The sequence below is a fragment of the Brassica napus genome, chromosome C9, assembly GCF_020379485.1.
Source record: "Brassica napus cultivar Da-Ae chromosome C9, Da-Ae, whole genome shotgun sequence".
Taxonomy (NCBI): Eukaryota; Viridiplantae; Streptophyta; class Magnoliopsida; order Brassicales; family Brassicaceae; genus Brassica; species Brassica napus.
This window is the reverse complement of record NC_063452.1, coordinates 29,275,787-29,419,965: the sequence shown is the minus strand read 5'-3', so window position 1 is coordinate 29,419,965 and position 144,179 is coordinate 29,275,787. Positions and strand designations below refer to the sequence as shown.

Sequence of the window (144,179 nt, the reverse complement as noted above, 5' to 3'; positions counted from 1 at the left end):
TTTGAGGAAAATTTGGAAAATATAACAAAAAGTTAATACTATTGGTTTAATGAGAGAAAACCTTTTTTCTCTTATTTTCCTTTAATTAATCCTTAATTAACAAAAATAACAAAATAAATAGTTTATAATTCAAAAATAGGAAAATAGAAGCCTACATTATGATGAGACACTTCTTAGACTACAATATGTATTGAAACCTACATTGAATAATATTAAGAAGTTCATTTTCTTTCTTATAGTTACATTTTTGTATAAAAAAGGATTTTAAAGCAATATTACACGTTCACACGCTGGAAACTGACATCTTTATATATAAAGTATGGTTTGCTCTCTCCTTAGAGAGACACCTAGGATCCACATAGATAAGTCCTTTCATATCGTAGTGACACGTGTCCATAAGACAAACCGCATCGTTTCATTAAACTTCAGTATTTTCAGTTTTGTTCTTTAGTGTGTTCATGGGCTTTAAGATTAGAAGTGTTTCCGGTCCAACGATAATGAGCTCCGCCTATCCCTAATACGACTGCAGCGAGAAAACAAAATTCATCGCTTCTCTTCGTGCGACGGCTAGGGTGACTTTTTTGATTCTTCTCCCGACCTGCAACGGTTTGATTAATGGCTTCGTGTTAAATCCTATTGACTCTCCTCCACGATTCGTCTTCAATGCTTTGCTTAGATCTGAAAGGCGGTGTGTAAACAGTATAAATAAATGTGAGTATTTCTCTTCTTGAACTCATCTTCTCTTCTTATCTCTTAAATCATACTAATTCACTATGTTATGGCTAACCTGTTCGAGGGTTTCTCTTGAATCGTTTCACCTACGCGGCAGCAATTTTGACAAATAACGATGCTAACTCTCGATAACACCGAGGTTTCCGGTTGTTGCTTGAGCTTCCACCTACACAAGCAGTAGAGCGTCTCCATTTAACTGATTCGTGGTCGTCATATTTTCAAGCACTAGGTAACGAATCGGTGGAGAGATATCAAACCAACTGCTTCCTGATCTCTGTATTGATAGTATCGCAAAGAACCTCACCGGATTATGCCCACATTCAGATCAGTTTCAAAGTTAGAAGTGAATAAACAAACACAGAAAACAAAGAAACAAGAAGAGTTACTTACCTATTGAAAGTCTCTGGCTTTGGGTATTGAATCCGAGTAGTGATACGAGTTCGAACAAGTTGTGAGGTTTGGACACTAAACTGGTTTAAGCAGACTGAGCAAATGTAGAGACCACACACCATTGCAAACACTAAAACTATCATCTTCAAGAATAGATGTGATCTCTTTGGTTGTTTTACTACAATTTATGCACTGTCTTGTTTACATCAAACATTAAAGCCTGAGAATATAAGTAAACCTTTAGAGCTTAAAAACCATAACTTTAAATCTTATAAAGAAAAAAGAGAAGATTTTTGAAGGTTGATTCCAATGATAAAACTAACATGCAGAGCAACCTATAGCTTAAATCACGAAAGATTAGATGAGAGTGGTACAAAGAGATAACCTTTTCGTATAAACAGATAAACTCTCGGCCATTGATGCTTCTGGAAGCTTCCGGAACAGAGTGAATGCCTTCAGTCAAAAAAATCTTCTGAAATAGAGTAACCGATGGAAAAGAAGAAGAAGAAGAAGCTTAGATAGGGGAAGGAGATGGATTCATAGATCCTCCTCTACAGAGAATCTGGGAAGACCGAAGAAGAAGCCAAAAGAGATTAGCATTTTGGGTCTGAGGTGTATAAAATTATAAAGTTTCTTCCCCACATGGAAAGTCGAGAATGACATTAAAACATGGAGACCGTCTTTTTCTCCTTCGCTAATAAATCATCATCATCCATATATATGTCAAATAATTTTCATATTAGTTTCATAATTTAATGATATTAATAAGTTTGAAATAAATATAAATAATTTTACTTTTAAACAGTAAGGGTACATAAAAAAATGCAAAAGATTATTTGTCGGATACCCGTTCGGATTTGGGTTAGGTATTTCGGTATAGGGATATTGAACCCGTTCCGGTATTTCTATAATTCGGATCAGGTTCGGGTATTTTAGTTCGGATTCGGTTATTTTGGATTGGGTTCGGATATTGATATTTTGAAAAAAAAAATAATTTTGCATTTTTAGGTTTATTCTATTTAAAAATACAGAGATTTCAGTTAACTAATTTTTTAATTTTTTAATAGAATGAATGATTGATAAATTTGGAGATATCATTTCAAAAATAAATAAATATTAATTTGTCTATTGTTTTGAAATTTTGAAAGTAACTTTTGTTAATACATGAAACAAATAACTTGACATGGATTTTAATTGAGTGACAAATAATTTTCTTTGTAATTATATTATCTTAAAGTATGTGTAACATTAATATAAATACTCTAAATAAAATGAGAGATGTAAACAAGAAATATAAGGACAAGTATACATATGTTCAGTTATTTTCAGATATCCATTCGGGTTTGGACATTACCTTCTTTTGAGTTCGGATATCCAATCTCTCCTAAATTAATACCCATTCAGGAATTTTGCTATATCGGTTCGGATTTCGGTTAGGGTTTTTCGGGTCGGGTTAGGATACGGGTTCAAGTATCAGATAAAAGGCCCACCCCTACTATATATCGTAAGCATTGGAACATAATTTATTAAAACTAATAGTATTACTAAATTTAGGAGTAGTATTATATTTACATGTTCATATTTTCAAGGCTAATTTTTGATATTTTGTTAAATAAATATTATTTAATTTCAAGTTATACTAAAAATCTGTTTTAACATGTTGTACATATAAAAGTCATTTATTTTAACAAATCATAAAATCTAATAATTAAGAAAACAGAAAAATTACAAAGTTTAAAGTTTGACCTAAAATAAATACCATGAGTAAGCCGAAATTACAAATTCATCGGCAAATTTAAACCACCTGCGAAAAGGAAAGACTAAGAAAGTAGAGATGACATCTGGGCGTTCCCTCGATGGCTGCAACAAAAATAAATCCAATGGAAGATAAATAGCAACATTTTTTAATGTTTTTGGGAGAAAAAAAAGTAGAATTGTGAAACGGATCACGGAGAGCAGATGGTAGCAAATATTATGCCATCTCCAACGTCAGAGGATGAAGAGTTTATTTTGAGTTCAACAATGGAGAAATATGCTGCAACTAAGAAGTATATCGAAAACCATTACAACAAACGCATGGCATGAGACACATAAAGGCTAAGGTTCCTACCGTAGAGGCCGAACACTTTGTATGATTTTGATTGAATTCACTCATCTTTTTATGTGTTTTGTGTTTTGATGATGAGTCAATATAACAATGTGTCAAGGTTGCTGAGAAAGAACATGTTAACCCTTCAAACTATTTCGATTTCTATGGGAAGGTTCTTATAGGTATTGTAACTAAGGAATATATTGTTTCGTATGCTAAATGATTCAATAAAGTCTCTCTATAAATTGTTTGGTGTTTTTATTACTTTTAATACTAACTCAGTTTTTCTTTTATGTACTCCTAGAATCAAAGCGCATGGTCAATATTTTCAATGTTGTAAACATAACTTAACATGCTCGAAAGGGTTTGAATGCTCCAAGGTTAAAAGACGCTCCAAAGTTAAAAGACTAAACGTACAATCTTTAGATATTGATTTTTAGCATGTATCTTTCCGTAACTATAACACTTCAACTAATACGACTTTATATATCTAAATTGTCCTACAACCCATTGTGTCACATATACAGATTATTTCAGGTTTTTAACCTCAATTAAATAGTCATCTCACATAAGAACAAACAAGATATCCCGCGCGAAGCTCCTAAAGCATGGTTATTTTGTTAATTATTTCTTGGATCCAATTAATAATGAACGAGGTAATAACAATATCATTGATTCTTGGATACGATTTGAAAATAATTAACGAAGATGAAAAAAGAAAAATCTCATAACGGGAAGACTAATCAAGGGTCCGCACGTGGGTAAGAGGACTCTACACGTGCGTAAACCAGGTAGGGCCCACTTGCTCCGCTCAGCACAGCTCCTGCTTTGAGTTTTATAAGCGTTTCTAGGGTTTACGAATTGGGGTCTCCTCCTCCCCTCCCCCCCCCCCCCCATTTTATTCACCTACTTAACTCTCTCCGTCGTCGGATTTGTATTCGTTTCCGAGAAAGGGGGTTTAGGGTTTTAGGCTTGTCGGTACGATGGACGAGAATTTGCTGGACGATATAATACGGCGGCTGTTGGAGACTAACAACGGGAAGCAGGTGAAGCTACTCGAGGCTGAGATACGCCAGCTCTGCTCTGCTTCCAAAGAGGTTTTTCTCAGCCAGCCTAATCTCCTCGAGCTCGAGGCTCCTATCAAGATTTGCGGTAAAATATTACTCAACAAAGATGCATCCTTTTTTGTCTCTGCTTGCTCATATTATCTCGCATTGCTTCTTGTGTTGTGGGTTTTTTGATTATGGTGTAATGCTTATTAAGCTTTCTAAGTATGTTGTTGAGGCAGCTTAGCTTTACTTGTGAGCTTGATGTTGCTTGTCACTTCAAGTAATGGTTTTTAGTTAGTTTTATTAGTAAAGATGTGACCTTTAACATAACATGTGATGAGCAGGTGATGTTCATGGTCAGTTTCCAGACCTCTTGCGGTTGTTTGAGTACGGCGGCTACCCTCCAGCTGCAAATTACTTGTTCCTCGGAGACTACGTTGATCGTGGTAAGCGGAGCATAGAGACCATATGCCTTCTCCTTGCCTACAAGCTCAAATACAAGCTCAACTTCTTTCTCCTCAGAGGCAATCACGAATGCGCTTCTATCAACCGTGTTTACGGCTTCTACGATGAGTGCAAGAGAAGATACAACGTGCGCCTGTGGAAGAGTTTCACCGACTGTTTCAACTGTCTCCCCGTTGCTGCTCTCATCGACGACAAGATCCTCTGTATGCACGGTGGACTTTCTCCTGATCTCAAGACCTTGGATGATATCAGGCGGATTCCTCGTCCTGTTGATGTTCCTGATCAGGGCGTCCTTTGTGATTTGTTATGGGCTGATCCTGACAAAGAAATCCAAGGCTGGGGGGAGAATGACAGAGGTGTGTCTTATACATTTGGTCCCGACAAAGTGGCTGAGTTCCTTCAGACTCATGACCTTGATCTTGTTTGCCGAGCTCATCAGGTAAAGCTAAACCACATTAGCAAGCATGTTATCAGCTGCTCTATGCAAGAACCGGGTTACATAGTTATTCATTGAGCATAAATAGTAAAGGCTTATGATGATTAGGCCTGAGATGTTACTTCATTTCTTCTTTTGTGTTGAGCTGATTCTGGGTGTTAAGAAAGCATAAATCATTTTTCTAACATCATATTGGTGATGCAATTGCTAATACTAGGATGCGTGTAGTCTCTCTCATACGCAGAGGCATGTGGTTTGTAGCTAAATCAAATTGTTACAACTGATATCGCAGGTTGTAGAAGATGGATATGAGTTCTTTGCAAAGAGACAACTGGTGACAATATTCTCTGCACCCAACTACTGTGGTGAGTTTGACAATGCTGGCGCAATGATGAGTGTTGATGATAGTTTGACATGTTCTTTCCAAATCCTCAAGTCAACTGAGAAGAAAGGAAGATTTGGATACAACAACAACGTTCATAGGCCAGGAACCCCACCTCATAAGGTGAAACTCTCATGTAAATGCGCATGGTTTTCTCAATATGGATTTAAGTTTAAAATGTTATAACTTTTTTACTTCGCAGGGGGGAAAAGGTGGTTGAGATGGGGGAATCAAGAGAAGAGTGAAGCCGAAGGGTTCGAACTTTATGGTCAATGTAATGTAGGTGATTTGAGGCAATACCGTTTGTTGTTTTGTTTGATTGATGCAAAGATTTTGGTTTTGTTAGATTGTTTTGTAACTGATACGGCATTTTTCAACTTAAGAAAGTTGGGTTTATAATCTAACGTGAGATAACAATGCAAGAATGTCATTCGAAGCCCTCTCTCGAGGGAGAAGAAAAGGTACAAAGCACAAACTTGCGCGGTTTTCTAGCACACTCGTTTTCTCAGACCCAAACTTGAAAAACCAATGGAACTTTAAAGATTTGTCAGAGATTTTTGAAAAGACCAGATAAAAGGATTTAAAAAGATCATCAATACTCCCATTTCTTGAGCTCCATACCATCTGGTGGAGTGCTCTCCACTTTCTTAGTCCCAACCTCTTTCCAGTTCGTAGACAGCACTGTCCCATTTGACTCAGCCTATCCAACACAAAAACGTCCGTAACATAAGGCAAAAGGAGAAAGGAAAAGTTGTTTAACCAAAAGAGAGATTGATTAGCTCACAAATGATTTGTTCATGGCTCGCCTCATATCCTCATCAGCACTCTGGTATATATCGCTGAAAAACTTGTTCATAGCTGCATCTCCATCTAGCTTCTCATCCTTCTCCTGCATTTATTCAAAAGCGATAAGCAGAAAATAGGATTAAAAGTAAAGTACAGCAAAGGCTCTGGAGCTAAAAGAGGAACCTGTTTCTTCACTTCAGCCTCCAGCTTGTCCCAGTCTTTCGCCGGCTTAGATGATGGGTACACCGGCCTCTGCGAAACCGCTGCATATGATCACAAAATCACATGAGTTCGCTTCAGTGGTTCAAGCTTTGTACAATTGCTGTTTGGAAACAAAAAAAAAATGTTGTAGGGTAAAAGAAACCTGATGCGACATTGGGTTTAGGCAGAAGAGCTTGCCCTTTGACATATTCAAGGGAGGCCCAAGTGATTATCTCTGCTTTTGCGAGACGGATCTCAACTTTGGTTGACAATACTTCATATCTGCACTTGTCTGGTATTATCTGAATAAAACCCATGATGAACGGTTTTAGTAAAAGTCATGTAGAAGAACACCACAGTTTCACTGGTCGGATAAAGAATTTACCTTCCCAAACAATCTTGGCTGGAAGTGATAAGCTTCCTCTCCAGCAACATCAATCACAACACTCAGCTGCAGAAAAATCCCCAATAATCAGTACAAAATGTCAGATTACCAGGTTCAGATCAGAGCAATGCATTCATATGGTGGCAGGATACTCACAATCTGATCACCAAACTCGACATTCACGTTCTGCTTTGGTATCCCTTTAGCGAAAACTGTCACCACCACTTCTTCCGGCTTCTGGTAGAACTCGTGTCTGTTGAATCATCCAGTTTGAGATAATATTTAGTGATACAAAAAAATAAAATTAAAAAGTGAAAGCAACACTTCTGATAAGTAATAACTATGCAACCTGAAAATGGGTTTGGCAGGTGCTGCAGGAGGAGAATCAGCTGCAGTTGCTAGTGGTGGAGTGGTAGAGCTTGAAGGCAAGGTGGGCGGCATCTGTTGAGCCAAATCTTTCTCTTCTTCTAAAGAAAAGACACAACGATCATATCATAAATCTAAGAGCATAGGTGAAGACTCGTTTTAGCACATTCTTTCTTAAGCTATGGAGTTAGTTTAATACCTGCAATGTGAAGATTGCATTCATCTATCAACTTGTTAAACTTTGATTCAATTGGTGCAATGGAAGCGCCCTTTTGAAGGGCTGCTTTAGCAGTACTGTATTCCTCTAGCTTCATACAAGCAGTGCTGCAAATACAGAATAGTATCAGAAGGTGATACAATTATGATTTCTTCATCAAGGTTAAGTTCATTAAACTCTATACCCTTTTCTGAGGTAAGCTTTAGACAACGTAGGCTCCAACTCAATGGCTTTGTTGGCATCTGCAACAGCTTCTGCTCATTGATTGAAAAACCACAAAAATTCAACATCAATTATAATCAATTCAACCTTTATACTAATCACTTAGAAAAGATGCATAGAGAGTCGAAGCACAACAATTATAATCAAGCAAGAATCAAACTGATGCACGATTACAAAGTACACCAATCAATCAAGATAACAAAAGAAGCCTAAAATTAAGTTTGGTTACGCTATGAACAGATCGAATTACGTAAAAAGAAACGAATCGTGTAATTACCGGTAAAGTTAAGGATTTTGATGTTGGCCTGAGCACGATCGGCGAAGAAGGCGGCGCAATTGGGATCCAAGTCAATGGCTCTGGAGTATAAGTCAACGGCGACATCGAAGTCGTCCTCTAAGAAAGCCTCTTTAGCTTTTTCCGCTAGTTCGCTCGCCATTGAATCGATTTTTTTTTTGTTTTCGGTCTATGGAGAGACGCAGAAGACAGGCTAGAGAAAGAGAGACCCACACAATCAATCCTTGAGAGACTTTTGAGTTTATCAATCCTAGCTTCCTTTGGGTACTGTTATAATGATTAAAAAAAGGTTATACCATATATGTTTCACATGCAACTGTTAATACAATTATGCTAATCAAGGTTTTATAAAAAAAATTCTACTTGTTTCTCAAGGCTGAACAATTGTTTCTTATTTATTTACAACAATTTGATTACAAAAGGTTAAGGAAATGTGTAATCAAGCTAATGGACGTAAAACGAATGTAACCTAGAAACGCATTTAGAAATTTTATTTCTTCATCACAATTATGCATCCCACCATGAAAAGTGTTAAGATGTAACACCACTTGGACTCGTTACGTTCTGTGCCTGGTTCAGCTCCTTGGTTATCTTCAGCTCCTCCATGATTTGGTTGGTTATCTTCAGCTACTCCATCTCCATAGATTTGGACCATAACAAGCTGCACGTGAATGTCAACAGGCTCAGCTTCAGGGATCTCAACTTGGACTTCTTGCTCATGGGCTTCCTCCACATTTTCAATCTGGGCCCCTGGTTCTAGATTCTTAAAACATGAACGGCCCAGGTTGGTAACTCCATCGATCCTAACAGCTGGCCGTAGACGGCGAATAGGAGACCATCTGTTTACACCGCGATTCGAACCAGACGGTCTACCGATAAAAGATACAGGTAGAAGGACACCGAAGAGAGGCATAGAAACCAATCTCCATATTTCTTCATAAAGTCCCCGTACAAGAAGAAGACATTGAAGAAGATGACGGAGCAGAGGGTTTTGACGATGGCAAACGCATCATTTCTGAGAACGGCTCTGAGATTGATTCTGATGTTGGGAAGCACAGAAGGAATCAACGCCAATAGCACCACAGAGATGAAGGCAATGCCCATCTGAAGAACACTCCATGAACAGTGAAGCAACAAGCCAAACATATGCCTGGATTCTTGGATGGAAGAGCCTGGCCTGAGCAATCCAGAGGAGAGTATCCTGCCACATTCTGAATCGAAGGAAAGAAAACGAAGAGAGAGAGAGAGAGAGAGAGAGTTCCACGATGAAGATTGAAGATGATGAAAGAGGAAGAGAGAGTTCAGATGAAAGATTGAAAAGATGATAAAAGAGGAAGAGTTAACTGAATCAAGTTAGAGTCTTTTATAGAGTTAACTGAAGAGAGAGTCGCTTCTTGTTAACTGAATCAGTTAGAGTCTTCAGATAGAGTCCTTTAGAGAAAAATTTAATCACTTTTGCTTTTCTAAAACCTCTTTAAATCCGTTTGACAGTCAAGGCCTCAACATCTATTTTCATGATTTTTTTCTGAAAGTTAGAATTTGAGTCTTACCAGTCCAAGTCTTAAACAATCACAGCCGTACTATTTTCTTTTTGAGGAGACATTGTTACATACTATCAACTTAATGGTTTGTGTTAAATGCAGAGCTGAGATGTGCTCAAGGATTGAATCTCTGGCTAAACAACTCCAGAGAGGTCAATGATGTTATATTCAAGGGTTATTGGAAAGGAAAATCCAGAGGGGGAAAGCAACTGAGATTGATGCAGGTTGTTGTTCAACTTGTCTGTTACATATGCATAACCATGTTTAATACGTGCGTGAGACTTCTGACTTTTCCTGTTTGTTTTCTTGTTACCTTAGCGTGCAATCTTTTGAACACGGATAGGAACAAGTTCAACATACAACGAAGGCTCAAATGATGGGCCCTCATCGTTGCTTCGAGTTCCCGGCTTAGTCAATCTGGTTAGACGAAATAAATATGTACTCAAGAGATCCTCATCATTGCATCTTCAATATGCTATATTCCATTGTGTATGAGAAACAAGAGCGTCTAAGAATCATAATGGACTAGGAGATGGTCCTTAAATGGATGATTTCCTACGCTTATTTCTTTTCCATATCCGTGCTGTACACTTGTATGCCTTATGATATTTGGGTTAGCAATAGGTAATGCTTTATAAATGTTTTCTTTCTTTAACAACGAAACTTTCCCACTTTCTAGGCTTTTGCTGGTTACTTGCAAGACTCGAGTTCTTTCTGCTTATCCAGTCCACTTTCTATTTCCTTTATGTAATAAACCTTCAAACTGCTCTTTCCTTTTTAGTTTCTAAGAAACATGTCTATTGGAGTTATTGGTAGTTTTCTTTTTAAAGAATGGAAAAATGTGGATAGTCTGGTGCGTCCGTGCGTAAAAGTATACGTTTTAGCATGTCATGTGTACTTGGGAGGAGATGGTTTGCGCTCATAAGTCTTAGGTTTGCTTGTTGCAGGAAAGTTAACAGTGCATATTTCAGATCATGGACAGAGAAAGATTTGGAAGCTGATGACTAAATGGGATTTCTGAGGTTAAGATGAACGTGACTAAAGAAGCATTCTTAGCCGGGTACTTGATGACTGTTGTAAGTTGCATGATTTTTATATCTTGTAAGTAGGGATGTTAATATGGGCTCAACCTAACAGGGTTAGCCCTAACCCTGCAAACCCATTTGTAACCCTAACCCTCATTTTTTAAACAGGGTTTAAATAGGGTTGGCGCTAATAGGACCAGAGTTTAAATTCAAACCCTTTTATTTTGATTCACACAACTATTATACAATATTTAATAATGTTTTTCATCAAAAAAAACTTAAAGTCGAGTTTTCTCGCCAAAAACTGAACAACGAAATTTTCCGTCGAAACCGCAAAATCGAGTTTTCAACTAAAACAACAAAATCGAGTTTTCCTTCCAAAAACGCAAAATCGAGTTTTTCGTCAAAACTTCGAAATCGAGTTTTCCCGCCAAAAATTTATTAATGTTTTATTTTGATTTTTATTTTGATTCACACAACTATTATACAATATTTAATAATGTTTTTCATCAAAAAAAACTTAAAGTCGAGTTTTCTCGCCAAAAACTGAACAACGAAATTTTCCGTCGAAACCGCAAAATCGAGTTTTCAACTAAAACAACAAAATCGAGTTTTCCTTCCAAAAACGCAAAATCGAGTTTTTCGTCAAAACTTCGAAATCGAGTTTTCCCGCCAAAAAATCAAAATCGAGTTTTTCGCCAAAACCTCAAAATCGAATTTTCCCGTGAAAACGTAAAATTAAGTTTTTCTGGAAAACCCGTAAAACTCAATTTCACGGTTTTGGTGGGAAAACTCGATTTGCCGGTTTTGTAGGGAAAACTCGATATTGCGGTTTTAGTTTTGGCGGAAAAACTCGATTTTGCGGTTTCGGCGGAAAAACTCGATTTTGCAGTTTTGGCGGGAAAACCCAATTTGCCGGTTTCGGCGGAAAACTCGTTTTTGCTGTTTCGGCGGGAAAACGCGATTTTGTAGTTTTCGGCGGGAAAACTCGATTTGCCGGTTTCGGCGGATAAACTCGATTTGCCGGTTTCGGCGGAAAACGAGTTTTGGCGGGAAAACTCAATTTTGCGGTTTTGGCGGGAAAACTCGATTTTGCGGTTTTGGCGGAAAAACTAGATTTTACGGTTTCGGAGGGAAAACCCGATTTGCCGGTTTCGGCAGAAAACTTGATTTTGCTGTTTCGGCGGGAAAACGCGATTTTACAGTTTTGGCGGGAAAACTCGATTTGCCGGTTTTGACAGGAAAACTCGATTTTGCGGTTTTTGCGGTTTTTGCGGTTTTTGCGGGAAAACTCGATTTTGCAGTTTTGGCGGGAAAACTTGATTTTGTGGTTTTGGTGGAAAAACTCAAATTACGTTTTGGCGGAAAAAAACACAATTTTTTTTTTGACGGAAAAACTTTATTCTTAGTTGTGGAGCAAAAACTCGATTTTGCGATTTTGGAAGGAAAACTTTTGATTTTGATGCTCAACAAATTGGAGGAAAGAATCATATCATATCTTAATTTTTCTAGTTTTATCTTTAAAATTTAAGAATAAAAATAAATGAAATATTTTTTTCAATTAAATGAGCTAACCCTGGTACCAGCCCTAACCCTTGTTTATAATAGGGTTAAAATAGAGTTGGATTAAAATAGGGCTGAGCTTATAATAAACAAAAGAGGGCTGAGCCCTAACCCTGTAGTTAACATCCCTACTTGTAAGTGAGCTTTAAGGAATAATTTTTTGCAATTTAGTGCTACTATAATAGCTCTCAATAACTGAGGCAATTATACGGCCAGGTCTTGAGCCTGGTGCAGTTGATGTCTTCCTTGAATTCATCTGTTACTATGGTGGACCGCTTCCAGAGGATTTACTCCCACAGTTCAAGGTTCGTTACTCTAGCCGTAGTTAAAACTAAACCTTTAAAGTTTTTACTTCACCATAACCATGTCATTTAACTATTTGCAGTGCCGGTTCTAGTTGCATGGGGAGAAAAAGATCCATGGGATCCAATCAAGCTTGGAAAAGCTTATGGTAATTTTGATGCAGCTCCTCAGGTCTCTCCTCTCTCCAATGAAGTAACCAATTTCTGTAAATTTTGCAGGATGAGAAGCCCGGAAATGGTGAACCCACTTATTGAATCAGTCGTTGCGAGACATTCAAAGTCCAGTACAGCCTTTGCTCCAGGCATTTGATCTCAGTTTCTTTTACACTTTTTGTATATCGGTACAAAAACATATCATCTGAACCAGCATAATTTGTCAACATGTGAGAACTCAGTGTGACAAAACAGTGATTGCATGCATATCTTTGATGAAGTAGAGATCTCAGTAAAGGAAACAACACCTTTCGCTCCAGACTTGCTATCGAAATTTCAAAACCTGCACTCAATATCTATAATCCAAAAGCAGGAGAATCTTATCCACGACCGAACAAAACAAAGATCTAATTAAATAAGTCTCTTTTCTCATCCTTTCCCATTTCGTTAGCAACATGCTCTCCCTTGTCCTACCAATTACATTTGAGCAGTACACACCACCTGAGACATCCTTCATATGTTTGTTGTTGGCGAAGCAATGTTTACCCCCAAATACTTGTCTAATACACTCTTACATGCCTGTATAACAAAAATAGTTTTATTTTCCATGGGACTTTGTTGGAAGTCTTTTCATCTCCTATAGAAATAAGAGATTTGCATATCTTGAAGGTTTTTTAGTTTACCAGTAAGTTATCTCAGGTGATTGTGAATCTTGTGTCTCAAGGTCTCCTAAGACAAATCTCTCTGGTAAACTTTAGGCATCGATCGAAAACCTGAAACATGTTCAGACAATAGCTAATCAGGCCTGATTTTTTAAACCGGGTTTGTTTTCGGGGTTGAATCATGTAAAATGGATCCTATAGCCAATTACGATAATCTATAGATGACAAATCAGTTTATCATTAAGATCCAGAAATCAAAGAAATCAAGCTTTTACCAGCTCTGTTGTCGTCTTCTTCTTGAAAATTTTAGCTATTGGAATCGAGAAATCTTTGTGCCTATGGTGACAAAACCCTAGTTGGGTTCTAGATGGAAGTAAAGTTTATCTCCAAAGAGAAAAATAAAATCTCAATCAGACATAATCTATAAACTGTGAAAATTTAAAACATATTGAATCCAATGAAAAGAAATCTGAAATAATTAACCTTACACGGGGAATCCCTTGATTGATGTAGAGATTTGGTCCAAACCCCAAATTCAAAGTCATGACAGAAAAATCAGAAAACCAGAATATGATTTGAAGGAGATGAGCGAAGGTGTTAATTGTGTAAGAGAATGATTAGGAAGATAGAACGAAAGTTGTTCAGTTACCTTGGAAGATGATGATGTCATTTAATGGGAGTGGTGAAAATCACGTTAATGCAGCCATTACAGAGGAGTCGGCGGTGTCGTGATCTGAAGGGAGACGAGCTCTGCTTTGTATTTCCAGTATCCAAGGTTGAATTTTATAAACATATGGACTCGTATGAAAAGTAGAACAAATGCCCAATAACTTGATATTACATCTAGCCCATTCAGACAAAACATGAGATGATTACAAAATGAGAGTACAGGTGGCACAAAATGTCCCTCCCTCCATGCTGATGTGGTAGCAGGAGGTGAGAGAAAACCCTGTTTCATATATATATATAGATAGATGCCTAAACATCCTATACAATCAATACTAACAAACATATAATCTCTGAATAAGAATACTTTTCAATGATAAAAAAAAAACAACTTTTGGATGTTTTAAAGATAACCCGATGTCAGGCGGCGGCGGTAATGTTAGATACGCTCGTGACTGAGCAAGGATGACGACGTCTTATGTTACTCCACTGTCTGCATGCAAGTCCAGCATTTCCTCTGTTTTATCTCTTGACCATAACTAAAAGTTGTTTTAAAAAGATCTTAGAGTATTGTCAGGATATGTAGTGGTTGCGATGGATCTCTTTATATACATATAAGCGCTTATTGATGTGCATTAATGTGTCAGTTACATACTACTTGTCTGTATCGAAATGCGAAGAAATATATTCATTTAACAAAGTGATGTGTTTTGAATGCAGGGACACATGGCGCGACAACAGCCATCCACTTTCTGACGTGGCATCCTATGTGGATGGTCTAGGAGTGAAGAAAACTCTTCTTTATATAAATAGACATATACAAACCATATAGTTAACCTGAATTTCAACTGGATTTGGTACACCGTGCACCAAAGAGACCAATTATCGAAGGAGCAAGGTTTGTATTTTGAATTATCACTAGATTTTGATTTTTAGATAAAAAATGATAGTTGGTACTAAATACTTTTGAGTTTTGATTTACATATTTATATATGTTATAAAAATAATTTTATATGTACCCTTAGTTTTATTCATTGTTTTCATATATTGACTCGGACATGTGGTTAAATCTAGTGAGCCATATATTATCCGGTTTAAAATTAATTAAAATCCGTAATTTAAAATTTGATAAACTTCAGTAAAAATCTAAAAACCCGACACTGATTGACCCAATAAAAGACCCAAAAAATATGAAAAATATAAAATCTATAAAGTAACATACAATTTTTATTAATATGTACGAAGAAAAAGCATCAATATTTTTAAAACTAGTGTAGTACAATGAAATATATATCACCGTCGACCAATATGAAATCATTAAATAGCATATAGACGTTTTATTAACATATGAAAGCACTAATATTATTTGAAAATTATAGTATAAACCACCAGATCACAATATAAATACCACCAGGTCGATTAAACACGACAAAGAAAATATTTATTAACTAGACTAGAGATTTTGCTCGGGCTACGCCCGGATTTATTCAAATAACATTTTTTAAATATTTTTACAATATATTACATTTATGTTATAAAAATTGAATTAGAATCGAGTTAAATTTATAATTTTTTTTTTACTATCTAAAATATGTATGAGATTATCCAAAATATATTTTCTTACTGATGCGAAATGAATAAATAATTTGTTAAAACCTTAGTTATTATCCAAAATATATTTTCTTACATATTTAAGTAATTAAGAAAATCTATTATTAATCTGCACATCACAAATTTCTTTGTTATATATATTATTTATATCATATTAATGTTTTTATTTATGTTATTTAATATTTTATAATATATTTTCTTACGATTATAATCTATTTTTACAACTGTAATACGTAAAGCTACTCATTGCTTTAAATAAAAAAAACTTTTAAAAATGTTGTATGTGTTAAATACACGGAAAATTCTATGAAAATAGGATTATTACTATATTTTTTTCCAGCAATTATTATTACTATATTTTATGTTTTGTTATAAACAAAAAATATCTTACAATCTAGCTATAGTTAAAATATTATTCTGGATTGAAATTCAATGTAAAATGATAATCAAAATATTCTCAATGTATATTCAAATTTATTTAAATTTTATTATTATATATTAGTTGGTTTTAAAATTACTATTTTAAAAAAAAGATACAATCAGGTTATTACGCTATTATTAAAAATGAATTTTTTATATACCAATTAGGGGAGTTTTTAATATATTTTAGTCCAAAACTATGATCCAAAAACATTATTTTCTTATTACTTTTTCATTTCCAGTAAAAACATTCTAAAATCTTGTACTAATATCACAAATTGAAAATACAAATTATTTCTAATTCGATATAACTTTATTGGGGGTGACTGGTGACCAAGGGAACGAGGAGAAGAACACAACATTCCTTAACATTCCTTATAAAAATTACCATTTATGAGGAATAGCGGTTCCTCTTCGTTCATTTTCATTTTTTTTTTGTAGAGAATTATAATACAAAATTGTTCTTTGTTAATTTTGATAAGGAACCATCATTCCTCATCATTCCCAAATTTTTATTTCTATTCATTATTTTCTTATTCATTCTTAATGTTCCTACGATGGTTACCAGTGACACCGATCGTTTTAATTTCCATTGAAAAAATAATGATTTAGTTTTTTCTTACTCCGTGTCTTTAATATTTTTTGCTAAACTTCATACACTATTTTCTTAATCTTTCTTTACTTTTTTTGAACAGAAATTTTAAAACGTTTGTTAGCCGTTATTGTTTAATGTGGTTACGGTTAATCTTGTAGGTGACTTTAGAGAGGAGGCCAAAGCTCATCAACTGATTTTTTTTTCTTGTGTGGTTCAATGGTTATTTCATCTCCTTCTCTTTGTTAGAGTCTAAGTCTTTCTTTTGTTAGTTTCTTTGCGATTGTTTTTAAATACCTAAAATAAAGATTGCACATTCAAAGATGTAATTCCAGTGACATGCCAAGTAATGGAAAGAGTACAAAGAACTCTGCAATAAATTAACATTGTGGAATTGAGAAAAAACAGAAGTACATAATATCTCACGATAATAATACGATCATGTTCTGCATATTATAATTCCAAACTGTATCACAAGTAATTAGTCAACATGATTTACTCACTGAGCTAGTTTGTGTCTATTTGTCCTCTCTAGCACACCCAAAGCCTTGGTTACCATTTTCAATGTCTTCTTTAGCTTCTTTACCGGCTTCCTCTCTATTTCTGGCAGGTCCTCCAAACAAAGCATCATGGACTTCTTTATGAGCGATCTCTACTTTGTCTTCTCCAACAGATCATCATCACACTGTTCAGGAAGCTCAGTACCTTGCACATTCCCTGTAACCGGCTCACAAACCCCAGTTTCCTTGTACCATCATATGATGTAACTGTGGTAGACATTGGGGACATGAGCTGCCTCTTCAATGCTGCCAGTTCATTTTCTGGCTAACCTGCTTTATTCAGCTAGTGTTTTATATATATATCCCATTGTATACACTGAAACACTAAGCTGGATTCATTAGATTCTGTGACTCCAAGTGACACCAACAAAGGGAAGACATAAGATAGATAGTCATATATTATAGTGAAATTTGTATATGTACCTTTGTTTATTTTTCTTGTTGGTTTGCAGCTGCATCAACTTTTAATCTGGCCTCTTCTTCCACACGTGTGATTCCACATACTTTATATATGCAATGAGTAATGCCACAACCATTCAATCACAATACATAACGGAAAATTCATATGGAACCAAATAAACCCATACAAACCAGCTATAGAATAAGAGACATTTGAGACAAAAAGGAAACAAAGAGTAACACAAACAATGAATAGTTTCAAGACTTGTGTCTACTAAAAGCTGATTAATTAAAAATGCGACGTTAGCTTTTTCTAGAGAGAGCTTAGACCTCCCCTTTCTTTTTGTTTCATAGCTTCTTTGTTAATGCATCTCAATTCGACTTTCGGTTCATCAAAACAGGTGGAAACTTTGTTAAAGAATAACTTCTCTACAATGAACCAGTAGAAATGCAGTACAAAAAATGGATCATACCTCAGGAAGAACATCACTCAAAGCCGTCTGTGAAATGCCTAGAAGCTCAAATATCAAAATATGTCAGAGATCTCTAAGCTGGGAATGAAGAATATTACACTTCATGAGATATTTGGGGTTTTTGAATTTGCTTTGTCTTCGTCCATTATTATTGTGTGAAGAGAAATAATAGATATGCCTATCAGATTCTTGTAGCCCCTCGAAGACAGGAACATAAGAAGCATTAAACCATTTGAAATCCCCAAAGATCTGAATCTCAAGAGTGACTCCTGACGTTGTCCAAGTTCATGGCGAACCAAATCAAGTCTCCAAATCCTAAAAAAAAAAAAGCAGAGATCTTTAACAATGTACCTTGAAGAGAAACGAGAGATCGCAACCCCATTTATCCAAAACCCTATCTCCAAGAGCCTCAGGGTTTTCAGCAATCCACGATCTAAGCGTGACGCCATCAGCATCATCCTCCAAGTAACTCGGACCTGACTCGTGAGTCCCCATCCAAAGCTCCGCGTACGGTCTTGTCGAATCGATCTGTCCATCGGAATTCACCGCGTAGACTCTGTACACGAGTGAATCCGACCCAATTTTGCCCCAAGCGTAATCCTTCACGGAGCATCTCAATCGGTGGAGCCGTCGCCGATCCTCTTCGCAACTCCTATATTATAGTGCCAAACTTCAGATTCATAGCTGTCCTACTGATATCTTGATAACCTTCAAAGAATGTGACAGTGTCTGGTTGGGTCTATGCAGACATTTTTCATTCCAACCTTAAGCTTAAGAATAAAATTCCCATTATCATATACACCAACTGTAAAGATGAAGCTTAAGAGTTGGGATAGGGAAGATGAGCTCAACGCTTCCACGTTTGTTAGGCTAAGCATTAATGGGCTTGAACTGACTTTTTATCTTTGGACAGCCCAGACGAAAACCCAGTTTCTCTCTTCTTTGCACAGAAACAGGTATGACGTGTTAAAAAAAAGTTCTCTTTGGCTATTTTTTTAATCCTACATGCACAGTTTTAGAATTGAGTATATCTTCCTTTTAATATAGTTAGATTTGATATTTATTTTTAATTTATCATTAATTAATTTAAGAATTACCATTATTTTTGATTTTGCATTTTAACAATTGAGTTTCATTTTATCATTCGTTATTATTTTATTTTCAAAGTGTGAGATTTGTTCAAAACATATTTAAAGATGATATTTATGTCTAAAAATATAGATATACAATATTTAAGAAAATATATTTTCATTATTGAAATGTATTAACGATGTGAACTTTCATTTTTTAATTAAAAATGCGTTTCTCTTGACATATACCTGAAAACCAAAATAAATATCTGAAATATATTCAAATACCCGTGAAGCCCGTACTTTTCCCAAACTCTGATCCGAAAAACCAAAAAACACCCAAAATTTAATCTGAATACCAAAAATATATTCTTAAAATTTTAAAATTTTACCCAAAACCTGAAACTGTAACCGAAAACTCAAACCTGAAACTGTAAAGGATATCCGTAATACCAAAACATTTACAAAATATCCAAACATACCTAATATACCAAAAAAATCCGAGTAGTTTGGGTACCTGATCGGTTCTCGGATATGATCCAGACCAGAATCGAAACATGTGTATCTCCTGGACTGGAACCAAACATATATTTTTGGATCGGTTTCGGTTCGTGGTTTTAGATCCACATAAATTGCACAGACCTAAAGAGTTACATAAAAATTTACATACAAAATCTCAAATAAAGTAATTTATAAATTATATACTTTAAAAAAAGTTATTTGTTTTAATGTAATAAGATTTTCTTAACATAATGTACAACAATCTACAAATACTAATTCATATTAAACAGTTTATAGTTAAAAAAAAAAACTGCGGTTCGAACCTATGTTTTCTTATTATTGTTATAGATTTTCATGAGAAACCTACCATATTTTTTCTATAATACATATTAATTCAATATATGTTATAAAGTTTGAAACTGTATCATTTTATTAAGCATTTCCTGTTAATGATATGGTTTATACAATAGTTTTTAATTTTGCCTTTGGTTTACCTTTGTAAGAGTATATGTGGACTTTAAAGAATCTCCAGCAAAAGAATTTAACTGCTTTCATGAATGAATACCAGTTTGAAAGGCTTGATTCATGTCTTTCAAAATTGTCAGAGAGTTTTTCAAAAAAAAAAAATGTCAGAGACATATTTGGAACCACTGTAAAGGTGAGACGTTGCTTGTCGTGGCCAATGGGCATATTTAATTACAACTAGATTCTAACCCGCGCTTTTATGCGCGAGATTATTACTTTAAATGTTTTCTTAGATGGACTACATTTTTTTACTTTGAAGAGAACTTGTATGTGTTATACATGTATTCTCTTTTAAAAGTGTCATTTTCGGTTTATTATATTTGGAGAGATTTATCCTCCCGATCTTATATTTGTGAACATGAAATAAAGCTTTATTTTGAGAAGCCAAATATATTCATTTTCAGGGCTTGTCAAAAGTAATTTATTATAAAAAATGTAAAAACATATTTATCATAAAAATAAAATTATGTTCTAATAAATATTATAATATCGATTTAATATTATAATAATATAATGTATTGTATTTATTTCTAATATTTTTTTTAAATAATATATATATATATATATATATATATATTTCTTATAATTATATAATTAGATTAAAAATTATATAAATGTAACTGAATGATAATTTAACATAATGATTAATGTATTTAACATTTCATGTATCATTTCGAGTGGACATCAACTTAGTCAATTATGTAGGTTTCTTGAATGTAGAAAATATATAAAAACTGAAAAATTGTAATTAATATATAGAAAAAATAAAAAGATAAAATATATGTTTGTCTGTATCATTTAACTTAATATCACGTATGATAGTATTTTTACTGGATTGATTTGACTGTAATAGTTGATCTCATGTGTAGACAATTTTAGGAAAATGTATACAGTATATTAATTCTTCAACATTGCATATCTCAATGAGCAAACTTACTAAAAAATGAATAAAGTTTAAATCCAATTGGCAACTCAAATTAACAGCTACCATTCTTAACATACTTTTGTGCACACCAAAACGCTTTTAAAAAAAACTGGAATATCCCTACAATCTTGCAATTCTTATAATAATTCTACTTATTATTTATGCCTACAATATCTATTATTTGTAATTTGATTAATTTAGGAACGATTTTGATGCTGAAATATGGGCAAGATTAATAACAGATAATGATTCGCCAAATTAATAGAGTTTAGTATATTTATACTTAGATTGATAAAACTCAATTTGAATAGGTCCAAAACTTAATGACAAATTTTCTATAGTACATAAAAATAGGACTCTATTTTAATAGAGTAGATCATTTTGCCAAATTTTGAATAGATATATCTATAAATATATTTAAACTGAGGAGAATAAACAATTAAATGTAGTTGGACCGCCGGTGGTTTTGGTTCGTTTAAGCCCAATTCATCTCTTGTCAAACCAGCAGGAGCACATTTATTTTGTCCGTTTATTAAATGAATGTCATAATGGTAATTACCTTATCATCTTCTTTGCAACTGTTTTAGGTTTTATGCATATCTTTTTTTTTTGCCGTCAATCTTAGATTCGTCGAAATTCACTAATTCTATGAGTTCTTTTTGTTGTTTTTGCATCAGTTTCATAGATATATCTTCTAATATGTGATCTATAACATTCAAAATACTTAAAGAATGAACTTTTTGTTGAATCTGATTTGTTGGCCTAAGAGGCAGGAATCTTCACAGTGGATCTTCGCTGAGCGCTCAGGCGCCGCTTAGTCGGGCACCACGGCACGGTTTAGAACCTGAACTTATATTAACTGTTTATAAAGAGTGATCCAGGTGGAGATATACCTTATTGGAGATATACCTTGTTATGTTTATATCAATCTCTATTTACGTCACGATTTATTGTAACTTGATTGAAAGAAACATTGGTATATTAAAATGTAATATGATTTTAATTGTTACTAATATAATAGGTTGACTTAAAATGAAAGGGTACATCAACTTTGCATAGGTAAATTTTATTAAAACTCTTATCCTTTTAATAATATAGATGTATTGCTATATAAACTACATTCAGCATAAATTAGAGTGTATTATATTAAAGTCTTACCATAACAAATGTTAATTTTAAAATTTCTAACATTAATAATAAATTCATTCAGTCACTTACCATAAATAATAATAATTTCATTTAATCAGTTACCATAAATAATAAAGCGAGATTGTAGGATGATTTTGTTATAGATATAAATGTGTTAGACTAGAATAATGTAATTGACATATTAATTATATCTATACTACTATTATTTATGAATTGATTTTGCTCATTTGTCGTATTCTCCATGATTTTAGCTAATGTTGTTTATTTGTCATATTCTTAGTAGTTTTTAGATGAAATTATCAATTTATTAATTTAGATAATATAAATATTTCGATTTTTAATTAATTAATTAATTTAAATAATAAAATATTTCGAAAATTCTAATTGGAATTATGATTATAATTATTTTAAATTTCACAAGATTCTTACTAGGATTTAGCTTAAATCATTAATTTATTAATTTAAATAACATAACTATTTCAAAATTTCTAATTGGAATTACAATTATAGTTATTTTAAACAAGTTAGGACCAATTCTTATTTTCACATGATGTAAGATGTTTTAAACTCTATAGTTTTATTTTTTTTATTCATTCCAAATTGTCTCGATTATAGTTTTTGACACTTTTGATATATATTTTTTTAGTTGGAGTTCTATGTTTTTTTTTTCTTTGAGTTTGAAATACTATGAGAAAATCGGTTTTGTTACATGGAGTTTTGGAATTATGAATTAGGCATTCTGAATTTTTTCAGTAGTTATTTCCGGTGTTTTTTTTATTACTGTTTAATCTATAAGAAAAATATGATTTGATATTAAGTTTAGAGAGTTGACTATGTAATCATGTTATGAACATGTGTTTAATGGTTTAGTTTATAAAATGGCTACAGTAAATATATTTTTAATGAATAATTAGATTTATCATTATGTAATTAACCATAAATTAACCTAGAACTAAATTTGGTCTAATTTTGGGGTTCTGTTTTAATAGTATTGATTATCTATTTAATTTAGTCTCACAATATTAAGTCATTTTTTTTAACTTACAATATTAAGTCATCATATATTCCATTCGTAATTTTTGTATTTACATGATCTAATCTAAACAGAAATCGAATATATAAACAATAGCAAACTAAAAAACACATGTTCTAACAACTATGCACAAACAAAATAATATTTATATATTTATTCTAATACTGTATTTCAATGAAATCCTATAACTTAACAAACCACTAACAAACTCTTTGAAATAATACGAGTATATTACTCAATAAAATAATTTCAAATATTCTACTAATGCCAATTTGACTGATAAAAGGGCTTAATAATATAACAACTGGGTACCATTTTTCTTGAAACTAACTTTTCCTCAAATCATGCAAATTAACAAACACATAAGAAATATCATATATTTTCGATGTTGTATAAACGGGGAGTCCATTACAAAATCTAAACCAAACAATATTAGCTCAAACAAATTTAAATGTGTTAAAAAGTTAAAAGTGATTATTACCATACTATTTATATATATCTTATTATATTTTTTTCCCGAATTGAAATTCATTCATAATCGAAATACTAATATTCATACAAATACTGACAGCAGAAACAAATAGCCTCAGAAACCAAGAGCCCATAGAAAACGGCGACTAAAACCCACACCGGAACGACTTAAATCCACACTGGAGCGACTTAAACCCACGCCGGGATGACTTGAAAAAATACACATGAAATCTAAAAGACAATAGAGACACATAACTCGTTCATCTATGCATGAGCCAAAATAGAAAACCTAGCAGGCTTTAGAACTAAGAAAGGACCAATGATCGAGAATTACCGCTGCTGCCTATATATATATATATATATATATATATATATATATATATCTTATTATATAAAAACAAGTATTTTCGTTTCATTAAATTATAATTTTGTTAAACTGATAGTCCTGCGCTTTTGAAGAACTGGTATATTTCTACTTTATGCTAAAATAAAGAAAACAAAAAGAAGAGAGAGAACAAACTAACCCAAAATATATGCCAACAAACAGATTTTGGATGAACGCAAAAGATAATGATAGGATAACACTTATCCTCAAATAATATAATAAGGAAATATAAAAGATAAAAGGAAAATATTTCTTATAAAACTCTACCTAAAGCAATATACTCTCCCATAGCTGCAAAACGAATAATTAGAGATGGGAGGTTTATGGTGGAAGGTAATAGCGGCATTGTCGATATTGGGCATCTCCATATCACTCTATAGGTTGTGTTCTTCATCGTGTTCGTTGCAGTATGCGAGCATCGGTGGCACAACCTTGTACGTGGTGATGTTACTTATGTTACACTTCCCAACCACTATTCGCATCTACAAGGAACACGAGCCTCCTTTACCTGCTACGCGAACCCTCCTCTCTCTCATTCCTATGACAGCCATTTATTACATATCTTTCAATTACCCAACTGTCGATGTCTTGGTATACATCTACTCCATGTTCGCTTTCGGTTTTGCCATGTTCCAGCTCAATTCTCCCATGCAGTTTCAACACGCACGCTGCACCTTGATCTTTGGATTTTATATCGGTTTCTCCGGCCGCCTGATTGGTCAATTTTGTAGCACTGTCTCGTGTCCCATTGCGGCTTCTCTTTTCTGGATTTATTTCCATGCCAAGGCTCTCTCTATGGTTAATGGCTTCTATATCTAATATTTTAGTTTTTTTGTTAAGAATAATATTTTAGTTTTCTGAGGGTTTAATTTATTTCCATGTATTTTCCTTATTTGTTTTATGATACGCTGTATCCATTTTATCTGATGACATATAATATATCAGAGATAATATATACGTGTTACCACGAACCTAACTGTCTTGTTAGAGCATGTCTATAGGTGAAACCCTTAAGTGTCTCTCTTAAGTGGTTTTTAATGATTTTTTTATTATTAAAATTAAGTTAAGAGACTTTGTTAAGATACACTTAATTATAGTGGTTTATTGGTAGTTTCTTAATTAAGGTTCTTAACAATTTAAAAATATTAAAAATTTCTTAAACATAAAATTTTAAGCAATGGTTAAATTTATTTATTAAATAAAACAAAGTCAAACATAACATTTTTAAACCTATATTTTAAAATAGAAACATGAAAACGTAAAAATAAATATTAGTAAAATAAACGATAACAATTTCAAAGAGGCATTAAAGCTCAGTTGTTGTCTTGATCACTTTCAAATTTATGACATATATGTTCAACCAAATCATCTTTCAGTTGTTGATGCGCTTGTCTATCACGAATTCTTGTTCAAACACCCATCTGATTGGCGATATTTGTTGGGATATCTGTAGAATAGGTGGGATCGACATGAGAACTTCCGTTCCCTTCTCCTTGTTGGAAATCTGAGATATCATATTGAGTGTATTCATCTCTTTCGTCTTCTACTATCATATTATTATCATATTATGGAGTATGATACATGCTCTCATAATCTTTCATATCTTGACTTTATCCCAAGAAAGGCCGGGATTTTTTACAATGACAAATCGAGCTTGCGAATCTCCAAAAGCACGCTCGACATCTTTTCGGACAGCTTCTTGACGTTGCGCAAATAAAACTGCTTTCGGCCTTTGGGGAATTGGAATAAATTGGATAAAAGTTGCCCATTTTGGATAAATACCATCAGTGAGATAGTAAGCCAAATGGTAATCTCTTCCGTTGACCGAGAAATTCACTTGCGAGGCTCGACCATTTATTATCTCATCAAAAACAGGTGAGCGATCAAGAGCATTAACAACAAACCTCTGTCTTCTAGCTTTTACAACCCGTGACCTCTGTCTTCTTTGCTCCAAAGATATAAGCAACCTGAAAGATGAAGAAGAACATTTATAAGAGAACATAAACCATAAACAAGCACATTTAACCGAGAACAAGAAACTATAAACAAGCACATTTTAAAAACAACATTTTACCATTAACAAGCAGTTATCCGATACATTTTTATCATAAACAAGAACCACATAAACATGAAACTTCAAGAGAACAGAATATTAAACTTCAAGAGAACAGAACATTAAACTTCAAGAGAACACAACAAAGGAACTTAAACTAAAACAACAACAGCTCATTGATCAGCTTCTTCTTGAGGGCTTCTTCATACTCAACGAGAGGTTCTTTTTAGGCAATCAGACTGTCCAGTAGTCTCATCTTAGACAAGCGTTCTTTGATGCCAAGATCTTGTTGTCTTATAGACGACATAGTCTCAAACTCCTTCATCGCTTTCTCCTCACCCATTGTCTGCTTACCACGGGCCTTTGACGCCTTTACACCTGGTGGCCACTTCATGTCATTTGCTTGAGAGCTTGAAGAGTCTCCACCGTCTTCACACTTTCTTTTTTTAGAACTTCCTTCGTTTTTAGCAGACAATGCCTCACACCACTTCTGGTCGTTCCTAAGCACTTTCCACACATGTTCCAAGAGGAATTTCTTTTTATGGTTGGTGTAGAATATTTGATGTGCTAGTTTGAGCACATCATTCTCATTTTGACCGCTGGTCCTCTCCCTGCTTGCAGCTTCGTAGGCTCCACAGAACTTGCACACAAGATCATTGATCTTGTGCCAACGTTGCTTGCAATGCAGGGCCTCTCTTTCGCACCCACCATCTTGACGACTTGCCGCAAAATAAGCTGCTACTCTTGACCAGAAAGTGCCTGATCTTTGCTCGTTGCTAACCACTGGATCCTTGCTTGTGTTAAGCCACGAGCTAATCAGCAGAATATCATCCGCAGGCGTCCACTTCCACCTTTGTGTACGCTGTGTACCAGTCTCTCCACCATCTTCGGTTCCAACAGCTTGTGATGAAGATAGTGAGACACTCTCTTCATAGTTACCAAACAAAATGTTTTGTTGGCTATTAAGTAAGTCAACAAATTTTGAGGAATGGGAAGATGGATAAGAATCCATTTCGGAAGCAAGCTCAAGGAAGAGAAAAGAAAATAACAGAGATGAGAAAGTGGGAAGGAAAGACCATTGGTGAGAAATGTATTCAAGACAGAGGAGATGGACAGAGTTTAATAGATTGAAGAGAAGCTTCAACGCATTGAAGAGAAGCCCGATTAGACATTTATCCAACACATTCATCAATGTAATCCATTCATTTCTATCTAACCATACAAAAGTATTTATTACCTAAGCCAACCATAATCTCCTTTCTATCTAACCACTTAAACATCAATTTATTATCTAACCAAACACTGACCCACGAGTTAATCCAACCTGATTCAATGCTTTATCCAATTGCGCAGAGCAAAGAGAGGGGTTTACCTGTGTAAACGATCGTAGGCCTTTGTCTCACCATGATCAAACAACCTCAAGACCATCTTCATCAAACAACCTCAAGACAAAAAAACAGAAGCATATCAAAACCATTACAAAGGACGACTATGTTAAGATAATTTTGCAGATTAAAATGGTTTAAAAGTTAACCTTTAGACCTTCCATGAGTAGCAACCCAACCATCATAGTCTTCATCATCAACCAAACCTCCACCAGCTTCGTAATCCTCTGCCACAGAAGCTTCCCTGATCGAAAAACCAAAAGAAACGATTTTGATCAATATTCTCCCACAACAACCCACGATGAATAAATAAATCACAACAGATCAAATAAATCAAACCAGATCAAATTAATCAACTCAATCAAAACATATCAAATTAACCTAATTAATCAGAATCACGACATGCAGAGTGAGATATACAACCTATCGATTCGCGCCGCACTGATAGAGAGAGATGTCGCCTTAAAGAGCCACCGATATAGAGAGATATGTCGCCGTTTTCCTTGTTGGAGGGGAGCCACCGAAAGACAGTGCGTCGTTTTCCTTCCTCGCCGAGAGCTACCAAAAGAGGCCTCGCCGAGAGCCACCGAAAGAGGCCTCGCCGAGAGCCACCGAAAGAGGCTTCGCCGTTTCGTCAAGGAGTCGTCGAGGTGTCGAGGATTCGCAGTTTCGCCACCGAGAGAAGAGAAACGAAAAACGGAAAGAGAGAAAGAAAGAAGAAATAAGACGGACCGCTCCTCCACCCAATCTGATTGTGCCACATACCCCCTAAACAACGTGCCTTCAAGACCCAAATTAGGAGACGTCCTTTGCTTAATTCTCTTTTTTCCTTTTATTTTAATTGTCTATTTAGCTAAACAACCCATTAAGACACGCTGATAAACATGCTCTTAGACTACTATATTGAATAATTTATTATGTGTTATCATCATGTACGTACATAGGATAAACAGTATTGAAGTTAATCTTCTCTATTAAAAGAGAAGTACCATTTTTATCTCCTATTTAGAAATCTACTTGGACCATCTAATTAAAATTTTATTAAGTCATTCCATTTACTAACCATTTGATAACATAACATATTTAAAAAATATTTACAATTATCTTATTCACGGATGTTTTAAACTCCCACATTCGTGGTCAAATGTCTACTATGTTTATATTATTAATTAACTACAACATCTAATTTCGAGTTTGATAACCATTTCAAAAATATAGATTATAAAACGATAGTTTGATTCCTGGTGTTGACATACAATATGATTTTAATACCATCAAAAAGATAGAGTACAAAACATAATGAAATGCAAAATCGATATACAGTGTTTATTTCATACCATCAAAAAGATAGATTAGAAAAAGTAAGATAGTTCAAAAAATTATCATACACATCGAAATCATTTATCCTCTACCTAGCCACCATGTTTATCACAACAACATAATAAAAATCTGTGAAGAACACAATTGATTGAACACATTATCTTAGATCAAAACCCAGTGCAATTAATCATATACATCTTATCTATAAACCCATATATGTACGTTTTTCGTATATTAAAATAAAAACAAATTCCATTAAAATATTTATTTAGTTTGTGAAAACATTTTGTATATAATTTAATTACTAATACCACATATTACAGAATATACTAAGGCATAATTAAATGTTTTGAAATCCTAACTTTTAAGATTATTATATTCAATTTTTTTTATTATATAAGGTAAAACAACATTAGTTAATCATCCTAAGATCTCTCTTCCCTAACTACATTTTGAAATGATTAGATCTGATATTTGTCACACAAATCCGTCATACAAATCTCATTACCTAACTCACAAAGATATTTATCATTTAGTTACTTAATATCTCCAGCCCAATAGTTACACCATGATCCATAAAAGTTCTTAGGTGTGGGCAAAATAACCGGAACCGAACTGAAATACCCGAAACTGGAACTGGACCAATACTTTCAAATACCCGAACGGTTTCTATATTTTTATATCCGAAATAACCGAACCGAACCAAAAACCGAATGGGTACCCGAATATATAAAAATATTAATTATATATACATATAACATAGCTAAATATATATTTTTAATTTCAAATTTTCTATTAAAAATATCTGAAAATAGTCGAGGATAACTAAATTATTATAAATGATCCGAACTACCCGAAAGTATCTGAAACTATCTGGATAGTTTTATCCAAAATATCCAAAGTAATCCGAAATATCTGAAATTTTTTTATCTAAATCATCCTAATAATCTGATATTTTACCCTAAATAATCAATATTTTATCCAAATTATCCGAACTACCCGAACTATCCGAACCCGAACCGGATCCAAATGAGAACCAAACTTTTTTCGGATATTTTTCGGTTCCTACATTTACTATCTGAACCGAACCGAACCGAACCGAAACGAACCCGAAATTATCCGAACCGAACCGAAGCAGAAATAGATCAAGTACTAAATGGATACTCTAACCCCCTATCCGAACTACCCAAAACCCGAAATACCCGAACCGAACCGAACCGATACCCGAAATGTCTAGGCCTAAAAGTTATGTTTCTATCTTATAATATATGAAACAACAATACAAAATTCGAATGAATCAACCTTATAGAAACACGTGAACGAAACCGTTTAAGCAAATTGAAACATACTGATACAAAACATAAACAACTACAGATGTTATATCATTGCAAATCAATATAACACCCGCACTGGTGCGCGGATTCGATCCTAGTTTGTGTTTATAATAAAAGGAAAACCTCTATCAACCAAATCTTGAAATTACCTAGTGGCTCCTCTATATTGATTGATCTACTTGTGTAAAAGTATTTGATAAATTGTCAGTTTTATTGTCACATTGTTATATAAATATTATAGTTTCACTAGGTAGTAAGAAATTTGTAAGAAGTGTCTGTCAGGCTGTCACCGGACACTAGAAAGAATAGAAAATAAGTTTCGTCAGTTTTTATTTGAAGACTGCTAGGTAATAGTAAACCAACAATTTCAGATCCAACCCTCTTGTCTAACCGGTAAACCGAACCATCTGGTCGCTAATTACGTCTTGGTTTAATGATAAAGTTAGCTAATTATGAACCTAACAAAATATAGAAAAATTTAATAAAAATGTTGATCAAAATTCCTAGTTTGTATATTACAGAAAGAGTAAAATATGTTATTTATATTCTTTCAGATTTTGGTTAAGACAATGTGATGAAGAAACCAACCATGCCTTTAAACTTCTGATCATCTGAAGGAAAAAAGGTTTGAGCTCCTACATAACGGCGGTTATTCTGCCGTTGACATTTAGCTCCGTCACGTTAGTGGTGCCTGACTGATCGGCTGATCGCTAATAAGCCCCAGCCGTTAGAAAACGTCGTCAACACCTCGTCGTCCTCTTCCTGAATCAATTGGTGCTCGCATCGCGTGATTCGTCCCGATGAAGTGCCGATCCGTCGCGTGCTTATGGTCTCGAGCGCCACCATCCCATCGAGTCACCGCCACAGCCGCTCTGACCAATCCTCCGACTCTGTACACCGGCGGATCCGATGGATCCATCATCTGGTGGAGCATCTCTTCCTCCGAGTTCAACTCGGTAACTCAATCGTTCGGTTTAACTGATTCCCTGATTCCAGCATTCATAATGATAAATTTATAATCTTATTGTTTGTTATCCATCAGGAGGTTAAGCCGATTGCTATGCTGTGTGGCCATTCTGCACCTATAGCAGATCTCGCTGTTTGTGACCCTACCACTGTTTCAGAGAATGGAGTTACAGCAGATGATTCTGTTAAAGAGGATCCATTTGTTAACTGTAGTGCATTGATCAGTGCTTGTACTGATGGTGTGCTCTGCGTATGGAGCAGGAGTAGTGGCCATTGTAGACGACGAAGAAAGCTACCTCCTTGGGTTGGAAGCCCGTCTATTTTGTGCACTTTGCCGTCAGAACCTAGATATGTCTGTGTTGGGTGTTCATATATCGAGAGCCATTCCTTAGATACTGTTGATGGGGCTGAGTCTTTGTCAGATACTGATGCTCAGAACAGAAAACCGTCAAGATGCACTGTAGTTGTTGTGGATACTTATACTCTTACTATTGTTCATACTGTTTTCCATGGGAATTTATCTATTGGGCATTTGAAGTTCATGGGTGTGGTTCAGTTGGAGGAGCAGGAGTCGTTGCTCATGGCAGATTCATCTGGTAGACTGCAAGTGGTTCCAGTGTCAGATAACGTTGACAAGGGTGAAGATGTATCTGAATCGAGCAAAAGCTCCATGAGAAACTGGTTGAATGAAGGGGAAATAGCTATATCTGTAATTACCCGAGGGAATCTTGTTGCTCTTTTTTCAAAGAATAGAGGTGTCTTTTGGTTGTTGAATCGCGGGGAGGCAATAGGAGAGATATCTTTTGTTGACGACTCGCCTTGTTCGGATTTTAATTTCAAAGAAGCAATGTGGCTATACTCTAGTACATCGGCAACCCAAGGCGATGAAAATGATATAGTTTCTGAAACTTTTGCGCTGTTGCATGATAGTGGTTCTGCTGTGTTGTTTGATATGTCGTATATAGATGGAGAATTTACATATAAGAAACGTGGTGAGGTTGTTACTGCTTCTGTTCAGCATTCAGAGAAATCATCGTTTTGTTTTGTGCAGTTGAGGCAGTCTCTTCTTCGCGTGGAGTCTAGCTGTTGTGTTACTGAACAACCTTTTCAGTGGAGGCCTCATATAACTGTTTGGTCACTAAGCCTAGGAAATGGTGATGAAAAAGAGCTTCTTCAGCTGCACTGCAAAATGCTTGGAGAAGGATCGTATTTTGATGATTGGATTTCGAGTTCGTGTGTAGATCTTAAAGGCTCTACCGAAAATGATTTAGGAAGCTCTGTTAGTGACAGTGGGCAGTGCGTGTCATCGTCCATGGTTATTTCTGAAAATATGTATGTCCCTTATGCTGTTGTCCATGGTTTCTTTAGCGGTGAAATAGAAATTGCAAAGTTTGATTTTCTTCAAGGACTTGATTCACCTGCTTCAAGCCCGAGATCAGACACTGATCCACTGGTATCTAAACAGCATCTCTTGGGACATACAGGACCTGTTCTGTGCTTAGCAGCACACCGAATGCTTGGGGCTGCAAACGGACGTAGTCCTTCCCATGTTTTGATATCAGGAAGTATGGACTGCACCATCCGCATCTGGGATCTCGAAAGCGGCAATGTAGTCATGATCATGCACCACCATGTTGCTCCAGTGCGCCAAATCATTCTTGCACCCGCTCGGACAGAACACCCATGGAGTGATTGCTTTCTTTCTGTTGGGGATGATTCATGTGTTGTTCTCTCTTCTCTTGAGACTTTGCGGGTCGAAAGGATGTTTCCCGGGCACCCAAACTATCCTGAAAAAGTCGTTTGGGATGGTACAAGGGGCTACATTGCATGTCTGTTCCGCTCCCTTTCTAGGAAATCAGATCCTATTGACGTTTTATACATTTGGGATGTAAAGACAGGTGCTCGAGAACGTGTCCTCCGTGGGGCAGCGTCACATTCTATGTTTGATCATTTTTGTGCAGGCATTAGTGAGAAATCTTATTCCGGATCAGTCTTAAATGGAAATACATCAGTTTCCTCTTTGCTTTTCCCAGCAGACGAGGAGAAGAAACCATTTTATTTAAAGAACTACGAGAGAACAGCCTCTTTATCAACATCTAAGCCAAGTGCTTCACAGGAAACGACTAGAGAAGAGAGTTCTAGTGCTTCCTCTCTTTCTCAAACCATCAGATACCCACCCATCAAATGCGCTTGCCCGTTCCCTGGAATCTCTACGCTTATTTTCGATCTCTCGTCTTTAGCAGTTTATTGCCAAGCACATGAAGACACTTATATGCATAAGATGCTAGGGGAGAGTAGTGGTAATCCGACTGCTCAACAGAAGACTTCAAACAACCAGTCTCCTGTCCAGGAGACTGTAGATAACTCTGCAGAAATTTCTCCAATGGACAAGGCAATTGGGGAATATCTAACTCGATTTAGTTTGTCCTTTCTACATATGTGGGGTATAGATACTGAACTCGATCAAACGCTAACAACACATCTAGAGCTAAAAAGACCAGAGAGTTTCATTGTAGCCTCTGGTTTGCAGGGGGACAAAGGGTCACTGACATTAGCATTCCCGGGTTTGAATGCAACACTTGAGGTATTCTTAGTGACTTCTATTGATGTCACAACCGCTCAGATTTCAGCAATATCCTACTAATTCTAAGATTTCATCGAACATTCCAGCTCTGGAAGTCATCCTCGGAGTTCTCTGCGTTGAGGTCAGTGATGATGGTGTCGCTATCTCAGTGCATGATCAGCCTGTCACACTCCACTGCCACAGCTAGCAGGTACTGCATGTGGTTTTTTAATCAGTTCTCTTCTTGCAAAAGGTTTTCACCTTCATGTTTCACTCTCGCATGTCAAAACTATATTCTGTTTTGTCTATTACAGCACCTTGGCAGCATTCTACACACGGAATCTGGCAGAGAAATATCCCGATGTGAAGCCACCATTACTCCAGGTGAGTTTCTTCGGCTATTTCCACCATATAGTATGTGATTGGAGATGACCTTGTTTTCTATTTAAATATACCTGTTGTCCTTTTGTTTTTATTGTAGCTTTTAGTGACCTTCTGGCAAGAAAGAAGCGAACAAGTCCGTATGGCTGCTCGCTCTATATTCCACCACACTGCTTCTTTTGCAATACCTCTTCCACTATGCAGTGATTTCGCATCAGAACATGCAAAACTGGTGAGATCGCTCTCTGAAATCTGTCTGCATGAACCTGAAGCTCTCAGCTCAGAAGAAGAACGTCCCACAAACGGTCTGGAATCTGAGCAAATCCATGAAGCTCAACGGCTTTCTCAGGCTGAGGAGTCAGAACTACTCTCCTGGCTTGAATCTTTTGAAATGCAAGACTGGATTTCTTGCGTTGGGGGAACAAGTCAGGACGCGATGGCGGCTCACATCATTGTGGCGGCTGCCTTATCAATATGGTATCCAAGCCTTGTAAAACCTGGTCTAGCCATGCTGGTCGTCCACAAGCTGTTGAACCTGGTTATGGCCATGAGTGAGAAATACAGCTCTACTGCTGCAGAGCTTCTCTCGGAAGGAATGGAAACTACATGGAAGCTGTTGATTGGACCTGACATCCCTCGGATAGTTTCAGACATATTTTTCCAGATAGAGTGTGTCAGTTCCTCGGCCAGAGCACATCAAGCTGTACTATCATCGACTATAAAGGAGACTCTGGTCGAGGTTCTTCTTCCGAGTTTAGCCATAGCAGATGTCACTGGGTTTCTAAGCATGATAGAGAGCCAAATATGGTCCACAGCTTCTGACTCTCCTGTTCATGTAGTATCTCTCAGAACTCTCATCAGAATAATCCGTGCTTCTCCCAGAAATCTGGTGCTGCATCTTGAAAAGGTTTGTAGCATCTCCTTTTACATTCAAATGTGTGTCTGTGGAGAGATTTGAATAACAGTTGGGAAAAGCTTGCAGGTAGTTAATTTTGTTCTTCAAACGATGGACCCAAGCAACACTGTTATGCGCAAAACTTGCCTGCAAACCTCAATGGCTACGCTGAGAGAAGTTGTGCGTGTGTTTCCGATGGTAATCCTAAACGATTCATCAACAAGGTTAGCAATTGGTGATGCTATCACGGAGATCAACGGTGCGAGCATCCGCATATATGACATGCAAAGGTACAAAACTTTAAAAGGCTTTTTATATCTCGTCCCACTGCCTTTCTCTCGTTTTCTTAGTTATTTTTGTGTGGTTCCCATTGCAGTATGACAAAAATAAGGGTTTTAGATGCGAGTGGACCTCCGGGTCTTCCAAACTTGCTTAGAGGAGCTTCGGAATCTGCGGTAACGACAGCTATCTCAGCTCTCAGCTTTTCACCTGATGGAGAGGTATAAAATATTCAAAGAAAATTGCAACTTTTTAGACTGATGTAGAATGTTGGGAACACTAAGGATAAAAAAAACCTCTTTGAATTGTAGGGATTGGTTGCGTTTTCGGAAAACGGTTTGATGATCAGATGGTGGTCACTAGGATCGGTTTGGTGGGAGAAACTTAGTCGAAGCCTCACACCTGTCCAATGCACAAAACTGATATTCATGCATCCATGGGATGGGTTCTCCTCTAACTCTTCTCGCACAAGTGTGATCTCAAGTATCACAAGCCATGATGAAGAGGTTCCTCTTCAGGTAAAATTCACCGTTCATATCATTGTCAGAACTCAACAATCACTGATATTTATTTCTTCTCGGGTGTGATTCGAACAGGAAACCTCAAAGAACATAAGCCACGCAGAGAGGCTAAAGCAGCTTGTTCAACATCTTGATCTCTCTTATCGCCTCGTATGGGCCAATGAACGCAAAGTAGTGCTAACAAGACACAATGTTGAGTTGGGCACTTGCCTGTTGTAACTGCCAATGTAAGAATTCGGACTAATCTTTTATATCCATGTTTCTCATTTTTGCAGCTTTCCAAGAATTGCTGAGCATATTTGATTTCATGTTTTCGGTTTTTAGGAGGCTATCATGAGAGCGTATTTTGTATATGAAAACGAGAATGATTCTTTTTTCTTCCTGTTTTTTTTTGTGTATGAAAACAAATATTGAAACAAACCGGAAAAGTTAGTGAATGTTTTTTACAACAAATAACTAAATTAATTTTAGAAACTGGTTAACCATACTAGTGGATTAGAGTTCACATGAACCATTGAGTGGAAAACTCTAAGCACACCATGATAGATTGTTTGTTTCTGTGTGTGTTTGCACGCGGTGGAACCTGACCACCCGAGTAATAGCACACGTGTTGGAAAATATCTTACATTTTTTAAGTTCATGTGTTAGAGAAAGTTCAGTCAATGTAAATATGATGTTTCGTAATTTATTACAAAACAATATCTATTTATTGAAAAGTATTCATACAAAGCTCATTTTCTATTCAATTGCGCTTATCCATCAATATTTGCATGGGCAGCAACGTGGCAGTTTGGTTTGATATATGGCATTTTTGGTTTGATATGTACAAGGAAAATGTTGAACGATATGAATGACTTTGAAGTTACCTATAATCTTTTGAAAACCCTTGAAGTTTTTTCTTTTGAGATATTGAATATTTACTAGTTTGACGACATATTAAGATTTGCTAAATTATGATTGGCTCGACTCTGGCTTTAAAAATTTAGCTGTAGATGTTTAGCTGTAGATAAATCGGTTGTAGCTGTAAAGTTGTTACTGTAAACTTTTTTTGCAGAGACTTTTGCTGTAGTTAAATTTGTTGTAGCTGTAAGCTGTATGCTGTAGATATTTTAAAATAAAATATATGAAATATGTGTTGTATATATAAAATTATTATTTTATATCAATTAAAATAATTAATATTAATATTTTTTTTAATAAATTATCAAAATTTATTGTAATTTAAAATGTGATATGTAAATAATATTTATATTATTTAAATATCTTAATAATTTAAAAACACTCAAATTCAAAATTAAAATATTTATAAAAGTTTTTATTATGATTATATAATTTATTTGATATTATAGATATTTTTTTTTCATTTACAGATTTTACAGCTTATAAAAAGAAGATGTAGGATTTTTGCCTAAAATATATAAGAAAAACTTTTGCTTTATTTTTTTTGTTGTAGCTTTAAAAATAAAGTTAAAGCATGATTGGTAAAACTAAATAAAAATTTGATGTAGATTTTAATTTTTAAAAGTAAAGCTACAAGATTGGTAAAATTTAGTGATTTAAAAATAAATAAATTTAAAGTATGGAGATAAAGCTCAACCAATCACCGCCTTTACAAAGCATATGCTAAATGTGATTTAAACATATGTCAAATTTGGCGTGTTTGGTCTTACTAGTGAATCAGGCATTTTCCTGCATGTTCTCCTTTTAAAAGAAGTTTAATTTTATTATCTCTCTACGCAGTCAATTGAATATTTTCGTAGCGTTGGTCATCAGAATGACAAAAAAAATGAAAAGAAAAAGGTTAGAAATTAATATTAATTTTCCACAAAATTATAATAATAATTCTTACCCAAGAAATTTCCATGATAACTTAAACACTTTGCCTATAAATTATTATCCCAAAAATATATGTTTTTCTCGTAAGCAAAATGAAGAAAACTCAACAACTAATTATTAACTAGGGGCATTGCCTCCGCGCAAGCGCGGAATTATAGACATATTTCTTGTTTCATCTCAATATTTTTTAGGGTTATTGTAGCTGTGAATTTTGCGTTTTGGGTTGATCATTGTTTTTAAGTTTTTTATTGTTATAGGGTTAGAGTTGTGATGATGTACTGTGTATGCATTGTTCTTCACTCATGAAGGACTAAACTGTGTTAGTAATGTGATTGATATAGTTCTTGGTGTTGCTTGCTGTATCACTGAGACTTATTGTTTGTTTGTTTTTTTTAATTTATTATTTTTACTGTTGAGATTACATAAATTATATTAAGGTTGTTGAGAATACCTTTTGTTTCTGAATATTTTTCTCCAGTTTAGTTGTGTAAGTTGTTTGTATTAAGTAATAATTTTTTTTATTCTTATTATGTTGGTTATATGTTTTTTTTTACTTTTAAACTTGTTGTTTTTACCGGACATTTAAAACAAATATATGAAGACTTTTAGAAATAACTATAAAATGAGTGACAATTAGTATTTGGGTCTTAATGGGTTTTAAACGAATATATGTATTTCTCATAAGAAGACAATAGCGTTGGCATGTTGACATTGAGCATGTAAGCTATTTTTATAAGACAAGAGGAGTGAGCAGGTGGAGATGTTGTTGCCGCCTTTGTGTTTGCTGGGATTGTCTCTTGTGTCTCCTGGTGTGGCTGTGTTTGTTTCTCTTTTATTTGATGTGTAATATGTAAACAAAAATCATTGTTAGTTGTATTTATCAGGGTTTGTAACTTACTCTATTTTTTTTGTTTAGGTAATTTCACTGATCTTGGTTGTCGTCTTCGTCTTTTTCGTAAGCATCTGTGAAAGTAAGTTTGTAAATTGTTAAATCTTTGGCTGTGTAGTTTATATTTGTTTAGCTGGCTCAATGTATGTGTCGTTGAGTTTTAGTTGAGTTGATTGGTTTGGTATATTTGTTTTGAAGTTTATTTGTAAGATTAGACAAAAAGAGAGATGATCATTAATTATTTGTCTTTTTTGGGATTCTAGTTGTTGGTGTTTGATTGTTTGGGTTATTGTGGTTTCTTTTAAACAGTAAAATAAAAATTTGTGTAAAATTAGATTGATAAGTAAGAGAGATAAATAGATGACCACAAATCTAGGTATGAAATATTTTTGATTATTGATGTTAGAACAATATAGACAGTAATATAAAGGAAATTATGTGTTGACTGTTTCTTACGGATCAATGAGGAGACGGATAACGACTCGAGTTGTTTCTTTGGTGAGGCCAGAGCCCTGGACAGAATGAATTTTCTCAACCACATCTGTGAGTTTAAATATCAGTTATGATATCAAAACATAATATAAACCCAGATGCAATATGATAATATACCTGGGAGTTCTAGGTTTGTGTTTGCAATCACTTGGAGATTGTCGAACAGTCTAATCTTGACTGAAGATTGATCTCAGGAGCACCCGTGATGACTTCATCAATAATGGTTAGTGAGATGAAACGAATGAGAAATAGATGATCAGTTATCTTGTACATGCTTGAGCACCTAGAAACCTCAAAACGATCGACTTTCACAATGGAACCAGCTTTCAAAGATGGCATGTAATGATTAGCACGTCCGACGGGAGTAAACCCATGAATCACGGAATCTACAAATAATATTATTCAACAAAGAATCAGGAAATAAATTAAACAATTATGTTAAATAAGTGTTATAGATAGAAGATTAACTTACCTTTTCATCAAAGAAGAGAACCGTAATTCTCACAAACTCCCTGTTTTTCTTGAAGTTCAGGGAATCCCAGAAGCGAGGAAGCCAGAGGCTATGCTCTGACTACTACGACCAAGACGGAAAGATTCGAAGGTTGAGTGACGGACGCCGGGACGCCGGTTTGACGAATTGGAGAGGCAGAGAGAAACATTTTCTAGAAGTTGGTTAAATCTAAGAGGAATCAGTGAGTTTTGTGGAGATGCAGATTGAGTTCATCAAAGATGAGAATCATATATATATGGTTTATATAGGGGTTACAAATCAGGAACATTTATGATCAAGCGATTTAAGATGTGGACATGAAGAGTTCAACGGTGAAAAAATAGATTTTGAACAGACACATGGCGTAACTCTGTAACTCAGACTTGTTTGAGACTGTGATGAAAAGAACTCAAACTCATGTTAAACGATAACAATTTACAATATAAGAAAACTATAATTATTGCAAACTTGAGTTTTTTTCATATAACGTGATGAAACTCATTTAAAAATGAAACCCATAACGCATTTGTAGGCTCGACCCTCAGAGGAAGCCGAAGAAGCAAGAGCTTCCGACCTTCATAAATATATATGAGGTTCGACCATCAATGTACAAAGTATCATTTAGCTTAGTGGTATAAATGTTGGTGTTTATATCTCAATAACCCGGGCTCGAGCCATGGACTTGACATTTTTTCACACTTTTTCAAAGTGAGGCCCACAAAACGCTTACGTGGCGCGCTGAGGAGTGAGCAAAAACTCATCTACTATAATATAGATTGCAACTAAATTTTAACCCGCGTTAAAACGCGGGATTATTTTTTATAAAATGGTGTTAGAAATTTTTTACAGTTTCATTAAATCTTAATCTAGAATATGTAGTTTGTAGTTCATTTACTTATTTGTTTTGTTAGTAAATCTTTTTAATGTAATTATTTTGTTTTTATTAGAATATTAGGATGAATTTGTTCCAGTAAATCTATGTCAAAAACATGATTTAAACATTTCGTGCTTGAAATATTTAATATTGGTTACCTGCATCTAACCTTATATGCTACCAACAGACTGATTTATGCGTATAAAATAAACAATGGCTTAGTTAAACCAATTCCCTATAGCACCAGCTATACTTACCATCGCATACATTAAAATCTTGATAAATAAAATGTTCGAATTAGTCTACGTAGCAGTGAGCAATATAAAGAGACATAATAAAATGATTTCAGGTATACTATATTGTATTGTATATGTCATATTTAGAAATAGATATTTTTTATGTCGAAACTAAATGTCACTTGGTAAAAATATCGGTCATGTTTGTTGATTTCTAAATAATTGGTAAGAAAAATGAATTAGTGTAACAGAATTTTCAGATTTATATATTTAATATCCAATCTAATCTATCATTAACGAAAAAGTGCATAGATCCAAAATTTAAATGACAACATTTTATCAATAAATATAAGTATGACCCTAAATAAATAAATTATATTATTTAAATGGATTTTTTAACCATAGTTTATCATGTAAAATTATCATTATGTATGTAGTTGGACATCATATTTATTAAACAATTTAAAAAAAATTACTTTGCAAAAAGTTATTATTACAGTTTAGTCTGAAAATGTTTAGTTGGATACATATGAACTTACTATATTTTCAAAAACATAAATTTATATATTTACATTGGGTGGTTTGCAAATCAGTTACTTTTTTGTCAACAAAATGATAAAATCTTGATTTTAGTCTTGACTAAAATCACGCTTTTATCATTTTGTTGACAAAAAAGTAACTGATTTGCAAATGAAAATAATTAAATCTTCATCATATTGTTAGAAAATAAGTTCAAAATTATAAATATTAAACGCAATAAAAGTTAAAATTTGTTATATAACATATTATGAGATATGGTAGATGTTTAATAAATGTTGACCTCTTGTTATTATCGTTTGTCTAGGTTTGATTTACAAAAGATTCTTTGGTTGATACTTGATAGTAATTCTAACAATATTAAGTTAGTTATCTAAAATTCATCGTGGTTCTAAAGTAATTGTTTCTGTTTTTTTTATGTTAGTATATTTTAGGAAGCGATTTGGTTATTTTAGATAATCTTGTTAGAGCTTTAAAAACTATAAGAAGATGAAATAAAAATCACTTTTTTTTTTAAATTTTGTTAGCGTAATGTTAGAAAATTTATTGTTTGTTCTAGTTAAGATTGTTAGAATCTAAGTTTGAAAAAAAAATGATTCGTCATTTAAACGCTGTATAAATACCGTATAAATACCTTATTCTGCTGTTACCAAAAAACATTACAGTGTACTACTGAACAGCGTATATACGGGTGTACCAACCGTATTTTAGAACACTGTATTTTTCTAATATGCATGAATGATAAATGTTTATGCATCTGTTTTCATTTCTCTTTGCATGGAACCAAAATATTTTTTTTTATTCATGACGAAGAGAAGTCATGGAGAAGAAGAAGCAAATGTCTATATATCAGATCATTTCTAATGAGGACTTACCCAACTTTCATAGATTCAAACATGAGACAATGAGGAGAGGAAAAAACAAATGAAATGTGTATATACATATTGTGTAAATGTTTGTATTAATTATAATATACCGTAAAGGATTAGACACAGTTGTATTAATGAACTTTGAAAGATTCAAATCTAATTTATTCATGCTTGAACTTATAAAGGTGAAGGTTCAAATATAACTATGTTAGCGTATTTTGATGTTAGTGTATTATGGGTAGTCGACAGAATTTTTTTAGTTAGAGGGAAAAGATATTTTGTAATGTTAATCTAATAATAATGAATGTCATATATTTTATAGTGAGAATTGGATATGACCAAATTTAAATGAAAATATTTTTAAGTAGATAAAAAGTAAGACTCTATTTTAATAGATTAGATGTAGATACGCATATATGGTATTAATCATGTTATTCTTCTTGGTATCATGCAATGCGCATGCACACTTTCTTTTATTTTGAATTGTTAAAAAATAGTCTCTTAATGTTAATATAAACAACGATTACGATGTATAATACAAAAAGATGTATAACACAAATAAGATTATTGAAAACTTAAAAACGTTGGATATTTAAAAAAAATCCAATGATATTTTATTTTTAATGGCATTGGTAACTCTTGATTATATGTTGAACTTAGATATTTTAATTCATGTTTTCAACTGAATGAATTTGATACTATAGCACATAGTTTCATCATATATCGTTTAAGTGGTAAAAATGACTAAGTTATTTTCTCATTGTCACTCTTTTCATAATATATGTTTTCGAATTTCATGTGTAGACTAAGGATAGCTGCTGGTAGCTCCGTTGGTTAAAACGTGGATAGCTGCTGGTAGACTAAGGATAGCTGCTTGAAGATTGGATTTCCGTTTAGTCGAGTTATGGCAATCAGTTTTAGGGATTGTTATTGTTTAGTGCTCCTGCCGATTCGATATGTTTTTTTTGGTCAAAGCCGATTAGATATGTGATCACCAGTTATTGTGGTATGTATTTCACGTTAAAATTTTCAGACAGTTATATTGAATCTCTCTTTTTCTAGTATCAAACGATGGATCTCAATATTCACTCAGAAAATAGAGTACATAATTATGATAAAATATATGAGAAGTAATACAAGAAAATTAAATTGATTGATGATTTAGGATGAGATATGTATGCATTATTGATAATGTAAATTGATGCATCTAATGGGAGCCGAAGGATATCCGAGAACAAGAGGATACAAAGTATCTGACTATAAGTTCAATATCAATAAACTGCCCCCTTTTCTCCTTTGTGTGGTATTTTCTTATAGGTGTTGATGGTGTAGATTATAACGATGACGTGATCTCCGACGAATATCAAGTGCTTTTTTGTTATCTTAAATATCTTGATCTCTTTTACATTTTGGTTTTAACCATCTCAGCTCGGCGTGGTCACGTCAACTCGAAAGGGGCTTTCAGTCTTCGAAAATCGATTGTTTTGTTAGATCTTAGTAATATTGGACCAGATTCTTGAACCAAATTTGGATTGTAGTAAATCCGCCTCCAACAAATCATTCGAACTATTCCATTATAGATTTTGATTCGTTGTAAGGTGGACTAAACTAAAAATCATATATTAACGAAAAATTCTTATCTTATTGTTTTCTGAAATAGGTTAAATATACTAATTCTATAGAAAATCGTCAAAATACTATAAATCGAGCTTGACAGTAAAGAATGCACTTTCCAGAAAATTAAAATTAAAAACTTGACAGCAGCCAAATTCCCAGTTTTCATTAGAAAATTTGGAATTACACCTTTATACAAAGTCAAAATGACTATTAGCATATAAATCTTCCGGTCAAATGAAAAAATATACTATTAAATACGAATGAGATGAAACAAGGTCGTTGTTTTTTATCGACCTTCAACTAACAAAAAGTTGACACTACTAAAACTAATTATGATATGTTTAGTTATGACTTTGCTGTCAAATTAAGCAAACAACAGAAAACTATACTTAATCATTTTTATTGATGTGTTGACTAATTTTCACACTTTTTTGATAAAACATATTACTAATATTTAGTTATAAATGCATAGGTTTTTTTGTAATTTTATATTTTTTATATTTTTAAACCAATAAAAATTTAAAAAATACAATTAATGTTCTTGAACTTCGCAATTTCTCATTATTAGTTGACAAAAATTACATTGGAAATATAAAATATGTATCTTTTTGAAACAAAAGTTTTTTTTAAATATAGTTCATTTAGAAACAGATGTATTATGTTCTTGAACTTCACAATTTCTCATTATTAGTTGACAAAAATTGCATTAAAAATATAAAATATGTATTTTTTTGAAACAAAAGTTTTCTCTAAATATAGTTTTTTTAGGAACAGATGTAGTATGTTTTATTGGTCTATAAAAATTACTTTTGGAAAATAACAACTAAAATAAGAATGAGTTGAAATCAACTAGTCTGACAAATTTAATCAAAAATTACAAAAGAGAAATGTGTTCAAAATTATACCAGGATAACGATAAATATCATTTTTGCCCTTTAAATTCAACTTTTATTCTATTATAAGTCATGAGTTTTAAGTTATGAATTATCATTACATTTTGATGTGGAACGCATATATTGAGCTGGTATATTTTAGCCGTTAATTTTGATTTGATTCTTTATTCGTTCTGATTTGATCAGAAATTTGGATATCTATAAATTTTTGCAGCAAAACAATATTAAAAATCAAATCCGTAAAAAAAAACAAATCCGTAAAAAAAAACAAATCAAAAATATTAAAAATATAGAGTTGGATATCCGCTACGATGTAACTTTATACAAAAATAAATGTATATTTACAATTAAATATAGAATTTTAAATGTATAATTTTATGTCGTTATTAATTTAACATATAATTCTATTAGTTTTGTTTATAAAATTACTTATAAAAGTATTAAATTAAGAAATGAATATAAAATCTTTATAAAAGTTATAATTTTTGTAAAAAATTTATGTTTTATAAAAAATAATTAATTTTCAAAATTTATTTTACTAATCGTTTTTATTTTATATTATGTATAAGATATTTATTGAAAACAAACTTGTATAGTTTTTTTCTAGATTTTACTTATATTGAACAAAATAGATAAAATATCTGTAAATATTCGCTCTGTAAAATTTTCTGAATATCTAAAATTTTGAATATCCGTCTATTTTTTTTGAATCAAAACAAATAAAAATTAGATATCTGTAGAATACAATGAAAACCACAAAAATATTAAAACAATTTTTGTAGTATTCGATCCGTGATTAACCCAGGATACTATGGTCTGAAACGAGCTTAGAATACAAAAGTCAGAGATTATTGGTCAGCGTGAAGGCTTTAAAGTTGACCCTTTGCTGTTTTATTTTTGACTGGAAAAATCTTTGTGGAATGTTACTGGTCTTTGTGGCTGCCAACTTTGCATTTATCTCGACACTCGTGTGGTCCATCCATTGTCTGCCACTATCATAATAGTAATCCTAGCTTTTATGCAATAAGATTTTCAACCATATAATATTCATTAATATAAAGGCACTCTAAAAATGTAGAGACAAAATGGAAGTTTATAAGTTCTATTTGATTAATACAAACCTTTAACTTTTTCATTTTGCAGCGCTTTCTAAGCTGACAAGTGAACAGCATTCCATCGTTAATGAAAATATTAAAGAATAATGTAGAGGGAAGAAAACATTGATTAAAGTTGAAACATCAATACGTGTTTGAGTCCATTATTGAGGAGAAGGTGAATATCTCAACCTTCTCCAACGAGTGACAGACGTATGTTTGAAAAATACTCAACAATGAAAAGAAAAGACAGTTTACAAAAAAAAAAACATAAATACTCCACTAATTATTTTGATACCAAATCAAGAACAGCTCTACTATTTATGTTTAATAAAAAGGGGCACACTTCAACTGTTCCAACCTTTAAGTCTTGTTTATGCCGACATGATATTTGCAAAACTATTTTATTTTCTGTTAAATTTCAATTCTTGAGGTTTTAATCGGATTATTAATTAAGCAGATCCGTAGCATATGAAAACATATACATTTGGTTCCCATGAAGCCAGTGCCGATCTAACATAGTTTTGGATGCCCTAAGTAATTTTTTTTTTTTTAAGTTTTTATATTATCACCGATGCCAACAAGTTCAAATATCTTTCATGTTCCGAATATCTATGCTAATATGAATTATCTTTTTTAGAGAAAAAACAGCATTGTGGAACCTTTCCATAGGTGACCATTTCCTACTCTCATCTTTTGAAATTCTTTTGCTTTGTCTTGAAACTTCAAGATCTTATGACATATCTAAAAACATGTTGTTATTGAATCATGGATTGACCAGAATTTAAATTAATTCACTATATTGATAATTGATAAACATAATTTTACCAAGTTAATTACACATCAATATTACTCAATGTTATCATAAATATTCCACTAATAATATAAAATTTCACATTTTAAAATAATTATTATTTAGCAATATATTAAATATATCTGTTAGTAAAAGTTCTATAAATAAGAGTAAAAATGCTTACAACTATTATTATTACAAAAAATTATAAATTATATTTAGATATAAATACTAACAAAAATTCTTAATACGAAAAATAAAGAAAAATATACTTTCTAAAAATATGTGTCTAATTGCTTGAGTGGTTTGTCCTCTAGACCAGCAAATAAAATACTACAACCACACCTAATGTTTGAACGAAAATAATATGGTACTCGGAAGCAATACCACGGTTCTCGTTTATAGCGTGGCTGGCCGTGCGTAATAGACTTTCAACAGGCGACCAGACTCGAGCGTGGGGAGAGGTTCAGGTTTGCAGGCTATGTGACGAGCCAGACGAAACCCGAGACCACATATTCTTTGCATGCCCGTACTCCTATACTGTTTGGACTGACTTGACAAGTTCTCTTCTGCGTCGGCCAAATCCCGACTAGAGTATTACCATCAACACCCTGCTATCTCTTCGTCGTAATAAGGTTGATTCCTGCCTGCTTCGGCTGGCTTTTCAAGGATCAATCTACTCACTGTGGAGAGAACGCAATGGTCGGAAACATAACAACTCTTGGAACTCCCCGGCTCAGCTTGTGCGATCGCTAGACATAACCATACGGAACAGAATCTCATCCATTCGAGGCAGAAACCTTGAGTTCAGTAGCCTCCTTATGCAAAGATGGCTGGGAAAGAATTAAAATGATGGCACTACAATAGTTATTTCAAAATTTCAGTACTGTAAACATTTTTTCTTTTGTTGATATATAAATTTAACATTTCAACAAAAAAAAATGTTTGAACGAATATGAAAATTACATTTTTTTTTCTTAAATTGGAACTAAGTTTAAGATTCTAGGAAATGAAAATTTTGTAGTTCAGAAAATTTGTTTAATGTCTCCTATAAGAATGATATTGTATGCGATGTTGTATGTTTGTTGAAGAATATATTATTCTCTTAGTTCATAAATAAAATTTAGAAATATTTCTTGTCCATTATTTTCTGTTATGTATAATTTTTAACCAGCCATGTGAAAAATTTCAAATTCAAGAATCGGAAATAAAATCAATCCAAGAATTAATTCCGATCAAACACGATTATAACTATTTTATCCCATCAGATATTAAATGTTTAGTAATTTTGAATATTATTAGTATAATTCAGTATTGCAGATATTTTTATTTATATATATATATATATATATTTATATATATATATATATTCAACTTTCTGGTGATAAATATCCAAATCAAAATATAAAATATAAAATATTTATAAGTGAGCCGATTTAAAACTAAGAAAGACAAATAATATATTGTTAATTTCTAAATGGCCAAAAATTCCTCTAAACAGAATATGTAGAACCAATGGATTTTTACCAAAACCAATCTGAATATCCAAAATGCCCAATAGAAATTATACTGAAATGAAAAGAATATATATTGGACATAATATTGTGTTATTAAGAGCAACATTATCAGTGTCCTTAACACTGTCCTTAACCTCTAATTATTATTTTTTAAAACAAAAGTGAGTTAGAGACGAAGCTATCGTTTGTTAATTAGTAGACGTTTAATGCCCGTCCTTAAGGACACGCGTCGCAACCCGAGAGGAAGACCGAATCGGGAGAGTTACAACGCGTGAAGTATCGACTTCATTTTCTTCGCCTATCTTCTCTCCTTCTCTGGCGACGACGATTGCAGGAGACGACACCGACCTCGACACCGCGTTCTCCGATCTCGGTTACAATCGCCACCTCTCTGCGTATCGCATCTCTTCTCCCTCACTTCTCTGATCTATCCGCCGAATCGCGATCTCCTTCTCTCAATCGAATCGATTGTAAACAAGGTAAGCTCACTCCTCTGTACCTCGTTGTGAGATTCGATTGTATTGTTAATTGACTGAATGATTGTTGTTTGTGATTGAATGGTTGTTGTTTGAGTAAATAAAATCGGAAATTAGGGTTTGTGAGGATTGAATCGGAAATTAGGGTTCTCTGCGATTGTAACTCATGGCTTTGAAACTCTAAACGGGTCCATTTTGCAAGCTAGGCATTGCTGCGTATCTGATTTGAAACTCATTCTATTATATTTTTCATGCGAGAAAACTGTTTTCATATTAAGATATACTTGTCTAACCGAACCTCCTTTTAATTTTCTGAACTTGTTAGGTTTATAGTTGGGTAATAACTTCTGATAAGACCTATATAGGTTATGGTTAATACTTATTACACTACACTTGCTTCTATTAAACCCCTTCTTTTCTTCATTCTATTATATATCTTCTTAACTTATCGCTTCTATAATCATTCTTCTTCTCTTCTCTTCAATCCCTTCTCGGTATGGATTTAAGAAATATTCCTACTCAGTCCTCTAGTTATGTTGGACTGCTTAACAGTCAACAAGGAAGTGTTCCGAATGAAAACTTTCCTTATGAAAGTTTTCATTCCAATATTAACTTTGGAGAGTCAGAGTTCCCTCCTTTCAGTTCGCAACAGAGTGACGCTCCACCTCCACCTCCACCTCCACCTCCACCTTCATCTCGATCAGTGTCCGCAAAGGAGAGAAAGAAGTGGCACCCAGCTGATGATGAAGTTCTTATCAGTGCATGGCTTAACACTTCCAAGGACGCAGTTGTTGGTAATGAACAGAAATGGACGACCTTCTGGAAACGAGTAGGAGCTTATTATGCGGACAGTCCGCATGGTAGACAGGATGTTGAAAAGAGAGGACATCTCCACTGTAAGCAGAGGTGGCACATAATCAATGACTTCACTAACAAGTTCTGTGCCGCATTTTCGGCAGCAGAGCGACAGAATAGTAGTGGTCAGAGTGACACTGATGTTCTCAAGAAGGCCCATGAAATCTTCTACCCTGATCATGGTGTCAAGTTCAATCTTGAGCATGCGTGGTGTGTCCTCAAGTATGAACAGAAATGGCTCAGCCTTAACCCTATTAATGGTAGTGGCAGTGGTAATTCAAAGAGGAAAAATGGTGAGTCAGTTTCCCAAACTTCAAGCCCAACTGTTGAGGATCATGAGATTAGGCCAGAAGGTGTGAAGGCTGCTAAATCTAAAAGGAACACTGCTCAAGGGAAGTCAGTTGAAGAGTATGCCACCATTTGGGAAATGAAGAAGGAGGACTTGGCGATGAAGGAGAAGCTGTCGAAGCTCGCCATCCTAGACACTCTCCTTGCCAAGAAAGAATCACTAACCGAGACTGGAGAAGTTGTCAAGAACAAGCTTCTAGCCCAATATTTCTGAGAATTTAATCTGAGAATCCTGTTTGCTTTTAATTTTATGTTTTAACTTCCTGTTTTAAGTTTCTGATTTAAATTAATGTTATAAATTTTTGTTTGCTTATGATGAATGTATTCCCTGTTTGCTTATGTTGAATGATTATGTATCTGTTTGATTAAATTTCTGTTTAAATTTAAACTTAAAATCTCTGTTTGCTTATGTTTTAAACTTTAAATTTAAATTTAAGTTTGCTTATGTAGAATGATTATTTTTGCAGGTAACGTAAACCATGGGTCTTGACTACAGCTATAGCCTTGCTTCGGAGTCAGAGGACCTATTTGGACACTCTGTTGACAGTGGCTTCAGCGAGACATCTGATTTAATTCGCCGTGACCAAGCTGAGCTAAGTTTGCGTGCTTGTGAACCGGTTAACTACCCTCCGCAACCCGAGGTGGAGTTTGGCTTCCCCCAGACTTGCTACTGTGGTGCTCGGCCACTGCTTGCAACGTCTACCAGCAGCCAACATCCATGTAAGAAGACTTGCTATTGAACCTTGAGTGATAAAAACTATCTTGGTCTTGCTTTTGAGTAATGTTGCTTGCGTTTGAGTAATAAACATGGTCTTGCTTGCGTTTGAGTAATAAACATGGTCTTGCTTTTGAGTAATGTTGCATGTGATCACCACAGGTAGACGATATTATACCTGCGAGAATGTAGATGATGGTGAATGTCATGTTTGGAAGTGGTGGGATGTGGCAGTGATGGAGGAGATGAGAGCCAGAGATAGACACGTTTTTGTGTTAGATGAAAAGGTCGAAACTCTTTCCCTTTTCAGAGACGATGAGACTGAGCAGAAACTCATTAGGCTAGAGAAGATGGTGTGTGATATGGCTAAGGAGAAAACACAGAGTATGAATGGGTTTGAGTTGCTAGTAGGTGTAATGGTTCTGGTTTTAGTCTTATTAGTAGGAGTGTTGGTTATGATTATGTAAACGTGAGGTGAGAGTATTTGTGTTATATGTAAACCGTAAAACTTGTGAACCAAGCTACAAACATGTTTATGGTTATGTCTTTGTATTTGTTTCAATTACCATGGACTTGTGTTGTATGGTTATGTAATGTCACGGACTTGTTTCTCCATGTATTTGTTTCGATTACCAAATGAATCTAGTCTTGACATGAGCCAAGCAGGTTAATACCAAATGAATCAACTCTTGAATCAAGTCCATGAACTTACCAAATGAATCAAGTCTTCACATGAGCCAAAACAGAGTTGTGTTTGTATCCTTCACATGTTGTACTACAAAGTCACAAGCATTAAAGTGACAAGCATTTTTTGGTTGTTTCTTTCACATGATGTACTACAAAGTCACAAGATCTTGTAATGTTCAAATTTTCTAGTGTTCACGAGAGGTTTGCTTGTCATGGGGTCAGAAGAACAACAAGATGCACTCCTTGTGTATAAATATGATATGGTCTCCTCTTTAAAATATGCGAATCACCCCTCTTCTCTTCTCTTTCGAATACTTTTCCCTCTTTCGAATTTTTTTCTCTCTTTTTTAAATTTTCAATGGCATCATCTTCCCATTATCATTACCACAAAGATGATGATGATGATGACGACGACATATTTGATGATTTATTCAAAAATTCAATTCCAGAACCAAAACAGCGGAAACCACGTATTTTTATCGAGCGAAACCGAGAAGAAGGTCATGATCAACTCTGGAATGATTATTTTTGTGATAATCCTACATATCCTCACAATTTATTCCGCCGCCGGTTTCGAATGAATAAGGCTTTGTTCTTGAGTATTGTGCATCGTCTCTCTACGGAAGTAGCGTATTTTCAACCAACACAAGACGCTACCGGACGGTCCGGTCTTTCACCGCTCCAAAAATGCACCGCATCAATTCGTCAATTGGCATATGGTGGTGGGGCTGATACTGTCGACGAATATGTAAGACTTGGTGAAACAACAGCTCGAAAATGTTTGCATGAGTTTTCCGCTGCAATAATCAACTTGTTTGGCGACGCCCCACGACAGCTGATCTTGAAAGACTACTCAATATTGGAGAACACCGTGGATTTCCCGGAATGGTTGGAAGCATCGATTGCATGCATTGGGAGTGGAAGAATTGTCCTACCTCTTGGAAAGAAATGTATTCACGAGGAACCGACAAACCAACAATTGTCTTGGAGGCGGTAGCTTCATCTGACCTCTGGATATGACACGCATTTTTTGGAGCTCCAAGTACTATGAATGATCTAAATATTCTTGATCGATCCAATGTTTTCGATGACATTATTAACAGTGTTGCCCCGGAAGTCAACTTCTCTGTCAACGGAACAAACTACCATTTCGGTTACTATCTCACAGATGGTATTTATCCGAAATTGACGACTTTTATTCAATCTATCTCACTACCACAAGGACCAAAAAAATCGTTATTTGCTACAACCCAAAAATCAGTCCGAAAAGATGTCGAGCGTGCTTTTGGAGTCTTGCAAGCTAGATTCGCCGTGGTTAAAAATCCATCCAGTTTATGGGATAAACGCAAAATAGCAAATATTATGAGAGCATGTATCATAATTCATAATATGATTGTCGAAGATGAAAGAGATTCATACACTCAGTATGACTTTTTAGAATTTCAACATGGACAAAATGAGGACCTCACATATTCTGTCGAAATGCCTACAAATCTCGGTAATACGCTTCAACGACGAACAAGAGTCCGGGATAGACAAGTTCATCAACAATTAAAAAATGATTTGATTGAACATATATGGACTAAATTTGGACATCTTCAAAATAATATGTAATTTTTAAGTTTCTATTAATGTAATAAAATGTTTATCATGTTTCTGAATTTTTTTTAATTCAACTTTGTAATTTTTATTTTCATCTTCGTAATTTTCTTTTATGTTTTCAATGTTTAATGTTATATGTTTTATATAAAACTTATCTTTTACATTTATTTTAGTTATTAAAATAAACAATCAAAATTTTCTAAGGAGTCATAAAAGTCCTTACCAATAATCAACAAAAATTCAAAAGTCCTTAACTTTGTCTTTAAACCCTAAAGTAATCAATAATAATGCTAAGGACTTAATTTGGGTCCCTCGTGTAATGATGCTCTAATAGGTCCCCCACTCGGACACATTTTCGTTCCAATTCCCACACAGTGACCACTCCTTTTCACAAATTTGTTTCAAATCCACCCAAAAATAAAGCAATTAAGACTTCAGGGAAGTCAAACAAAATTACAAATAAACATTAAGGACCATTTTGAAATTTCCACTACAGTTGTCATGGAACCTTCGCTGCAACCTGCTGCAACGCTACTTACTCGGTGTATCCACCTGAAACCAGAAACTCTCTATATATAGAGGATCAAACTCACTTCCCAAGACATCAAACCAAGCATTAAAAATCTCAACAGAACAAAAACAAACCCAACTTATTAAAACCCCTTTTGAAGAAACAAAAATGGTAGCTTTGACTGCAGAGAAGCAAGACCAGAACCTACTGTCGAGAATGGCCGCCGGTGACGGACACGGCGAGAAATCAGCTTATTTCGATGGCTGGAAAGCTTATGAAGAAAACCCATTTCACCCAATTGATAGACCCGATGGAGTTATTCAGATGGGTCTCGCTGAAAATCAGGTAACTACAAAGGAAAAAAAGATCTAAACTTTTTTTTTCTCTTTATCTTTCTATAAACCTAAAAACCTAATCTTTAACTTCTCAAATTGTGTAGCTTTGTGGAGATTTGATGCGTAAATGGGTTTTAGAACACCCGGAAGCTTCGATTTGCACAGCTGAAGGTGTGAATCAGTTCAGCGACATTGCGATTTTTCAGGATTATCATGGCTTGCCTGAATTCAGACAAGTAAGTTGGATATTTCTGGTGATCTTACAAAACACAATCACTTTTGTCTGAATGATATGATTATTAAACTTAATTGTTGATTTCTCTTATTGTCTTCAGGCTGTAGCGAAGTTTATGGAGAAGACAAGAAACAACAAAGTGAAGTTTGATCCTGACCGGATCGTCATGAGCGGCGGCGCAACCGGAGCGCACGAGACGGTTGCTTTCTGTTTAGCCAATCCCGGCGACGGGTTCTTGGTTCCTACTCCTTATTATCCAGGGTATGTTTTGTTCATGAAATCAGATTAGTATTCGGTTTAATCTAGTTTTGGTTTGGTCTAACTTGGTTTTGATTTGGTTTCAGGTTTGATAGAGATTTGAGATGGAGAACCGGAGTGAATCTTGTACCGGTTACTTGTCATAGCTCCAACGGGTTTAAGATCACGGCGGAAGCCTTGGACGCTGCGTACGAAAACGCGCGTGTATCGAACATTCCGGTTAAGGGTTTACTCATAACCAATCCTTCCAACCCGCTCGGTACGACGTTAGACCGGGATTGCTTGAAATCTTTGGTTAAGTTCACCAATGACAAAGGGATTCACCTTATTGCTGATGAGATCTATGCAGCAACTACTTTTGGTGAATCCGAGTTTATCAGCGTCGCAGAAGTAATTGACGAGATCCCCGATTGCAACACCGATTTGATCCATATTGTCTATAGTTTATCAAAAGATATGGGTCTGCCCGGTTTAAGAGTCGGTATAGTATACTCTTACAATGACCGGGTGGTTCAAATTGCCAGGAAAATGTCGAGTTTCGGTTTGGTTTCGTCTCAAACGCAGCATCTGATCGCCAAAATGTTATCCGACGAAGACTTTGTAGACGAATTCATCCGCAAGAGCAAACTACGGTTGGCTGAAAGACACGCAGAGTTAACCACCGGTTTAGACGGTTTAGGCATTGGTTGGTTAAAGGCCGGAGCCGGTTTGTTCATATGGATGGATTTAAGAAACCTTTTGAAGACGGCTACATTCGACTCGGAGATGGAGCTGTGGCGTGTGATCGTCCACAAGGTGAAGCTGAACGTTTCTCCAGGCGGTTCGTGCCACTGCCACGAACCGGGATGGTTTAGAGTATGTTTTGCGAACATGGACTACCAGACAATGGAGACCGCCCTAGAGAGGATCAGAGTGTTCACTTGTCAAATTGAAGAGGAGAGTCTGATACTGACTAAACCGATGGCTAAGAAAAAGAAGTGTTGGCAGAGTAGCCTCCGGTTAAGCTTTAAGGACACGAGACGGTTCGAGGAGGGCTTCTTCTCTCCTCATTCACCGGTGCCACCTTCTCCGCTTGTACGTGCACAGATATAAGACCGTTTCAGTTTTTGACTAGACCAAGCTGTCGTAAATTGAAAGATAAAAATTATTTAACATTGATTGTGACATTTTGTCTAATTAAATGTATAGCTACGACTGTCAAGTTGAATATTTTTGTAATGTATCTCTTGTAAGTTTAACCAGTTGAATAATATAATATGAGAAACCATAATTTCTCTAATCGTTATTAAAGGTCTATACCAATGTGTTTTCTAACAAGAACATTTCTGTAAAATATCAGTAAAGAAAACTCAAATTTAACCAAACCGTTTATCCAACCAGCATAACAAGGAATCAGACATGATAAAACCGGTGAACAACTTGTAGCGCCTCGACCGTCCACAACTAATCAAGCATAAATGTTTTTTATGGTGAAATCGGTAGATATCAAAGTTTAAGTATAAAAGCAGGACTGGATTAGTTGAGGTTGGAATTGAGGGAAAAATGAACATATGTTGTTAAAATGCTGAAATAAAGCCATAGGTATTGGGCCCTATAGTTAGGAAGGAAAAAATTGTTGGACCACCACTTGTAAATTGAGAAAAGCCACTACAAGAATTAAAGTATTAAACTTTTTTGGGCAAAAACTAAAGTGATCATCAACGTAAACGTAAGAAGAACAAGCCAAGGAATAAAGAGTTATTTCTTATAACGTAGTTTCTAATTTTTGTAATGTCATTTGCTTCGAGCCAATGGATGTTAATCATCATGTACATATTGTTCTTTCAATTCCTCAGTAGGGTTTGAAGAAAATTTCAGGGAAAATATGTACAAAACTATTTAAGCACCAAGTAGGGAATATCCAAATACCCTCTATAGCATTTGCTGAGCAGAGCTTAAGGGATTGAGTATATGACACACCCAGAGGCGGACCCACGTTGGATAAAAGGGTTGCACCTGCCACAGGTTAAAATTATATATTAGCAAGTTTGTATAGCGTAATTGAAAAATACATAGCTCAATTGGTGTTTTTAAATCCTTCTTGACCCCCCCTTTGACTGAGTCACCTGGGTTCACATGCCCTACATTACCTTCTTTTCCTTTTTATTTAATTTTAATCTGGGCCAAGCCCAATTAGTAACACCCCTTAAAACTTATCTTGGGTCACTGGACACACCTATCTTATCGCTCGATGCAATGCTTTGAAGCGATGATGATAAGTGATAACATGGTATATCAAGCTCTCTTGAACACTCTTCATTTGATCTAAGTCTGATGATTTTCTACTTTATCTGATGATTTTTCGATTCATGCAGATTACTTAGCCTCGTTGAACCGAAACAAAAGTAGCAGTATCACTAATGTAATGTTTTTACAAAATCAATACTCGCATTAATTTCTTTTCTTTTCTTTTTTCTGATTAAGAAGAAGGGAATATGTGATTACCACCCACTAATAATTCATATGAGTTTCAATCCTATCCATACAACATACATATGTTTGCATACACAAAGAATGACATTTTGCTTTCTTTCCAGAGAAGTTTCGTTAAGAAATGTTTTGATCTTTAGAGATACATATGTTATGTACGTAGTAAGTCATCACGTTTTCACAGCTAATTTTCTAACGACAAAACTAATATAATAGAAAAGGTTATTTAATTTAATGCATTGATGTGTTCTGTTTGTTCCTCTAATTCTTCAAGTGGATAGGTTAATGTTTGTTGTTGTTAGCATAGCTAGTGGGGAATAATCAACATGGCATAGTGTCTTAATTTTATTATCACGCGAGTTTAGCTGTCCAAATAGTCTGTGACAATGTACTAATCTTCAAATGGAGGAAAACAAGAATCCGTTTCACCTTCGTTTTTTTATAAAGTGTCACTACAAAAATAATATTTCATCTTCTTCACAAAAATGTCACTTTAACTTTTCCACACAAATTAAGAAAACTAACAAAAAATCATTTTGTCCATCATTAATGTATTAACAAAAATTCTTTCTCCAATTAATACATTAGATCAATAAGGTTAAAATTGAAATATTGTTTACAAATTTGCATTGAAAATGTAAAATGACATTTTTTATGAACCAAAACTAAAATGCTAAAATGACTTGAAAACGCGAGAGAGTATGATATAATGACAGATTATTCCATTTCTGAAACTTGAATTAATTTACTTTCTGTTGTTAAAATTTTAAATTCATTTTTAATTTGAAAAATAACTCAGAGTGTTCATTATATTTTTTGAATAATATGTAAAATTTATTCAGAAAAAAGTATTTGTTACAGCTATTGCTACTTTAGCTAGAAAAAATTCCTACGAAACAGAGTACATTTGTTTTGACTATCTAGCAGAGAGCCAAAGTTGCAGAACCCCTTCATGGTTTCGAATCCCTTTCGAGATGATAAGTAGACATTGGGTTCGAACATGTCTATCTATCATAGTGGTCAGCTACCTCGCTAGAATCTGCTGTTGTCCATGTCGTCGGTTATTTTGTTCCCTCCAAATCGAATGTAGAGCTACTTGAAAGCTGTAGCGTATCAGACAGAGCTTCAGCGGCGAGATAATATGCAAGTATCACAAACCAAACCCGACCAAACTTCTCGAGAATAGCTGCATCCAAAAAAGAGATGATCTCTTGTCTCCAACTGTTGTTGACACAAAACACAAGTTGCGTCAATACCAACGTTCCATAAAATGATAACCTAGGAAACCAATGAGAGCAATGAATTCATATTCATTCCTTAGTATTTATACCATTTATGAAGAATATTTATTACATACAATTCCTCGCCATTTCCTTTATTTAAAAAAACTATAGAATAAAAACATTCATTTTGAAAATCAGTAAAAACAAGAGTAATAACTATTCTTTTTCTTTCTTTTATTTGATTTCTACTCATTTTTTCCTTTATTCCTATTATCATTTTAATTGTCACCTTATAACCTTAATAACAAAAGCATAACATATGATTTACTCATCACTGGGAGTCTGGGACACGATGTTTCTCCAGTTCATTGAATGCAACTATAATTTCTTCGACCATTTACATACCTAGAAGTCTGCGCCATACGTGAATAAGTTAGTACACTTGAAGTGGATAACTCTATGTAGAGGTGTTTCTTAATTGGGAGTGTATACAGTCATTTTGGGTTTTGTATGAACTTGATAATAGTAAAATAAAACTGAATAATTATTTTTCTTGCAACTATATTAATCAAGAGAGAACACTGAATCATTATTTTTCTTGCAACTATATTAATCTAGAGAGAACATTGTTATTGCTAGGGATCCATACATTCATGGATTAAATTTGGACATAAATTTATAACTACCACCGATGTCGTTATGTTCTTGAATTTATTTAAAAATCAATAAAATAGAGATAAAATAATGCTAGAAAATCTCAGTAACGTGGACGGTCTCGGCTATGGGCTGTGGCGGCTATACTAATGGTGGGAGCAGGTATTCGGTAACATACATTAATTCCATAAGACAAATTTAAGTCTAAGCAAGGATTGTTTATTTAATTTTCAAGAGTTATAATGTAAGGATTATATTTTATTGCATGTGTGTATTTATTTATGATCCAGCAGAAAACAATCTCATAAGACGTATAATTAAATTGCCTATACAAATATTCCACCCAATATGTATATTAATTCTGGTTTGACATGCTTAATGATTAATGACATATGTGCGCACATTCGAGCTATTAAAGAGTCTACGAGACATGCATATGACATATGTGAACAGTATTTAGTGAAATGCTTAATGATTTAACGTTTATATGTAGCAGGTTGATATATTAGATAAAAAATGTAGATCAAGATGAATGTTACTTAAGTTCAAAAAAAAAGATGAATGTTACTTGATCATAGAAAATGCAAATATCCGATAAATATTACGTGAATGATTTTTACATTTGAAAATAACATTCGTCAAGATTAGTTGTTGTTTGATAATTGGGTTGTTAATTAACAACCATAATTAAAAATATTGATGGTTAGATTTATTACAAATATCCTTATGTCACATGCAATCATGTCTACCAAATGCAATTAATAACTTTCGAGTTTTCGAGGAAACAAACATTTATCGAAATTCTCAGCTATGTAGCCTTTAAATTCCATGCACGAGCTACCTATGCTGACTAGTAAATAAAAACAAAAAGTTAGAATAGTAACAGCAGCCATCATCTGTACGTAACATCACGAAAAGATAACAATATAATTGTAGTGTATTATTTAGCTTTGGGTTTTTTGTAGTGTCCTGGCATGACAAGTTGAATAAATTATTTCGTTCAAAAAAGGTTGAAGAAATTACGAAGAAAAAAAAGTAGCACGAAGAACATAACGGCTTGAAAACTAAATCCGAAGTATGTATATGAAAAAGAAAGAGATGAAGCATGCGCAATTCATCTTCAATCCAATAAGTTATGTATAAAAATAACAAACTTCTTCTATATAATCAAATAATAAATGCTGCTCGGTTTGAATTACGTTTAACCTAGGAATTCCATCTTGTTCAAGTCAATTTGGTAAACCAATATCAAAACTCATTTAACAGGCTGTACATATATGCACATTGCGCACCATAACTAATCCCTATTTATATTAAAATACAATAAAAATAGTAAGAGTGATACTAACCAAAAAGAAAGGATCCAAGGCCATAATAATTATATGATGATAATTGGAATTTAAGATGAATAGGAATAAACAGAACATGTTACTAGCTTTTTTTCTTCTTATTTTCTTCTTGTCATTGCTTTGTCCTCTCACGACCAACAGTATATATAATCCTAACTTGGGAACAATCATTCTCCAACCATTGAGAGTTTAATACTTTATAAGTGTCTTGTAAAACAAAATGGCGAGATTCGGGTTAGTTTTTGTGACGATTCTTGTGATTCTAGGGCTTGTGAGCTTTTCAGAAGCTCAACTGAAGCTAGGGTTCTACGATAAAACTTGCCCTAACGCAGAGAAGATCGTACAAGCTGTTGTCAACCAACATATCCGCAATGTACCATCTTTGGCTGCTGGCCTTATTAGGATGCATTTCCATGATTGCTTTGTTCGGGTATGTATTCTTCATTTTTTCAATCATATTTCATAAATTCTAAATTATATATATATATATATACTAGCTTACAAATTTTAGCTCATATTATCATACGTACCGTCAACGTATAAACTCTTGTCCTAAACTACTAAATTAAAAGCTGCGTATGCATTAAACAAATAGTATATTTCTTCATATGTACGTATGATACATAAATAAACGTATTGTGGTATTTGTAGGGTTGTGATGGTTCGATCTTGATCAACGCGACATCGAGCAACCAACAAGTGGAAAAGGTTGCTCCACCAAATCTAACTGTTAGAGGTTTCGACTTTATCGATTTAGTGAAGACTGTTCTGGAGAGGAAGTGTCCTGGGGTAGTCTCATGCGCTGATATCATCACTCTCGCTACTAGAGACTCTGTTGCTGCCATTGTAAGTATACTAATAATTAAGTACTAAACTCACCTCGTTTAATTGATTTAATTAACTCCACAACTATAGCAAACCCACCCATCTTGGTTACTTTTCGTTTAGGGTGGACCAACATGGAATGTTCCAACAGGACGCAGAGACGGACGGATCTCTAATGCTACCGAGGCTTTGAACAATATTCCTCCTCCTTTCGGAAACTTCACTACACTGATTACCCTATTTGGAAATCAGGGACTTGATGTGAAAGACCTTGTCTTGTTATCCGGTAAGAAATCTAACATTTCCGGTTCGGTTTAGTAAATTTTGGGATAAATTTATTATGGTATATAAGCAGTGTTGTTTAAAACGTTTTAGGCGCGCACACAATTGGAGTGTCTCATTGTTCCTCCTTCTCAAACCGTCTCTTCAACTTTACCGGCGTAGGAGATCAAGATCCGTCGCTCGACAGCGAATATGCGGACAATCTCAAGTCACGGAAATGTTTATCTATTGCCGACAATACCACACAGGTTGAAATGGATCCCGGTAGTAGAAACACTTTTGATCTTAGCTATTTCAAGCTCGTCTTGAAACGCCGTGGGCTTTTTGAGTCTGATGCGGCGTTGACTAAGGATCCCACGGCGTTGGGTCAGGTCAGAAGCTTCGCCGGAGGATCGCTGCAAGATTTCTTTGTCGAGTTCGGCAAGTCTATGGAGAAAATGGGAAGGATCGGGGTGAAAACCGGGTCGGATGGAGAGATCCGAAGAACCTGTTCAGTGGTTAACTGAAAACCTTTCTTTTATTTTCTTTTTATTTGGGTGTTTTTTTCTACTATTTTGGGTGTTTACATTTTCGAAATGTGTATTTGTGTATGTGACCAAAATGTTGTTTTCGAATAAGTTTCACGTTTGTGAAATCGTTGTACTAAAATTTCAATCGATTTGTTTTCAATAAAATCTTCTTTACACTTTTATCCAAGAAAACTTATTTGCATTTCTAATAATATTCTTTTAGATACGTGTAAGCATTAGCTTTTTTAGATCATTCCCAACAGAGAATTCTCGAGGATTACACAAAAATAATTACTGATATTCCCAATATTGTATATATTTAGTTATGAATATCTTAAAATTATAAGAACTTTAAACAAAAATATTTTTTTTATGTGAGATTCTCAAATTTTAACATAATCAACACAATAAGTTTATATTATTTCTTATTTTATAATATTTTGAAAATTTGTACTAAAATATTTAATGAGGATTTTCTTCTATTTATAAGAAAACAATAAATTCACTACAAGAAAACATAAGATTAACGACGGCGGTATTCCTCGTGAATTCGTTGTAAACGAGGTTTTACGAGGAATTAGCGAGGAAGCACGTTTCGTCGTTACTCGTTCGTCGTAAAGCATATTTCCTCGCCAATTCGTCATAACTTAGCAAGGAAAACATTTCGTCGTAAAGACGAAGTACATCATTTCGTCGTAAAGACCACGTAATTATTCCACGTAAGGAGGTCGCTATATTTCCTCGTAAATAGCTCGAAAGAAGTTCCTCGTAAACTACACGAAAGTATTTCCTCGTAAAGTACACGTAAATACCTTGAAAGTATTTCCTCGTAAAATATTCGTTTAACCTTCCTCGTCATTTCCTCGTAAAGTTTCCACGTAAATAAGCCGTAATTTAGCTACGAATTTACTTCGTTTTTTTTATTTTACAGAATTTAAAAATATAATTAAAAAAATAATTAAAATTATTTATTTTATTAATAAAATTATAATTTAAAATAAAAATCAATACGAAAAATATTTTATACATAAATAAGTTTTGAATTTATAATACAACAACCGAAAAAAAGAACTAAGGGTCGTTCATCGCCTGGTAGAATTCATCAATCCTCCTCTCTACATCCGCCTCGGCATGTGTGTGGGATGATGACTCGCCTGGAATGGGATTTTTTTGTCGCATGTTCCTCAACATGGACTCCCGTTCCGGATTTGTGGTCGCTATAACGTCCAAGAAGCCCTCAACTCCACCCACACGAGCTGTGAACGCAGATCGCGTCAAGTCCAACTCGTTACGCAGCTGAGTGGATTCTTTACGCAGCTGAGTGACTTCATCTTCCCGTGTCTGACCATAAGACGATGTCACTCTCGGAACATCGTTGACGGAATCAATCCCCAACGTACGTCCCTTTTTCTTAGGGACAACCTTAAAAACAAAAAATAAATATTGTTAGTAAAAATTTAAAGTTAAATTAAATGAATAATAAAAAAAAATTAAAAATTTAAAAAATTTACCTCCTCGTAAATCCTATGCACTTCAAGTGTAGATAAGGTGACGGGTAATCCGTCGGTGGACTGCTGGGGCAGCTGGGTATGGCGGTCGTCAACCTGAGCAACCAAGTCGTTGAAGATTTGCTCGGACTTGCCATCTAGAAATTGGCCCGCCTTGTTCTTGTGGGTCCTCTCGTAAAGTTGCAAAAGAGACGGGAGTTGTCCCGTCTCTTTGGCCTAAAAAACATTTAAGAAAGTTAGAATATATATATATATATTAAAAAATTTAATTAAATAAAATATTTAATTACCATTTCCAAACGGACACCGACGTGGGGTTTTTGGCCCGTAGAGTGAAGCATCGGCCCGTGGCCGTGCTCATCTACCGTGTTACGGGAGGCAGAGCAAGACTGGGCGATTCAAGTGGAGTCAGGATCCCGCCAATAACGGATGAGGCCATCCCACACATCCGTGGTGAGCTCAGCGGGTTTTCCACGCTCATACCCCTTCACGATCCAGTCACCCTTCCAGTTAGAGATCGTTTCCAACAAGCGAACTTTCGCCTTCGCGTAAAACGCTTTCCTCACCCTCTCATTGACCCCCGTGGAGCAATTATATTTTTGCTGTAAGAAAAATTAGATTAATAATTAGTGAAAAAAATATATATACATATATCATGAAAATTTAAAGTATATATAATTAATTAATAGTAACTTACAGCGTAAATTTTGAACCACGTCTTTTTGACGTAGATCAGCGTCTTTTTCTAGTTCGGATGTGGCATAGAGAAGTAACCTTTGATCGTGTCGGCTACGTCCGTTGCAAGACAATTGTCAACCCCAAACCTGAAAAAAAAAATTTAAAATATAAATTATTTATTAATGTTTTAAAGAATTTAAAAAAAAATAAAAAAAAATAATTAATGTAACATACCACAAAGTTCCGTCCGGTCGGTCGGGGTCTATGACTGGTAAACCTTCTCTGCTTGGCTGACCGAGAAGGTCCTCGACAGTGTACTGCGAGTAAGGAGCAATCGGAGGCACCATCAAATCGGGATGAATCTCGGCGGGCATCGGAGGATCCATCGGAGGAGGCACATGAGGAGGCATCGTCGGAGGAGCCATTGGAGGAGGCACATGACGAACCAATGGTACACTAGAAGAAGGCGACCGAGAGACTCTCTGAGAAGACTGAGTCTCGGGGACAGTCTCCTGACCCGAAGAACCGGGAGCTGAACAAGAATCGGGAGCCAAAGAAGGCGGGTATAAACGACTACCAGGCTAACCAAACATCTCTCTGTAATGGGGAGTAAGCATGTTCTTTCGAATTCCCTTCAAAAAAATTTAATCTTTGAAGTTAACATCAACAGTATTACCAAATTCTATAATAAAAAATTTCTATAAATCTAGATAAATTCCCTACATTAACCACCTAATCAACACTAATTAACATAAAATCCGTAAACCTATTTAAATTCCCTACACTAACCACCTAATCTATCCTAAACTAATCAAATTAGAGAGGAATTAGAGAGAGTTACCATTGCTACGAAGTAGAGAGGAAGTGGAGAGGAAGTTGAGACGAAATGAAAGTGTCAGCGCTCGAGAGTATATATAATAGATTAGGTATCCTTGTAATTTCCTCGTAAATTTACGAGACCTTTTTGGATGGTTCGGACCAGGTATTAATATGGTCAAGAATAGCAACTCTCGTTGCATGCACATCTCCAGTGGCAGGTTCTATGGCGTAAGAAAGACTGGCCACAATGAATATTGTCTCCCTGACATTCCGAATGGACTAAATCCATCTGTGCATAATCCGAGATACACATTCTGGCTACTGCTAGAGAAATCCGGATGTACTTTGTTAAAATGTTTCCAGGCTTTTGCATCTGATGGATGAGTCATCTCACCATCCGTCTGAGTATGCTCGACATGCCATCTTATCTTTCCAGCAGTCTGCTCTGATTGGTACAATCTTTTCAATCTGTCTGTAATTGGTAGGTACCACATACTTTGGTACGGTACCCTATTACATCCCCGTCCTTGCGGCTAGAATCGTGGCTTCTTGCAGAATCGACATTCTTCTAACTTCTCATCATCTCCTCAGTAGATCATGCAGTTGTCGATGCAAACATCTATCATCTCCGAAGGCAACCCAAGACTATAAACCAGTTTCTGAATCTCATAATAAGAATCATCAGACACATTGTCTTCCAGCAAATACTTTTTAAACAAGTCTGCCCATTCATTCATGCTACTTTCAGGTAGATTGTGAACAGTTTTAATATTCATCATTCTAGCAGCCAACGACAAGAGACCTTCTCTACAACCTTTGTAAAGTGGCTGATTCGCCGCATTTAACATTTCATAAAACTTTTTTGCATCTATATTAGGTTCTTCATCTTCATCATGACCTACGAATGCATCAGCTACTATATCATGGACCCTATCATAATCTACCATCTGCTCCTCCTGATGGTAACTATGTTCATTATGCAAATGATGATCAACCGGTTCTTCCTGAAAATTGCTATTACTACTACTAGCTTCATTCTGATCATAATTATAACTTTCTCCATGTTGAAACCAGATATAGTAATTTGGCGTGAAACCTCTATTTATTAAATGCTTCAAAACATTTTCACGATTTGCCAATTTCGAATTGTTGCATTTCCGACAAGGACGAAACATCTTACCACTTTCTTGGGCGAGCGGTGTGGAATCTGCTTGATGTATAAATGTCTCCAGCCCCGCAAGGTATTCTTTCGTCACTCTCCCGTTAGCATCTCTATGCATATACATCCACCTCCGCAACTCAAAAATATTCCCGGAGCCCGACATTTTTTTTTCTTTCACGTTTTTTTTTCTTGTTGGTGTGTTTAAAATGATGTTCAAACGTCCATATTTAAAGGAAATTTCCGAATCTGGTAGTTGTAATTTGCTAGGAATTTACAACAAAATTTAGTTAGGTGGCAAAAAAAAACGTGTTACAACTATAAAGTTGGTGGATTCAAAATTTGCTCGCTAAACTTGTGTTTTCTTGTAGTGATTATAGTTACTTCGCTAGCACAAATAGTTTATTTAAAAAAAAAATAAAGAAAAATAGTAGTAGTGTATAATACTATAATACAACAAAAAGATGTTTAAGAAAGAAGAACAGGTAAATAAGTTTTATAAAAGTAACTAAATTTAATAATAGTAATATGAATGAGGTTAAATAAAGCAAGAACGATAGGGGGTTCTTGAGCTGATATATATTAGAAACAATATTTGAAAATAAAAGGCTGGAAAGCTAGGTTGCATCGAAACGGAAACATATACGTTGAAACGAAACGTTTCGAAATGTGGAAACGTGATTTTTGATATTTTATGCTTTGGAAACGTTTTAGAAACGTCTAAAATATATATATATATATATATATATATATATATATATATATATATAACTGATTAATATTTGCATTCATTTTTCTTATGTTTACTATATATTAGAATACAAATAAACAAATATCCATTCTATTTAATCATACGAAAAAAAAAGTCATTATTAAACATCAAAATCATATAAAAAATTCAAAATAACAAAAACCCAGTACTTAAATATTAAATAGTTTAACTAAAATAAAAATCATAACAACAAATCATAACTAATTGGAAAGTTTTAGAGTTTCCAGAACAGAAACGCGAGTTTCCAGAACAGAAACGCGAGTTTCCAAAATAGAAACGCAAGTTTCCACTAAGTTTTCAAACTGAGATTTTTAAGAAACGAGTTTTCAATGCGTAAACGTGAAATGTACCTTCAACCGAGTTTCCATGCACTTTAGTGGGAAAAATATATAGGAAATAGAACTCCCTATCTTAAACAATCTAGGGGGGGGGTGTTATTGGGCAAAGAATTTTAAAGGAACTATTGAATTTTGAAATTCCATTGTTATTGGTTTGTGAATTTTTAAAATCTAAATAGAATCTATTGCTATTGGGGTGATGATTTTTAAATTCCACTCAAAATCCTTTGTTATTGGAAAAATTTAGTTTTCATTGATTTTAAGATTCTATTAAAATCTATTGTTATTGGAATGTAAATTTTCTTTGTTTTTTCTCATATTACTCAACTTTGAGAATATCATCTATACTCATAAGATTTTTGAAATCATTGTAATAAAATACACTCACATACAAAAACTCAAATTGAAGAATAAAATAATATACAAATCACAACTTTAACATAATACAATTCACAACTTAAAAAAATGGAAAAAAATATTAAAAATTTAAAATAAAAATTGTAAAAATTGTTTTAAAAAGCACTTTCGAATTTAAAAAAAAAACATTTCAAAAATAATAATTCAATTTTTTTTTACAAAAATTCAAATTTAAAACATATGTTTTTAAATTATATAAAAAAATATTTTTTATTTTTTATTATTTATATATCTATAAAGTAAGAAGTAGAAATTAAATTTTTTGGTCATTTTATTTCTTGAGATTTTTTTTGTGACAAAAACTTTTTTAAAAGTTGTTTAAGAATTGCCTTAATTGAAATGATTTTCTTTCCTTTTTTTCTACCACCATTAATTTCTTACTTTAAAATTAATAACAATCAATAGAATTCTATACACAAGTAATAAAAAACTATGTAAAAGTATTTGATAAAATTTGTTAAATCTAGTTAACTTGTAAAATCCTCTCAACTATTAAAATCATCAAATTCCACTGCAAAACATTTGGCGCAAAACATTTGGCGAATTTGAAAAAGAAAAATCAAACTGTGTAGTCACAACAGAGTTTTTTAGTCTCAGTACAAACAACAAAAGAACATGGCCATATCTTAAACCAATTGGTCGCTGTGACGAGTCGCAGGATCCTACAACGAACGAATGAACATCAATCAACATGGCTATACCTAATACCAATTGTAGATTATATACATAAAAAGATTAATTATTTAATAAATCACAATCGCACCCTATCTTCTTTTTACTCTAGGGATCTAGATATTACAATGCTCAATAGCTTCAAGAATCTCACTTCTGCTTTTCACCAACCTATGAAACACTTCTCTAACTTGTCTCTGTAAACCGTCAAGCCCATCTTCCATTTTCCGGCAAATCTCCTCCATCTCCTCCACTTCCGCCTTCACTTCCTCCTCTCCATCAAACCTAAACCCATCAGCGAACTCCATCAGCTTCAACCCAACCCTCTCCATCCTCTGCATCTCCTCCATCAATCCTCCACCACCACCACAGCGCTTCTCCTTGCGTTTCAGCTCTTCTCCGATCCTCTCCTGGATGCTCGCGGCCGCGCTAGCCCAGACCTGATGCCTCGGCAACGGCAAATGAACCGTCAAACCGTTACTTGCCTGACAAGGAACCGCCGCAACTAGCGTCCACATCACCATCACCATCACACTACTCATTATAAACATCGGAGACGCCTCTCCGCCACGTGGAAGTACAAGATTCGCCGCCATTGCTTGAATCTGCTTCGAGGTTGACCAGTTCTTGCTCACGCATCCTCCTCCGCCGCTGCCCCGGCCAAACGACGACGACTGCTCCGTCGTTGTCCTCCTACCGCTTCCACCGCTGTTCTTATCCGCGTTTAAAGCGACGAGGAGGCTTGTGAGAGCCCGTTTAGCTCTCCTAACGCTTCCGTCACTTAACGGCTGCTGTTTCAACGCCGTAACGGCGATCTCAGCGAGACGCTCGCTTTGTCTGACTGAGTCAACGCCGTTGACTACAGCTGTACAGATATCAAGCGCCTTAACGATACGGTCGAGCGTCTCCGGTACGAGCGGTTTAGAGATCTGAGCCGGGTTCGCGGTTAGCACCGATTGAAACCCCGATTCGCAAGACATGAAAGCATCGAGAAGCTTCCGTAGCCACTGGATCGAGAGCATCGGGTCGGATTCTTCTGACGGAGATATTAACTCCGTGAAGCGCTGAGCAACGTGTTTCTGGAAATCTTCGAGTTCTTTGAGTTCTTGGTCGTGGTTGACGTCCATGGAAACGATTTGATTGCGACGGCTGATTCGACTTAGGAACGACCCCTGATGCTCCGTCACCGGCGCCATTTGAAACGGGAAACGAGAAGAGATTTGTGAATCAGTTTCTGAGGAAGAAAGAGAGAATCTTTTTTTGGAGGAAGAGAAATGAAATTGGAGAGGGGTTTTTGGGGATTTTTTTGACCAGAGAGCAAAAGTCCATTATATGGAAGACATGTCTTTGTCGGGTAGTGGAACCAGAGACTTGTTCTTCTCTCTTCTCGTTTTTGCCTTTTTGTTTTCTTTTCGGCAAATAATTGCTCTTTTCTTTCTGCTTCAGTATTTTATTTCCTTTTGAATTTACTTTCTACACAGATGAGCATATATATATATATATATATATATTTTTTTTTTTTTGAACTGACAGATGAGCATATTTGTGTTGTGTATTTCATAAAACCAAGTTACAATTCCGAACTCTATAAAACTTATAACTACGATTAGACTAGGGCCTTTGTGTTTTTAATCGGGTTCGAGACATGTTTTTCGGATTCGATTAAGATATAGTAATACATCACAAACGACATTTTAAATTTAGCTTCAATTTAATTTTGGTTTCGGTTATCCAAATACGTGCTTATATAATTTGAAAGTAAATAATTTAGTTGATGAACTTGGAAGTTTAAAAATTTGCTCTAACAAAAGTGTGATGGCATAATTCTGAAGTGGTTGATAACCGAACAAAAACATAAACAACTTAAAATTAACAAAAAAAATTTCCTAATGCATGTAAAATTTATTCAAACAAAAAACTGTGTTACATTAAATACATTTTTTTATTTTATTATGTATAAAGAAATATAAAATAAACGTTTTTGCTTATTCTTCATTGGTCTTGCCTTGTTCAAACCATGTTATCAACCCTTTTTCAAAGTGCTTCCCCTTCTTTTTGACTGATAGCTTTAGCCTCACAGTTTTATCGATAATCACAGTTCTATAACTTATAAAATATCATTTTAACTTTAAAATATAGCAATATTTTTAAATTTCAAAAACAAACGTATCCATAATCAAACTTCAAATCCAATTGTCAAAACATAAAACCTCAAATATTTAACAAAATACCAAAAATAGACATTAAATAAAATACTTTAATTAATTATTCATGTAACAGATAATTAATTTATATATGTTTTGAGATCTTTAGATGTTTTAGATATTAATTTGAAATTGGTTCAGGTTTTTATGATTTTGGGGTTTTTAAAAATTTTGAGTTTTTTCAGATATCTATTCGAGTTTGAGTTCGGTTCGGTTCCAAGATCAACTAAGCCGGGATGGAGTCTTGAGGTTTATATCTTCCTTGCGGGTGTCTGGTGAAGCTCGGTGGATGCAACCGGGGTGAGTCTCCTCGGATCTCTTTCCTTGCTTCCTCATGTCTTGTGGTTTGATTGCTGATGTGTTATTCATTGTTGTTACCGTGGTGAACCTGGTCATGGCTGTGGTGGTTGGTTGTCTTTTTGGTTGGGGCCTTATATTTTCTTATATTGATTGATTTGTCTTTTTTCGAGCCTTTCTGATGGGTTAATTAAAATGATGCTAGTCTTTGTTGATGTGTTCTATCCGGATTGTGCCATGTTCATTTCGTATCAGTCATCTCCTCTGCTTCCGTTTGAAAAATTGTTTGGTGGTTCTTTTGGTTCAAGCTTGTTCGACGGGTTTTGATGCTCCGGTTCAGCTCCGCCTAGCGTACTACTTTTTTTTGTCAACATATTTTTCTCATTTCATGTAAAGGTAAGTTACAATGGCTTAGTAGTTTTGCCAGGAAATTACATAGCCTTGATTGTTAACCCTGGCTTTTTTAGCTAGGTGATCAGCAACACTAACTTGGTTTCTAGGGACATGATGCAAAGAGAAATCATTATATCTAGCTAAAGATATATAGTGGAATGTGCTTCGTTGATAGTGTATGAACCGCCACTTCCATCCCGTGATATAGTTTCCAAACTCTTGAAAAGCTCCAAGCAGTCTCCTAAGAAAACAACATCTTGATATACAAGTACATGAAGTTTCTGAAACGCTAACCACATAGCCATTGCTTCTACTATGAGGTGTGAGATGGTAGGATCAATTGCAGAGCTTCCTTGGAGACAAGGGGTACCTTCTTAGCTGAACAAGGACAACATGACTCCAACTCTATCTGTAGTAGTTTGTTTGTGGTTGGTAGGTTGCATTATTTGAGTCAAGGGAGGAGTACTCGCATTATGTTGAACAGCATCATTCCAAACTCCCTCAACCATGATTATTGTATGTACGATCTAGATGATATGCTCCCTTCTGTTTTCAAAAACAAGTTTGTTTTGCATATTCCAAATCCTCCATCTTATAAAGAAAGGAAGTCTGCTTTGAGAATGGAACTTGGACTTATCTAACAAATATTGAAAGAAGTGAAGCATAGCATCATTATTCTGTCGGAGTTCCGAAAATTCGCCACAACAGAAATACAAATGTCTCTAGGAACTCTACAGAATATTAATATGTGATGTATTGTTTCTCTTTCTTCTCCGCAGAGTTGACAGAGATTATAATTCTTAATTCCTCTCCTACTTATCAGCAACTGATAATCCATTAAGGAGAAATTTCCACCAAAATATCTTTTAACTTTAGTGGTAATTTTAGTTTCCATAGTTTAGTGAAAAGTGTGTGCTCTGTGTTGAAGGAGAGGGAAGAACCTGATTGCTGAGACTCTCTCTGTCCATTTCCTTTTGCATATAGTATCCAGCCTGAACCGTATATTCTCCTGATTTACTTGAAATCCACAACAATATATCTTGCGCTCCTGAGCAGCTAGGACGAATCTACAAGACTTTTGAAATATCTTGTTATTGGATTAGGAATTGAATCTTTTGAAAATCCCAAAATTTATTTGGTAGAAATAAATATTTTATTAACAAATCTGGAAATAAAGCAGTTCCCAGTTCTGCAGGTATTTCGTTTTCTCCTCCATGGAACCATTGGTCCTTCCAAACCTGAATTTTCTCTCTACTGCCAACAACCCACTTAGTATATTTTCATATCAGAGGCATGGCTTGAATTATACTTCTCAAGATTGATAGCTTATAGCTTCTAAGATATTGGTACTCCTGTAATATTTAGCCTTGAAGACCCTTGAGAGCATGAGGAAGGTTTAATTAGCAATCTCCATGCTTGTTTCGGCCTAGCGTAACCAGGGGCGGATCCACGTAGGAAGTGGGTGTGGCAGGTGCCCCATGCTAACTTCTATATATTTCTTATGCAACTATATAAATAAAGAAATGTGTACCTGATTCAGTCGTAAAGACTAAATTGCGTGTCCAGGTTCGAACAACATATATTGCATTTCTCTTCTTTAATTTTCTACACATTTTAAATTACTATTCCATTAAATAAGTTCTTTTGATTTTACTACCTAAAACTATTCTTTTTATAACCATTTTGTTTTCTTTCTTAATATGGGAGTTTTAATTATACCACAAACTTGATGTCACATATCAAATTTAGTTTTAGAAAATGACTTTTTAAATTATTTATTCCAACTCCACTCCTTAAATACTAAACCTTAGACAATAATTCATAAACACAAATATTATGATATTTAGATTGAAAGTATTTTAGAATAATAGTAGCCACTTTATAGTATTTCAGTCACCTTTTTTTTTTAATATAAACTTATAAGTTATTAAAATTTAACTGTAACAAATCATTTTTATTAAGTCTGTTTTCAACTACTTAAGAAAAAAAAATAAAAATAAAAGGAATAAATTTTTATAATAAAATTACTTTGTGTATATATAATTTTAAAATAAAACTGAAAATGAATATTAATAAAAAAAATGCTAAAATAATTTATTTTATATTTTATTCATTTTGAGAGAAACTAATGACTAATGTTTGTAAAAACAATAGTTTAATTTAATATATTTAATATTAGTTAAATTTAATTAATTAAATTATATTTAATATAACATAAATTTATATATTGTGCCCCACCTTAAGTTATTTTCTGGAGCTACTTACTGTTTTATTTCATTTAATGGCAGCAGTATTTCAATTTAAACATAGAAATAGAATAGATAATTAGGTAGGCGTCCCTCGCCATTAAATAGATGGGCCGGGCCATAGAGTTTTCTCATCTACATTTGGTGGCAGCTAAGCAGGCTTTATTACAGGAACACGTGGCGGACGAATATTCGATGATCCCTTTGACTTATTCAAAACAATTCAAACTTGGAAAAAAAAGAGTCGTTGTCCTCTGACGAGTCTCTCAACTTATTAATTTAATTTTAATTTTCTTCGTTAAAATCTCCAGACATGCTTTGATCTCTTCTTCATCTCGAAAAATTAGAATCTGGGGTTTTTTATCTTTGTGTCAATCTTGATTTGAAAATGTCCTCTGAAACTGAGTCAGCGACAGAAAACAACATAAAAGGAGTACTTGTTCATGGAGGAAGATATTTTCAGCACAATGTCTATGGAAACATGTTTGAAGTCTCCAACAAGTATGTTCCTCCTATCCGACCAATCGGTAGAGGAGCTTACGGCTTTGTCTGGTACCAATTTTAAACCCCTTTTTTTTTGTAATCTGTTGTTAAATCAGGGTTGCTTGGAAAGTTCTGTTTTTTTTTATTTTTATTTTTAAATTGGTTCAAGAAAGGTTCTGCCTTTAAATAATCTTTTGAATATGATAATATTGTGAAAGCAAATGATTGATGAGATTACATTGTATTGTTCTAGTGCTGCAGTAGATTCGGAGACACACGAAGAGATTGCAATCAAGAAGATAGGTAAAGCGTTTGACAACAAAGTAGATGCTAAGCGAACGCTGAGAGAGATTAAGCTACTTCGTCATTTAGAACATGAAAACGTAAGGCTACTTCTACTCTATTATTAAACGATTAGAGTTGTAGCTAAAGTAAAATGGTCTTCGTTATTACAGGTTGTCATCATAAAAGACATCATCAGACCTCCAAAGAAGGAGACATTCACAGATGTTTATATAGTATATGAGTTAATGGATACTGATCTTCATCAGATTATTCGTTCAGATCAGCCCTTGACTGATGATCATTGTCAGGTTTTAGCATTTCACAACTTTTCTCTCTTATTCATTTCTTACTACTTGCTACTATATGACTTGACTCTTCTTCTGTTCTCCGCAGTACTTCTTGTATCAGATTCTACGTGGACTCAAATACATACATTCAGCAAATGTATTGCATCGCGACCTTAAGCCGAGTAACTTGCTTCTGAATGCAAACTGCGACCTTAAGATTGCAGACTTCGGTTTGGCAAGGACGACATCTGAGACAGATCTCATGACCGAGTATGTTGTAACAAGATGGTACCGAGCACCAGAGCTGCTTCTTAATAGTTCTGAGTACACATCTGCGATTGATGTCTGGTCTGTTGGCTGCATATTTGCTGAGATCATGACAAGGGAACCTCTATTCCCTGGGAAAGACTATGTCCACCAGCTTAAACTTATAACCGAGGTTTGTTCTCAGACAGAAAGATTCAGGACCAATGCATTAAGCTTATGTCTTTTATGTGTGCTATGTTATATAGTTGATAGGATCACCTGACGGAACGAGCCTAGAGTTTCTCAGAAGCGAGAATGCGAGAAAGTATGTCAAAGAACTACCGAAGCTCCCGAGGCAGAGCTTTGCAGCTAGGTTTCCTAGTATGAGTTCTATAGCTATCGACCTGCTGGAGAAAATGCTAGTGTTTGATCCTGAAAAACGCATCACTGGTATGGTTATGTTATGTGCATATACTGAGATTGTGGTATAAGACTGATATTGGAACATGGCTCTTTTTGTCTTGCAGTTGAGGAAGCATTGTGTCATCCTTTCTTGTCAGCACTTCACGACCTTAACGACGAGCCTGTTTGTTCCAACCATTTCAGTTTCGATTTTGAGAATCCGTCTTCCACTGAAGAAGAGATTAAGGAGCTCGTGTGGCTAGAATCAGTGAAGTTCAATCCTCATCCGACCAATTAAGAAAGTTGCATCATATAGCATTTGAACTTCTGCTTTATCTTTGTTGTTTAAGCCTTTTCACTGGTCAACAAAAAAACTATATATCTTGTAACACAAGACAATTATGTGTAACGATTTTCCTTGTAACCCAAGATATGTTTTTTTTTTTTGCTGTTCCACATCACTCAACAGTAAACTCCGGTCTGATAAAGCGGGAAAAATAGCGACTGGTTTGTGTCAAGTGCTCATACTCCGCAAGTGATGTTAGGAGTTTTCAAGACTCCTAAGAAAAATGTTGTAGTATAAAAGATTGCCGAACCAGTTCTGAGGGATATCAAAGCACCGAGAATGCAAGTACTCATTTAATCTAAGTGCAACCACTGATTTAGATGAGTTTTAAACTACTACTAATACTAGAAAACAGTTACAGAATGATACTTTTTTGACTAAGGGAAAAAAGAACTCATGGGCATAGGGATTATACCTTGGGTGCAAGTTTCGAACTAAGGATGGCAAACGATCAATCAAACTATCAACCTTAAGCTTAGACGCAATCTTAAACAAACTCTATGTCTAGATGAATGTTCATTTACTAACATATCTCAAACATCAAATGTCTTTGGTTGAATAATATGAAAGCAATCATTAGTAACAAGTCTATTGGCTATCTTAACACCTTTAACAACAAATGTCTTTGGTAAAGTATGTTAAAAGCTTAGGAGTTGTCTCAGACATTTCATCAAACACCTTGTGGTGGGAAATGCCTAAAGATCAACTTTTGAGAGACCAACTCAGAAGATGCATTATGAATACTCTACTAGCAAGGAACAAGAATGATCTACACTAAAACATCATAGAACTAACCTAATCACCCTTGATCTCCCTAACCCATGAATTCAAAAGGTGATTACTCACTAATCTCCATGATTCCTCTTAAACCCATGGTGGATTTTAGATTAATCATGTAGAGATGTAGATAAGAAATCAACAAGAACACAAGAGGAGAGCAATGAAATCTGAATCAAAAGAAGTTTTTACTAGTTCTTCTCTGGAAAAAGAGATATCTTGCCTGTTGTGGCTTACAAAAGTACTTAACTTAGGTTTTTTTGGCAATGTAAAACGTGCATAATGAAATGACCAAAAGGCCCTTAGAAAAACATGAGTTTGACAGGCAAATAGACGCGGAGCGACCTCGGCATGTCGCTCCGACAAGTCGCTCCGGCCTTCGGGAGCGACCTCAGTGGGTCGCTCTGAGAGGTCGCTCCGGGCTTCGTTTTGTGTCGTCTCGCCATGGAAACGCGAGCGACCTCGGAGCGTCGCTCTGGCAAGTCGCTCTGGGAGGGGTGTCTCGCGATAGAAACGCGAGCGACCTCTCCATGTCGCTCCGGGAAGGTCGCTCTGGGAGGGGTGTCTCGCGATAGAAACGCGAGCGACCTCTCTATGTCGCTCTGGCCAGGTCGCTCTGGGATGTGTGTCACAGCGACTTCATGTAGTCGCTCTGGGAAGTCGCTCCAGGCAGTGCTCGTCCAAAGATCACTCTAATCACCTCCCTTGAGCTCCAAATGCTCTCAAATGTCTCCAGGAACTCCATGTGGTACTCCAATACCTAATAGAGACATATGTATGCAAAATGCAACCTAGACATGGCTAAATCCTAATCTATATGATGAAAATGCACATGAATAAATGGATAAAACAATGTGAATATGCAAGATATCAACTCCCCCAAACTTATTCTTTTACTTGTCCTCAAGTGAACTTTCTAGAACTCTTAGGGAGAGAGATTTGAAGGTGGGAGCTCATAGCCAAAAGAAACACACAAAGCACTCAAATCAACATCTAAATTCGGCATTAGTACACCCTCTCTTATTATACTCTAGTTTCTCTAGGCCTATCTCAACTCTTTTCATCCCTACACTCATCATCATGCATTCACACATGCAAATCAGCCAACTCTCAAGTTCATTAAGCATAGCATCAAGTGAATTCTTGCAAATGGTCAATTGGTCCAAATCATTTGGGTAAGGGGAGGCTTTTTAATCAAGTGAGTCAAGGGGTTCAAGATATATGATATTTAAGGTGGTATACTCTCAAGACAAGTAGCCTTGACATTGCACATAATATATCTAAGAAAGGGATCAACTCATGCATACAATGCTCAATCTCCATTGTTCTACCCTTTTCCCAAACATATATGATACACATTCATTTTCCCATTCTAACCCCAACTCACATCTCTCACCCAAGGACTTCAAAAGCATTTCCCAACATAAGACTCTTTTTTTTTTTTACAAGGGATTTCTTACACTTTTTGAACACCTCTTATCTCATACTAATTTTGCTAGCCCCCTTTTCTTTATTCTTTCTCTCTTTTTTTTTTTTTTTTTTTTTTAATGTTTGGGGGCCAAGACTTTTCACAAATTGAGCTAGAAGTTTCTCTACTTATCCCATAAAGACTAGTCAATTAAGCACAAGAGTTCACTCTTTTCCTTCTACTTTCTCATACTCCCAAATCAAACTTTACAACACTCACCCCCATCCTATGGCTAGACAATAATGTGCCTAATCTAGCAAGAATGAAGATCAAGCATTGTCGTTCCCGATACTCTCAACATTATGTGCATGTAAGACTTTCCGAAAAAGGCCTCACTCATCGATCAATGGAGGCTTAAAAGAAGGAAGAGATTTTGGGGAGAGGTCTACCAGTAAAGGTTGTCAAAAAGATTGACATAAAGGATGTGACAACTCAAGTGTGTATATCCATGATTCAGTATACAAGGGACCATGAGCAAGATGCATTAAGTTCGTTCAGTTCAAATAAGGTTGTAGTTGGCTTCAAAGACTGAGTTTCAACAATCAACAAGTTTCAGGAAGATTTTTCAAGGCTCGAAGCATACAAGTCTTTTTGAGAGGTGCATAAGCTACTCAGGTGCAAAGTAGTGTTGTTTACAAGGCATTTAAAATCATTGCTCCCAATGGTAGTGAATGCAACCTATATGCTCTAGACTCCACTAGAAATGCAAATGATGCAAACTAAAATGATTTTTTTTTTTTTTTTAATATGCAAATAGGTATGCAATGCATGACTCAATGAAACAACATCAAAGCAAACATGATCAAATACTTGGTACCTCCCCCAAACTTAAATGACACAGTCTTTGTGTTGTCAAGGAGAGAGAGATACCAAAAAAGAGAAAACTAATATGCAAAAACGAAATGGTATATACAAGGGAAAGTAGTGGGTTACCTTCTATGGAAAATGAGTAGAGGGAGATGCTCCCTCCTCGTCGTCCTGAGGTGGTAACTCTTCAAGGTGCTCGTCAGCAGGAGTGCCCATCTCTTCAATGTAGAAGGCTTGCCCGAACACAGTTGGTTTCTTCATTTCCCCCTTGATGTCAAAGTGGAGAACATGCCCTTTACCCAAATGGAGATCAATCGTGCCCTCTTTCACCTTAACAATTGCTCCTGCTGTAGCTAAGAATGGCCTTCCAAGAATCAATGGGTCTTGAGCCTCCTCACCCATCTCAAGCACCACAAAATCTGTAGGTATCTCATACCTTCCAATCTTCACAGGGAGGTCCTCTAAGATGCCCACAGGGTACTTCACTGAACGATCAGCTAACACCAGAGAGAGTCTACACTTCTTGTACTGAGTGAATCCAAGCTTCTTTGCAACAGACAAAGGCATCACGCTGACACTAGCTCCCAAATCGCAGAGACATTTCTCAAATACCATAGGTCCAAGAGCACAAGGTAGTGTGAAGCATCTTGGATCCTCTAACTTCTCTAGAACATCAAGCCTCTGGATGATGGCACTGCACTCATGGGTAAGAATCATCATACTTTTCATTTCCTTCTTCTTTGCAGCTACAACATCTTTCAGGAACTTGTTGTATTGAGGAATCAACATGAAAGCATCGATGATGGGCATTGCAACCTGAGCTTCACTCATTTGCTTCTCAAACAGAGCCTTGTACTTCTCTAGCAGCTGCCTCTTGAATCTACCAGGGAATGGTAGTTTGGGTTCATAGGGAGGAGGAACAAAAGAATTCTCACTTGCTGGAGCAAGAACTTCACCATCTTTCACTGTTTTCTTCTCTTCCCCAACCTTTCCTTTACCTCTGGCTTCCACAATCTTCTCCAAGATTTCATCATTGATTTTCTCATCAACAATCACCACTTCATCATATAAGTTGATGGCCACCTCCTCACCTAGTTTCTTAGCATCCCTGGTGAGGGTTGTAGGAGGTAACTTCTTACCACTCCTAAGGGTGATAGCTTTGGCCTCCTTGGGGTTTTGGTCAGATTTTCCAGGTAGAGATCCTTGCTGGCGAGTCTGGTGAGTGTTCATGGATGCAAACTGATTCTCTAAATTCTTGACTGTAGAAGCAAGATGTGAGAACTTGTTGTTGAGCTCATTGTAGCTCCCATCAATCTTGGAATGAAGGTTCTTCAACTCATAACCAACATGCTTCTCACTTCTAGTCTGAGACTCCAAGATTTGTTTCAATAAGGTATCAGTGCTGCTCTCTTGAGGAGCAGAGGAACCAGACGAGGGGTTTTGCTGAGGCTGATAGCTGCCTTGCTGGTTGTTTCTAGGCGGATAACCACTCTGTTGGTTGTTGGGATAGGATTTCTGTTGGTAGTTGTTGTACTGAAAGTTGAGATCTTTTTTGTATCAGCTACCATTGTTGTTGATGAAACACAGCTCTTCCTGACCTTCCAAACCCTCAACCTCATGGACAACAGGTGGTGTCTCTTGGCTTGGGTTACCAACAAAGTGCAGCTGCTCTTGGGTGGCTTTATTAGCAAGGAGGATGTCTATCTTATCCTGTAGAGCTTTCAACTCCTTCCTCGTCTGCTTATCATCTGTTCGACTGCCTCTGTCGTGGTCTCCACTGTAGACTGCATCACTCTTTACCATGTTGTCAACCAGCTCCTCTGCATCTTCCTCAGTTCTCCCCAAGAAGAACCCATTGCTAGCTGTATCCAGTCTGGCCCTGTACTTAGGAAGAGCACCACGGTAGAATGTGCTCAGCAAGCTCTCTTTAGTGGTGTGGGCATTGAGCTTGGTAGCCCTTGAATCTCTCCCAGGCTTCACTGAAGCCTTCCAAGTTCTTCTGTTGAAAGCTGGAAAACTCATTTCTCAGCTTAGCAGTTCTTGAAGTAGAGAAAAACTTCTCCAAGAATGCTTTCTTGCAGTCATCCCAAGTGGTGATAGAGTCGCTGGGTAGGGACTTCTCCCACTGACGCGCTTTATCCCCCAAAGAGAAAGGGAATAACTTCAGCTTTAAGGCATCCTCTGACACACCATTGGTTTTTGACAACCCACGGTAGCTGTCGAACCTGTCCAAGTGATCGATGGGTCCTCTAAAGCCTAGCCATGATATTTGTTGTTCTCGATCACATTGAGGAGTCCTGACTTGACCTCAAAGTTGTTGGCTGCCACAGCTGGTGCTCGGATTCCCAGTCTATGACCATGAATGTTGGGCCAGTCATAAGCACCAATGGGTCGAGCTGCCCGCGGTTGGTGTTCTGCCCCTTGCGGTGGATCTACCATATCAATATCCAATCTCTGCAAGTGGGCTTGTTTTTCTTCTTCTCTTCTAGCTCTAGCACACTCCCTCTCTAAAGCTCTGATGTCTGCTACTATTGGAACTAGGTTTGATGGACCCCTGCTCCTCAAGTTCATACACCTGAAAGTTAAAGGTAGGTGAAGAAGAAGAATCAGTAACAAAACAAAATTAAAATGACTTAGTCTCAAGCAAGTGACTAAATCTCAATGTTCAAATCTACTCAGAATTTGGCAACGGCGCCAATTTGATGTTAGGAGTTTTCAAGGCTCCTAAGACAAATGTTGTCGTATAAAAGATTGTCAAACCAGTTCTGAGGGATATCAAAGCACCGAGAATGCAAATACTCACTTAATCTAAGTGCAACCAATGATTTAGATGAGTTTTAAACTACAACTAATACTAGAAAGCAGTTACAGAATGATACTTTTTTAATTAAGGGAAAAGAGAACTCATGGGCATAGGGATTAGACCTTGGGTGATCAAGTTTCGAACTAAGGATGGCAAACGATCAATCAAACTATCAACCTTAAGCTTAGACGCAATCTTAAACAAACTCTATGTCTAGATGAATGTTCATTTACTAACATATCTCAAACATCAAATGTCTTTGGTTGAATAATATGAAAGCAATCATTAATAACAAGTCTATTGGCTATCTTAACACCTTTAACAACAAATGTCTTTGGTAAAGTATGTTAAAAGCTTAGGAGAGTTGTCTCAGACATTTCATCAAACACCTTGTGGGTGGGAAAATGCCTAAAGATCAACTTTTGAGAGACCAACTCAGAAGATGCATTATGAATACTCTACTAGCAAGGAACAAGAATGATCTACAAGAACACAAGATGAGAGCAATGAAGTCTGAATCAAAAGAAGTTTTTACTAGTTCTTCTCTGGAAAAAGAGATATCTTGCCTGCTGTGGCTTACAAAAGTACTTAACTTAGGTTTTTTTGGCAATGTAAAACGTGCATAATGAAATGACCAAAAGGCCCTTAGAAAAACATGAGTTCGACAGGCCAATAGACGCGGAGCGACCTCGGCATGTCGCTCCGACAAGTCGCTCCGGCCTTCGGGAGCGACCTCAGTGGGTCGCTCTGAGAGGTCGCTCCGGGCTTCGTTTTGTGTCGTCTCGCCATGGAAACGCGAGCGACCTCGGAGCGTCGCTCTGGCAAGTCGCTCTGGGAGGGGTGTCTCGCGATAGAAACGCGAGCGACCTCTCCATGTCGCTCCGGGAAGGTCGCTTTGGGAGGGGTGTCTCGCGATAGAAACGCGAGCGACCTCTCTATGTCGCTCTAGCCAGGTCGCTCCGGGATGTGTGTCACAGCGACTTCATGTAGTCGCTCCAGGAAGTCGCTCCAGGCAGTGCTCATCCAAAGATCACTCTAATCACCTCCTTTGAGCTCCAAATGCTCCCAAATGTCTCTAGGAACTCCATGTGGTACTCCAATACCTAATAGAGACATATGTATGCAAAATACAACCTAGACATGGCTAAATCCTAATCTATATGATGAAAATACACATGAATAAATGGATAAAACAATGTGAATATGCAAGATATAAGTTTTGTGAGTGATCATTTCAACATTTTCTTTGGTTTTTTTGTCCTGTGATTTTAGATAAAACAGGGTCCGGTCCTCCTTTGATATTCCTATGTAGGACCCACTATCGGCTTAGAAAAAGAACGCCATTGGCATAAGGGAATTGCGGACAAAGGCTTTAAATTTAAAGCACTGATATGTACCAAGAGAAACGAGATGATGTGGATAACGATGAAGAAGAATATTAAAGGGTCATGATTTTGAGGATGACTTTTTTGTTCCAACTTTTGTAGGGTCAACGAACATTTGGAGATTTTAATTGCGCATGCGATAATTGAAGGGTAAAAGTGTTTGTTACAAACAACAGTTTCTCAACCCCCTTCTCTCTTAAGTTTCTGGTTCTTCTCCGGTTGTTTTGTAGTGGTTCCGGCGGTGACGTGTCTTCAACGTCGCCGTCAAGCAGTCCATCTGGTGTTAGTCGTTTGTTGTTGTCTCTTTTGTTTACTCAACCCTTCTCTTCCTTTTGTGTGCCTCTCGGTGGTTACTGATGGTCCGTTGTGCTATTATTTACTGCTGTTAAGGCTTTTTGTTGATAGATCTGTGATTTCTTCTCAGATTTATTTCCAAGCCCTCTGTAGATCTGGATGTTTTGGTGTTGCAGGTTTGTTTAGTTTTCAGATCTGCTTGTCTAGGCTCAGATCCGGTCGGAGAGAATATCCACGACGGTAGTGAGTTGTGTGGTTCTGTCTTCTCTGCTCATGCTTCGGTGTCTCAGCAAGAAGAACCCTTAAGCTCCGTTTCCGTCGTCCTCCGTCATCGGTGTGTACCTTCGGCCGAGGGTTTCAATCTAGTTAATCTCTCATGTATTTTCGAGCTTGTCTTAGTTGGTGCTTGATTCAGCAACGGTGTAGCATTTCGCGGTGATGTGTGGTGAGCAAGTGCGGGTTATGGTCTTTGAGAAGTAGGTGGTTGAAGTAGGTGGTTTCAGACCACCTATTCGTCTCTTAGGTTTGTGGAGGCCTTCCCCCGCCTTGTCATTTAGTGTTTATCCTGGTATTCATTTGGTCTCTGTTTTCCTCGTGGCTTCGTCTGGTTGAGACAATATAAAGAGGTTGAGGCGTGGAGGCTTACGGTTTAAGGTGCGGTTGAGTATGCTGCTCTTGCGGATGTTGTTACATCCTGGTTTTATTTGTTGAGTTCATGGCAGTGGTTTGGTTGTTTTCATCGTGAACAGGTGGTTCAGATGAGGTTTATGCTCTTCATGAAGAAGTCATCCGCGTTGCTTGCTCTCTTGCGTCGTTCGTTGCAAGAACCCCGGCTAGTCTTAGCGCATTAAGTCATTGTTCTTTTATCTTTAAATGGTTGTTTCTGGGTTTCTTTAAAGGGGAGTAGGTGTTTAGTTTCAGATGTTGGTTAGTAGCCCGTGTGTTTGGGTTCTAGATTCCCGATTTTGGGCTTAGTTTCCGGTGATATCTTTGTATTCCGCCGGCTTTAGTATCTCAACCTTGTATCGTTCCCATGTTATCAATGAAATTCAGATGGAAAAAAATTGTTTGTTACAAATACATGGGCAACTTAAAGCTCTTCTCCCCATTTTTGGAACCGATTTCTCTTATTCACACTGAAAAAAGCGGACAAAACAAAAAACAAATAAGAAAAAAACAAAGGAAGTAGGACTTGTTTACATCCAAGTCATATAAAAGCCAACTGGAACCTTTAAACGCAAACAGAGGCTTCCAAATGAAACCCAAAAGCACGCACAAGCATTCCTTCTTACATGTGACACACAACACATATTTTATTTGTAACAAGTTTAACACAAACGCACACATATTTCAGAATTTTTAGCTAAGACTGTTAGATCCTTCCATAGGGAGTTACATTTTATTGGTTGTTCTATTCCGGTTTGGTAATCCAGACCACCTCAAGCTTGAGTAATAGAATGGTCTTTCGACGTCAAAAAAAAAAACGCACGCATATATCATGTTATATACAGATGACTGGAAATGAAGCTGATGATCGTGAAGATCCTCCTAGAATGGGTGGAAATAACATATCTTTAGCTGGATGAAGTATCGGCCGAGATCTTCTTAGTTGTGTTGGTCATTTCTCCAACCAATCCTGCCTCCGATCTGCAAAAAAAAAACACTATTTATTTTGGAATTTTATCTTTAAAATATAATTTTTATAATATAGTTAAAATTTACTTCAATGCATTTTTTCTCAAATTAAATTTAGAATAAATATAACATATATATTTCTCCTAAATATAAAAAATACCTGTTTATATTTTAAAAGAAGAGATCGAGATGTATTGGAGTAACTTTTCCTTTAAATACTATAAAGAAATATAAAAATGGGTTAGAGATACTCTTATATTCAAATGCATCAAGCAGATTCAAAAAGCTTGATTTTACTAGCAGATGTTGGTTGTTGTTATACTATTTAAAATTATATATATTCACCCTAAATAATTGAACCTGTTTTTTTATACATCAAGCCCGACCCGGTATAGATTTCAAAGCTCCCCTCCACATGAAAAACCTCTACTCTGCATCCTCTAACGCCTTCTTCCCGTCTTTTCTAGCCTTTTCTCGCTCGTTGTCTTCCAACTTCAGTAAAATGTCTGTGAAAGGATTATGTCCTATAAGTTTAACATGTGAGGTCTCAACCGCGAAAAATATGGGAAGAGGACCAAGCTTCTTTAGTTTCATTTGCTTCTCGATCTCCACTAGCTCGTCCAAGCACCAATCAGACTCTGGAAAGTTCTCCGAGAAGATCCCCACGCCACTTTCGAGTCTCTTATCAGCTTTAGTAGACTGTCATCTATCTGTTTTCCTCGAAGTGTGTCCTCGTTTGTCAGCACGTTGACGCCTTTTTCTATCAATTTGTCTTTTAGGAAGCTGAAGAAGTTGTCACGAACGTCTTGTCTTTCCACGGAAACTGATGAAAACTTGATGGTGCAGACTAGTCCTCTCCATCCAGAGGCGGACCCACATGTAGGGTAGGGGTGTCAGCTACCCCATAAATAATTTATATTTCATTTGTAGGCTAGAAGTAATTGTCAAAAGCAGCTGAATTGGTTAAAAGCCTTATCTCTGACACCCCATAACTTGAGTTCGATGCACTCTCTGCACCCTAATACATTATTTGTTTTGAATCGCGTTGAAAGCCCAAATTTCATTTTAACTTTTCTGTTGGATTTTAATTCAGTTTTTTTTTTCATTTTCTGGGCTTAAATTAAAAATTTAATCTAATTATTTGTTCCTTTTAATATATCTGGATTTTTAAAACCAAATTCAACCTATGTTTTAATTAAAAGTCTGTTAATCTTCATTTATTGAACAGTTTTACATATTACAGTTTTCATAAAAAAAATATATGCTCTGTAAGATATCATACAAAATATTATAAATATTTTAATAATATTTAATTCCAAATAAATTAATTAATTTATGACACCGGTAAATTTTTTGGATCCGCCACTGTCTCCATCTTTCTCTCGTCCATCTTTCTCTCGTCCTCGCGCTCTCGCTCTCTCGCTCTCGCTCTCTCGCTCTCTCGCTCTCGCTCTCGCGCTCTCGCTCTCGCGCTCTCGCTCTCGCGCTCTCGCTCTCGCGCTCTCGCTCTCGCGCTCTCGCTCTCGCGCTCTCGCTCTCGCGCTCTCGCTCTCGCGCTCTCGCTCTCTCGCTCTCGCTCTCGCTCTCGCGCTCTCGCTCTCGCGCTCTCGCTCTCTCGCTCTCTCGCTCTCTCGCTCTCGCACTCTCGCTCTCGCGCTCTCGCTCTCTCGCTCTCTCGCTCTCGCTCTCTCTCTCTCGCTCTCGCGCTCTCGCTCTCTCGCTCTCTCGCTCTCTCGCTCTCGCTCTCGCTCTCGCGCTCTCGCTCTCGCTCTCTCGCTCTCTCGCTCTCTCGCTCTCTCGCTCTCTCGCTCTCTCGCTCTCTCGCTCTCTCGCTCTCTCGCTCTCTCGCTCTCTCGCTCTCTCGCTCTCTCGCTCTCTCGCTCTCTCGCTCTCTCGCTCTCTCGCTCTCTCGCTCTCTCGCTCTCTCGCTCTCTCGCTCTCTCGCTCTCTCGCTCTCTCGCTCTCTCGCTCTCTCGCTCTCTCGCTCTCTCGCTCTCTCGCGCTCTCGCTCTCTCGCCCTCTCGCCCTCTCGCTCTCTCGCCCTCGCTCTCTCGCCCTCGCTCTCTCGCCCTCGCTCTCTCGCCCTCGCTCTCTCTCGCCCTCGCTCTCTCGCCCTCGCTCTCTCGCCCTCGCTCTCTCGCCCTCGCTCTCTCGCCCTCGCTCTCTCGCCCTTGCTCTCTCGCCCTCGCTCTCTCGCCCTCGCTCTCTCGCCCTCGCTCTCTCGCCCTCGCTCTCTCGCCCTCGCTCTCTCGCCCTCGCTCTCTCGCCCTCGCTCTCTCTCGCCCTCGCTCTCTCTCGCCCTCGCTCTCTCTCGCCCTCGCTCTCTCGCCCTCGCTCTCTCGCCCTCGCTCTCTCGCCCTCGCTCTCTCGCCCTCGCTCTCTCGCCCTCGCTCTCTCGCCCTCGCTCTCTCGCCCTCGCTCTCTCGCCCTCGCTCTCTCGCCCTCGCTCTCGCTCCTCTCTCTCTCGCCCTCGCTCTCTCGCCCTCGCTCTCTCGCCCTCGCTCTCTCGCCCTCGCTCTCTCGCCCTCGCTCTCTCGCCCTCGCTCTCTCGCCCTCGCTCTCTCCCTCGCTCTCTCGCCCTCGCTCTCTCGCCCTCGCTCTCTCGCCCTCGCTCTCTCGCCCTCGCTCTCTCGCTCTCTCTCTCTCGCTCTCTCGCTCTCTCGCTCGCTCTCTCTCTCTCTCTCTCTCTCTCTCTCTCTCTCTCGCTCGCTCTCTCTCTCTCTCTCTCTCTCTCTCTCTCTCTCTCTCTCTCTCTCTCCCTCTCCCTCTCTCTCTGTCTCTCTCGCTCTCGCTCTCTCTAATTCAGATTCAACTGCTTCTCACAATAGCTACCTTTGTTGTTGTCATTTTTTGGCCGCGAGTTTTTGGGATATTTCTCCTTGAAACTGTTTTTAGAGATGAGGCAATGTTCCAACGGTGGCATTCGTATAATAGGTTTATTTTTCCTATTATAAGAGAATTTTTACCATTGGTATAATGGAGCGTAAGGTTAATCTCTTAAGTCAATTCTCAAAGATAAACAAATTTGAACTTGAAACTAGTTTTTTTTTTAATAATAATCTGCTATGTTCAGATTTAGATGCACCATAAGAGCAAACAAACATTAAGAAACGGTCAGGGAAACACTTTTTGGAATGAGTAAAGCCGATAATGGTGATGTGTGAGATGGTTAGGCTGTAATATATCTGTAAGGTGTAGGTCTTCATCGATTCCATAAGACTTATTTATAGGTCGAGCTCGTATATGTTACAGAAAACGTTCGTGAACCTGAATAAATGAGGCGAAGTGGGAGGAGAGGTGAGCTGGAGTTTAATGACTGAATTAAAGCAGGTGTTTTTGAAAAAGAGAAAACGTTACAGAAAATCTAATCGGAGACCATGGCAAATGATAGGGTTATGGGGTCGAAGAGGAAGGAGAAGACAAAACTAATCTAAAGCGGACCACCGTTATGAAAGTAGGAATGACCCAAAAATAACTAAAGGCTATCAATGTTTTGCACTAAACGAACATATTCAGAAAGAATAAGAAGTTGTCTCTCTGCTCGACACGTGTTGAAAAAAGAGGATATGAAGGATGAGGTGGTGCATTATGGAGAATTTTTCTTCTACTTTATTATTATCTATCTATATCTCTATATATATAATAGAATTTACTCACTTTATCAATTAGTTTCATGAGGTTCTGACACGTGTGCTATTCATTTTGTGTTTCGTAACTTAAGTTTACATTTGTTTTTTATGGGTTTCATCAGTGTTCTGATCGGGCCTCGTGTGAATGGGTTATTGAACTCCCATCTCTTAAGCAAAGCTTCTTTTTCCGTGGAGACTTCGATGTAACAGGTCAAAGGTCATCGCCCGCAAAGTGCAATCTGGGACGTTACACAAGTTTGTTGATTCTAAGGGTCTTCTTTAACGCTCTCATTAACAACAGCTCCCACTCTTCACACGATCTGTCAATCAATGCATCTATTACTTCTATTGTGAATCTTGACTATAAATAGGTCAGCATCAATCTGTCAAAATCATAACGCTTGGAGACTCCAACGTTTGTTTCTGCTGAAAGCTTGCGGTGTTGATGGATTTCCGATGATACTGGCCAGTTGGATGCACATGAATTTCACAAAATCAGGTACCCAATTTTCGTTTGGAACCTTGCCGTAGTGAAATCGCGTTAGGGATTAGCGAATCAAAAAAATGATGTTGGTCATAGGGATTTGCTTATTTGAGCAAGTAGAGGTGTCTGAATTTGATAGATTGCGTTAAGGTTTGGCGAATCGAAAAATGATGACGGTGATAGGAATTTTCTTATTTGAGAGCTGTATGAATTTGATAGAGTTAATCCGTACGTGTGGCTCTCAAGTGTAGAAGCCGATTTTGAATTGCTTAATCCACATAAGAGGCAAATTTACGCTGGTATTGTTGAGCCTCGAAGGTGATAGTCTCAAATGGTATAAAATGGAATTGGCTAACCGTGAATAATACTTTTTGGAATTAAGGGCAAATTCCTTGCTTGGTTTGCACCGGTCAAGAGTTAATTTGTCTCAGAAGAGATCCTGAAGAATGCACCAGTTCCTGCGATTGTTCATGCGATTGTTTGCCAGAACTATGTCGATTTTGTTTTGTTTGGTAAAATATGAGTCACTTCCTCAGATTTTTTTCTTCATCAGAAGCCTACTAAGAAGGAACTAGTTCCTAAGATTGTTCCAGTGGCAGCTTTGTGATGTTCTTTACCTTAAGCAGTTGAATCACTTGAAAAAGTATTAAAGAAGAAGAATTAAGTAAATGGCAGATTCAGTGCTGAAAAAAGTATCAGCTGCAGTCACCATTTGGATTGGTTTTAGACGACATATCCACAGATTTGGGTTTGTTCATCATAAAGATCAGTTGGATCTATTAAACGAAGATGATACTAAAGCCGTCAACAAAAAACAAGTTGCAAGCAAATGTTGAGATTGGCAGAGGACAAAATGACTTAAAACTATAAGAATCTTACAACTCTAAGTTGCAAGCTTTGTGATGCTCTTTACCACAAGGAAGACAAGTAAATTACGATGTAGTTGGTTTGTTTTCATTTAGTTGGTGTGCTTCTGATTTTGTACAAATTATAGTGCAGCAAATTTCTTATGGAACAACAAAAGATTCACAATGTATTTAAAAACATATTTAAATTGACCTTCAACTGTATTAAATAGCACGTAACATGAGACTTACAAAAGTAGCTTTTTGTAGTTCTGAATCAAAGTTATATATTTCTAAACATAATAAAATATTCATAAGCCAACATAATAAAATTATATATAAACATGGTTTATTTTTTTAAATAATTGTATTAGTCAAGTAAAAAAAAAATATTTTTGTTACCAAAATCTTCCAAAATAAGGTGTATTTCATCTTTCAAATATGACAAAAGTTAAATAATTAATGAATTTGTGTAGGACTTTTTTTCTGGGTGCATATGCGAAAATACATTAGTATACATTTATAAAAGATTAAAATAAACATTTGTAAATATGTTCTGCCCAAATGGTCAATTTTAAATAATTTATATATGTTTTTGTAAATAACATTCTTCCAAAATACGCAAAGTTTGCTTTATATTCTTTGGTCTAAGATTATAAAGCATCTATTGCACTAATATTAAAGCATAATAGATCACTTATATCTATGTAATTATATTTTTAAATAATATTCCTTTGGTTATGATCCATTAGAGATTCAAATTAACAAAACAAATTCACATTTCAGTTTTGAAAAGATAATTATGAGTTAAATGTGATATTACTATCCAATTTTCATATCTATCTCTTTCCACAATGTAAAAACATAACATCTAATTATCACAAAGTCTTTTGAAACACTAAAGATTAATACAAAATATTGCAAAATACATGTAACACTTCTAGAAAAATATATGAAATATATAGAACATAGCAGATGCTTGCATTAGACGTAACAACATTTACAAAATTGGACAGATTATTGATTAATGGAAATTGAAATCTTTCCATGTTATCCTCAAACACACTTACGTTTATTCTAAATCACAAAATTTTATGTTACAACCAAAAAGGAAAAAAAACTCATGTATCTTTTAATTAACAACATACGAGTGAATATATATTTCTAAATTAAAATGAAGATTTATTATGTGTTTAAAATTTGAATAACTTTTACGCTCAGTTTGTCCATTTAAACATTTGTCACCTTTTTGCCTTTTCTTTTTATTTATAATTTATTCATTTTTGACGTATAAATAAACTTATTAGTACAATTAATTACTTAATATATAAGCAAATATAACCAAAACATCACACAAAAGAAACAAAAAGGCCAAAAAATTCACTTCTTTAGTCAACTATCCAAAATAATTAATTCTGTAACAATATATAAAGTAACCATAATAATCCATTGTAATATAAATAGCAACAATTGTTAATAATAGTAGTTACTAACATCGTCCAAAACAGCTATAATAACTTGGACAGAGAGTTTCTCTAAATTAAATTCTCACTCTCCACTATTTTATAAACCTTCAAAAAAAGATACAATGGTATTTAAAAAATTGATCTCATTCTCTTTGGATCAAAATTGATTGATTTATGTATTTTATAATGGTATAATACTTAAAATACTATAAAATTTTACAATTCTAAATTAAAACAACAACAATACTAGAAATTCAGTCATTATTAGTTATATAATTGAAATTTAGTGTAGACAACATAATCATACTCACACCTAATCTAAAATAAAAGAAAAGTTACACAAAATTTTATCTTTTATAAAAACCAATCCGTCAAATCCCGCGCGTAGCGCGGACCCGCCCTAGTAGATTATAATGTACTCTTCTATCCAGTAATTGATGGTCGGTATTCTGTAGGCCTGAGACTTTTATCCGAGATCTGGATTCGATCCGAGATTTGATCCGGATCCGATCCGAAAATCCGGATATCCGGAAGGGCCGAATCTGGATCCGGATAGTAAAATGTTGGATCCGTCAAAGCCGGATCCGGATCCGGATATCTTAATATTTTAGTCCGGATATCTGGATCCGTAAGTTTTATTAATAAATATTTCAAAAATAGTAATACTTATATATAAAAATTAATTTTATTTAATATATTTTCATTTTTATAATAGTATATATAAATTTTAGGTAAATTTTGTAATATTATACATAGAAATAATTAAAAACATTATATATATTTTTATTTTTAAATTATTGTTAATATTATATATATATTAATATTATTTTTTATTTATATTCCGGATCCGGATATCCGCCGGATATTACAATTTTTACAAGGATATCCGATACCCGGATATCCGAGAACCCCAGATCCGGATAAAGATAATAAAATTATGGATCCGCCGGATAAGGATCCGGATCCGGATATCTTAAAATTGCCCGGATATCCAATCCGTCCCGGGCCTAGTATTCTGACTTATTATTATAGATTACAATGTACTCTTCTATCCAGTAATTGATGGGCGGTATTCTGACTTATTACTTTGTTTCCTAATATTATGATTATCATGACAAATTTTTAACAAAACAAATGCTTATTTAATGCATTGAAAGCGAATTTTACCAAAAAGTATGCTTACGTATAGAAGAATTCTTATTGTGTTTTACTTTTAGCAATTAAAATACTTGACTTGACTTTCACAAGCCGACGAAAGAGTTGGAATTCACTTTCAAAAAAATGAAAAATTTCATGCGACTGTAAGGCTTACATTAATCGGCAATTTAGAAGTCAACTTACTCTGTCTAGCATAGACCCATGGTTCGAATCGTGATTGCCGATTTGGATTTGGTAATTTATATAAGCAAGAAAAAAATTAAAATTAGAACAGTCTAACTACGGTTCATGCGGTTGGTAGGATAGGTTTGGTGAAATTTACCTTTTTTTTAAAAAAGAGTAAGCCAACTTTACAATGAAAAAAAAATTCGAAAAGTAATCATCAGGGTGAAAGAAAGCAAATAAAAAATGCTGAAGCAGAAGACGAGTTTGGTACGCTCCTGACGCAGGTGCAAGGCCAAAGGTCGTATGTCTGATGTGGTACAAAACAAAAGAGTAGATCTAGAAGATTGACGTGAACAGCAAAAGAAAGAACTATATGATTCTAAAGGGTCTTTTCCCACAGGTTACATTTCATATTTTTCTATTTGTTTCAAGAACCTTAGCTGTTTTTCTTTTAAAAAAAACACCAACTCTGTTGGAATGAAAAACTTTATAATGGTGGAGAAAGTGTTTGAAGTGTTTGAAGAGAAAGAAATTTTGCGAAAAAAAAATTTTGTGAAAAAGAAAGTTTTTTTTTTTAAAACTTAGAAGATGATTTCTTATTACTTGGATTTGTTACAAACTTATATTATTTCTTGATGATACAAAATGAGAAGAGAGTAGAAGTATTTATAACCTCATTGATACAAAATATCTCTAATATTTTAATCATAAATCTAGATAATTCTAGCATAATATCTAGATTATTTTATTTTAAAGAGGTGGATGATTTCTCTAGAACTTGAGCTAAGTTTTGGATAAACACATGATTAGCCCAATAATGTTTGATCCCAATCAAGTTTACTTTTCAACACCCCCTCTTAAACTTGATTTGGTTACTCCGAGTAAACTCCTCATCTTGATGTAGTCTTCTCGCTTGAGTGGCTTGGTGAAGATATCAGCTACTTGATCATCTGTCTTCACATACTTTAACTGCACATCCATCTTGGTAACACATTCTCGAATGTAATGATAACGAGTATCGATGTGCTTACTCCGGTCATGGAACACTGGATTCTTTGCCAATGCTATTGCCAACTTGTTATCCACAAAGATTTTCGTTGGTTCTTCTTGTGGTAGGCTCAACTCCTTTAGAAAGTTTCGTAACCAAATAGCATGACAAACACATGAAGTAGCTGCCACATACTCCGCTTCACAAGTAGAAACGGTGACAGTCGGTTGCTTCTTTGACATCCATGTGAAAGCGGTTTCTCCAATGAAAAACACAAATCCACTTGTGCTCTTCCAATCATCTACGTCTCCACCCCAATCGCTATCGCTATATCCAACAAGCTTGTAATCGTCATAAATAGAGTAGTACAAGCCAAAGTTGATTGTACCTTTGATGTAGCGTAGGATCCTCTTAGCTGCCTTGAAATGAGTTGTTGTTGGATGCCTCATGTATCGACTCACAACTCCAACTGCGTGTAGGATGTCGGGCCTTGCGCATGTTAGATATCGTAAGCTTCCAACCAAACTATTAAAGAGTGTTGGATCCACACTCTCTTCTTATTCTTCCTTTGACAACTTGACTCCACACTCCATTGGCGTGCAAACTGGATTTGAGTCATCCTTCTTGAACCTTTTAAGCACCTCTTTAGCATAGCATTCTTGAGTAATGAAGATTCAATTTTCTTCTTGCTTTACTTCAATGCCAAGGTAGTATGACATCAGTCCAATATTCGTCATCTCGAACTCCTTTGTCATCTCCATCTAGAAATCTTCAAACATAATCTGATTGTTGCCAGTGAATATCAAGTCATCCACATATAAGAATGCAATCAGTATATCATTGTTTGGGTTTTGATATAAAGTGCATACTCATATGGACACTTGATGAAGTCCTTCCCCTTGAAGTACTTATCAATCCGAGTGTTTCATGCTCTTGGTGCTTGCTTTAATCCATAAAGCGCCTTCTTCAGCCTTAGGACTTTGTCTTCTTCTCCTTTGACTATGTAGCCTTGTGGTTGCTCAATGTAGACTTCTTCCTCAAGGTTTCCATTTAAGAATACTGATTTTACATCCATTTTATGTATCCTCCAACTATTTTGAGCTGCCAATGAAATGATTAGTCTAACCGTTCCTAAGCGAGCAACTGTAGAAAATACCTCATCGTAGTCGATCCCAGCTCTTTGACTATAGCCTTTGCCACCAATCTTGCCTTGTACCTTTCAACTTCTCCTTTAGAGTTCTTTTTTGCTTTGTAGACCCACTTCACACAAATTGCCTTGGGTCCATTTGGAAGTGATGCTAACTCCCATGTATCATTCTTTTGAATCGACTTGATTTCTTCATCCATTGCACTTTTCCATGACTTCTTTTCTTGAGCTTCTTGAAAGTTCATAGGCTCGCAATCCGCAAATAGACAAAATAGAGTGAGATTGTCTTGCTTTTCAGTTACATCGTAGATGTCTTGTAAACTTCTAAAATATGGAGTCCTTTTACTTGAATTTTCATCTCCTTGAGAACTTGGTGTTGGTGAAGTTGGTGGTGTAGCTGGATTTTCTCTTGGTTGCTCCAAATTATCTTCTTCAAATGAGGGAAAGAAGTTGTATTCTTCATCATTTGATCTCCAATCCCATTCTCCTTTTTCATTAATACTAATGATTGTCTTCTTTGTTTCAGGATTGTAGAGTTTGTAGCCTTTGGAGTTCGCGTCATACCCAATGAAGATGTACTTCTCACTTTTATCATCTAGTTTGCTCCGCTTCTTGTCTGTAACATGAGCATGAGCAATGCTTCCAAAGACTTTTAAGTGCGACACACCGGGCTTCATTCCGCTTTAAGCTTCTTGTGGTGTCTTTCCTAAAACACTTTTTGTTGGCGATCGGTTTGATATATAGACCGCACACGCCACTGCTTCTGCCCACAACTCCTTTGGTAGCTTCTTACTCTTGAGCATGCTTCTTGCCATCTCAAGCATTGTCCTATTCTTCCTTTCTCCTACTCCATTTTGTTGAGGGGTTATCGGCACCGTCAATTGTCTTCGGATGCCATTATCTTCACAATACTTCAGAAACTCCTTAGACATGAATTCTCCTCCTCGATCATATCTCATGGACTTAATCTTAAGACCACTTTTCTTCTCAACATGGGCTTTAAACTTTTTGAAATTTCCAAACACTTCTGATTTTTGTTTCAAAAAGTAAACCCATGTTTTCTTGAAAAGTCATCAATAAAGAGAAAGAAGTAGTTACTCTTACCAATTGAATTTGGTTTGATCAGACCACATACATATGTATGTATGAGTTCTAGTGGCTTTCTTTCTCTTGTCACCGACTCCTTTGGAAAACTCATCTTGAATTGCTTTCCAAGTACTCAACCTTCACACACTTGATTTGGATGATTGATGCACGGTAATCCTTTCACCATCTCCTTCTTGGAAAGTAGCTCTAACCCTCCAAAGTTGAGATGCCCAAATCGAAGATGCCAAAGCCAAGATTCTTCCTTGTAGCACATCTTGAGACACCTTGAGATGTCATGTTGAATGTTTAGGACAAACATTCTATTACTTGACATCAGCACATTTGTGATGAGATTATTTGCTTTATCTCTTAATGAAAGACTATTATTCTTTAGTCGAATGTCATAACATTTCTCTAAAAGTTGTCCTAGGCTCAAGATGTTAGTCTTCATGCTTGAAATGCAGTAAACATTGGAAATGAACTGATGATCTCCGTTCTTCAAGCGGATGAGAATATTTCCCTTACCTTTTACCTCCATCTTCGATTCATCTCCCAAAGCCACATTGGTTTTCACCGATTCATCGAGCTCCACGAACATGCTTTTATTTCCACACATGTGGTTGCTTGCACAACTATCAAGGTACCACTTGTGAACCTCATTTGGTTCATCCTTCTTGTAAGCCATCAATAGCACATCTTCTTTACTCCTTTCTTCAACATAGTTGGACTTCTCTTCAACTCTATCGTTGTTTGGAGTTTTGCATTAAAAAGCATAATGTCCAAACTTCCCGCAACTATAACATTTAATGCTTGATTAATCGTACATTAATTTTGGATTTCCCCTTCCATGACCTCTTGATGAGTTCTCTCCTCTTTGGTTGAAGCTTTCTTCATATGGTCTCCAACCTCGTCTATTTACACCACGACCTCCTCCTCGAAAATGACCGCCACTACGTCTCGGATGATTTCGGCCACTTTCTTCCTTTTGATCAATTCTCATCTTGAGAACTTGCTCAACAATATCTTCTTTCTTCTTTTTCTTTTCTTCATAGGCTTGTAGAGATCCAAGAAGTTGTTCCATCATCATAGTCTCCAAGTCTTTTGTCTCTTCAATCACAGTAACAATGTGCTCGAATTTTGAATCCAACGATCTAAGAACTTTCTCCATGATTCTCACCTCATCTAACTTCTCACCATTTCTCTTTAGGTTATTAGTAACCGTCAATACTCTTGAGAAGTAATCTGAGATGAATTGTCCTTCCTTCATTTGTAAGGCTTCACATTCTCCACTGAGAGATTGAAGTCGTACCTTCTTAACTTGTTCCGCTCCCTTGTAAGAGGTCCAAAGCTTCTCCCAAGCTTCTTTGGACGTCTTTGCTCCAGTGATAGGCCATAGATTTTCCCACTTTTAGCCATGGTTTATAAGTGTTTTAATAACTAATTACTATATTCTAGAGTCTATTTAGTATATTTATAGGTTAATGAGTGTTTTGGAAAAAAGTGATGATTTTGGAGCAATTTGGAGACAATAGGAGAAAGAATCCAAGCTGACCGTCGAGCAAGACTAGCGGTCGACATTTAGAAGAAATAATCGATCGATGCACACCCTGTGACATCGATGGACAGCGAAGCGCGCAGAAGCCCGTTTTGGTCCTAGCTGACTTAGAGCCCAAGACTTCACCAATCTACAAGATTACCCCTGACGAGTTTTAAACTAATATTTATAACTTGCCAACATGCTAGAGGAAAAGTGTGCTTTCTTGTTTTCTTATTTTCACAGCAAAGATTTTCTAGGATTTTAGTAGAGTTGGAAAGAAGATTCAAAGAGCTTTGTGATTGGAACTCCATTATTTTCTATCTATCTATCTATTTATGCAATTTTCTTACCTTATCATTGCTATTATGAATTACTTAGCTATGTCTGAGTAGTTCTATTGTTAGGTTTAGGGTTTAAATAGCTTATGAGGGATTATCCCCAACTATAGATTGCTAGTTGTGATATTCATCATTAAGATTGTCATTAATGCATGTTTCTAATTTAGCTAGCTAGAACTTGACCTAGGAGTTGTAGACTCAAGTTATCACTTGCATCTCACCCTGAATCCGTCCTAATTGAGCTAGAATTGCTAGAGTAAGGCTTGGAAGCCTAGTGAGCATTATTCAACCCGTGCGTAAAGCTTGACTAACGCTCGTCGATCGATATTCCTATAGAATAATCGATCGACGGTGAAACAAGTGTATCGATCGATATTCCTCTAGAATCATCGATCGACACTTCATCTGGTCAATAGAAAAACTTAGAAAGCGAACGCCGATCAGTTTGTTATTAAGGTATTGAGCTCTATAATATCATGCATACAACTATTAAGCATCTATAGGATTATAATCTGGATTACCTGAATAGAAAACCTAATTCTAGCTACTTTATTTAATTGTCAAAATCCAATCAAATCAACCGAGCAACTACCTTGCTCACAACCTGCTTATTTACATTAAACATAATTAACCTAGCTTAATCACTCTGATTAGATTTATTAGGTTCCCTAGCTCCTCGAGGATTCGATCCCTAAGTACTATAATTGAACCTCTTATTTGAGAGAGTAATTCACTCCTTAGGGTAATTTGAGTGAGATCAAATTTGGCGCCGTTGCCGGGGAACTTTGATCGCCTATAGATTTAGTCTTCTAGGTAACTTCTCTTCACCCCCTTTCTGACATAAATTTTTTTCTTGTGTTTTTAGGTGCATACTCAGTAGTACCAGAAGCAACAAGGAAACTCAACTGCTACTCTCATCAGATCCTATCTGCAAGCTTGAAACGCTCGATCCGCAAAGGAAGACGCTCCTCATCGATCGACATTCGCCAACCACCGTCAACCCAGATACCGATTCTGTCGACCGACACTCGCCAACCACCGTCGACCGAAGCTACTCTTCCATCAACCGATATCTTCAATCCGACATCGATCGATACTTCATCCCAAAAATGGTTGCTACTTTGGTTCTTGTGCGAGATGAGAATGGAGACCTACATGACCATGAGGGTCATCTGCGTAATGCGGCATGTCATAGGATAGATTCTCAGGGGATTGTAATCCCTGAGCCAGATACTGATGCTACATGAATTGCTCAACCTGTAGATGAGGCTGATCCACCAAGAACGTTGGCTGATTACAACCGCCCGGATCAGTTCTATGCCAACCGATCAGCTATTCGTCCTCTAGTTATCCAGAGAGGCGATTTCGAGTTGATGCCGCAGTACTACACACTCGTGGGACAGACACCCTACAGTCAACAGTAGGAGCAATATGCAACATGCAAACCAATCAGTTGTGTCTGACACTCATAGACCCGCACACCTACTATGATCCAATCCCAGTTACAAAGCCACAGACGTCCTCCAGAAGAGTCGATGATTCATGACTTATAGCAGCATGTCATTGTGGAGTTGAGTATGAGACAGAGTATTCCGCGTCGATCGAAACTCACACCCCCACATCGATCGACAGTGTCAACAAGAAATCAATCGACAATCACCTAAAAGAATCGACAGAGTAGTCCAGACGATGTGATAGACGATTTTCTAGAGGGTTCTATTGACAGTTGGGAGAATGACTACTACAATCCCACTTTGTAGTAGATACTACATACAAAGATGATCTGCATACAGAGGATTATGATGAGGATTATGAGGAGGAACGAGCTACAGAGTATCGAGGTATTCAAGCTAAGTCAGACAGACTTCTCCACCATTCCTATGGGATAAGGAATGCAACGTCGATCAACAGAGGAATCATAACATCAATCAACACTCATCATCACCATACAAACCACAAACGAGCATTGATCGACATTGCCTACTATACATCGATCGACACTGGAGTCGACCATGCAAAAGAAGGAGACCATTCAATTGGTAGTTGGACAGATGATTACTATCACGAGAGCTACGCAGTAGAAACTGCAATACATGAGCCAGGAGCAGACGAGTTAAATGAAGGCTTCACCACTGAAGAACTGCTCAACCACCAGGAATGCTCAGATACATATTCAATCTTTTCAGAAGCTTGTGGAAGAAGCACTCGTTCCTATCGTCCTTTCACTAGAGCTCAACGCCCATCGATCGACAACAAAATTTCAACATCGATCGACAATCGTCCAAAACCAACAAAAAATCTAAACAGATTAATAACTATCTAACACCGGATGAGTTTAGTATTTTCAGAGATCCAGAAGGCTATGCAAGAGCAATGGATGGACATGCACTGCAAGTATCCAGAAAGGACATAGCAAACATTCTTTAGATGGCTAATGGAGCAGAGAATCTCTTCGTGCAACAATGCAACACCCCAGAGCACTAGAGGAGAGTTACAAACGAATCCTACAACACAGCTGGTGGAGTAGACGGTCGTTTCAAGCCAAAGTATCGAGAACATACTCAACCGTCGATCGACAGAAGAGTCTCACCATCGATCGATAGCCGTCAACAGTTTGGGGAAGTACCCTGCGACCGCGATGGAATAAGGAGATTCCACTGCGAGCAGAGAGATGAGTATGGAGTCTACAGAGATGCACATGGACATGCACGAGGTGTAAATGGAGACATCATCCATGTGTCCAAGGATGATATCAGAAATATTCTGGAAAGAGCCTCAATGGATGAGCACAGCTACATATGTCTGTCTTCCAGAGCATGAAAGATCATTCACACATACCAAGCTAGTACCAGAGATCTACACCAAGGATAAGATCAATGAGATGATCTATGGAATATGTGGAGCTCAGGGAAATAACGAAGATGAATTCCAGATGATGCTTGATGGTGTCTACTGCCAATTGAATGACAACATTAGTTGGTTGACTACATGCTTGGAAGAGATGAGGCAAAACATAGCCAAAATGTAGACAGAGCGTGCGGCTGAAGCAACTACACTACCGTCGATCGGCGATGACCCATCACCATCAATACTGTTGGGGTCAAAAACAGTTACGACGAAGTTAACGTCCAAATCCCCGAAGAAGAAAAAAAACGTAGAAAACTTCCTCGACAGATACGTTTTCGAAATAGATTCTTCTTTACGAAAAGCTTTACGGAAGAAACGCGAATCATCGGACAAGAGCTCGAGAAGGATCGTTACGCAGCGACCAATCACGTGCCCCGCTCGGTCGCTACGTAGCGACCGAATTCGAGCCAAAGCTCAGTCACTACATAGCGACCAAATGTCCATTCCGCTCGGTCGCTACGTAGCGACCGAGCTCTTCCGAAATGTCGATACGACATCAGTCCATGCATTCTCGTCTACCCTTCGATGCTATCTCCCGAATACCATAGCGACCCATCTCACATTCCCCGCCATTTCTAAGTTATCAATCAAACTTTACCATAAAAACCGCGGAAATTTCATTCTTTATCGAAAGAAGCCGTAATAAACGCTTCGAGTCAAAAGACGGTCCAAAGGGACCTAAGACATGACTCGAGGCCCAACTTACGATTTCTTAACCAACAGCCCGTAAACCGCATGTCGGTGTACGCTTGGTTCGCAAGGGAAGATAAATGTCAAGTTTCCGCGGATAAATACGAAATTTTGAAGATAATTACGAAGATCGGAAAAAAATAGAATATCTCCATTTTTATGCTATGGCGGCTTAAGGGCAGAAGAGGAAAAGCGTAAACCGACCTTGGAGCCAGTATATAAGGGGTCCTAGGCGAGAGGCATGGGGAGAGGACTTTTCACAGCAAACTTAGCACTTAGAGCAATTAGGCAACTTTCCGTTTTTGTTATTTCGAGCTACGACTCAATTAGGTTTAGCCGTATTAGGGTTGCTAGAACTAGGAATCTCGCCGACAGCTCTCGAGCCCAGGCTTATACCTTGTTGTAAACGCTCATACGCAAATTCGGAATAAGACTTCTCTTTGCTCTCTTCTTACGATTTTTATACTTCTTCGTTGTCATTATTGTATTCTGATTTGCTTGGCGTGTGGTATTAGCAGATATCCGGGACCTCTGGGAAATTAGGGTTTTCCTAGTGTCCTTATTTAAACGGAAATTGACAGTGCGAATTTCGGTTCCCACAGTTTGGCGCTAGAAGGAGGGGGTGTGCGGATCAATCTAACTCTCAACCACATCACGCTCAACCAGACATGTCAACTGACGACACGGATAATGTGCAGACTCCTCTTAAGGGAGGCAGCGGCACTGATCTCCATACTCCTGCAGCGGAAGTATCCGCGGCCAACGCACCGGCCAACGCCGCGGCGCTCGAGGAGTTTAAAAAGATGTTCGCCACCTACGAAAAAAGGTCGGAAGAACAGGATAAGCTCGTGAGCACCTTAACCAAACAAGTTGAAACTTTAACGGCAAGGACTCGAGCAAACCGCCCCCGTGGAACCACTAATGTCCGTAGGAAAAGACTCAACTTTGCGACCCCACTCAACAGGCCTGGAGCCGCCCAGGAACGACCTTCGGGTCAAAACCCTAGCGAGAAGTCTCCCGTCGAAAGGAGAAACTCCGAAAGCCCTCCGCCTCCCGCGAAGGCTTCGGAGGACAACGTAGTCGAGCAAGTCGACCTGGATCCTAGCAATGTCTCCAACAATACTGATGAGGACGCCGACAGACATCCAAGAAGGACCAGAAGCCGATTCACTCGGGAAAGCTCTCCGTTCGACAAACCAATGACAGAAGAGGAGGAAATCCTCTATTGGAACGAACAGGAAGAGCTAGCTGAAAAACAAACCAAGCTCACTCGCAGTAAACGCCGACAAGCGCGGAAACCAGCTGACGAGACGTCGGATATACGCGATCTTCGCGACTATATCACCAAGACTGCGGCAGAAGTAAGAGCCGTAAAATCTCAAATCCATCACGCTACGAGCGCGGCCCCCGAGATTGACAGACTGCTGGAAGGGGCTCGGAAGACCCCTTTCACCGCTCGCATCTCAGATACGAGGGTATCCATCCAGGAAAAATCAAAGTACCGAAGTATGATGGTACGACCGATCCGAGAGTGCACCTTCAGGCTTTCAACATCACAATGGGAAGAGCAAGGCTGAAGGACGGCGAGAGAGACGCCGGCTACTGCTGCCTGTTCGTCGAGAATCTAGAAGGAGCAGCCCTCGAATGGTTCGCGCTCCTTAAACGAAACTCGATCGAGAGTTTCTGACAGCTCGCATTGGAATTTCTCAAGCAATACTCTATCTTCATAGATAGAAAAACTTCCGATGTCGATCTCTGGAGTCTGTCCCAGAGGGAAGAGGAACCCCTCCGCGAGTTCATCAGCCGGTTCAAGTTGGTAATGTCCAGGGTCAGCGGGATAAGCGACAAGGTGGCCATCGATGCGCTCAGAAAGGCGCTCTGGTACAAGTTGAAATTCAGAAAATGGATATCCCTCGAAAAACCGTGGACGATCCAAAACGCCCTCCACAAGGCGACGGACTACATCATGATCGAGGAAGAAACGAAAATCTTGTCGCAGAAGCATAAGTCGGCGAGATCGTCCTCGAAATATGTAGACTCGAAAACAAGGAAGAAGAACCCTCGTAACGACAAGTATGTCCATCACGAGGGGGAAGAACTCCAAGGAGCGCATAATTACGCGATCGGCTCAGACCAGGGCCGAACAACGGGTAATACGTGGATTCGCAACCAAGGATATGATGAAAACACCTTCTGCGAGTTCCACCAATCCCGAGGACACTCCACGACTAACTGCAAGGTCTTGGGAGCGAGGCTGGCCGCGAAGCTACTAGCCGGAGAACTCCCGGAAGTGACCAGCGTGAAAGATCTCATCCTCGAAACCGATCGCCCCCCAAAGCCGGACAGAAATCTTCCCGCGGAGAGATCTCCCCAAAGAAACCAATATGGAGATAAACGCGGCAGGAGGCCATACGACAAAGGGAACAATAACAATCGTCGTAGAGTCAACATGATCATCGGAGGATCACAATTCTGCAACGATACTGTTTCGGCCACCAAGGCTTACTAGCAGAAGGCGGAGTCAAGCGCGAACTGGCCTACATGGTCTCCTACCCGAGACGATCAGAATTGCTCACCGTGACAAAGGAGGAAGCCGGCATGATCGATCAGCCTCACTGCGATCCGCTCGTCATAGACCTCGTCATACGAGATCTGGAAGTCGGAAGGGTGAAAGCACGGTCAATGTTGGCTCGCCTCAATGGCCGATCCAAGCAAGTTTAAACCCTGTAAAACCGATTGACACGTTATAAGCAAAAAATAATAATAACGATCGTTAGAATTCTTAAAATTTATACCCCATTAATGATGCGAGATCCTTCCGCAACAACTTTTGGCCTCCCTGACTCGCTCGTGGCTTGAGGAGCGTCAAAACCCGACGGAAGACCAGCGAAGAAATCATCGAAGTCCGGAATAGGGACCTCGCTCGAACCACTTCCATCGCCAAAAGCAAGGTTCGGATCCCATCTTGGAAGCATGCAATCGTCCACCAAAAACTCCAGGTCGCCGAGATCAATATCTTTCCCCATCGACGAATTCGGCCCCATCAAAATAGTGGGAGCGGCGTTGGGACCGGCGTTGGGACCCTGGTCTTTAGGTTCGGATTCACTCCTTGTTTCTCCGCCCAAAGCAGGACCAGGATGCACAAACCTCAACGCCTTACGAACTCTCTTCGGCGTAAAAGAAGTCCAGAAAGAAGGACCATTCCTGAGCAGATCCCTCATCGCAATAATGTCCTCAGGAAACGGAGCAAGAGGGTTGATAAAGGGACGATCTTTCGGCAACCTCCGAAACAGTGGGATACAACTCTCCTCAACGGACGCTGCGTCTACACGAACGAAGAAGAAAAACTTCCTCCACGAGTTGAAGTTAGAAGTGAACCCCTTAACCACCGACATGAAGTTCCGAGGAACTAGCATGTACGTGTCTGTGTCCCGGATGATCTGTAATCAAAGAAGCGCTTCGAAATGATCAACGGTGAGAAAGAGACCATGCTCGTAGCTCAGGACCAGGATCACTATGAGGTGCTGAATGCTAAGAGGATTCAGTTGGCTTATCGCCACCCCGAAATGACCCAACACACGGACGATGATCTCGGGGATCGGGAACCACAAACGGCAACGCACTACGAATGCCTCCTAACAAGTAAAAAAGCCCTCCGGGGGACTACTAGCGCATTCTCCTTGACGAGGAACCCTGAATTCCACCGCGTCCGAAATATGGTAGAACAACCGCTTGACCTCGAAGAATTAACTAGTACTCCTACTCTGCGCACCTGCCTCCACCGGGCGATGGTTCATGACCGGGAACGCTTTTTCTTTGGGAGGCGTGATCGAACCGTAACACGCCACCCACCATGCCTCGTTCTCGACTGGGTCTACCGAATGAGGAACGAATTCCATCTTCGGCACTCGAAGCTCTTCAGAAACGTTCGCGGGCAAGGATCCTTTCTTCGAACTCCTCTTCTTACTCGACATCTCGTGTTTTTTTTCTTTTTCTTTAAAAATCAAGAAGGAAATGACAGAGAGATAGAGAAAGAACTTTTCAAAGAAAAACCTCTCTATGAGAATGAGTAAGTGTGAAGATTGTGAAGAAGGTACCTCCCTTCTTATAGGCATGAGAAATTACTATTTACTTGCGGATTTCTGGACACGAACTTCGTCCAAATACACCAATCTCGTCCAAACTAGTCATACCACGCATTGGGAGCTCGCTAGAAATCCACAATCCCAACGAGCTGGGGGGCTAACTGTTGGGGTCAAAAACGGTTACGACGAAGTTAACGTCCAAATCCCCGAAGAAGAAAAAAAAATGTAGAAAACTTCTTCGACAAATACTTTTTCAAAATAGATTCTTCTTTACGAAAAGCTTTGCGGAAGAAACGCGAATCATCGGACAAGAGCTCGAGAAGGATCATTATACAGCGACCAATAACGTGCCCCGCTCGGTCGCTACGTAGCGACCGAGTTCGAGCCAAAGCTCAGTCGCTACGTAGCGACCAAACGTCCATTCCGCTCGGTCGCTACGTAGCGACCGAGCTCTTCCGAAACGTCCATACGACATCAGTCCATGCATTCTCGTCTACCCTTCGATGCTATCTCCCGAATACCATAGCGACCCATCTCACATTCCCCGCCATTTCTAAGTTATCAATCAAAATTTACCATAAAAACCGCGGAAAGTTCATTCTTTATCGAAAGAAGCCGTAATAAACGCTTCGAGTCAAAAGATGGCCCAAAGGGACCTAAGACATGACTCGAGGCCCAACTTACGATTTCTTAACCAACAGCCCGTAAACCGCATGTCGGTTTACGCTTGGTTCGCAAGGGAAGATAAATGTCAAGTTTCCGCGGATAAATACGAAATTTTGAAGATAATTACGAAGATTGGAAAAAATGGAATATCTCCATTTTTATGCTATGGCGGCTTAAGGGCAGAAGAGAAAAGCGTAAACCGACCTTGGAGCCAGTATATAAGGGGTCCTAGGTGAGAGGCATGGGGAGAGGACTTTTCACAGCAAACTTAGCACTTAAAGCAATTAGGCAACTTTCCGTTTTTGTTATTTCGAGTTGTGACTCAATTAGGTTTAGCCGTCTTAGGGTTGCTAGAACTAGGAATCTCGCCGACAGCTCTCGAGGCCAGGCTTATACCTTGTTGTAAACGCTCATACGCAAATTCGGAATAAGACTTCTCTTTGCTCTCTTCTTACGATTTTTATACTTCTTCGTTGTCATTATTGTATTCTGATTTGCTTGGTGTGTGGTATTAACAGATATCCGGGACCTTTGAGAAATTAGGGTTTTCCTAGTTTTCTTATTTAAACGGAAATCGACAGTGCGAATTTCGGTTCCCACAAATACCGACGAAGTCCATACCAGATTCTTACACCAGAGGAGAACTTCATCAGATATTACAGGAGATCTATGGAGCTCTGGGAGCATCATATGACATACTCGACAGAAGATGTGATGACATCCATTTCCCATGGAAAACACCATCAGTTCTTTGACCTCTCAGACAGAAGCAATGCAGAGGGAGATACCTGAGATAATTGCGAGTCGTCCAAAGGAATTAACATCGATCGAAAGACGGATCGACATATTGACCCACAGCCACAACGGAATATCGATCGACGAAGCTAAACCAACAGACCGAGGAGAGCTGGTAACAAAGGTGACATTAGACATGTCTGATGTTAACAACCATGGAAAAGAGATCTCAGATAACACATACGCCACACTTGTGATACATCAGTTTAAACTTGTACGTCTTGGAGACAGATTGCAGAAGATGGAGAATGCAACTACAAAAATGAATGACAAATGGCGCAAAGGAGACAAGGCAATGAGAGACTTCACAGGTACATGGTTTAACAAGATCAGAGAAGAGATGGAGATTTTCTTCCCATCAAGTACCATCTTTCCACAAGCTAAATGACTGCAACAAAGCGATGAGTGTGAGGCAACCCACTATTAGTTAATTTTTAATTGGTTTTTATTAGTTTAGTACTTATCAATTTTTGCAGGTAATAAAAAAAACATAAAAAGATCCGAGTAGACGATTGCCAAGAGTATCGATTGACGAAACACTGTCTACATCGATCGACAGAACATCACCTGCCGCGACCGATGATAACATCTTTACATCGATCGACATCTATTCTGGTCTGGTATATCGTTCTAACTTGTTACATTGAGTCCTTTTGCTTTAGTTATCACCATAACTCTGACTGAATTTACACTGGGCAGTGTAGTTTATTTCATAAGTCTTATTTAAAATGTTTTCAAATAAATTTTATCGAATCAAGAAAGGGACAATGAACTTATTGATTTTGCTTGTTATCTAACCACACCATTCTAGACTTACTAGTTGCAGATAGTACTAAGATACTAAAGTGGATCAACCTGTCAACTATGTTACACTTGCTGAGAATGTTTGAACGAACCAAAGCTGACCTCCAACCTAACTAAGCTCAACTTTGCTTGTCCTGGGGCTTGGTATACATGGCATCAGATTCTTCAAACAAGCCTAGAAGGTAAAGCCTTGTGTAGATATATCACTCTCTCTATTTCGAAATTTAGTATATAAAATAATAATAATAATAATAATAATCATAATAATGATAATAATAATAATAGTAATAATAATAATAATATATACATATATAGTTATAGATAATAATTTAAGAAAAGAATTCGAACATGACTTAGTGGCTACAATCATTAAGGCTTGTTTCATAAAAATTCTATAGGTAAATGATTAGAACATGACTTGGTGGCTGCAACCATTAAGGCTTGATTCAAAAATAATCCTAGGATATAGGTCAAAAAGAAGTGAACATGATTTGGTGGTAATAAACTCTTATTTACCTGCAGGTCCAGACTCTTGTTTGAGCATCATTGTATCCTGTGATCGATACTCCTAAGTTATAGACCATGGATTTGATCCACTTTCACCCATAGTTTATAAGTGTTTTAACTTCTATTTATTATATTCTAGAGTCTATTTAGTATATTTATAGGATCGGGAATGATTTGGAAGAAAGTGATGATTTTGGAGCATTTTGGAGATATTTGGAGAAATCATCCGAGCTGACCATCGAGCACGACCAACGGTCGATATTTAAGAAGAATAATCGATCGATGTTCACATCTTGACATCGATCGACAGCGAAGCGCGCAGGAAGCCCTTTTTGGACCCAACCGACTTAGAGCCCAAGTCTTCACCAATTTACAAGATTACCGCTGACGAGTTTTAACCTAATTATACCGCTGACAAGGTGTGCTTTCTTGTTTTACTATTTTCACAGCTAAAGGTTTTCTAGGATTTTTAGTAGATTGGAGAGAAGATCCAAAGAGATTTGTGATTGGAACTCCATTGATATCTATCTATTTATCTATGCAGTTTTTATACCTTATTGATGTTGTGAATTGCTTAGCCATGTCTGAGTAGTTCTCTTTGTTAGATTTAGGGTTTAAATAGGTTATGAGGGATTAACCCCAACTATAGATTGCTAAGTTGTGATATTCATATTTAGGATTGTCATTGATGCATGTTTCTAGATTAGCTACCTAGAACTTTCCCTAGGAGTTGTAGACATAAGGGATAGCTTGCATCTCACCCTGAATCCATCCAAACTGAGCTAAGTTTGCTAGAGTAATGTGATAGCTGACTACCTGAATAAAAGCCTTAAGTCTAGCTACTTTCATCTAAGTACCAAAACCCTCAATCAATCAATCGAGCAACTGCCTTGCTAACAAACCTGTCTTTTACATTTAATCATAATTATACTAGCTTAATCAATTTATTTAAATTTATTAGGTTCCCTAGCTCCCTGAGAATTTGATCCCTAAGTACTACAACTAAACCTCTTATTTGAGAGAGTAATTCACTCCTTAGGGTAATTTGAGTGAGATCACCAAGGTAATGCCTACACTTTTATTTATGCAAGAAATGAGGTTGGTAGAGGGGATTGTCAAATAAGATTTGCTAAGTTGTTGACTAGGTGAATTTGGTTGCTAGACTAGGATATGATATAGTGTGCTTCTGATACTAGGATTTTCTGAAGTGATGATTTTGAGTTTTAAATCTGCTGTTTTCAAACCTCTTTCAGAGAGACTGCCTGTATGTTTTGCTTTAGGACAAGCAAAAGGGTAAGTCTGGGGGAGTTGATAGGTTATGGATTTTACCCACTTTTAGCTATGGTTTATAAGTGTTTTAATAACTAATTACTATATTCTAGAGTATATTTAGTATATTTATAGGTTCAGGAGTGTTTTGGAAGAAAGTGATGATTTTGGAGCATTTTGGAGATAACTAGAGAAAACATCCGAGCTGGCCGTCGAGCAAGACCAGCGGTCGACATTTAGAAGAAATAATTGATCGATGCACACCCTGTGACATCGATCGACAGCGAAGCTCGCAGAAGCCCGTTTTGGTCCACATCGACTTAGAGCTCACGACTTTATCAATTTACAAGATTACCCCTGACGAGTTTTAACCTAATATTTATAACTTGCCAACATGCTAGAGGAAAAGTGTGCTTTCTTGTTTTCTTATTTTCACAGAAAAGGTTTTCTAGGATTTTAGTAGAGTTGGAGAGAAGATCCAAAGAGCTTTGTGATTGGAACTCCATTATCTATCTATCTATCTATCTATCTATCTATCTATCTATCTATCTATCTATCTATGCAATTTTCTTACCTTATCATTGCTGTTATGAATTGCTTATCTATGTCTGATTAGTTCTAATTTTAGGTTTAGGGTTTAAATATGTTATGAGGGATTAGCCCCAACTATAAATTGCTAATTGTGATATTCATCATTAAGATTGTCATTAATGCATGTTTCTAATTTATCTACCTAGAACTTGACCTAAAAGTTGTAGACTCAATTTATCACTTGCATCTCACTCTGAATCCGTCCTAATTGAGCTAGGATTGCTAGAGTAAGGCTAGGAAGCCTACTGAGCATTATTCAACCCGTGCGTAAAGCTTGACTAACGCTCGTCGATCGATATTCCTGTTGAATAATCGATCGACAGTGAAACAAGTGTATCGGTCGATATTCCTCTAGAATCATCGATTGACACTTCATCTGGTCAATAGACAAACTAGAAAGCGAACGCCGATCGGTTTGTTATTAAGAGCTTGACCTCTATAATATCATGCATAAACCTATTAAGTATCTACAAGATTATAATCCTGATTACCTGAATAGAAACCCTAAGTCTAGCTACTTTATTTAATTGTAAAAACCCAATCAAATCAACCGAGCAACTACCTTGCTCACAACCTACTTATTTACATTGAACATAATCAACCTAGCTTAATCATTCTGAATAGATTTATTAGGTTCCCTAGCTCCTTGAGGATTCGATCCCTAAGTACTACAATTGAACCTCTTATTTGAGAGAATAATTCACTCCTTAGGGTCATTTGAGTGAGATCATCCAGCAACCTTCTCTAATGTATCTTCATCTAATCCTTTAGATTAGACATATAGCCTTCTTGTCTCTCTTCCTTGAATCTCTCAAACAATCCTTTTGTGTTTGAGATAAACCACCATCATTCTCTTGTTCAACGAAGCCTTTCTCGACTATCTCCCACGCATCATGTGCTCCTAGGATAGCCATCATCCTATGACTCCAATTGTCATAGTTGCTCTTTGTGAGCAATGGAACTTGGAAGGGAACACCACTATTTGCAATCTTCAAAAGGAAAAAGGAACTTGTAGCTCTGATACTACTTTGTTGGAATAAAAGCTTTATAATGGTGGAGAAAGTGTTTGAAGTGTTTGAAGAGAAGGTGAACAAGAAAGTCTTTTATAACTTAGAAGATGATTTCTTATTACTTGGATTTGTTTCAAACTTGGATTCTTTTTTGATGACACAAAATGAGAAGAGAGTGGATGTATTTATAGCCTCCATGATATAAAATATCTCTAATATTTTAATCATAAATCTATATAATTCTAGCATAATATCTAGATTATTTTATTTCAAGGAGGTGGATGATTTCTCTAGAACTTGGGCTACGTTTTGGATCAACACATGATAAGCCCAATAATTTTTGATCCAAATCAAGTATACTTTTCAACAAACTCAACAAAACATATTTTTTTTTGATAAATATATTCACAATTCGCCTCTACCACGTAATACAGACCTAGTAGTTTAAAGATAGCAGGTCTTGGCTGGACTGTAATGGTCCGGTTCCTGGCCCAAAATTTTCTTAAGGAGAGCCCGTTGGGACTGCGGCCCACTAGGGTTTCCTCCTTTTCCTATAAATAAAGCTGTCTCCTCTCTCTTTTCTCTCATTCTGAAACTTGAGCGAAGCCCTGCAGAGATTTAGAGAGACTATAAAACCCTAGCCGTCAAGCTTCTCTTTTCCTTTTCTCTCTTCTTCTCTCAAGTGTCTCTCTCTCCTCGCCGTCGCGCTCTCTCCCTCCTCCTCGCCGGTGCCGTATGGTGCTGGTGGTGGTTGCAGCCGATTGGTGGTGGTGACTAGATCTCGTCTCTCCCTTGTTCTTTTGTTCCAGATCTGTTCAGATCCCATCTCCCTTGTCTCTTGTTCCAGATCCAGATCCAGATCTAGGCTAAGGTGGAGTGTCTTGAACCCAACTTTCTCTCATGATTCTGTATACTCCTTTATGTTGGAGTTAGGATTGAGTAGTCCATGTTTGAGTGCTAGGTTGATAGAACATGTTTACTGATTAGGATGATAGATGAGTGGATCATGATGCATAAGGACCCTCACACTGTTAACGGGACTTGATGAACTGATTTATGTTGTTGTGATGTTGATTGGTTGATGGGTGATGCTTGTATGATTGGATGTGTCGTCCCATGTGTTGTTTGTGATTAAAGCTAGGATGCTAGAAAGAAGCGAATGCTAAGATGATAGGTGAGTATTGATTGTTAATGTTATCGTAAGTAGAACTTGAGTGCGATGTGTATTGTATGTGACACCGATAACGGGTGGCGTCTAGTGAACGAGTATAAGTACGAGTCTAAGTGTAAAGGAATGAGAAAGTGAATGAGAATGAGACGTGATGTGAATGGATAAGTGAATGACGTTAAGGATAAGTATGGGATTGGGTGATCATATAGAGTATAGAGGGCGTACGTGGGGTAGTAGTTCTACGCTAGGCACCCATAAGAGCTGTGGGAACCCACATGAATATGGGGTAGTGGTCTAGCGAGAGCTACCCACGGAGAACGAGAAGACAAGCCAGCCGCGAGAGGCGGGATATAAAAACGTGCATTGTAGGTGTATTAGTTCATGGTTGGGTATTTGAGTGTTAAAGGTGTCATAAGATGGAGTCAGTTAAGTCTATGGTCTGATGTGTGTGGTAATGAGTGAGGTCATTGTATTGGTTGATCGCTAGGTTGTTAGAAACGTCGAGAATTGTGAATGCTTGGAAATGATGATGATATGAAATGTTTAGTTGCATTAACTGATTGTAGTGGCAAGTCAGTCCTAGTTCCCACATAGAGTAGTATAGAGTGTCTTGCGGGCAGGCTGGTCTAGAGTCACTTAACTGAGTAACTTGTTGCTCATCTCTCATTTTCCTTTTCCCTGTGCGCAGGACTGTAAGTAGAAGTATATGGATGTGGGTGTGACGGTATTTCAAAGAAGGTTATGCGTCCGTCGACTCCTGGGACCAGTAATGGGACACGTAGGGTTGTCTAAATGAGTAGACACGTGTCCATAACACCCTTTCGATAACCCCGGTCGGACGCCGGGGGATCGGGCCGTTACATGGACGATTGAGAACCAAGATAGGAAGCAACTCTCTCAGCTCCAGCACATTGGGCCGAGTCTTCACTCACTGCAGAAGGACTGGCAATACAAGAGGCGGTCTCAATGTTCTCAGACTTAGGCTTTGCGAAGATAGTTTGCTAGTCGGACTCATCTCAGCTTATTGAAGTTGTTAGCTATATCACCGCAGTTTGGAGCTTTATGGCATCGTAGCGGATATTTCCTTGTTATTTTATTTGATTTCATTTTTTTTCGTTGGATTTCTCGGGTGAGAAACAATGAGGCAGATGCTCTAGCAAAGAGAATTTTGGAAGATGAAGTTGTAGTAATGACTATCACCTAACTTTTGGTGCATTTAATATAAAAGTTTGTGTTCCAAAATAAAAAAAAGACTATATTTTTCTTTAACGAGACTATGTTACTAGACTATCTTACACTTACAAAACCAAGAACACAAGATTTTATTTGCAAAGTGGTGTCAAAAGATAAGAAAGGAATTACAAGATCACAAGTTTTTCTGTATATCGGTGATGATGATAAATTATAGAATTTTTTACATCTAGAGGCACTTTCTCACATTCAATTTGCACTACAAGACACTTATCACTTGAGACACACTTTCTTTTGTTAAAAAGACTCTTATGACCCTAAACTAAAGAGAATCTCTCTCCTCTTCTTATTTCATTTTATTATTTTTCTTATTCTACTTTGTGTATTTATTTACTTTTATCTCAAGTTCTAAAATATATTAAACAAAAATAATTGTCATAATAAACTATATATAAAATTCTCTATCTTTTAAGATCCATGTTCATATATAATTATATATATTAATGTGTAAATATAATGTGGACGTGGACACGAAAGCGTGGATAACATAATTATAAATTAGTTGTGGACATGAACATCTTAACAAAATTATAAACTAGTTGTGGACATGGACAATATTCATTCGATTTCATTCATCATCTCGGGATCTAAATTCAATTCTAATCAAAATTACATTCATCCACATCATGACAAAGCGCAAATTCCTTAGATCAGAAATCTCTGACATGCAAGATCTATTACTCTCCGACAAAAGGTAAACGCTTCTTCGATTTTTCTCTCCGCTCATACTCACAATATCATCTCTTTCTCATCTTGATTGAAGTTTAACTACAAATAATTTATCAATTGAGCTGAAGAAGCCAAATGTTTGTATTGGAGATAACAGATTATGTGTCCACGTTTTATGGTATAATTTAGTAACATGAGTCCATGTCCACGTATTGTTGTATAGTTTTATAGAATCAAAATAGAGAGTTTGTCCACTTATGTACTATAAACACATTAACATCACATATCCACACATTACTCATCACTCATCCACACATCACCCGTCCACAAATCACCCAACCACACATCACTCATCCACAAATCACTCATCCACAACTGTCCTTTCCATTAAGGGCAAAATTGTCCACAATATGTTGTTGGTCCACAACAAAGTGTGTCACATGTTAGAAGTGTCTCTAGGTGTAATACAAAGTCAAAAAGTGTCTCTTAGTGTAATCAACTCATAAAATTATATATGAACCATGTGTCCTTGTTAGATCATAGGAATTCACCAGCAAATCCATATGTTCCACATAAAATGTGTACTAAACTATAGAATTTGTGATTATTTTCTTTGGTATGCATTATAGTTTAAAAACAAAAAAGTTTGATACGAAAATGAAATAATTTTAATTTTCATAAATGCATACGTCATATAACATTTGTTAGCAAAAGAAAATACATATGAAAAATGTATTGTTTATAAAGTCAACCATGATATTTGTTACATGAACACAAATCTTAATACCTATGAACGTTAGATTAAACACATTTTGGTCATTGCATATCTGTTGCATGTAGTATGTCGGGAAAAACACTGAAACAATAACATCAAACCGCACAAACGGTCCAATACCATCAAACATTGATAGGAAACGAATTCTGTAATTTTATATTTGTCTCATAACCAATATTGCAAGTGGGCATGTGTCCTAAGTCCTAACCACTTAACTTGTCAGCAACTCCTGAAACCAAACAGCTTCCACTAGCAACACTAAAAACCTGCCTCTCTTCCCCTCCTCTATATAATCGCAAACATCGAAAGGCTTTTACATCAGGGCAAAGCTCCAAGCTTCTAAAGATACGTCTGATAGAGAAACATATTTCGTTTTTTATACACATAACACAATGAACGGTGACCTAGCGAAAGGTGGTCCTCGTGTTTCCTTTATGAGAAAAGACGGAGATCACTCAGGAGAAGTCAGGATGATTCCAAAACGCGGGAAGATCAAATCGCGGATAGCTACAACCGCTTTGCACTCTATTATTTCGGTTTTATCCAAGTCTAGATGATGATGATAGTCATTGCCAATTCACCATAATCATCCTGTGTGTTATGTTTAGCGGTTCGGAGATCCTCTCGTGTGATATGTTTTCTTTGCATCACATAAATATGTAAAATCCCATATGATGATAACCGTTGGACCGTAATCATCTTTTAAATTCAGTTGAGTTCTTCTCCTTTTTAGAACGTTTTCCATTACTGACATTTACTTAAGAGTTATTCGAAAATTATAAGATTAACCTGATTCTAATGGCTCTACTTTTAGGATCAGAATACTTGCATTTTTTTTTGGTCGATGTAATTTTCTATATCGTTTTAGAATAAAAAGTTTCGACACAGTCCGAAAAATTTAAGAACACCTTGAGAACATAATTCGTCGGAAGCACATAGTATTAAATATAATGCTCAGTTTCGACAGACAAATATTTTATCATTTTAAGTGTATATAATGCAGAAAACAAGTTGCTTACAAAAAAACCACATACCCGTAGGTCGGCACTACGGGCATGACTGGTTTACCCGCAAAAACACGCAGCTTTTGTAGTTGCTAACGATTGTCGGCGTTTTGAAACAATCACCTAACTTTGGGGTGAGAAACAATGAGGCAGATGCTTTAGCAAAGAGAATTTTGGAAGATGAAGTTGTAGTAATGACTATCACCTAATGGTGCATTTAATATATAAGTTTGTGTTTCAAATAAAAAAAAGACTATATTTTTCTTTAACGAGACTATGTTACTAGACTATCTTACACTTACAAAACCAACAACACAAGATTTTATTTGCAAAGTGGTGTCAAAAGATAAGAAATGAATTACAAGATCACAAGTTTTTCTGTATATCGGTGATGATGATAAATTATAGAATTTTTTACATCTAGAGGCACTTTCTCACATTCAATTTGCACTACAAGACACTTATCACTTGAGACACACTTTCTTTTGTTAAAAAGACTCTTATGACCCTAAACTAAAGAGAATCTCTCTCCTCTTCTTATTTCATTTTATTATTTTTCTTATTCTACTTTATGTATTTATTTACTTTTATCTCAAGTTCTAAAATATATTAAACAAAAATAATTGTCATAATAAACTATATATAAAATTCTCTATCTTTTAAGATCCATGTTCATATATAATTATATATTAATGTGTAAATATAATGTGGACGTGGACACGAAAGCGTGGATAACATAATTATAAATTAGTTGTGGACATGGACAATATTCATTCGATTTCATTCATCATCTCGGGATCTAAATTCAATTCTAATCAAAATTACATCCATCCACATCATGACAAAGCGCAAATTCCTTAGATCAGAAATCTCTGACATGCAAGATCTATTACTCTCCGACAAAAGGTAAACGCTTCTTCGATTTTTCTCTCCGCTCATACTCACAATATCATCTCTTTCTCATCTTGATTGAAGTTTAACTGCAGATAATTTATCAATTGACCTGAAGAAGCCAAGTGTTTGTATTGGAGATAACAGATTCTGTGTCCACGTTTTATGGTATAATTTAGTAATATGAGTCCATGTCCACGTATTGTTGTATAGTTTTATAGAATCAAAATAGAGAGTTTGTCCACTTATGGACTATAAACACATTAACATCACGTATCCACACATTACTCATCACTCATCCACACATCACCCGTCCACAAATCACCCAACCACACATCACTCGTCCACAAATCACTCGTCCACAAATCACTCATCCACAACTGTCATTTCCATCAAGGGAAAAATTGTCCACAATATGTTGTTGGCCCACAACAAAGTGTGTCACATGTTAGAAGTGTCTCTAGGTGTAATACAAAGTCAAAAAGTGTCTCTTACTGTAATCAACTATATGACCCTTAACTTGCACTACAAGACACTTATCACTTGAGACACACTTTCTTTTGTTAAAAAGACTCTTATGACCCTAAACTAAAGAGAATCTCTCTCCTCTTCTTATTTCATTTTATTATTATTTTATTCTACTTTTTTATTTATTTACTTTTATCTCAAGTTCTAAAATATATTAAACAAAAATAATTGTCATAATAAACTATATATAAAATTCTCTATCTTTTAAGATCCATGTTCATATATAATTATATATATTAATGTGTAAATATAATGTATTAATGTGTAAATATAATGTGGACGTGGACACGAAAGCGTGGATAACATAATTATAAATTAGTTGTGGACATGAACATCTTAACAAAATTATAAACTAGTTGTGGACATGGACAATATTCATTCGATTTCATTCATCATCTCGGGATCTAAATTCAATTCTAATCAAAATTACATCCATCCACATCATGACAAAGCGCAAATTCCTTAGATCAGAAATCTCTGACATGCAAGATCTATTACTCTCCGACAAAAGGTAGACGCTTCTTCGATTTTTCTCTCCGCTCATACTCACAATATCATCTCTTTCTCATCTTGATTGAAGTTTAACTGCAGATAATTTATCAATTGAGCTGAAGAAGCCAAGTGCTTGTATTGGAGATAACAGATTCTGTGTCCACGTTTTATGGTATAATTTAGTAAGAATTTTTTACATCTAGAGATACTTTCTCACATTCAATTTGCACTACAAGACACTTATCACTTGAGACACACTTTCTTTTGTTAAAAAGACTCTTATGACCCTAAACTAAAGAGAATCTGTCTCCTCTTCTTATTTCATTTTATTATTTTTCTTATTCTACTTTATGTATTTATTTACTTTTATCTCAAGTTCTAAAATATATTAAACAAAAATAATTGTCATAATAAACTATATATAAAATTCTCTATCTTTTAAGATCCATGTTCATATATAATTATATATATTAATGTGTAAATATAATGTGGACGTGGACACGAAAGCGTGGATAACATAATTATAAATTAGTTGTGGAAAAAAATATATTAGTCATCACTCATCCACAACAAAGTATATAATGCAGAAAACAAGTTGCTTCCAAAAAAACCACATATCCGTAGGTCGGCGTTTTGAAACAATCAATGAAAATGCTATAAATCGTTTCAAACCGCTCTTTTAAATTCAAAAGTTGGTTCCAATTAGTGTTTGTGGTTACAGATGGTTGAGGAAGGGTATTTTTTTTTTTTACAAAAAACTATATAAATATAAAAATAAAATATTAAATTAAATTTTAAAATTGAAATAACAATAATACTAAATATATATATTATATTTTAATTTTATACTATAAATTTCTATAACAAAAATATGCCGTATAATTTTAAATTTTTTTAATAGTATAGTTTATAAATATAAATTTTATATTTGTTATAATAATATGATTTTTAATACTTTTATAATTATATAAAATATAAATATTGTTAATTTATGATTTAACCTCTGATGTGTTTGGTAGTTATCCAGTCATAAGTATTCCGTAAACGTACCAATTTCTAATTTGTACAAATCTCTAAGTAACGATTGAAACCGCAACCATCCGCTAATGTAAACAATAGCACAGCAGAAGTTCTATAATCGTATATTTATGTATAGCATCTTCTCTATTACTAATGAAAAATGAATACAGCTGTTGATAGTAGTAATGAATAATGATTATGTAACTATTTTTTTATCTTAAATCATACTTTGTTAGTATAGGAAATACCGAGATTGTGGCATAAGAGTGATTGTTAATCATGGAACATGGCTCTTTGTCTTGCAGTTGAGGAAGTCTTGGGGTCAAAAACGGTCACGACGAATTTAACATCCAAATCTCCGTAAAAATCAGCATGAACATTTTTCACGAAAGTTATACTTCGTAAAAAGATTCTTTACGAAGAGCCTCGCGGTAAAATCTTGTTCAAATCTCAATCGAACCAAATACCGATTCTCCAAGGGAACGGACACGTATCCGAACCGACCACGGGCAAGCTCGAGTATGGCAATCAAACCACGGACAACCCAAGCTCGCTCGCTACGTAGCGACCGAGCTCGAGCCAAGGCTCGGTCGCTATGTAGCGACCGAGCACGTACACGGCTAGGTCGCTACATAGCGACCGAGCTAGAGCCAAAGCTTGGTCGCTACGTAGCGACCGAGCACGAACACGGTTTGGTCGTTACGTAGCGATCGGGCTCTCCCAAAACGTCGATACAACACAAATCCATGCATTCTCGTCTACTCTTTAAATGCTATCTTCCGTAGACCGTGGCTAAATCATTCTATGTTTCCCGTCAAGCGAAGTCATCATTCAAACTCTACGATAAAAACCGCAGGAAGTTTGCTTTTATCGAAGAAACCGTAATAAACGTTTCGAGCCGAAGACGGCCCAAAGAGACCTAAGACGAAGCTCGAAGCTCGAAGCCCACTTACGGTTTCTTAACCAAAAGCCCATAAGCCGTATGACAGTTTATGCTTGGTTCGTAAGGCAATATAAATGTCAAGTTTCCGCGGATAAATGTGAAGTTTCCGAATATAATCACGAAGATCGGGAAAAACGGAATATCTCCATTTTTAAGCTATGACGGCTTAAGGGCAGAAGGGGAAAAGCGTACACCGCCTACGAGCAAGTATATAAGGAGTCCTAGGAGAGAGGCACCAGGGAGGACTTTTTAGACTCAAAATTCTCTGCACTTAGAAACTTTAGGCTTTATTCTCGACAAGTTCGGTTTCTATGACTGGCACTCAATTACTAGACGAACTCGCCCTGGCAGTTCGATATCTTGTCGAGCTCTATCAATTGAACTACGTTCGGCATGATCCTCGAAAGGGTACGTAGGCAGCCTTTAACAAGGTTCAGTCCGAAATCAATCAAAAACTTTTTATGTATCTTTTTCGTATTTTGTTATTGAGCTGCGACTCAACTAGGTTTGAGCTTTTAGGCCGCTAGAACTAGGTAACTCGCTGACAGCCTTTGCGGCCAAAGCTTTTATGATCTATTCGCAACGCTCTTACGCGGATTCGAAATAAAATCTACTGGTTTCTCTAAACTCGTTTGTTATCTTTTCATGATTTCCGCATCTATTTGGTCACTTGTCTCTGGCTCTCGCAGAGATCCAGGACCTCTGAGAAATTAGGGTTTTCCTAGTTTCCTAATTTAAACGTAAATCGACAGTACGAATTTCGGTTCCCACAGTTTGGCGCTAGAAGGAGGGTGGGTTACGGATTACTCTTACTCATGGCCACAAAACGCTTGATCGAAACGATGTCTAGATATATGAAAGACAAACTCGCTGCACTGACTGCTCCTATGGCCAACGCTTACGAAAACTCTGTAGTGTTCATCAAAATCGAAAACTTAGTCGCGACCTTCCGCCACAGGAAGAGCACTAAAACGAGCTCGCGATTTCTCCCTCTAAACACAAAGGGTAACAATAAAATCTATCCAACCCCGTAAAGTTCTTCTTATTACCAAGTTGGAGAAATCTCAGCTTGTTAGGGTTTGACCAAAATACTTTTTTTTCGAAAACTTTTCGGAAAAATAAAACTTGCTCTCCCAAAAACTGTGGAAAAAACCTAGGTTACTCGCAGAAAAACTTTAGATTACTCGGAGAAAGAAGAAGAACATGAAATCGGGTACGCAACCCCCACGGCTGTACTTCTTCTTGATAACTTTCGGAGAAACAAAGTTGATTTCTTGAAAATCGTTCGAAACCTTAAAACGGTTGACGGAGACGAAACAAAGCAAAACGGGAGATCGTTTCCCTCACTGCTAAAACGTTTTCTGAAACCTAAGGTTTCATAAAATACTCAGAACTTCCTCGGATCAATCCTGCAGAAAACGAGAAAATTTCTGTTTAAGTTGAGTCGCAATAAATTAAGCTCGTCACAGCCAAAGTTTATGGTACTTGAACCCAGAAACTAAAGCTGCAGAAGAGCCGCAAAACATCACTTTTCCTAAAAAGAGCTCTTCCACTTCCGAACTCGAAAACATGTTTAGGAAACAACTTTCGTAAAATTAAACTCATAATAGTTTTGCGGAATAACTTTCGTAAAATTAAGCTTGACAACATTTTACAAGACTGCTTTCGTCAATCTGAACTTGATAACATTTTACGAAACATCACTCGTAAAATTAAACTCAGGAACATTTTTTACACAACTTTCGTAAAACTAAAATAATGAAATTTTGCGGAATAACTTTCATAAAAGCTTGACAATATTTTCCGAAACAGCTTTCGTAAAATTAAACTTGACAATGTTTTACGGAACATCATTTGCAAAGTGAAAAGAGTTAATATTTCATGATGAGACTTTCGTAGGGTCGTAAAGCTCAAGCAAAGCTTTCGTAAAGCTTAAGCTAAGCTCGGTCGCTACGTAGCGACCGAGCACGTACACGGCTCGGTCGCCACGTAGCGAAGCTCAAGCCAAGCTCGGTCGCTACGTAGCAACCGAGCACGCACATGTCTCAGTCGCTGCATAGCGACCTGTCAGGCCTCAAAAAGATCTTCCTTTGCGTTCTCTTTTGAATCCCGATCGAAACGCTTGTCGTTTCGTCTCAATCAGAATTTCCGTTGAGATTTTACGACGAAAACAAGTTAGAGTTGTCTAAACTTCTTGGCTTGCTCCTACTCGCTACATAGCGACCTGTCAGACCTCCAACTCGCTAGATCGCGACCTGTCAGGCCTCAAAATGATCCTCCTTTGCGTTCTCTTTTGAATGCCGATCGAAACGCTTTTCGTTTCGTCTCAATCAGAGTTTCCTTTGAGATTTTACGACGAAAACAAGTAAGACTCGTCTAAACTCCTTGGCTTACTCCTACTCGCCTTTACCTCCATCTTTGTGTTCTCCTTTGAATATCAATCGAAACGTCTCTTGTGTCGTCTCGATTGGAGTTACCATTGAAACTTTATGATAAAAAACCGCAAAGAGTTGTTTTCTCGCATGAATTCAAATTAATCGTATAAAACGGCAACGGTTAACTTAAACACCTTATCCGCCTCAACTATACGATTACATGGAACCTTTTTATAAAAATTGATGTCGTATCTAAGGAGAAGATAACCGTCAAGTTCGAAAGATAAATGTTAAGTTTCAAAGGATAAACACCAATATCGAAAATGGCGAACATACACGAGAAGAGGAAGGGGAAATAAGCAAGCAAAACCGGGAAGAGACAAAACTGCATCTCCGAGAACACTAAGGTATGTCCGACTTGTTCAAGATCAAAACTTGAAATTTTGGTAGGAAGGTACTAAGCAATAAAACGCTTTTGAGACTGCCATAGAATTTTAGGGAACTTAAAACTTAGGTGGATAGTCTAGTGAACTAAGTCATAGGCAATTTTTCCTATTGCTCTTTAATTGCTTTGGCAGATCTTGCTAACTGATCTAAACTCTCGCAAAATCGAGAAACGATTGCCACGCATAGTTAGCTCGCTTCCCAAAAAAGAAAGAACTGGAGACACGAACATCGTTTTAAAATCAATTCGTTCCTAGCAACTTTCATAAAAACCGACATATTCCAAGTTGTCAACCTGAAAACCACCAAGTCGCAATCCTAGTGTCGTCTTCAAACCGACCCGGATTGTCGATCATTCTATACCTCAAAAAAAAAGGGAGGGAGTAGGTACGTATACTATACTCGCATACTCCCTTACTTCAAAAAAAAAACCTTTGTGCCTCGACATAAAAAAAATGCTTTTGACGAGGTAAATTCTCGCAGCGATAAGCAGAAAACACTTAGGCAATCAGATGCCTCAATAAAATCGTCCCAATAGACAGACGACAATCTAAGATTTGTCTAAACACCAGCAACATATCTAAAACATCACGAACATAATCTCGAGGACTATACCGCACCTTTTATCGCGATCATGCGTTTAGAAAACCTGTACCAATATCAAACTAAAACTCGACGATTAGCCAAAGTCTGGAAGACCCTTGGTAAAACTCCATGAGTGATTCCAAGGAAATCTCACCAAAGATCGAAATCAAAGCAGAAACGCATCCCGTAAAATCCGCGGAAACATCGCTACTTTGACATTTCCGATTTACTATCATCGTAGAGCGCTGGCTTCTACGTTTCACTTCCCTCGGATATATCCGAGCAGGAAATAACCTCGAAACTGACTCTGCACGGGTTCTGGGTCGAAACTCTTAGGCTTCATCTCCCTCGGATAAAAAGGAAACAATTTCATACGACTAAAGGAAACATTATACAAAATATTCGTCGTATAACTGAAACCTAAAGCAAAGATTGTTTTCTACACCCATGGGCCATCTTAAAACATGAAACCTCCGACTTACTTGGCCTATCAATCTCGACAGACGCCCTTTAGCCCTCGGCTAACTACGCCTTCCCGTAAAGCCCGAACCAGAATTCAGCATCCCTTTAAGGAAAAATCGTAAACTAACACGGCTTTAGTATTAACACAAAAGCGCCATGGTTTAATCCTTTACCAACAACGTCCTTGGCTATAAAGCTAAGCACAACCTTCATGCAAAAACAATTGAGCGACCACCGCTCCAATAACCTGACGGCTAAACGGTAATCCGCAATTTGTCTTGAAACGCCAAATAACGATTACACAAACAATTATCGTATGACCCAGAAACGAGAATCATACGGTAAATTCATCATAACAAAACTCAGTCCTAACAACCAAACAGTTAACGGAAAGGTTGAACTTGTCAAAATTCGACAAAGTTCCATATACTGCGATTCATTTTAAGCCCGCTGTGTTTTACTCATAAAATGCGGCATGTAAGGAAAACTCGTAACAGAGCTCCTAGAGCTATAAGAAACATCCTAAAATATACACGAAAAGAATATCGGAAGGCCAACACCTCACAAAGCACAGTATAGGAGGATGCCTCTTTCCGGGGACAAATTTACGCGACCCCTCGGTCCTAACTCCTCGATCGCAAATCAAATCCAAATAGGTACACCAATTTTGGCTGCGAACATCCGACAAACCAAAATGTTTCTCAAACGCAGGGTTAAGACTAAACCATTGCAATACCGCATAACATCTTCAAGCCCGCGAACATTTCGAGCACGAAACGCGGCATACGAAAGAGAAACCAATCTTCAGCATTGCGAGACGTCGTAGACGCTTGAAGAAACATTTTTCGACAAAAATACCTTCCTCGATAAAAACATTATCTTGGAGGACCAAACAATCATACGCACTAACACCCTCTTAAAACACGTATCCTTCACGAAGATTCAAAAACGGTAATATCTACCAATAAGTTTGCTGCTGATCACAACAAACTCTTAACAGTCCTAAACAGACTTAGCCATCTCGTAAAGATAGCTCTCATACACTCGACACAAGGGTAATAGCGCTATAAAAGAAATCCAAAATTTTGGTCAGCACTTCCAGGAGACTTAGAAATTGTCCTTGGAGAGATGCTCAGTTCCAACCATACAAGTCGTTTAAGCCGAGAACCTATCGCGGACTTTAAATCGGTATGGAATCAGGTTGAAACTGTAACGGGATACGTAAGCCGAATTAGTCATCGCACCCCCTAAAACCAGAAGTAAGCCTAGGTCTTGCTCTAAACCCAGCGCACTGGTCTTTAACATCTCTAGGCATGATATCAAAAGATACGAGATCCCGAAATATGTCTCTTCGCTTGTATTCCAATGTTCTTGAAATTCCGAAAAGCAAAATTTCGTACGTTCTCATCTAAAATGAACAGTGAATATAACGATCTACAAAGAGTTAGATATGAGATGACAACTCATACTCTTCCCTCTACAATCGAACGAATACAAACATGTTCTTAAAACGCGAAACACAATTTATTAAAAAAAAAAAAAGACGCAAAGCGGCTGGGATTCGAAGCCGCACGCTTTCAGTCCCGAAAGCATAAATACGGCCACAGTTAGCCAAAGCAAACAACCAACAAAGGTAGTTTCAAGGCCGACAAATGTCCGATATAAAATGCCATCAACAGCAACATGTCTGATAATCTCTACATGACACATAACTAAACCGTAAATGTCTCATTGGAAAACAGATCGTAAGCATCTTAACTCCAAGATGAACTACGAAAGGCTTGATCCCTTCGACAAGGGTACGTAGGCAGCCATCATAAGGCGCAGCCCCAATTAAAAAAAAAAACTTTTCTTTATATGCATAGGTTTTTCTTCGTCAATGTTTGTCTACGAATTTTCGGATACGAACTTTGTCCAACATGCCTATCTTGCCTAACTCGCCTAACCGCACGCTAAAATTTCATCAACGATCCACGATTCTAACGGGTTGGGGGGCTAACTGTTGGGGTCAAAAATGGTCACGACGAAGTTAACATCCAAATCTCCGTAAAAATCAGAATGAACATTTTTCACGAAAGTTATACTTCGTAAAAGGATTCTTTACGAAGAGCCTCGCGGTAAAAGCTTGTTCAAATCTCAATCGAACCAAATACCGATTGTCCAAGGGAACGGCCACGTATCCGAACCGACCACGGGCAAGCTCGAGTATGGAAATTGGACCACAGGCAAGCCAAGCTCGGTAGCTACGTAGCGACCGAGCTTGAGCCAAGGCTCGGTCGCTACGTAGCGACCGAGCTAGAGCCAAAGCTCGGTCGCTACATAGCGACCGAGCACGCACACGGCTCGGTCGCTACGTAGCGACCGGGCTCGAGCCAAAGCTCGGTCGCTACGTAGCGACCAAGCACACACACGGCTCGGTCACTACGTTGCGACCGAGCTCGAGCCAAAGCTTGGTAGCTACGTAGCGACCGAGCATGCACACGGCTTGGTCGTTACTTAGCGATCGGGCTCTCCCAAAACGTCGATACGACACGAATCCATGCATTCTCGTCTACTCTTTAAGTGCTATCTCCCGTAGACCGTGGCTAAATCATTCTATGTTTCCCGTCACGCGAAGTCATTAGTCAAACTTTAAGATAAAAACCGCGGGAAGTTTGGTTTTATCGAAGAAACCGTAATAAATGTTTCGAGCCAAAAACGGCCAAAAGAGACCTAAGACGAAGCTCGAAGCCCACATACGATTTCTTAACCAAAAGCCCATAAGCCGTATGATAGTTTATGCTTGGTTCGTAAGGCAAGATAAATGTCAAGTTTTCGCGGATAAATGTGAAGTTTCCGAAGATAATCACGAAGATCGGGAAAAACGGAATATCTCCATTTTTAAGTTATGACGGCTTAAGGGCAGAAGGGGAAAAGCGTAAACCGACCTAGGAGCAAGTATATAAGGAGTCCTAGGCGAGAGGCACCAGGGAGGACTTTTTAGACTCAGAATTCTCTGCACTTAGAAACTTTAGGCTTTATTCTCGACAAGTTCGGTTTCTATGACTGGCACTCAATTACTAGACAAACTCGCCCAGGCAGTTCGATCTATTGTCCAACTCTATCAATTGAACTACGTTCGGCTTGATCCTCGAAAGGGGTACGTAGACAGCCTTTAACAAGGTTCAGTCCGAAATCAATCAAAAACATTTTCTGTATCTTTTTCGTTTTTTGTTATCGAGCTGCGATTTTTCGTCTTTTGTTATCGAGCTGCGACTCAACTAGGTTTGAGCTTTTAGGCCACTAGAGCTAGGTAACTCGCTGACAGCCTTTGCAGCCAAAGCTTTTATGATCTCTTGTAATGATCGCAACGCTCTTACGCGGATTCGAAATAAGATCTACTGTTATTTCTAAACTCATTTGTTATCTTTTCATGATTTCCGCATCTATTTGGTCACTTGTCGTTGGCTCTCGCAGAGATCCGGGACCTCTGGGAAATTAGGGTTTTCCTAATTTCCTAATTTAAATGTAAATCGAGAGTGCGAATTTCGGTTCCCACAGGAAGCATTGTGTCATCCTTTCTTGTAAGCTTTCACGACCTTAACGACGAGCCTGTTTGTTCAAACCATTTCAGTTTCGATTTTGAGAACCCGTCTTCCACTGAAGAAGAGATTAAGGAGCTCGTGTGGCTAGAATCAGTGAAGTTCAACCCTCATCCGACCATTTTTGGCGGACGTTTGAGTCCATTGTTTATTTTAAGGTTGCCTTTTATAAGCTTCTGTTACATCAAAGTTGTTTTAGCCTTTTCATCGGTCAAAAGAAAAACTATATATCTTGTAATACAAGAAAATGATGTATAATGATCTTCCTTGAGACACAAGATATGTTTTTTTTATCTTACACATTTAGTTAACTCCAATCTAATGACGTTAAAAATAGCGACTGATTTGTGCTCAGTCCTCACATTGTTCTATGAGTAATCATTTCTACATTTTATTGGGTTTTTTCCCCTCCGCATTAAAACTGGAAGGGACACACTTTTCATAGAGAAGACAATTGATTTTATTGTTCACTCTTCAAAAGAGAAAGATGATGATGTACTCGGTGAACCCGTAGACAAGATAACATTAAAAGGCTCTTCAAAAAAGAGAGACATGGCATTGTGTGAATAACTGTTTCGATAAATATCACAGTGAACCCACTTGTAATCTATAGAGAGCTAGCCAAGGAGACCAAACTCCTCAAACACAAGTGGACTGTGAAACTAATACGATGAGAAGGTGACCAATGATATTTGTATTGGGCTCGTATTGTAAGATTATTTTATATCCTATCTGACCTTTGTATCTATTGGTTTAATATAAAGTTCAAGTTCATATTAATGTTTTTAGATTCTAATATAAGGCGATACCGTGATGGATCGGTTTCGATTAATGAATTAGAATCTGAATGTATTGATAACCCTCCTACTTTACCTTATAATTATAAATGTCCTAAATCTCATAATTATATACATATATGTTATATATATTAAATAATGGTATATAACATATATGAGTATACGTTGTGGTACGGTTATTATATCAAAGAGTTATGTTGGAGAGTTGTGTTGCTTAACACACACAATCCTTTGACTAATATAAAAGGCCTCGTGCATCGTCTTTAACTCACGTAAGAAAAGGCGAGAATCTTTCTAAACACATAATAATAATACTGATTATCAACAAGAGAGATTAAAGATGGTTTGAGATTTCTTATCCATCAAGGAAATCACCAAAAGGAGAAGGTTAAAGAGGAGAACATCAATTGGTGGGATTGCATCCAAGCATGGATCAAGGTTAGTGTTTCTAGTTTCTTTACAAACATGTTAGGATTGAATTGAGGCAAATCTAAATAAGGTCTTGGTGTTGAAATAAATTAACACGTATGCCCACTTGTTTTTTGCTAAAGATGTTAATATCATAAATGAATAAAGAGTTTTTACATGAGTAGAAACACTAATCTAAAATTGCTTCTCCGGCGAAAAAGGAAAAACAGAGAAACAACTAGGTTACATTTGTGGTGGTGATGAAAGCATCAGTGACTCCAAAGAGATAGAAAGTTGAGAAACTTCTTCCTCCTGTTTCTTGCGTGAATCGTGTTGCGAATGTCCCGGTCTATGCACTTAAGTATCGATTCCGGTGAGATGTGAGTGCTGTTGAAGAGGACATTTTTTTCTCTGTTTCCACAGATGGTATATGGTTGTGTGGACCACCAGACAACGGAGAATTGCTGGAGCTTGTTGGCTATCGGATTTTAACCATGAAAGAAGCTCATGCCAGTTATTAAATATCCTCCCTGAAGGATGAAGTTTGAGCAGAAGCCATTTCCAAATGACAGCACTATATTCACAGGTTAGGAATAAATGATCTCTATCTCCAGGAGCTTGGGAGCAAAGACAGCAGTGAGTTGGTATGGGAATTCCCCAAGAAGCAAGTCTGGCTCTTGTTAGCATCCTATCTTAGTTTGCAATCCACATATGGAAGGCATGTTTTGGAACAGTTCCTTTGTAACACCACCAAACCGTTTTAGACATCGGTCAGTCGGCCGGGTAACAATCAAACAAGAACATGCCCGAATGACCTTCCTCTGCCAAGTCCAGAAGTGTCACAACGGGTTGAGAATAGACTTTCCAAGTCACAAACATAATTCTGTAACCCAGAATATCCATTCAAAACTCGTTTCCTCTAATCTTTGGCCTAAGGCTTTGCAACTCGTACCAAATCATAGAGTTGTGTTAGGTTGGAGTAACCTAATATCAGATTCAACACGTCACGAATATAAAACATACTTTATTTCATATATATAACACATGAAGTTCACAAGCCCAAAATATTATACATAGGGTCCATGGACGCAGCCGAAAGTAAAACATACATTCATATATCTTGAAAACGAGTCTTTAGCAAAAGATGTCCAATCTACACCAGCTCCTACAGTTCCGCGAGCGCTATGGTCCTTTCTACTGGTCACCTGCAAAAGGGTGTGAGGAGTGAGTGAACTAGTTTCACTCAGTGAACCAGGGTTCCCTATCTAGCATATACAACTACCCGTCATTCTAAACCCAACCCCAAACACAAGCAAGACGGGGTAGATCAACAATCAATATTCAAGATAATAAAGCATAACCGATTAAAGCAATAAAGCATTAAACCATAATAAATCAAAACACTCTTTATGAGTGTCACATCAATCAACCATATATATATATATACTCCTAGGGCCCATCAGAATCATTCTTCCTCCACATAAGGCACACCGCAATCCCTTCACTATTACACCACACAGGCGTAGGCGCTCGGGAATCGCCCGGTCACGGTCCTCAATCAGAATCGCCGTGCCCCGGTCCTCTATCGGACTCGCTGGGGGCTGTCACATCCACATGTGACACTCGCCCTTGGTGATCAAGCCAAGTTAAACCGAGCCCACCACTTTCCGGACCACGACCGGTTTAGTGGTACCATTTGAGGAAGCAATGACCTGAAAACTACTAGTAGAACCACCAGGAGGTTCTCACACAATAATACCAACACGAGGTACATACCATAACAACATATAATAATCACACAATCACAATAACTCGGGTGCTTAGACTAGTCTTGCTATCCACATATCCTAGACATCGTCTCAAGCCTCGGATCCACAAACTGACACCTAGACCGGTCCGGCTATCCTAGATCGGAAGCCGTCTCCGATGTCAGAAACCTGCATTAAAAATTCGTTAACAAACAATTAACCGTGACTCATAGTGATTAAGCGATGTGGCTCGACTATTTGATTCCAGATGTTGACCAAACCCTTTTTCTCCCCTCCAAATCTTCGTTTTGGTACCGTGATGTTAAATCCCAAAGTCTAACGTCGATGTCTTGAATGGACTGGTCTGGACTGATCAGAACTCGAAAACAACCTTCTTTCACTTCTGGACAGTCTTTCGGAACTTCCCGGTAGTTTATCGGTCTTCGGAAATGTCTATACTTCTAAAGCACCTCACTTCTTTTTCTCTCTCTCTCTCTCTAGTTATGTTTTGCTTTAGTTTCTATGGAATGAGATGAGTAAAAATGGTGAAGGGTGGCTGGGTATATATAGAAGTTTCCAGCCAATAAGAATGAGCCACCCGATCGCCTGTGTGTCGTCCTGCATGTGTGGCGACACATGGGGGTCCACATGCCCTGTTGCATGCCTCCTTTACATTCCAGGAGACACCACCACGTCCACATAGCTCTCAGAATGTCTGGGGTTCATCCGTCGCGACACACGGGCCTCTGCATGTCAGTTCGTATGCGCAGATCACAGGTACTGCGACTTCTCGTGCTTCTGTGTGTCGAGCTGCATGGAACTGCTTCATGCGCGTCTACATCTCCTTCTTGTGTTGACAATCAGCAGGTTAAATGGTTGACACCACGTCCTGATCACTTAGATCAAGCCACCTCGAGCTTCTCGGTCGATTTGCGCGATTTCGGTCCTTCTGGTGAATTTTCGTCCCGCAATCAATCCCGAATATTTTTCCGTTCCCAATCTGATGAGCTGAATATTTTTAATAGACTCCAGACTAACCTTAACCTTGAGGATAAAAATTTCCTGAGCCTTCGGCTTCCCTGAGAAATTCCATAAAACCGAAATTAGGTTTTTTTTTTTTTTTTAAGACGGGTTTTATTACATCCTCCTCCCTTTATTAGAATTCGTCCCCGAATTCTCTAAGGATCCGGTGATCCCCCTTCTTTTATTACTTCATCTTCGTGGAAGAACTCTGGATGCAACACTTTGAATCTTGATTCATCCTCCCAGGTCACAACTACACGGTTCCGCTTACCCAAGAAAACTTGGACTTGAGGAATTTCTCGATTCTTCAATCTTCGTATCCGACGTTCACCTATTCGGATTGGTCCCTCTGGATAAGTGAGGTTTGTTTGCAGGTTTTCGATTTGCTCTGTCTCAATAGTGTTGGGATCATGAACATGCTTCCGTAGCATTGATACGTGAAATACCAGATGTATTTGCATCTCTTCAGGTAGGTTGAGGCGGTAAGCAACATCTCCGATTCGTTGTATGATCAGGTAAGGCCCAATGAATCTTACCGCTAGTTTCCCGACCTTCCCAAATCGGTCCTTTCCTTTTTGAGCTGACACTTTCAGATAAACCCAATCACCAATACTGAACACCATTTCTCTCCTTGATTGATCAGCGTACTTCTTTTGTCTATCCTGCGCTTTCTTTATATTGGTTTGAATGATCTCCAACTTTTTCCTCGTCTCTTCTACAATTTTGGGTCTAAACTCTCTTCTTTCTCCAACTTCGGTCCAGCATAAAGGTGTTTTGCAAGGCCTCCCATAAAGCGCCTCATATGGTGCCATACCTATGCTAGAATGAAAGCTGTTGTTGTAGGGGAATTTGATTAATGGTAAATGATTTTCCCAGCTTCCCGCCCAATCCAATATACACATTCGCATCATATCTTCTATGGTGCGAATGGTTCTTTCGGTTTGTCCGTCTGTCTCGGGATGATACGTGGTGCTTATGAATAACTTAGTTCCCACTGCTTCTTGTAACGCTTCCAAAAATTTGAGGTGAATCTAGGATCTCGATCGGAGACTATATCTGTTGGCACACCATGCAACCTCACAATTTGGTCCACATACATCTCTGCCAATACTTCTACCTTATCTATTTCCTTCATGGGTAACAAGTGCACCACCTTCGTCAGTCTGTCGACAATCACCCATATTGCATTATTTGAACGTCCTCGAGCCGGGGGTAACCCAGTGATGAAATCCATGGATATGGAATCCCATTTCCACTGAGGTACTGGTAAGCTTTGTAACAACCCTCCTGGAATCTGATGCTCGACTTTGACTTGTTGACAAGTTTGATATTGAGCCACCCATCGCGCCACTGATTTCTTCATTCTTGGCCAATGATAATACCTTCGGATATCTCGGTACATTTTCGTACTCCCAGGATGGGTGCTGAGTAACGAGTGGTGCGCCGACTTCAACATCTAACCTCGCAGCCCTTCTCCCTGTGGTACTGATATCTTCCCATTAAGTAATAGTGTGCCATCTGCCGCCACATGATAGCCACTTGCGTTTGGAGCTTCTTTATTTTTAACTTCTGTGATGATTCCTTTTACCTTCTCATCACGTTGTTGCTCCTGTCTGATCCGTGCGAGTAAACCTGCCTGGTTTACGGTACGTATGCCTAAAGGTTCACTTGGCTCCCCTTCAATTGCCCATAAAGTCATCAACTTGATTTCACTTGATAATGCTTCCACTTCCTTTCCAACATCGGACGCTAACTTTCTACGACTTAGTGCATCTGCGACAACATTAGCTTTGCCTGGATGATATTGAATCTTCAGGTCGTAATCTGCCACAAACTCCATCCATCGCCTTTGTCCGAGGTTCAGATCAGGTTGTGTAAACAAATATTTGAGACTCTTATGATCTGTGAATACTTCCACGACTTCTCCATATAAGTAGGATCTCCAAATCCTTAATGCAAACACCACTGCCGCCATTTCTAAATCATGTGTTGGGTAGTTCTCTTCATGCTTCCTGAGTTGCCTTGATGCATAAGCAATTACTTTGTCTTCCTGCATCAACACACAACCCAACCCAACTGATGCAGCGTGGATCATACTTCCTTTTCGGTTTTGGTTTTACCTTTACTTAATTATTCTTATTCTAGATAATTTCTAAGTTTCCTATTTACTTATGAGATTAGAATTAAGACTTATGGATATAATGTTAGGTCATAATCCTTAAGGACTTAGGTCTTTTCCTATTGTTATATATATATAGTGCTCTCTAGGTTTGTATGGGACACATTATTATTGATTTATAAAACAGAGCTTTGGCTTTAAACTCTTGATTACGGCTAGTTCATTGGTTGAACTCAACGGATTCAAGTTCATTGGCACGTTTGGGCATTCTCAGACTAAACAAGCGTTCCTATTCTATCGGTTACTCTATCAGTTGGTATCAGAGACTTCCGTTTTAGATTCTCATCTAAGACACGATCAATGGCACCAAGAAAGTTGACGGACGAACAGCTCGAAGAGATTCGCCAGATGTTCGAGACGTTTACAGTAGGAATTCAAACGGCGTTCCAAACTTAGGTGGAAAACACCCTAACCACTGTTCTCCAAGCTCAACGTGAACGACGGAACGCTCCGCGAGATAAGCACCAGCATCAAGCTAGGCAACACAACGCACAGCTTGACGCATCAGACGAAGAAGACATGGTCGACAATTTGTTCACTGCTCAAGTACACGATCAACGTGATCGTCGTGGTCACAACCATGCCGACAGACGCGATGATCACCGTGAGGAGCAGGACCAATGACCTAATCCTCCAAATCGTTGGGAGTCCAGCTTCCGAACAAATATTCCAGAATTTTCAGGAACTCTCAACCCCGAAGAATTCATCGATTGGATGAACATAGTCGAAGAAATCCTTGAGTTTCGTCAAGTACCAGATGACGTACGAGTTCTTCTCGTCGCAACACGATTCCAGGGATGAGCTATGGCTTGGTGGCAACAACTCAAAGAGACTCGTCAACAAGAGAACAAACCTCGTATTAACTCATGGGCGCGTCTAACTAAACATCTGCGTCGGAGTTGTCTACCATTCAACTACGAACGCACCTTGTACAACAAGTTACAAAATCTTGGTCAAGGGACACGTTCAGTTGATGAGTATGCGACGGAGTTTTTCTATATGACGGCTAGAATGCCTTCTGCCGAGAACAAACAACAACTCATTGCTCGGTTTATCAGTGGCCTTCGTTCACAGTTGCAAGTGGCATTAGCCCAATTTAATCCTTCCTCTGTTTCTGAAGCACATCAACGAGCCATATCAATGGAACAGCAACTTCGTTCCTCTTGGACTTCGTCATCTCGTACACGTTTTCAGCAGGGCGATAACAGCAGCCAACAAGGCACGGCTTTGCAGAACACGGAGGCAACAAAAATACCAGCAAACAACGATACCATTGCTAACTCTCGACCAGCTCGAACCAATGCTCTGCGTTGTTATACTTGTGGAGAACGTGGCCATATTCAAACTGCTTGTCGTAATAATACTAAGGGGGCTAATAGTTCAGGAGGATACTGAGCCAAAGTATGATGATTTTGAGGAAAACATTGATATCATACAGATAGATACAGGCCTTAACTTGGTTCTCTTGCGCAATTGTCTCCTCCCGAAAGCCTCTCACGAGTCTTGGCTGCGCACCAACTTGTTTCGATCTACATGTACCATCAACGGACGGGTCTGTAAACTGATTATTGACTCGGGCAGTTGCATTAATGTCATGTCATATGAAGCTTCCCAGAAACTCGGTCTCACCGTGGTTCCCGATCCCTCGCCTTATCCGCTTGCTTGGCTTAAACATGGCACCGAGCTCACGGTCTCAAAGCAAGTTCTCGTCTCATTCTCTATTGGCACGTATAAGGACTCCGTGACCTGCGACGTTATTCCTATGGATGCTTGCCACTTATTGTTAGGAAGACCGTGGCAATTTGATCGTGATGCTACTCATCGTGGAAAGACCAACACATACAGCTTCGTGTTTGACAATCGTACAATTACATTGATTCCGTCTAAAGACCAACCGAAATCTAGTCCACGGTCTAGTGGTGATTAAAACAAGGGAGCTACACCAACTTCGAATTCACTTTTAACGCTTCCCAAAAGTGATTTTGAAAAGCAGATGCACGATGTTGATATACTTTGGGTCCTTGTCGCATCGACGGCAACAACAACTTCAGTAACCAAACCCTCATCAGCATTCATGCCATTGCTACAAGAGTTCAGTGATGTCTTCCCCACCGACCTGCCTAGCGACCTCCCACCGTTAAGAGACATACAACATCATATTGACCTGGTCCCTAATGCTGTTCTTCCCAACAGACCGCATTATCGCATGAGCCCTCAAGAACATGACGAACTTCGTCGTCAAGTTGAAGAGCTTCTCCAGAAGGGTCATGTGCGAGAAAGCTTAAGTCCCGCTGCTGTGCCAGAATTACTCATCCCTAAGAAAGATGGATCATGGCGAATGTGCGTTGATAGTCGTGCGATCAACAAAATAACAGTTCGGTATAGATTCCCTATCCTGCGTCTGGATGACCTTCTTGATCAAATCGGCAAGGCAACAATATTTAGAAAACTTGATCTGAAGAGTGGCTACCTTCAAATTCGAATTCGACCAGGCGATGAATGGAAAACTGCTTTCAAGACGCGAGAAGGACTCTTTGAATGGACTGTGATGCCGTTCTCCGAGAACTTTTATGAGAGTTATGAACCAAGCTTTTCGTCCTTTTATAGGCAAATATGTTGTGGTCTACTTCGATGATATTTTGATCTTCAGCCATGATTTTTCAAGCCATCTATCTCATCTGCGGGATGTCTTAGAAGTTCTTCGTCGCGAGAAGCTGTATGCAGCACGCCATAAGTGTGTCTTTGGAGTCGATCATGTGCTCTTCTTAGGATATATTGTATCCGATAAAGGCCTACAAGTAGACCCGGGGAAGGGTTTGGTTGAAATCTTCTGTTGGATCAAGGGTTTGGTTGAAATCTCCTAAGACCAGCCAGGGTTATGTGAGTTCAGTTTTAGTGGGGACAACTCCTGGCTGTCACTTTGCCACAAACATTGTTTGACCTTCAATCTGCCAAAGCCTTTGCATCAGAACCCTATTTCTCGTGCTGTGATTTGGAATCCTGAAGAGAAATGTGTGTTTCTTCCATCTTTGACACCGATATATCTTTGTAAAAACGACTCCAAATACCGTTGACTATCTTGTGAATCGTTCCTTAAGACGGTGGATCATAGTAAAATTATCCTAAGATAAAGCATTTCCAAAACTTCTGGTTTTTCTCAATAACCGAATTTGGAATTTTTACACAAGCTTCTCCGGAAGGAAGAGTAAAAGGTGTTCCCTTTCTTTGGAGTTGTCGAGAGCCCTTTGCCACATTGCGCCAAGATTCAGTATCTGGTTCTAGCACGGAATTGGTGTGGAGTGGGTTTGAACCTGCTTTGTCTTTTTGAGAGACGGTTGCAGGAACAAAGTGTTTGGTTTGTTCTGGTATGGTTGGTTGAGAATAGGTCTGGAAATTTTAACCTGGACCCGAAGACCCGAACCGGAACAGATCCAAAAATACCCGACCCGGAACCGGACCGAAAAGTTACAAGTACCTTTTGGGTCTAAATTTTTTTTACCCGAAAGAACCGGAACCGAAAAGGAACCGACCCGAATAGACCCGGACCCGAAAAGAACCGACCCGAATAGACCCGACCCGATAAGAACCGATTTGTACCCGACTTAAAAACATGTATATCTAAAACTATGAAGTTTTTGTGTTCTATTTTATATATATTATTTTATGATTTAGTTGAAATATCTTTTGTTAGCAATATTTGTTATTATTTTTTAATATTTTTAAAGTAATATAAAGCTTTAAAATGTAAAATTTAGAGTTTTAAAATATTTTATTTTAATTATTAATAGTTTTATTTAAGTTGTTTTGTAAAATTTTAGATATATATGAGAAATATTTGACTAAAGTTGATGGAATTGGGTATATCATGTCTTTTTCAGATCCTAAATACCCGGACCCGATATCGACCCGGAAAATTACGGGTATTTTATGGGTATTTTAATTATAGACCCGAAACGACCCGGATCCGAGAAGAACCGACTCGAACCCGAACCGAAAATTTCTAAGTACCTATTGGGTCTAAATATTTAGGATCCGAAAAGACCCGGACCCGAAAGGAACCGGCTCGAACCCGACCCGAAGACCCGTACGCCCATGCCTAGTTGAGAAACTGCACATAAACATTTTTCTTGAGAGCTGTTTCGGATTTTCCATAACAGGAGTCACAGTGACTTCATGGTTTACAGACAAATCGCTTTGGGAAATGTCGGTGGTGGGGCTTCCGGAGACGACAACGACGGTCGATGGAGGCTGGCGAGCCTAAATCCGGAATTTCAGGAGGAGATCTGGAGATGGAAAAAGGCATTTTTTGTGAGGTTTTCTTTGGTGAAGGTTTCTTAGGTGGTTTTTTCTTCCCTATGAGGTGGGGAGGGCCTGGAAAAGGGTTTAGATTAGGGCTCCGCCGTCTGGCTTGACACCGGTGGACGAGCGAGAACGAGGACAGCGTTGTCGCCTTTTTGGGAGAGAATGGATTTACCGCGTGAGGCGCGTGTGTTTTTCTTCCACAATGTATATGGTAGGCGTGTATGCCCACTTTAAGAAGCTGATAGCCAAAATCCAAAACGCTGGAATCGGGCCTCATCGACGGAAAATCATGACGATGGTGAGAAGGTATGCATGAGAGAGTGGAGGGGAGGCGATGGTTGGGCTAGGTAATGTTGGCTCAAACCTTTGGACATGTAAGACATGGTTAATAATAGATAAAAAAATATTTATTGTGGATATTCTCTTTGTAAAATCATGTGTATTTTGTAGCTCAAATTTTCTTGTAAATCCCTTAATTCTTGCAACTACTCATACTATATTTACTAATCTAATGAGATGATTACAATAGAGAATTAATAAGATTTAAGTTAAAATACAGTGGAGAAACGAAACCTAGCTTGAGCTTGTCTCTTTCAATTGAAGAAGGAGACAAGTTTGAGACTCAGGGCAGAGTTGGCGATAAATATGGCTTGTGAGCCAAAGATCCAAAGAGTTAAAGTACAAATACTTTGAAGGAAGATGAAAAGCCGCCAACGATTTGACCAGCCATCCAAATAATGAACAACGGAGTGTCCGGCGTCAGTAAATAGTGACAAACAAGAATTATAAAAACAATTTTTCTTATTAGCTTTAGAAACTATTCAAAACTAAAGTTCTCAATATGTTTCTCTTAGATTTTATTTCAATCTTATGGAACACCTCTCCATTGGATCTCTATTTATATGAAAAACAATTCCCTTTAACATGCAGAATATGGAAAACACAAACCTAACCTAAATAAAAACTTCTTTTTTCTATTTCTAGGTTTCTTTATTGTGTTTATCTTAACATATTAAACATGTAATAATATGTTAAGTTTCCACAAGCTTGGAATTATCCAACATTCACCCCCTTAATTCCAACTTGAATTAGGGAGATCAATTTCTTGAACTCTGATGAAGCTCCTCATTTGTTTGAACATAATCATTCCTAATGGCTTGGTAAGGATGTCGGCCTTCTGCTCAACACCCAGCACATGCTCCACTTCAATCTGTCCATTCTCCACACACTCACGAATGAAGTGATACTTCTTGAGTACCTGCTTACTCCTTCCATGGAAAACTGGATTTTTTGTTAGAGCAATAGCAGATTTGTTGTCGATCCTAAGCTTGACGTTCTCGCCTTCTTTGCTTTGTATCTCACTCAACAACTCCTTGATCCATATAGCTTGCTTCGCTGCTTCTGTTGCTGCCATGAACTCTGCTTCACATGATGACAATGCAACCGTCTGCTACTTCTGCGATGTCCAAGTGATCAGTGATGAACCGTAGTAGAATGCATGTCCTGACGTGCTCCTCCCGTCATCGAGATCAATGTTGTGACTGCTGTCACTATAACCAACAACACTCTTTGACCCATCTCTCTTGAAGAACATACCGAAGTTTGTTCTTCCTTTCACATACCGTAATATGTGCTTGATGGCTTGTCCGTGAGAGTCTCTCGGATTGTGCATGTATCTGCTTAGAAAACCTACTGCGTAACACAGGTCGGGTCTTGTGGGAAGCAGATACCTCAAACATCCTATGATACTCTGTAACATCTATCTCTCGTTCATCTTCAGCTTTTGAGATCTTCAAATTCGCCTCCACTGGAATTTGAGATGCGTTACACGCTTCCATCTTCGTGTCACACAGGATTCCTTGAGCATACATTTCTTGTTTTATTCTGATTTTGTCTGCTCCTTGAATCACCTCTATGCCAAGGTAGTACGTTAGCTTACCTAGATCTGACATCTCGAACTTCTTAGACATATCCTCCTTGAATTGCCTAATCACCTTAAGCGAAGTTCATGTCACAAATAGATCATCAACGTAGATGGCTATGATCAAGACGTCTCCTCCTTCAGTCTTGCGGTACACTGATGGTTCCTTTGTGCACTTCTCAAATTTTATCTCCTTTAGAATCTGATCGAGATTCACATTCGATGCCCTGGGTGCCTGGCGTAACCCATACAAAGCTTTGTGTAACACATAAACTCGATCCTCTTTTCCTTTCTTTTCGAAACCTTCGGGTTGAGTTACATACACTAACTCCTTTAGATCTCCATTCAAGAAACCGGTCTTCACGTCTATGTGATGTATCTCCCAACCGTTTGTTGCTGCGAGAGCTACTAAGAGCCGAATAGTTTCGAGCCGCGCCACTGGTGCAAACACTTCTTTGAAATCTATTCCTTCTCTTTGTACATAGCCTTTTGCCACAAGTCTCACCTTATACTTGCTCACAGTACCATCCGCCTTTCTCTTTATCTTGTAGATCCACTTCAACCCTATAGGTTTCACTCCAGCCGGTCTATCCACAAGGTCACATGTCTTGTTTCTTGTGATAGACTCCAACTCGGCCACCATCGCTTCAACCCATTCTTGTACATGTTCAGCTTAAACATAGTTCTATGGCTCGCCATCCATTGTGAGCAACAGCATTGCACTTTCTTGATCTGCAAGTAACACATAATCATCGAGATATCTTGGTTTTGTTATGGTTTGGCCTTTTCTAGTCACCAACGGTTGACCTCCACCATCTTGGTTGCATTGTGATCCGCATCTTCTTCTTCTTCCTCATCTTTGTTTACTGATTCCTATTCATGATCATCACCTTGATCATTACCTTCTTCTATATCACCCCCATGTGGAAGCTTAAGCATGCTCGGTTCACAATCAGCTTGGTTTGTTGTAAACGCCCAGTCCCAAGCTTTCTTCTCATCGAAAATTACATCTCTACTCACCATCACCTTCCCTGTGTCTGGAACATAGAGTCTATAGGCTTTGGAGCCCGGATCAGTTCCAAGATTGACCATACTCTTTGATCTCTCATCCAACTTCTTCGGATAAGGCCCAGTGATTTTCGCATGAGCTACACAACCGAATATCCTCAAGTGCTTGATATTTGATTTCTTCGATGTGAGGCACTTGTATGGCGTCTGATTCTTCAAGGCTTTTGTAGGAACTCTGTTTATGAGGTAAGTTGAATGCCGTACAGCTTCACCCCACAAGTAGTTCGGCATCTTCATTGCCTTCAGCATACTTCTTGTCATTCCCATCAAGGTTCGGTTTCTCTTCTCCACAAAACCGTTTTGTTGAGGTTTGTAAGGCGCGGTTAGGTGCCTTTTAACTTTATTCTCTTCACAAAATAGATTGAACATAGCTGAGGTAAACTCTCCTCCTTTATCGGTGCAAAAGGTTTTGATGGTTGTCCCGGTCTGCTTCTCTACACTCTCTTTAAACCTTTTGAATCGATCGAATACCTCACTCTTCTCCTTCAATAGCATAACCCACATATACCTAGAGAATTCATCGATCAAGACAAAGACATACTTATGATTTGCTGGCGTTGGTGGTGTGATTGGTCCACACAAATCTCCATGCAATAACTCTAATGGTTTTGTCGCATGAAACATGGCTTTGGTCGGGAGTGACTGTTTGATATGCTTCCCTACGAGACATGCGTCACACACACTTTCTTCGTGTGTTACACACGGAATTCCTACGACCATCTCCTTCTTTACCATGTTGTTCATCACTCCATAGCTTATATGTCCTAGTCGAGCATGCCACCTCCCTGTAGCATCTACGTCCCTGACATGTAAACACTCCAGGTAGCTTATCTCCATAGGGGTCTTGTAGAGACGTTTTGGAGATCTTGTCACACGAACTAGAAACCTTTCATGTGAATCTGTGAGCGTTAAGTAGACATCTTTCATGTTAACATCACATCCGTTTTTTGTTGCATGCCCAAGACTCAATATATTGTGCCTCAGGTCGGGTATGTAGTATATGTCCATGAGTGCCTTCTTCTCTCCAGTCTTGCACACAAAGGTAACCACACCCTTTCCTACAATGTCGACACAGGATCCATCATCAAACTTCACCTTCCCTTTGGTGTTGAGATTCAAACTTGAAAAGAACTCCTTGTTTCTCGTCATGTGATTACTGGCTCCATTATCCAAATACCAGACACTTGCATTGCCTTTGTCGATTTCAAGATTCTTCGTAATCACCTTATCTTCGTCCAGAAACACCACCTCGTGTACATAGAGTGCATCGGCCTCTTCTGTCTCGTTTAGGTTGGTTTCTTGATTCTTCTATGTCTTCTCGGGACAGATAGTTGCGTAGTGACTAGGCTTGTCACATCTCCAACATATCAGCTTTGAATGATTCTTCTTCGAGTTTTTATCTTCGGTGTGTGACGCACGGTTTTTGTTGTGTGACCTACCTCGACCTCTGCCTCTACTGTTCTGTCCTCTTCCTCTGCCACAGGAATTCTCATAGCCCCTCTGACTATGCTCTTCATTGTTCGAAAACATCAGCTTCCCTTGGCCTTCTTTCTGACTTTCTTCTCCTACACGCTCCTCGTACGCCTTAAGCCTTCCAACTATATCCTCAAAACCCGTCGAGTTGAGGTCTAGGACTTGCTCAAGCGATGCTACGATCTGGATGTACTTGTGTCTCGGAAGACCCTTCAAAAAATTCTTGATCATTTTGGATTCTTCTATGTTTTCTCCCAAAGAGGTTTCTTTCGATGATAGGTCCGATATCTTCCCAGCGATGTCATCGACCGTATCTGAATCATCCATCTTCAACCTATCAAACTCCGTCATCAACGTCTGAAGTCTCGCCTCCCCCTTACACGATCAGCCCCAAGGTGTCGCGACTTGATAGCGTTCCAGATCTTTTTTGATGCGGTTTGTTCTCCCACCTGGCGAATCAAATTCTCTGGAACAGATTGAAACAAAAGGGCAATCACAACATCGTTCTTCTTTTGATTATCTGAACCGGGTTCGATCGTGTCCCATATTTTATGAACACGAAGTAGAACCTTCATCCTCATCGACCAAAGAGCAATCACAAAAGAGCAATCACAACATCGGACATTGGATGGATGTAGATCCAAATTCCTTTGTGCGTGGAGCCCTAGTCATGTCTGCCATCTTGCTTACGCAATCTCTTGTTCATAAGCACTGATAGACCATGGATTTTACTCACTTTTAGCCATGGTTAATAAGTTTTTTAATAACTAATTACTACTATATAGAGTCTATTTAGATTATTTACAGGTTCAGGGACTATTTGGAGGAAAGTGGTGATTTTGGTGTCTTTTGGAGCCTTTTGATGTGCAGAGCTGCAAGACGCGTCAGATGTTTAGCTATGGATAGAGACCTTCCCACCGTTAGATTGAGCCCATATTTTGAAAAAAGATATAGTTTTGAGTTAGCTTTCCAATTCCACCGGTTTTAGGTCAATCAGCATCCTATATCAGAAGTTATTCTCGGTTTACTGAAGAGTTGTCAGTCTGCTCGCGAGAGGAACCTGTCGAGGAGATGAAGGGCTGTCGATCGATGAAACAGCATTGGTGTCGGTCGACAGTTATGCCAGAATATGGGCTGAGCATATTTTATGACCGACTGAAGCCCAGAAGCAACCACAAATTACTAGAATACCCTTGGACGACCTAAAACCCTATTTATGTGTTTTCTAAGCCATTGTTGACGGCTAAGCTTTATTTTATTCATAGTTCTAGGTTAGAAGAGAAGAGAGGAACTCCTTCAGATTCCTCTTGGAACTCCATTGGTTTTATCTATTGCAATTTCTTATCTATTCATGTATGATTTTCTGTGACAACTTCATGATTGAGTATATCCATCTGTTAGGTTTAGGGTTCAGATAGGTTATGTGGGATTAGCCCCAAATATAGAATTGCTAAGTTGTGATATTCATCACTGAGTCTGTTCTTATTGTTTGTTCTTGAGTAATTAACCTGAACTTGATCATAGATTTATTAAGCACAAGCGAAAGCTTGGGTTTTTATATGACTTGTCTTCTCTGAGCTAGGATTGATAGAAACAAACGAGAGTTGATCTAGAAACCCTAGTTAACATTTAATCAACCCACGCTAAACGCTTACTAGAAGCGTGTCGATCGATTCTCCTAATGAGATATCAATCGACACGACGGAAGGTGTATCGGTCGATGCTCCTATAGAGACATCGATCGACGCTTTCTAAGATTCGACATCGAGAGTTGAAGGTCTTGGATCTAGTAATAGATAATCTAAAAATTGAGAGATGATCAGCTATTCTAATCGTTGAGTTCTATAATATCATGCTTTAGTCTATATATCATTATAATCCTGATTTCCTGAATAGAAACCCTAGATCTAGCAAATCATCCTTCCATCAAACAACTCTCTGCCAAGCTGAACAATTGTCTTGTTCAACTTGTTTACTGCTTTGCTATCTTTATCTACTGCTTTAAACCTATTAGCCTAGCTTAATCATATAACTATTAGATCTTTTGTGTGTCATAGCTCCCTGTAGATTCGATCCCTAAGTACTACAACTCGACCTCTTATTTGAGAGAGTATAAATCACTCCTTAGGGTAATTTTAGTGATATCAAGCACCAGGATCTTAAGCTACAACTTAAGCTTAGATCGAGTCTCCAACCTGAGGCTCTGATACCAATTCAAATCTCTTAGAAACACAAGAATTATAAGAACAACTTTTGTTATTAACTTTAGAAACTACTCAAATCTAAAGCCTAAAGCTCTCAATAAGTTTCTCTTGGATCTTATCTCAATCTTATGGAATACCTCTCCATTAGATCTCTGTTTATATGAAAGACAATTCTCTTTAACATGTGGAATATGGAAAACACAAACCTAACCTAAATAAAAACTTTATTTTCCTATTTCTTGGTTTCCTATTTATCTTAACATATTAAATATCTAATAATATGTTAAGTTTCCACAAGTTTGGAATTATCCAACAAATGCCACAATGCACTTGCAAGGCACTTTCTTATGAGAGAGAGAGAGAGATTTTGCTTATGTTACAATTACATCTCTTAAAACATGTTTTATCTTAAAAGAATTTAGCTTCTTATTTTCATCACATAATATGCATATGTATAATATATCTCAAAAAATATCTAAATACATGAAATAAAATAAATATTGAGTCATAAAAAACATAATTATTCGGTAAATACATTTTATTAATATTGTTAAAACAATTTAAACTTTTAGCAAATATTTTATATGTGCACGTATTCGCGCATTTTTGAGTCATAGTATATTTTGTTAGCAAATAATTAACGAGATTGATATTGACAAAACTGTAATAACAGATGATCACATATGCACTATTTAGTCATGAAGATCATTATTACTATATGGTTCTAGTTTTGTAGACATTTAATGTTTGATTGGGTTGATCTATTGTT

At 37.3% G+C, this 144,179-nt stretch overlaps 10 protein-coding genes, 5 long non-coding RNA genes and 1 other non-coding gene across 20 annotated transcripts; 10 read left to right on the top strand and 6 right to left on the bottom strand.

Annotated features, from left to right (window-relative positions):
* Positions 1–212: 212 nt before the first annotated feature.
* On the bottom strand, positions 213–3,849 carry LOC125592917. Its single transcript, XR_007328662.1, has 2 exons — positions 788–3,849; positions 213–678 (listed from the first exon to the last, which is right to left on the bottom strand). It is a non-coding gene; the product is annotated as an uncharacterized LOC125592917 (long non-coding RNA).
* A 217-nt stretch (positions 3,850–4,066) lies between these two features.
* LOC106445173 (serine/threonine-protein phosphatase PP1 isozyme 6) lies at positions 4,067–5,942 on the top strand. The gene is made up of 4 exons (XM_013886692.3): positions 4,067–4,363; positions 4,605–5,164; positions 5,454–5,666; positions 5,746–5,942. The coding sequence occupies exons 1-4, from the start codon at positions 4,195–4,197 to the stop codon at positions 5,761–5,763; spliced, it is 960 nt and encodes a 319-aa protein (XP_013742146.1). The 5' UTR covers positions 4,067–4,194; the 3' UTR covers positions 5,764–5,942.
* Positions 5,922–8,282, bottom strand: LOC106445172 (protein SGT1 homolog B-like). Of its 2 annotated transcripts, none has more exons than XM_013886689.3 (10): positions 7,998–8,282; positions 7,683–7,752; positions 7,481–7,605; positions 7,265–7,382; positions 7,072–7,168; positions 6,916–6,981; positions 6,694–6,832; positions 6,513–6,592; positions 6,328–6,432; positions 5,922–6,243 (listed from the first exon to the last, which is right to left on the bottom strand). In XM_013886689.3, the coding sequence occupies exons 1-10, from the start codon at positions 8,155–8,157 to the stop codon at positions 6,136–6,138; spliced, it is 1,068 nt and encodes a 355-aa protein (XP_013742143.2). In that variant the 5' UTR covers positions 8,158–8,282; the 3' UTR covers positions 5,922–6,135. The 2 variants fall into 2 exon arrangements, with proteins under 2 accessions (XP_013742143.2, XP_013742144.2); XM_013886690.3 differs by having other exon boundaries at positions 7,265–7,379.
* A 269-nt stretch (positions 8,283–8,551) lies between these two features.
* On the top strand, positions 8,552–12,918 carry LOC125592915. 3 transcript variants are annotated; one of them, XR_007328659.1, is made up of 6 exons: positions 8,552–9,780; positions 9,875–10,303; positions 10,504–10,616; positions 12,361–12,449; positions 12,530–12,595; positions 12,666–12,918. It is a non-coding gene; the product is annotated as an uncharacterized LOC125592915 (long non-coding RNA). The 3 variants fall into 3 exon arrangements; XR_007328657.1 differs by having other exon boundaries at positions 8,553–9,780; positions 10,504–10,632; XR_007328658.1 differs by having other exon boundaries at positions 8,555–9,780; positions 9,875–10,180; positions 10,504–10,632.
* A 3,926-nt stretch (positions 12,919–16,844) lies between these two features.
* LOC125592916 lies at positions 16,845–19,341 on the bottom strand. Of its 2 annotated transcripts, XR_007328661.1 has the most exons (3): positions 17,983–19,204; positions 17,534–17,613; positions 16,845–17,380 (listed from the first exon to the last, which is right to left on the bottom strand). It is a non-coding gene; the product is annotated as an uncharacterized LOC125592916 (long non-coding RNA). The 2 variants fall into 2 exon arrangements; XR_007328660.1 differs by having other exon boundaries at positions 16,845–17,613; positions 17,983–19,341.
* An 11,335-nt stretch (positions 19,342–30,676) lies between these two features.
* Positions 30,677–36,124, top strand: BNAC09G24060D. Its single transcript, XM_013886693.3, has 9 exons — positions 30,677–31,089; positions 31,176–33,683; positions 33,770–33,873; positions 33,977–34,046; positions 34,144–34,950; positions 35,026–35,228; positions 35,315–35,438; positions 35,529–35,735; positions 35,814–36,124. Exons 1-9 carry the CDS (start codon positions 30,934–30,936, stop codon positions 35,955–35,957), a joined length of 4,323 nt encoding a protein of 1,440 aa, XP_013742147.1. The 5' UTR covers positions 30,677–30,933; the 3' UTR covers positions 35,958–36,124.
* Positions 36,125–48,847: 12,723 nt separating this feature from the next.
* On the top strand, positions 48,848–49,768 carry LOC106447843 (glutathione S-transferase T3-like). Its single transcript, XM_013889801.1, has one exon. It carries the CDS (start codon positions 48,848–48,850, stop codon positions 49,766–49,768), a length of 921 nt encoding a protein of 306 aa, XP_013745255.1.
* A 3,284-nt stretch (positions 49,769–53,052) lies between these two features.
* LOC106445177 (1-aminocyclopropane-1-carboxylate synthase 6) lies at positions 53,053–55,182 on the top strand. Its single transcript, XM_013886694.3, has 4 exons — positions 53,053–53,414; positions 53,509–53,640; positions 53,740–53,900; positions 53,984–55,182. Exons 1-4 carry the CDS (start codon positions 53,238–53,240, stop codon positions 54,987–54,989), a joined length of 1,476 nt encoding a protein of 491 aa, XP_013742148.1. The 5' UTR covers positions 53,053–53,237; the 3' UTR covers positions 54,990–55,182.
* Positions 55,183–59,735: 4,553 nt separating this feature from the next.
* LOC106449128 (peroxidase 39) lies at positions 59,736–61,390 on the top strand. Its single transcript, XM_013890937.3, has 4 exons — positions 59,736–60,022; positions 60,244–60,438; positions 60,541–60,703; positions 60,793–61,390. Exons 1-4 carry the CDS (start codon positions 59,813–59,815, stop codon positions 61,203–61,205), a joined length of 981 nt encoding a protein of 326 aa, XP_013746391.1. The 5' UTR covers positions 59,736–59,812; the 3' UTR covers positions 61,206–61,390.
* Positions 61,391–67,500: 6,110 nt separating this feature from the next.
* LOC106445178 (protein ROH1) lies at positions 67,501–68,986 on the bottom strand. The gene has a single exon (XM_013886695.3). It carries the CDS (start codon positions 68,765–68,767, stop codon positions 67,688–67,690), a length of 1,080 nt encoding a protein of 359 aa, XP_013742149.1. The 5' UTR covers positions 68,768–68,986; the 3' UTR covers positions 67,501–67,687.
* Positions 68,987–73,099: 4,113 nt separating this feature from the next.
* LOC106445180 (mitogen-activated protein kinase 5-like) lies at positions 73,100–74,712 on the top strand. The gene is made up of 6 exons (NM_001315977.1): positions 73,100–73,263; positions 73,448–73,577; positions 73,650–73,787; positions 73,873–74,205; positions 74,279–74,462; positions 74,540–74,712. Exons 1-6 carry the CDS (start codon positions 73,100–73,102, stop codon positions 74,710–74,712), a joined length of 1,122 nt encoding a protein of 373 aa, NP_001302906.1.
* Positions 74,713–79,740: 5,028 nt separating this feature from the next.
* LOC125593619 lies at positions 79,741–79,844 on the top strand. Its single transcript, XR_007329519.1, has one exon. It is a non-coding gene; the product is annotated as a small nucleolar RNA R71 (small nucleolar RNA).
* A 1,214-nt stretch (positions 79,845–81,058) lies between these two features.
* On the top strand, positions 81,059–83,372 carry LOC125592914. The gene is made up of 2 exons (XR_007328656.1): positions 81,059–82,150; positions 82,471–83,372. It is a non-coding gene; the product is annotated as an uncharacterized LOC125592914 (long non-coding RNA).
* A 3,304-nt stretch (positions 83,373–86,676) lies between these two features.
* On the top strand, positions 86,677–89,102 carry LOC106365067. Its single transcript, XR_001273403.3, has 2 exons — positions 86,677–88,057; positions 88,425–89,102. It is a non-coding gene; the product is annotated as an uncharacterized LOC106365067 (long non-coding RNA).
* A 5,392-nt stretch (positions 89,103–94,494) lies between these two features.
* LOC125592576 lies at positions 94,495–96,164 on the bottom strand. The gene is made up of 3 exons (XM_048767826.1): positions 95,722–96,164; positions 95,046–95,637; positions 94,495–94,815 (listed from the first exon to the last, which is right to left on the bottom strand). Exons 1-3 carry the CDS (start codon positions 96,162–96,164, stop codon positions 94,495–94,497), a joined length of 1,356 nt encoding a protein of 451 aa, XP_048623783.1.
* A 42,030-nt stretch (positions 96,165–138,194) lies between these two features.
* On the bottom strand, positions 138,195–138,714 carry LOC106447845. Its single transcript, XM_013889803.1, has 2 exons — positions 138,341–138,714; positions 138,195–138,294 (listed from the first exon to the last, which is right to left on the bottom strand). Exons 1-2 carry the CDS (start codon positions 138,712–138,714, stop codon positions 138,195–138,197), a joined length of 474 nt encoding a protein of 157 aa, XP_013745257.1.
* Positions 138,715–144,179: the final 5,465 nt, after the last annotated feature.

Bases quoted from the DNA above. Each gene is read 5' to 3' on its own strand.
- LOC106445173 (XM_013886692.3), top strand. From the start codon at position 4,195: ATGGACGAGAATTTGCTGGACGATATAATACGGCGGCTGTTGGAGACT. The intron at 4,364-4,604 runs GTAAAATATTAC...TGTGATGAGCAG, and splicing joins GGCTCCTATCAAGATTTGCG to GTGATGTTCATGGTCAGTTT. The intron at 5,165-5,453 runs GTAAAGCTAAAC...CTGATATCGCAG, and splicing joins TTGTTTGCCGAGCTCATCAG to GTTGTAGAAGATGGATATGA.
- LOC106445172 (XM_013886689.3), bottom strand. From the start codon at position 8,157: ATGGCGAGCGAACTAGCGGAAAAAGCTAAAGAGGCTTTCTTAGAGGAC. The intron at 7,606-7,682 runs GTATAGAGTTTA...CTGTATTTGCAG, and splicing joins AAAGCTTACCTCAGAAAAGG to CACTGCTTGTATGAAGCTAG. The intron at 7,383-7,480 runs GTATTAAACTAA...TCTTTTCTTTAG, and splicing joins ATGCAATCTTCACATTGCAG to AAGAAGAGAAAGATTTGGCT.
- BNAC09G24060D (XM_013886693.3), top strand. From the start codon at position 30,934: ATGAAGTGCCGATCCGTCGCGTGCTTATGGTCTCGAGCGCCACCATCC. The intron at 31,090-31,175 runs GTAACTCAATCG...GTTATCCATCAG, and splicing joins CTTCCTCCGAGTTCAACTCG to GAGGTTAAGCCGATTGCTAT. The intron at 35,229-35,314 runs GTACAAAACTTT...TTCCCATTGCAG, and splicing joins CGCATATATGACATGCAAAG to TATGACAAAAATAAGGGTTT.
- LOC106447843 (XM_013889801.1), top strand. From the start codon at position 48,848: ATGGATTTAAGAAATATTCCTACTCAGTCCTCTAGTTATGTTGGACTG.
- LOC106445177 (XM_013886694.3), top strand. From the start codon at position 53,238: ATGGTAGCTTTGACTGCAGAGAAGCAAGACCAGAACCTACTGTCGAGA. The intron at 53,415-53,508 runs GTAACTACAAAG...CAAATTGTGTAG, and splicing joins TGGGTCTCGCTGAAAATCAG to CTTTGTGGAGATTTGATGCG. The intron at 53,901-53,983 runs GTATGTTTTGTT...ATTTGGTTTCAG, and splicing joins CCTACTCCTTATTATCCAGG to GTTTGATAGAGATTTGAGAT.
- LOC106449128 (XM_013890937.3), top strand. From the start codon at position 59,813: ATGGCGAGATTCGGGTTAGTTTTTGTGACGATTCTTGTGATTCTAGGG. The intron at 60,023-60,243 runs GTATGTATTCTT...TGGTATTTGTAG, and splicing joins TCCATGATTGCTTTGTTCGG to GGTTGTGATGGTTCGATCTT. The intron at 60,704-60,792 runs GTAAGAAATCTA...AAAACGTTTTAG, and splicing joins AGACCTTGTCTTGTTATCCG to GCGCGCACACAATTGGAGTG.
- LOC106445178 (XM_013886695.3), bottom strand. From the start codon at position 68,767: ATGGCGCCGGTGACGGAGCATCAGGGGTCGTTCCTAAGTCGAATCAGC.
- LOC106445180 (NM_001315977.1), top strand. From the start codon at position 73,100: ATGTCCTCTGAAACTGAGTCAGCGACAGAAAACAACATAAAAGGAGTA. The intron at 73,788-73,872 runs GTTTTAGCATTT...TGTTCTCCGCAG, and splicing joins TGACTGATGATCATTGTCAG to TACTTCTTGTATCAGATTCT. The intron at 74,206-74,278 runs GTTTGTTCTCAG...TATGTTATATAG, and splicing joins AGCTTAAACTTATAACCGAG to TTGATAGGATCACCTGACGG.
- LOC125592576 (XM_048767826.1), bottom strand. From the start codon at position 96,164: ATGAAGGAAGGACAATTCATCTCAGATTACTTCTCAAGAGTATTGACG. The intron at 95,638-95,721 runs GTACGATTAATC...AAACAACGATAG, and splicing joins AGGGGAAATCCAAAATTAAT to AGTTGAAGAGAAGTCCAACT. The intron at 94,816-95,045 runs GTGTGTGAAGGT...AATTTCAAAAAG, and splicing joins GCATCAATCATCCAAATCAA to TTTAAAGCCCATGTTGAGAA.
- LOC106447845 (XM_013889803.1), bottom strand. From the start codon at position 138,714: ATGTCTAAGAAGTTCGAGATGTCAGATCTAGGTAAGCTAACGTACTAC. The intron at 138,295-138,340 runs GTATGTTCTTCA...TGTTGGTTATAG, and splicing joins GAAAGGAAGAACAAACTTCG to TGACAGCAGTCACAACATTG.